Source organism: Hirsutella rhossiliensis (genome assembly GCF_020360975.1).
Source record: "Hirsutella rhossiliensis strain HR02 chromosome Unknown scaffold00006, whole genome shotgun sequence".
Lineage (NCBI taxonomy): Eukaryota > Fungi > Ascomycota > Sordariomycetes > Hypocreales > Ophiocordycipitaceae > Hirsutella > Hirsutella rhossiliensis.
In genome coordinates, this window is record NW_025408672.1 from 3,032,907 (window position 1) to 3,154,456 (window position 121,550).

Sequence of the window (121,550 nt, forward strand, 5' to 3'; positions counted from 1 at the left end):
ACGACTTAACGAAGAAGGAAAAAGAGTTTACATGGGACGACAAAGCCAACGAAGCTTTCGAATGCATCAAAACGACGATTACGCAAGAACCGGTCTTAACCACCTTCGATCCAGAACGACAAATCGAACTCGAAACCGATGCATCAGACTTTGCTCTAGGAGCACAAATCGGACAGAAGGACGATGAAGGAAGACTACGACCAATTGCATTCTACTCGAAAAAGCTACATGGCGCAGAACTCAATTACCCCATCTACGACAAAGAATTCCTCGCAATCATTCAAGCTTTTAAGGAATTTCGACACTACCTTCTCGGAAGCAAACACAAAATCAAGGTCTACACAGATCACAAAACATCTCACATTTCGCGACGACGCAACAATTGAACGGACGACAGATCCGATGGGCCGAATGTCTATCAGAATTCGACTACGAAATAATCCACAGAAAGGAACAGAAAACGGTCGAGCTGATGCCCTCAGCCGACGATCCGACTACGACACAGGAGCACCTATTGTGAAAGGACAACTCCTTGAGCTCAACAATGAAGGGAATATGCAACAACGACAGCTTAACGCAATCTTCAAGGTCAATCCAGACGAAGGCCTTACGAAGAAGATCCAACAAGCCTACGATAAGGTTGATTGGGAACCACTTCCAGTTGTTTGGGAAGATGGCCTGGCAAAGCATCAAGGAAAGATCTTTGTACCAGAAGAACTTCAGGACGAAGTTATACGCGAAATTCACGAACACCCGACACACGGACACCAAGGAATCCGGAGGACGATGGAAAGAATTCGACGAATCTACGACTTTCCACGGATGAAGAAACGAATCAGCGAAACTATCAGAAAATGCGAACTTTGCGCACGAAGCAAAGCTGAACGACACAAGCCATACGGAGAATTGCAACCGTTACCAGTACCAAAGAAACCATGGGACTCGATAGCTTTCGACCATATCACAAAGCTACCACCGTCAAAAGAACCCATGACCAACGTCAAGTACGACAGCATATTCGTCATTACCGACAGATTGACGAAGTACGGATACTTCTTACCGTACAAAGAAGCAAGCAACGCAGAAGAGCTAGCATATGTGTTCCTACGAACTATTGTCAGCAATCACGGACTACCGAACGAGATTGTCTCTGACAGAGGAAGCACATTTGTGGCCAAGTTTTGGCAAGCTCTCATGGCACAATTAGGAACGAAACATAAGCTCAGCACAGCTTATCACCCACAAACAGATGGACAAACAGAACGACTCAACCAAACGCTTGAACAATATTTACGATGCTACATCAGCTACGAACAAAACGATTGGGTTAAATGGCTACCGACGGCACAACTAGCTTACAACAGCTCAGTCACAGAGACAACCAAGCTCTCACCAGCATACGCCAATTACGGATACAACCCAGAAGCATTCAAGGTCACTCGACAAGGACCACAAGCGGAACGAGCGATACTGCAAGCAGATCAGCTACGAAAATTGCATAAAGAAATGCAACAAGAACTTCAATTCGTCAGAGAACGAATGTCCACTCACTACAATCGGAAAAGATTGCAGGGACCAATCTTTCAAGAGGAGACATGGTCTACCTCGTACGACGAAACATCAAAACAAAACGACCAAGCAACAAATTGGATTTCAAGAAACTTGGACCGTTCAAAGTCAAGAAAACCATTTCAAAAGTCAACTACGAACTTTCGCTACCAACAACAATGCGGATATACCTAATATTTTATATCTTATTATTAGAACTAGCACTACGAAACGCTAAACCACAGGAAAAAATCGAAGTCGACGACGATCAAGAATACGAAGCAGAACAAATACTGGACACAAGAAAACAAGGTCAGCAACAGGAATACCTTGTAAAATGGAAAGGATACGGACCTGAGGAAAACACATGGGAACCCACCAAGCACCTGACCCATTGTGGTTCGCTTCTCCGACAATTCAATCAACAAAGATCAACCTCCTGACGAAATGGGATTTTCCGGCGCCGACGAATCCCGAGCAACCCAAATTGGGCTAAGACAGAAGGAGACAACGACACCTGGGAGTACAAGGAATCCCAATCCTCGACGAAGTCCGAGGGTAACCGATCGTCGTGAGGAAGGCGGCCGCGCCTCCTCCACTCGTTGCCGCTCCTTCTCCGCCTCTTCTTTCTCGACACGTTCCAGCTCCTCAACGTTATCGATCCCACGGGAGACCGCCCGCATCATCTTTTCAAACCATAATTTCTTTTGTTTTCGAAGGCGCAGAACCTTTTCCTCGGCCTCCTCAAGCTCGCGTTCGAGCTTGATGTGTTGATTGCAATATTTCGAAGCTGTGCCGGCGATACCCTTGGACGTCGCAGCGGGAAGGTGAAGGCGCACGCATTCGACACAGCGATCAGAATCCGAAGACGACACCTGGCATTCCCGGAGTCCGCGACGCTCGCAAGCCGAGCAAGAAGGCATCGTAAGAATGTCGGGATTCGAAAGGATCGTGGAAAGCAGGACACCACAACGGATGGACGACGAGGCCTTGGCCTTTTCTTGGAAACACGGTCAGACGGCATGACGGACCATGATGAAGGAAGAAGAAAGGAACGGCACACACTCACGCAGGAAATGACCAGGATATGCGACACGGCGGCTAAAGCAGGTCTTGAGGGCAAGACCAAGGGAGGGGGAGACCTGATGTTACGACCCGACCAACGGATGTTACGACCCGACCAACGGATGGCCATGACACGGGGGGAGCCAATAGAGGCGCGGACCCCCGCGCCTTTAAAGTCGGCGCGGACGTCCGCGCCTGTTATGTAAGCCTGGCAGGCCATTTGGGCCGCCGCCAACTGCGCTCGCAGTCGGCCTCACCTGAAATGTACGGATAGGAGCAAAATGTGGGGCTTCTGGGTGTTGCAGTCGAAAGTGGAGGATCTGTAAATAGCTGAGTGTCGCGGCCCTCTAGGGTTGGTCCCTCCGGGCGGAATAAATTGCATTGCAGTCGGCCTCACCGATACAGCATGCTTGCTGCATACATATAGCTTCAATTAATTGCAAAGGAGGATATCCCTTAGGGTTCGAACCCATAGCCTTCCCTATTTGGTAGATTGACGTGACGCAAAGGGCGCCGCTGTTGCGTGGCAAGGGAGGGTGCGCGGGAAGTTCACCGCCTTAAAATTGGCCAGCTACAGTGCTACACGCCGGTGCATGTCGGTGATCTCACGATCTGCCTCACATTTTCGCATCGCCGGCATCATCACCACTTATATATGTGAATAAAATGCCTGCTGTTCCTCTGAGTCTCTCTCGCAGTCAGCCCATATACCTGCAGTACCTCTTTCTCGTGAGAAAGGCTGCACCTGAATTTCCTCGGCCACCCGGGCATCTAATCGCTCTTCTTCTGCCTTATCCCAATCAAGGTATGCCATCATCTCTACCTTGGTCCATTGCCTCGAGCCGCAGCTCCTTGACATTTGCTTCCAGTCGAGGCACCAGTCATATTCAGTCTTGCTGTAGCGCAATGGCAAGCCCATTGCCTTTCGGTATGCCTGGTTGGTCTTGAGACTGCCGCGAGGCTGTGCTCTATACCAAGAGTCTCTTTCCTGACATACCTCTGATAGATGGCTCGTGGGTCATCATATAATAGATTCTCTGTAGTCTCTGTAGTCTCTGCAATTGCTGTAGAGACTGTAGAGACCGTAGTGACTGCAACTGTCATTTTCTCCATGACTGCTGCAGTCTGCGCAGTCTCTGGAACTGCTACCGTCTGTACAGTCTGTGCAGTCTGTGCAGTCCCTGCAATTGCTGCAGTCTCTGCAGTCTGTGCCGCCCGTGCCTCTGCCCGCTGCAGTATGTCGCTATAGCGTAAAGGACAATTGCGAGATGTCATGATGTGCCCTTGCTGGTGGCATTTGCTGCATGTAGGCGGCGCCTTTGGCCGTAGATCTGACTCTATGGCTTCAAATGCACTTGGCTCGCGCTGTGTGGATGACTGTGATATCCTTGATGCGGCGACAAGTTGGTCTAGTCGCCGACGAGGCTCTATGAGGACCTGACCAATCTCTTTGTTATCCCGTCGAAGGCGCCAATGTGTATGAAAATGTTGTAGCCGGAGGGGCAGATCTTCCACTATGAGAGACTGTAATGCGTGCGCACAAGGAGACCGCGAGACTTGGTGAAGCTGCCTGTGCAAGATGGGGTGTTTTTCTCGTTGAGGCGCTTGTGTTGCTTTGCAACCTGTCGCAAGGCTTCGTGTGATACCCAGCCACGTACCGTGCTATATACGGTTCCAGAGAGCTCAATTGGCATCCGTATATGCTGCCTGGCTTGGTTGGCTTGTAGCTCGGCCAGTTGGTTGAGGAGAGCTTGCTTGATTGCCCTCGTTGCCTCGAAGAGGTCTAATGTTGACTTCTTAAGGTGACTCTTCAATAATGCGTGGATGCCTTCCACCCGGGAAGTAGCCACATTGCCGAAGTGAGCATATTGATCGACCCAGGCCTTGACGAGCTTTTCCTTATACGGGTCCAACCAGGTTTCCCGTATGTAGCTAACCTCCTTGACGTATCGTGGCACAAAGCGCTTCTCGAGCTCTTCAACTTGTTGATCAAATGTCTCCTCATCTTTCGAGCCCACGATTGAGTGCCAATACCCAAAGAACTCAGCCCACCTCTCATCACTATTAGAGTCCTCATCGTCACGGTCGAAAGCTGGTTTGCAATAGCTAAGCACCGCCTTATTCGCATGCCAGATGCAAAGCAGAGACTTGGACGCAGGAAAGCACCGGGAAATTGCGTTTATGCAGGCGAGGCAGCGATCTGTCAGGATAACCGATGGCTGGCGAATGTCATATAACTCGTATATCGATTGGAGTTGGTCCAGTGCCCAGATATAGTCATTTTCGTCTTCACCACTGAGGAAGGCAAAGGCAATACAGAATGACCGCTGACAGGCATCAACGCCGATCATATCGAGCAGTGGCATCTTATATTTGTTCGTCTTGTATGTGCAGTCTAGCAGTAGTAATTCTGGGTATGCGTTGAGGTATCCTAGAGACGCTGGGTGTGCGAATAAGACTGCTGTGACTCGGCCATCATGATCAAGCTGTATGCGGCTCTGGAACCCCTCGTTGTCAAGCTCATTGGCAAGGGCATGCATTGTGCTCTGGCCAGCAAGGAGCTCTCGTCTGCGCTGTGCGATACAGTTATATATGTCTTGCTGTGTCGCTCCTTGGGCAGTCTGAGAGCTCTGGCGCATATATGTCCGGATATCCTTTGGTGCTATGCCAGCGCTTGAGAGGTTCCCAATAGCTGACTGGTCAGTTGAGGAGAGGGCACGATGAGCTGGATGTGCTGTAATATGCAGACTGGGCTCATGGTTGTGGACCGACTTCTCCTCGCCTGGGCGATGCCTGACATACCAGTACGACTTATCAAGGCTCTCTTTCGCATTGATGGAAAACTGGCATCCAGTGATACGGGAGCTTGTAGACCGTTGCCGATCAGCTGGCTTCTGGTCCTTGCTTGTATGAGCCCCAAGTCTACCTCCACGATCGCAGGCAAATATGACTGTGCGTCTTCCGGACCGCGGGTCTCTCGTGGACTTGCCTGTGGTGAAGGCATAGCCTCTTGGAGCCGCCCACGCATTAATTGAGGCAAGAAGAGACTCTCGCGAGTCGAACTGGCCCTCAGGAGGAAGGCAATCGTCAGGAATTCAGTAAGCCCCATATTGGAATTATCTTGAAGAGCTAGCTGTAGTGCACGACAGTGAGCAGCTCTTTATACACAAAGGAAAGGAAACTCCTGCTTTGTGGACGTGGTGCAGAACCCTTGTAACCGAGGCCGCCTGCGAGGTTTAATGCAGCCTGCGTTTGAGCTTTGGCCTCAATGGGGTCCAAGCACCACGCATGCAGGCGCTCGACCTTAATATGCGGATTATAGCATCGCTTCCGCGGACAACTACTCTGAGCGCAGATGGTATGCTATATGAGGCTGGCTCTCTGTGCGACAGTTTGCCACATGCAATAGAAAAGGAGAGTACAGGTCAGGGGGCGGCCCGACTATCTTCCGCCTGGGCTTACATAACAGGCGCGGACGTCCGCGCCGACTTTAAAGCGCGGGGTCCGCGCCTCTTAACTCCCTGACACGGGCCAGGGATGACTAACCGCTGAAGGATCACGTGACCATGCGAAAGGTGATCGGTGGATCGCCTTACGATCAAGCGAGCGGTGCTCGACGGATCGTTCATCGATCAAGGTGATCACCTCTGTGATCACCTCCAGCACCTCGCGATCAGAGACGGGCAGTTGGGTATATATAGCTGCCCCATTTCACTCCTTTAGACTAGATAGCTCTTTAGCTTTCAACACAATCATTACGATCCCTATCACGATCTCATCTCTGATTCCGATCACTTGATTACCTGGTTACAGTCTACGGTCTACGACCTCCGACTCATCACCAACGTGACATACTTATCATTGCTCAGACCACGCCCTGTTGTATCTGCCAACATAAACCCCTCGACAGGTTTATCCCTTGGGAATATCACCGGTCGTCACAAAAAAGCCCCTAAAGGCTTTTCTAAAAATTCAAAAAATTAAAAGAAAGGAATACCTTCTAAGAGGCCTAGAAAACCTTCTATAGAAGGAAATCCTATCGAATTAGACTCTTACGTCGATAAGAAGACGAAAAAACCCTCTTCTATATATATCGGAAGCAGAAAAATAGAAATCGATAATTAAACGGACGAAGAACCGGAGATCGATTTTTCTATTCCTCCTCCTACCCCGGAGGCTATAAAAGCTCGAAGAAGAAGCAGAGGTATATATCTCTTCGAATATCCTTAAAAAGCCGTATTTAATAATAGCAAATAGGACCTTTAAATTCCTCTCGAATTAAAGACCTTATATATAAGGTAAAGAGAAGAAATCCTTATAAAACCTTAGAGAATAGAAATTTCTATAATTTTATATACGATACCGGTGCTACTAGCATATAGTATCGGAAAAGAAATTCCTTATTAATTTTCGAACTATCTCTACTAAGGTTAATTAGGAAAGGCATCCTATATAATTGTTAAAGGCTGCGGAGATCTTCTTTTAGATTTCGAAAAATAAAAGGCTATTTATCTTAAGAAACTGCCTTTTTATACGAATTAGGGTAAACATTATAAGCCAATCGTATTTTAAAAATACTTATGCCTTTATTAATAGCAAGGAAATTTTCCTACTAGATAACTAGGCTAATATTATATCTAAAGGAAAACAGCAAGATAACCTATCTATCTTTTAGAAATTCTTTTCTTAAAGAAGAAGACATTCTATATAATATTAATAATATAAGGAATAATATAAAGGACCTTAACTTTTATTTATAGCATTTAAGGCTAGGACATATAAGTCTTAAAGCCTTACTAGAAACCTTTAAAAGATATAATAAAGAAATAACTATCCCTAAGAAGGATATTATAAAAATTAAAGAATGCAAGGCTTATATTAAAGCAAAGGCAACTAATAAGAGGAATAAATCCCTATCTAATAAGGTATATAATTACCTTAATAGAGTTGCTATTAATATTTAGGGACCTATAAAGACCCCTACTTATAATAAATACACCTCCTTTATATCCTTTTTAGATATAGGGACAAGATATTTAGAAATATCTTTAATAAAATCTAAGGCAGAAGCCCTAGATAAATTCTTAGAATATAAAGCCTTGGTTAAAAATAACCGGGATAATATTACTATAAAGGAAGTCTTTTCGGATAACGTAAAAGAATTCCTATATAAAATAAAACCCTATTACTTAAGAAAGGAATAAAATATTATACTAGCCCTCCTAGGACTCCAATTAAACGGAGCAATAGAGAGGATTAATAGGACTATTTTAAATAAAGTCCGAGCTATTTTATTTACGGCAAAACTGCCTAAATATCTATAGGAGAAGCTGTTCTAACAGCAGCCTATTTATATAATAGGACCCCTTACGAATAGGCTTCTAAACTCCTATAGAGAGAAGGAAAATAAATCTCTAGCCTTAGAAGACTTAGAAAATTAAGACCTTCGAAGTACTATTTATTATAAAAATAAAGACCCCTTAGATAAGCTAGAGATAAGAGCTTATAAGGGTATTATTATAGGCTATACCGAAAATGCTTATAAAATATATAACTTTTCGAAAAGAAAGGTAATAATTTCTAGAGATATTATTATCCTAGAAAATAAATTTATAGAAAATTAAAAGGAAGAAGACCTTAAGGACTTGACTTTAATACCTTACCTTCTATAAATAAGGTCCCGGATAATTATTTATAAAGGGAACCTATATATAAAGAAGGCAATAACTCTTCTTTAAAAGAAGAGGAAAATAACCTCCTATAGAAGGAAGATAACCTCCATGAGAAGGAAGATAACCCTTTTATAAAAGGAAATAATCCTCTTTTAGAAAAGGGATTAAATAAGGATCTAAAAATCCGTATTAATATACCTAAGAAGCTAAACGGATTTTATAAAGACTATATCGCATACCCCGAAATAAATACTATATTAAATAGTAAAAGTAAAGAGATTATTCTATCTTTACTAGAAAATAAGGATCCTATAGAGCCTAAAACATTTAAATAGGCTATAAATAGCTTAGAAGCTATAGAATAGAAAAGAGCTATATTTCTAGAAATAGAAGAGCTCTTAAACCAAAATACCTAGGAATTAAAGCCTCTTCCTAGCGATAAGGAGGCCCTAGGCGGCCGTTAGGTCTATAAAATAAAGCGGGATAATAATAATAATATTATTAAATATAAAGCCCGCTATATAGTATAAGGATTTAATTAGGTCTATAGCCTAGATTATTTAGAAACCTTTTCTACGATAGTAAGACCCGAATCTATTAGAATGCTACTTATAATAGCTATTTCTAATAATTATACTCTACTATAATACGATATAAAAATGCCTTTATATATGCCGAAATAGATACGGATATTTATATAAAAATCCCTATAAACTGAAGAGCTAATACTTAAAGACTAGTTTAATAAAAACTAGTATAAGTATAATATTAGCTATTTATAGTTTCTAGAGCTATATAAAAAGTCTGCTTAAAAAAGTAGCAGATTATATAAAGGTTCAGCCTCTAGGCGAACTAAAAGACTTCTTAGGAATATATATAATTATAAACTAGAGTAGAAAGGAGATATTTATATCCTAGGAAAAATATACTCGTAATAAAATATAAGAATATAATAAAGAAGACTTAGGGACTTCTACGCTTACTATAGTAGAGTAAAGCTTAAAAGGCTACTATAACGCCTTCAAAAAGAAATCCTTATTTACTAAAGGAAATAGGGGCTCTATTATATCTAGCTATAATAAGCAGGCTAGACATTTTATATGCTGTTATTTCCTACGCTAGATTTGCTTCTAAACTAGATAATACGTATTTTAAAGCGTTAAATACTATCTAGAAATATTTAAATAAATATCCTAACCTAGGGATAATTTATTATTATAATATCCCTTATACTTATAATTTTATAAAAGGTTATTCCGACGCTAGCTAGGCGTCTGACCTTATAGATAGAAAATCCGTTTCCGGATACTATTTCTATATTTATAAAAATATTATAAGTTAGGCCTGCTAGAAGTAAAAATCTATAGCCCTATTAACCTACGAAGCTGAATTTATTGCTCTTAGGGAGGCTAATAAAGAAGCTTTATATCTAAATCGGCTATTTTATACGATAAATAATAGCTTGTCTATTAAGATTCCTAATACTATACCTCCTATTTTAACGGATAATACTGCTGCTATTAAATTAGTAGAAAATCCGGAATTTTATAAAAGACAAAGTATATAGACATTGCCTACTTCTACCTAAGAAAATATTAGGAAAAGAAGATTCGGATTTTCTATATTAAATCCGAAGATAATATTACCGATATATTTACTAAGGAACTAAGAAGAAAAATTCTTTAAGTTCTAAGAGCTTCTTTCCTTAGGGAATTAAAAGAGCCTTAAAAAGAAAAGCTTATATCCCTTAATAGAGGTTTTTAGCTGTCTTTTACTTTCTTAGCTTTTCCTCTATATATAACTAATAGGTTTTCCTTTAAAAGGTTTCCTATTAATAAAAACAACTTATAAAAATAAGGGTTTTCCTTATTAAAAGGTTTCTATAATAATAACTCTATAAGGCTTTTTCTTATAAAGGTTTCAAAGAGAGAAATAATTATAACTATAACTAGGATTTTTCCTACTAAGGTTTTTCCTAGAAAGGGTTTTAAAATTTTCCCTTATATTCCTATTATATACCTTATTCTTAATAAGGATAATTCTACTATAAAAGAAATAACTAGTAAAGAGCACTATTTACCTAGTACTCTTTAAGGGAGGCTATAAGAATATACCCTTATATTCCTATTTTACTATTATAAAGAAATAATAGGCATAGGGAGGCTTTATAAAATAAGCTAGTAAAAAGAGGCTCTATAATACGGTCTAAGGGAATAACCCTTAAAAGATAAAGACCTCTACTAGATAACTATACCTTCCTCTAAGAAAAGCGGGTTAGGATAAGCCTATCCTTATAAACAAAAATATATATAAAATGCATAAGTTAATTACGAGTAGAACGGATACCCTATTGCCTATTTTAGCCTAGCGGTTTCGAAGATATCCGCGATACGAGAATAGGTAGGGCATAGAACATTCTAGTTAAATCCACTACTTATACTAGAACCTATAGTCTTACGTCAACTATCACGCTATAATTAGACCACCTACTAAGTTAGGAAGATATACTATAGATAGAGCTTTTTAAGCACTATAGAATATGCTAGAAAGCTGACTAATTGGTCTACTAGTGGGCGAGCAATGGTCTATAAAAGACGAAGGATTTCCCTAGGAGTAGTAGATAGAATAAGTAAGTTCGTAAGTATCTTTTGCAACGCTATTCTTTTAATATATTATTTAGCCCCTTATATGCTCGTTATAAATTCCGGACGAAATCCTACCCTATACTCCTTCGACCGATCTTTCCGCTTACGTTATCGATTACCCGATTCTGCGCTTATTACTTATACCTTCTTATAGGTACCTTTAAAATACTAAGACGATTATAGGAAGTCTATTACTTTATTATTAGCCTAGTAAAGCGCGGCAGAGCTAATAACCCGAGTGCTTTTTAATAAAATTAGCCGCTCCATCGACCGTTAGAATTCGCAGCTTACAACGGCATAGCTATATATATAATAACTTAAGCACTAAGTATATCGTCTACGGCCTTAGAAGTAGAAAAAGATACTATAAGACCCTAATAGCCGCTTCGTACGTATTAAATAAGTCCTTAAGACGAGAAAACGGCTCGAACGTATCCTTAAGCCGTCTACTATTACAATAGCTAATTAGAACGCAGATTTTAAAGCTCTATATAGTAGCTGGCAGCTTGAATAGCTAGAAAACACTAAATTGATCTATCGCGATGTTAAAATGCGGCTTCAATTGCCGTTGGAAGGTGCCCTCTTTGCTGTGGGAAGGGTGCTGGAAGGGGGGTGTGCTGTAAGCTAGGTGGCTGACGTTAGTAATCGCGTGCACATACGGATACATGGCAGTTCTATGATCCTCCAGCAGCCCAGTATCCTGTATGCACGTCGTACGTGTATAAACCCCGCAGGGTCGACTAGCCTGCGTCTGTCGCCGTTCTCGGTCAAAGACTCAGAGATCATGTGGCTGCGCAATCAGTGTAAACCTTGACATCCTCCGGTATGCGTCTATCCTACCTTGTATGCAGGTATCTTCTCCACCGGGAGGAACAAGTTAAGTTACATACGGATACTGCTGTTATAGGTATTCGGCAGGCGTGGAGAGAGGAAATGGCGAGATATGGCAAGACATGTTGCCGCGCTCCGGCGAGGCAAATTTCCGTCGCCCCCTTGCCAAGGCTCGATGCCGTAGCGCGGACACAGTGCAGACGAGGGGATGGGCATGGGGAAAGGTGGCTGGGTCTCGAGGTGAGGCCTTTTCTCTCTCGCCGCGGTGGGCATCTCGGCCTCAAGTCTTTGTGATGAAGAAGGCCACCACGAGCTTAACAGCACCGGTGGGTCACTCGACAAGGCTATGCAGCTCGTACCATAATTAATGACCGGTTGTCCTTTCAGCTTGGCGAGCCCGTGGCTAGGGGGCGCGCCCTGCCTGATTGGCATGACTTGCAGGCGGCTAGCGGGCTGATCCGGTGGATCGTCGGGAAGCCGAAGCGTCAGGCCGGGCGGGAGCCGCGACGATATTTGGCTACAAGTAGGAATACATAATACACATGGCCGATGGACCTGTCTGTGGCCGGGACAACAAAAAGGTCAATTCACGCACAGCCAGCCAGTCAAGCCATGTCTCGGTGGCTGTGGCGACGACGTACCACAAAGTATTTAGGTACCTACCAAAAGTTACTTGCATGCACCAAGTAAGGCATCCAAACGAGCTCGAACTATTGAGGCTCACCCAAAAGTGTCGTACAACCAACCATCCGCGCCTGGGTTTGAGACACAGCATTCTCCTGTTCGACGCTGCCCTTTGCAGAGACACCATCCCGGCAATATCCCCGGCTGCTCCAGCAACTGCGGCGTCGGGGCACAAGGCTCCGAACTGGCCCGACCCGACGACGATGCTCCCTCTCGGGGCAATTGGGCTGCTGCAGCATGAGCCCTGCCATGTGCCTGCGGCCGTAGCCTGGAGGAGGTACCGAATCACGGGGCACAGTATCCGAACTCGTGCTTTTCCGAAGACTGTTGGTTGGTCCGGAGCCGGCAATTGGCTGTCTATTTCAGTCCCGGGCCGGCGGCGGCAACGTGCCTGCTGCAGCTCCAGCCCGAGCTGAACAATTAGCAACCCCCGGAGTAGCTACGGCCCAACAGCAAAGAGCCGACGCTTCGAAACGCCTGATGAATACTGGGTGCTGCGGACTCGGCGCAGTAACTTCGACCTCGCCGGCCAGTCGCTTGTTTCGAGGTCGCAGATGCAACGTTGGGGGTTGAACTGTCGATTTCCGAGGTGCGGACGTACATACAGTGTCACAATACAGTGCGGAAGAGTAAGAATGCACATGGCCAATCCGAGTGTGGGGATCGCGCCCCCCCAGCGCCTCCCCCTCTGTTGTTAAATTCGACAAGCGCAACTCGTTATGTTTTTGCCGGGACATCTGTGGCTTTGACGATTGCGGGATGAACCTGGAACGAGAGCGTAGAAATCACCAGCTTGTCTTGCCAGCCCCCCCCAGCGAGCACCCTCCTGCGTGGCCCCTCGACATTGTGCTGAAACATGGACCCCCCCATTCCGCTCCTTACGGCTGCGCCGTCGCCCCTGCTTGTCGTTCGACTGGTAGATTCTCGAGATGAGACTCGAGTTAGCCTGATCGGCCAACACGTTTCTCGCTAAACTCGGAGTAGGCAGCTGCTGTGCAGTCCGGCATCGTCTCTTCCAGGAACACGCACTCATCCTCACCAATCTCATCAATACTCTGTACCTCTTGTACAGTACCAGTTTGGTCTGGTGAGGAGGGGCCTTGCTCCGAGCCCTGTCCCAAAAAATTGTCGGACAGCTACTGGGCACTTCAGATCCTAAACGCTCCCCTGTCGGCCATTGTCTGTTTAGCGGGCCGGAAAGGCGCCATCAATGACAGAGGACGGGCGAGCCATGGCACCATTTTGCAGCCATGAGCATCCGAGCTTGGTTCCACCTTGTCTGCATGCCGGGCACGAACGGGCAAGCTGCATCCCGTCTGCAGATGGGCCTTGATGTATTCGTACAGGATGTACTGTACCTGCAATGGGCCTGCCCACGCCCCCTCCAGGGCTCAGGACCTGGACGGCGGGCAGGGCGCCGGGTACCGCCCTGTACCTCTGCAGCTGCAGCAGGGTTTTTGAGTTGGAGAGCGTCAGGCACCGGAGCGCAATTCAAGCGGCGTTTCAGGGACCGGGTCATCCCATCATTCATGGCCGGCCTTCCCGCGAGCCGCCCCTCCCCTGTTCTCTCGGGGCAAAAGGGCTGCCGTCTACAAATCCTCGTGTGTTTGAGGAGCCGGCATAGACTTGGAACGAATGTGACGACTGCGGCCTTGAGGTACCTTTACCGTCACGTCAATTGGCCTCGGGGCTGTACCTACCTATTCTACCTATTGTAGGCGTGTACCTTAGGTACCTAGATACCTCACCTACTTTGGTAAGGTATGTACTGTACATGCATGTACCGCTGCGGCACCCAACGACAAGCGCAGCATTTTGCCTCATGTGCCGTTGGCCGTCCTGCTGCCTCGTGGGCGGCCATGTACCGCCAAGTACCCGAAAATGGAGTAAGCAGAAGCGTCCCGTCGGCTGCAGCCACCCCCCTCCCCACATGGTCGCCTTGCGGATGCGTCTCTCGTTATTATTCTGGCAGGCAGGCCAGGGAGGGTGGGCGCCCGAGGAACTCGCGTGTTTTGCCCTCTCTACGCACATAACCCCATGCAGCTTCGCCTACCGACCGACGCCCTAGGGCTCTCTCTCTCTCTCTCTCTCTCTGCACGCTCGAGAGCGGCTCTGAGCAATCTCCACCACGGACAAAAGAGATGGATGATTCACATGTGCTCGGTGTAAGTCGCCACAAGTGCGTGTACAGTACACACAGTCCAACTGGCAACGAGACATCAGAAGCTCGTACGGACGGATACATGTGCCCAATCGGGCCCTAGGCGGATGGCAACTCTGGCGGAGGTGGGCTGTTGCTGGCGGTGATGTCAGCGCGAGGCTTGTGAGACTCTTGGGGATAGTCAGCCGCCTTGTCTTGTGCCACATTCTCGGCCTACGACGCGGCCCCGCCGGACTCTGACCCCGAACCGTGTAGATCCCAGATGCCCAGGGCGACTATTGCCAAACCATCTTGGCTCATCATGCCAATTGTTCCATGCCAGTCCGCAACAGCACTGGACATACCTGAACATACCTGGACATACAGTAGACGACACTCGCCATCATGGACAAAGTTGGCAAATGACACCAGAAAACGTGGAGCGCAAGGCGAGGAGCCGGGGTGGAGGGGGGAGGGCCTGGAAGCCAGCTCGGCCTTTCTCGACGCTGTGCACGCACACATGCAGGCCAAGCTGCGGAGCCAGCGACTTCTCTGCAGTCATCCGCCCCAGCCTTCGGCGTGGCTGATTAGAGAGGATACGGACAAGAAGAAGAAGAAGAAGAAGAAGAAGAAGAATCATTCGCACTAGTTAGCCGGCATCCAGAGAAAGAAAGCAGACAAGAGAAACGAACCGGCCGTCCATGTTACTGGGCCATGGAACTCTGTGATCCAAGGGGTGAGACTTTGGGGCCGAGACGACCAGGCACTCTTCCGCCTCCAACTGCGGGAAACCTTGATTTGCCGTGTGCGAAGAAGCGAGCGGCGCTTGCTGACCTGTGCACTAGTGTCATCCTCGTGGCACAGGCACAGGCACAGGCACAGGCATCGTCTCCTTTGCTGTCGGCGTCACGAGGGCAGAGGGAATGGATGCGAACACACACGCGCGGTGGCGTAGTCATGGACGGGGGATCAAAGGGGGGAAGAGGCGAGGCCCATGTGTGGCTGGACGAAGAGGGACATGTAGAAGTCATCTCGAGAAATACACACACACACACACACACACACACACACACACACACACACACACACACCGGCACTGTCAGATCCGGCTCGTGAGCTGGGGGCCGAAAGCTAGACGACCGGTAAAGGGAGGGAGGGGGTTCCCCCACTTCTCTCCCCCCCACCCAAGACAGTATGAATGGGTGGAAAATGATGATCAGATTGAACCGGAAATAATGAATCCATCACAAACCATGCCCTCTGGACGTCCTGGGACAGGCGACGGCCATACTCTCGCTCACTGCCCGCCGTCGTGCGGCAGACTGGCAATTGCAAAAGGAAAACCAAAAATCAAAAACACCTAGGGCTGAGACGATCCGCGACGGGTGCCCATCTTGTTTCTGCAGCAAAGCAAATCGATAACATTTTTGGGCGAGATCTGGGCGAGAGGCCGAGGCAAGGAACGCTCCCTCTTTGCCTCGCCTATCCAGATCCGCCGGCCGGCCCCCCCCATCCGCCCCATGCCAAGGGAAAATTGCCTGTGTCGATAAGAGATGCCCCGGAGCGACCTATCAAGCGCCTCTTGGCCGCTGTCTTGCGACGCTGCGCTGCATGCATGTACACGCGCTGCACGCACGCTCAGTATGGACGTCGCAGGTACCTTGGCCTGTTCGTATTGCGAGGTTGGGCGTTGCTGGTAGTGGAAAAGGAGGACGCCGGTGAGCGCCTCGCCCGCCAAAAATGCTCCGTCGTTCCAGTGACTTGGTCGGGATGCATCACTGGTCCATTTCAGAATCGCCCGCCTCGCTGGATGTGAGTGCGTTGTGCCTCGTACTACCAGCAAGGTGGTGGTACTGGCCCGCCATGATAAGGCCCTGGCAGGTCATGGCGTGCAAAGCGCCACAGAAGGCCCCCCCCCGCCTGGTCAAAGGTGACGAGAGTACTGGTGCCTCTTCTCACGTCTTCGAGTTGCCAGCCCATCACCAAACCTCGCCGCTTGGTCTACTGTGGTAGTGCCAAGTGGTAATGCAAGGACGTGATGCCAAGCACTAACCCCAAGGTGCCCAAAAGGCCTTTTTAGAGCCCAGCCGCCAACGCACTCGGGCGCTGCCCTTGTATCCATCGGTGAGTACTTGCACAACTTCGCCTTGGATCCCTGCGCTGTTCCGCCACGCCGCGATGGACGTATGCAATTGCCCACATCAGACACCAGTCCGCATTGCTGGCTACGTACTTCTAGATGATGCGCAGAATACCGGTCAGGTTCGTCAGGCGAGTTCTGCGGCTGTTCTGGCTGGTCCTTGCACAAAGGGTGGTTGTGACTTGAGCCGGCCGGCCACCTCTGCCGACTGACTGTACGGGGTATGTACCTCGCCCAGCGGTACTTGGTCTACTGGCGTCCGGGGTGTCGCGTAGCCCCATGTACCCAAGGTGGCGTGCAAGTCAGGCCGCTCCGAGGAGCCGTCGCCGCATCTTTTCGCGCCCATGTCGCCGCCATTGGCATATCTCCTCACTGTGCCCTTGGTCTCGGGTCGCCAACGAGTATATCAAGCACGCACTTCGGTCGACTGACATCCAGAGCCTGAACAAGGCCGGGTACCGGGTTCTGGGCCGCAGGATAAAAGGTGGTGGGGGTACATACTTAAGGTACCTCTAGTACTACGAGTAGTACCTACTAGTACTACCACTTACCTAAAGTACTACCCCGCCACACCCCCCCCTGGCCAAGACGCCGCCTGTGGGTGGGCTCGGGCTGCTAGCACCGTCATCGGGAAGACGCTTCACCCCCACTGCACTCTCAGGGCTCCAGCGCCTTGGGACTAGCCCCAGGTACCTCGAGGTTTCATGGCCGCCGCCGCCGAGGTACTGTACTGCACTGTACCTCCCAGCCGGGGCGGTTTCCATGGCTGCCAGGCGGCCCACGCCCTCTCAACTGACCAAAGTCTCCAGTGGCTGTCCACCCGCCCCTACCCCAGTAAGCTTCCGCCCATCCATCCCTCTCTTCCTCTTGCTTCCTCGTGACGGGGGAGCGACATCTCTCTCTTCTCCTCCTCCTCCCACCACGCTCGTCCCGAGAGCCCATTCACCGGCTTCTTTCCTTGGCTGCCGACCTTTTTTTTTGGTTATTGTCCCGGGCCCCATTCACCCGCTGCTGCTCCTATTGTGTGCTTCACATCCATTGCTCTCCCTATGGGGGGACGCCGGCAGCCCATTGTCTTTTGTTCTCTGCCGGCCGGCTGCAGCCATTCGCCCACGACCCGACCTTAGATAAAAGCATTCGACAATGTGACGACCTCTCACTCGACAACCTTTTCTTTCAGAAGTCCAACACCCAACGCACTTCCTTCCCAATCTCGCCCTCGAACGCTCCCGATTTCCCTACCCACCGCCACGGCGATCGGCATCATCCACTTTCGCCCTTGGAACCACCCCGATCTGGCCCGGTTCGCGTTGACACGCGCATACGGCCATCATGAACTCCCTCAAGGTTCCGGAGAGTGGCCTGCTGCTCGATGGGCCCTCTGAAGGGGACTCTTCCTCGCCTCCCCAGGCCTTTGTCCTCTCTCTCAGCGACGCCGTCGTTCAGAACCTCGTCCAGAGTGCTCGCAATGGCGAGGATCTGCACCTCGCCTTGGGGAATATTCCGGTATGCTGACTCCTTGGAAAGCCACTCCTGCCCTGTCTCGGTCAAGGGCGCGTGTGTCTGCTGCTGGATGAGGCGTTGCCGAGCCGCGGCGTTGTGCCTTGTTTTCGTTTAGATGCAGTGGACATGCTGACAGCCAGGTTCACTTAGACGCTGCATTTTGGCTCCCAGTCACATGCAATCACCCCGCCCGACGATGACGTTCCGTACGACTTATACCTCACGAAACCATTCGAGTCGACGCGCAAGGCAGAGAGGCTGCCCCACACGGGCTCACTGTTCAAGAAGCCCAAGCAACCCGCCTCGGACCAGAAGAAGACCTCGGCTAAGGCTGTAAAGGACGCGGACCAAAAAACAAACGGTGCCCCTACCAACGGCAAGAGCTCAACACCCTCCGCCTTGGAGTCCGACATCGAGGCTCTCCAGAACGGACTGGCGGCCCATGATGCGGCACGAGAGAGGTATGGCCCGAGTCGAGGTCAGACTCCTGGGCGTCGATATGCTAATCATTTCTAAAAGAGCTCGCATGGTCGAGAAGCTGCCTGCGTCGAGAAAGGGGGCAGACAAGGCAAAGGGCAAGCTTTGGCCAAATTACAACTCGACGCCCAAGTCAATGCCGACATCGCCCGCCCTCAACAACTCTGCGGCCTCGCCGTCCTCGACCCCTGCCTTGGATGCCTCGCAGCAGGTGATGGAACGAAAGAAGGAGCAAAGAGTTGTGCTCGTCCACGAATTGGCCGTCAAGGACCGGACAACAGACTACTTGCGGGGGAAATGGGCGGCCAGGGAGTCAGAGTTTCGACCAACTCTGGAGAAAATGGCCGAGTTCAGCCCGGACTCGAACAAGTGGGCGATGAAGAAGCCTTGTTGGAAGGAGCTGGACGTGTGGAGATACGACTACGGCACCCAGGAAGATCGGCTGACAGCCATCGACAACGCCGTTCGACAGTACGACAAGCAAAGGCTGTCATCATCCGAAGTGGAGTGGCAAAGGCTACTGCCAAAGGAGGAGCGAGGCAAGGGCAAGTGCTTGAGTCGTCTGCAGGCCAACCTTGCCAAGGGTCCTGCGCAGCAGCCGGCACCGAAAATCAAGGTACAGCGGGCGGATGATAGCTCCGGATCCAAGGACGACGGGGACAGCCTGGACACTGACAAGCCCAAGGCCAACGGGGAAATCATGTCGAGATCGAACTCGAACCCTCTGCCCGCCAAGTCGAACAAGATCACGGCGCAGTCGGCTCAGGCCAAGCGCCTTCTTGGGAACTCCAAGGCCAAGGCGGCAGCGCAGAAGCCATCACCGACCAAGGCCAAGCCTGTGGCCAAGGGAAGCAGCGGGCGCGTCCTGTCGGCGGCCATAATCGAGAATTCGGACTCGTCGGGCGACGAGGCCCCTGCGCAGAAAGCCAAGCCGGCTTCGTCCAAGCCCAAGGACACGGTCATTGTCAAGACGAAACCTCTGCATCGTGCACCGCCTGTCAAGCAGCGGCAGCCGCCGCCGCCGCCGCCGCCGTCGCGGCCCCCCGTGAAGCGAAGTCGCGACGACGACGATTCGAGCTCCAGCTCTGGCACCCCACTGTCGAAGCGGATCAAGCCAAAGCCGCAGCCGCTGCCTGCGCGAAGCACAAAGCAGCGACCGCCCAACGCGGGCCCGGCGTCCCGCAGCGCCGGCGCGCCTTCGTCGTTGAAGAGCAAGAAGACTTCACCGACCAAGTCTTCGCCGTTGGCGTCGTCGCCACCAACCAACGCATCGGACCTGGACGAAGAGACGCCGCCGGCGCCATCCAAGAAACGCAAGGCCGAGAACGATAGCAAGCCAGGGCCGACGAAGCGACGGGTGGTTGAAAGCGTGCCGACGGACGTGCTGAGCAAGGCGCACAAGTTCAAGGCGTATTACCAAAAGTACGAGGCACTTCACTACGAGATCTCGGCGCTCGACGACCCGCCGCACGAGAAGCTGGCGGACCTATTGGACATGAGAGGCCGGCTGCAGATGATGAAGAAGGAAATTTACAAGCAGTACTCGCCCGACAGAGAGTAACGAGGATCGGGCTGGGGGCATGGACATTGGACGAACTTTGAATGCCCGGCAAGCAAGGGAGCGCTGATTTTGAAACCATTTGGCAAGAGGCCATGAAAGGCGTACAGGATAGTTTTCACCCAGACATTTGTCGGGTGCATTTGCATCAGGAATCATGGAAGGCCAGGGGACTTGCATGCATGCAGCAAGGGAGGATGAGGCGCTGGGCTGGCCAAGTGAGAGATTTTAACTCGACTTTGATACCACGAACTTGAGAAAGGCCAGAGAGGCAAATACAACGAAAGTTACAAATGGACGAAGCAGACTCTGGCGTGATGTGCCTTGAGCTCGGGACTTAAGCGACGGGCATGGGTAGAGCGCGGTGCTCGGTGGGAGTTGTCTATTAATAACTGCGAGGCGGCCAATGGCATTTGACAGGGCGGCAGCGGTAAAAGTTCCCGGCCAAGTACGGATGTACCGCGAGGTACCTTTTGTTTCCAGCAGCATGGGATGGACGGCGGAGCTCGGGGTCATGATGATGGACGGCTGCTGCAAGGAGCAGATGGTTGGAAAGACGTGTACCAATGTGTACTGTACAAAAGTATATGATGAGCAGCCGAAAACGTGGAAGAGGATGAAGGAGGCATGGATAGCTGACGGGGGGTTGCGGCTGGCACGATGGTAACGTATGACGCACATGCATCTTGTACGAATCCTTTGGGAGAAGGTACCTACGGATACTTGCCCAGGTAGCCAACCTGAGGTACCTTAAAAAGGTAAGTACTTTACTTAGGTAGGTACCTAGGCTATTTGAGCTGCCCAGCACCCGGCGCAATGTGCCGGACCGTTAACGTTGGTTAGTTGTACAGAACATGCATGCTTGTACCCGATAGGCCGGCCGGAGAGCTGGCATACAGGCAGGCAGGCAGGCAGGCACAGGCAGGCAGTGTGTAGTTGGGGAGGCATCAAGTGCAGCTCGTTTGCGGTTCTTCGTCCTCTCGGCTTGCGAAAGCATGCATGACGCGGCGCACACAATGGCTAATATTCAAGGGACAAGGACATGACGGGCATCAATGCCGAGGCATTTGATATCAAACAAGTGAAATGAATAAACACGGTACTTGGATGGGAGGGAGATGACATGCGGAGCCGACCAGCAGGGCCGGAAATCCAGTTCGGTCCACCGACATGGAGAAGCGAGGGATGCCCCTCTCTATGCTCGACGGGTGGTCCATGCAAAGGGCTACCTATTTGTTTTGTTATCGTCCATCCGCTTGACTGGGCTCCTCGGCTTACAGCGCTGGAGGGCGCGCTCGGCCCGGCCCCAGCTGAGGAGTGGAGCGGAGTGAACTCTGCAGGGCTCCGTTTTTTACGGCCCTCTCCTTGTCGTCCGTCCCGTCGCCGCTCCAGGAAAATTTCCCCTTGGCGTGTTCGCGATGTGAGGGAGAAACAGCACGGGAGTTTCGAAAAGGGAACGGAAAAAGAAAGAAAGAAAGGGAAAGCACAACGACAGCGAGACTCTTGTAAACTAGGCCAAGGCCACAGATGAGTCGTCTTCTTCAATTAAGGGACTTGCTCCCTCTCTTCCAGCAATCAAGCGCGACAGCCCGTCTTTCCTCTCCACATCGCCTCCTTTTCACCGGCCTCTCAACTCCACACGCCCAGCGCCTGTCCAGCTGAGCGAGGCAACCCCACCTCCTGCCTTTCGCTTGAATTCGGGAAAGACGGGAAGAGAAAAGAGCACAGTAAAGGGGGCAGGCAAACATGACGTCGCCCCTGGACTGGCCGCAAATGTGGCAGAAGCCGAGCTGTGCGATTTTGCTCGCCACCCTCGACGCCCTGGAGCTGAGCCCGCCCACCTGGAACCGCGAGGGCGGGCGGCCGTCGACGGGCCACGAGTCGCTGGCCAGCCAGCGCAAGGGCGAGACGACGCGGTACCTGTCGAGCATCATCAAGAGCCCGCTGGCGTGGATCGACGACGACGACCGCGAGCGCGTGTGGGAGCTGGCCAGCCGGCGCATGGCGGAGCGGTGCGGGCGGACCGCCATGGGCGAGCTGGTCCGGCACTGGCCCTTTGTCGGCGGCGGCGGCGGCGGCGAGTCCTTTGCGCTGACGGTCCGCGAGCCGGCGCTGACGGGCGACTCGCTCGGGCTCAAGACGTGGGCGTCATCGTACGTCCTGGCCCGCCACCTGCCGCGCCTGGCCGCTTCCACCACACCGTCGTCGTCGTCGTCGCTCTTCAAGCTCTTCGACGAGACCCTCGGCCAGCCGCGGCCGTCGGTGCTCGAGCTCGGCTCCGGCACGGGCTTGCTGGGCCTGGCCGCGGCGGCGCTCTGGAGGGTGCCCGTGGCGCTGAGCGATCTGCCGGGTATTGTGCCCAACCTCAAGCACAACGCCGATGCCAACGCCGCCCTCGTGGCTGCGCGCGGCGGGTCGCTGACAGTTGGGGCTTTGACCTGGGGAGGAGGGGAGGAAGAGGACACTGACCAGGGTCTTTTCGGTGTGCCCTTTCAGTTCAAGGTAAATGCAATCTCTGTTTCGCTTTCTTTTTCGAAATGGGAAAACGGCTCCCCTTTCGTCAATGAGAGACTTGATCCATAATATCATCCTCCCGAACCACGTACATATAACGTGGCAAGCATCATCCCCCGTGAAAGGGGGCCATTCCAGCTCACACTGACACGCGCCACCTTAGATCATCCTCGCCGCCGACCCGCTCTACGACGACAACCACCCTGGGCTGCTGGCATCGGCCATTGGCCAGCACCTCGCGCTGGGACCTGACGCGCGAGCCGTCGTCATGGTGCCGCGGCGCGACGCGACGACACGGCGGCTGCTCGAGGCCTTTAAGCAGGCCATGCTGGATCTCGAGGCGCCGCTCTTCTGCGACCAAGAGGACGAGCTGGCCGGGCAGGACGACTGGGTGGACGACGATGAGGCGGGGGTGGTGCAGTGCTGGCTGGGCGTGTTTTCGAGGGGGGGGACGCCGGCGAGTTTCTGCTGCTGACGACTGTGCGTGCGTCAAGACCCGTCTGCTTGCTGCCAGGGGCGGTGCGTTTTGTCACGGACGGGGGAGCACGGGAGTACAGGCGGTTGGTTTCCCATCAGGGGTACCGCCAGACATGGGACATGGGATAGACACGGGCTTGGACTTGGACCTAGACTTGGACCTAGACTTGGACCTAGACTTAGACTTGGAACTGGGCGTGGAGAGGGGAAAATACAGATGGAGCCAAGGCCAGAGAGGGACCGTTGCCGAACAAGCCAGTGCCCACGATCCTCCTTGTCTCACGCCAAAAGCGCGGCTCTGGCAGACGGGCGGGACCTGCGTGATCAGCCGTCGCCGAGGTGGTGCCATCGCGTAAGTATGTATGAAAGATGATGTGTGAATCGGCGCAAAGGAGCGAGAGGGGGAGAAGGCACGTGGGCGTCGCACAAGCAGTGCGGGGTCGCTGTCAAGGGGCATAGAGACGGACGGAGCGCGTGGAGGAGACGTGGCCGTCAACCAACATGGCAGATTCACAACAGAGTTGCCGTGATGGAGGCGGCGGGAGAAGCCGAGGCTGGAGGCGAAGACGGAGAGGAAAACGACGAGTGCGGTAGGACGCTTCCTTCTCCCCCTCGCAGCGCGGGCAAACAACACACGTGCACCGGCTGACGGAGAGCAGGAAAGACGGGACGAGAAACGAGGGCCATCTTATTCTTGTTGGGCCTCAACCATGGCCTCTTCGTCGTCGGCCGCCCGGCGTGACGTGGACGCCTGGAACACGTCGGTTTTTGCTCACGTGGCGCCTTTCTCCTGCCGGGGGCGCTGCATCGCCATGCGCGAGGCTCGTCAGAGACCAAGGGGCAGCGTTCCGTCCCGTCTGTTTGCCTGCCTGGCTGCGAGTCTCGGCACGCGAGTGAGCGAGAGACGGGGGCTGGCTGCTCTCATCGTCGGAGGGGAAGCTGCGCTGCACACACGATGCTGGGGCTTTTGGGCCTCCAGAGATGGAGAGATGGAGAGAGCGAGAGAGCGGAAGACAACGAGGTTGCAGGTTGCAGCAGTTCGGCTTGCAAGGCCAATGGCCTCGATAAGGCCCCGGGATCCCTTATCTAACTAACTATTCATCCTATGCAGCTGCGCGCTCCCAACTACTACAGCAGCGTCAATAGGTGGAGGGGGGAGACGGAGGGGTGACCGCTGCTGTTCCCTCACCGCGGCGACCATGCTTTCTTTCATGCTCTGCTTCTACGCCCTTTCCCACCGCCTATGCGGGTTTCCCTCTCGCTCTCCCGACGTCTCGCTTGCCCCGGTTCTCGCAACATATTCGGGGCACGCGCAAATCCTCACCAACAATCGCCTCGCCTCGCCGCTCCCGTCATCCCATCACGACACCCTTCAACCCTCGGCGCCGCCCCCCACGGCGAGGCCACGAGACGTCGATCAGTGGCCTCATTCGAAACGGCTTGTGCTCCCATCCCCCCTTCCCTGGCGCGTCTGTGCTTCCTTTGGAGGGGGGGAATCATCGCCGCGCGGGCATCCTGTGATTGACGGACGGACGACAGCCGCACGCTTCTATTCTTCCTACTTATTTGCTGCGCTTCTCCCTCTTCTGCCCGCTCTCCTCTCCTCTTCTTTTCGGGCCACACGGGAAAACACGTGCTGCACTCTCTCCGTCTATTGTTCTGCTCTTGAATCTGTTTTGAAAACCGCCAATAACCCAGCTCTGGCACCACCTGTTCCCTCTCCGTGCCCAGCTCTACCCTCCTCTTCCGGGCAACACTCAGTCATCATCGTCTACCTCTCTGTGCTTGACGCACTTGTTGGTGCACTGAATGCCCTCGGATCACACACTACACCCCTCTCGATAGTCAATAGGCGCCCAGGACCGGCTCCTCGCCAGAGCCGAGCCAAACATCCGAGGCCAGGCAACAACCGGCCTGTCTAGTCTCTGCGAAGCCTCTCTCTGCTCTACCGTGAGCCCAGCATGGTCGGCTCAGCAATCTACACCGACCTGGAGATTCTCTGGATCCTCGACCAGGTCCTTGCTAAAGCCAAACCTGCCGACATCCAGTCCGGCTTCCTCAACCGCTTCGGCAGAGAAATCGGCCCCAGCCAGATTCGCTATGTCAAGAACAAATATGGAAAAGATCCTCGTTTCAAGTAAGTTTTCCTTTCCACGTCTCCCAATAGCCATGATACTAATGGAGACAACCGTTTAGTAGCCCCCTGATTAACAGAAGGACGGCGACGGCTTCTTCTCCTTGTTTGGCGACGGAATCCAGAGCCGGGGCGGCTCGCCTGTCCTACCAGCAAGCGCCTTCTCGGACTCAAGGACTCGCCCATCCTCTTCCGGGACCGTTCCCCAACTTGGCACCGCCCCAAACCCAGGGAGGGCTCTTCCTGCCTCACGCGGGCGTCAGACGGCCACGAGAGGAAGACGACGATCAGCCCGGAGGCAGGCCTCAGGAAGCTGAACGAGCCCCCAAGCGCAGACGGGAGCTTCCGCCGCCGCCGAGACTGATTCTTCCCGCCGCCCAACCGCCGCAAGAGGAAGAAGAGTACGACGAGGAGGAAGAAGAAGAGGAAGAAGAAGAAGAAGAGGAGGAGGACCAAGAGGAGTCCCATGGCATTAGCCAAGATCCTGCCCCGGCCGCGCAAAAACAGTGTGTTGCTCCCGCGGAGCGAGAGACGCCGGCGCAAGACGACTACTAACCTTGGACCCTCCGCAGTCCGTCCCGGCGTGCGAGACGGGCTCACCGCGTAGCCAACGCCGCGCCTTCTCCTTTCTATGTTGCCACCGCTGCTGCTGCTGCTGCTGCCGCTGCCGCAGTCCCCCCGCCTCGGCCCGTCAGCTGGGCGCGCCTGAGCAGCCTCTCTCGCGGCAACTCGACGCCTCAGTACTGGGTCTCGCGAGCCCAGAGAGCCGCGTCTGGCAATAATGTGCCGCCGAGTGCCTTCGAGGACCAGGCCAGTACGCCTTCCTCTCGAGGTCAACCAGGGGCAACGCATTTTGAAGCCTCAAGGAATAGGCATGATGCAACCCCCAGCCACGGCCGCGCCCGCGTTGCTGGCGAAACAACCAAGCCCGCAACTGAAGGATGCCACGGTCCCGATCCCGATACCTCTCCAACATCCGCTCGTGACGGTAGCGAGATGGCCGGTGACGAGCACGCCGCTGCCGACAAGCCTCCAATCGTTGACTTGACGGGTGAGGACGTCGACTCCGCGCCTCAATACATGCCATTTCTCTACCAGGGCGGCCATACCGTCCCGGCCGCGGCGAATCTGAGCAACCTAGGCTATGAATATCAGCAGCTGGGGAACACAAGCAGCAACGCCGGATACACCACACACAGCACGCTGTACTCCCACCACGGAACGCTCCCTGCCAACACGGCAAATGTGAACAACCTCTACGACTTCGCAAATGTGCAGCCAGCCCGCCGCGTGCCGAACCAGAATCTCCAGGCCAGCAGCCTCGGCGAGGGCGCGGCCGCCTTCGGTGACGCAGCTTTTGTCGGCAACTCGGGGCCACACTTCCGCAGCGGCGTAAACACCGGCGCGAGAGGTTACGGCTACGTTAATGCCGGTGCAAACACCCAACACCTCCAGAGCTCGACCAGTTTCAGAGATGAGCCGGCGTCGCCGGGGCTCGGGGGCAGTCAAGTCGTGACTAACATGCCCAACTTGAATCGGCCCCCTGGCCCCAGCTTCGCGGGGGAATACTATAGCCAGGCCGTCCCCCAACAAGAGGACCGTGAGCCCGGAGCGAGCCGCCGTCAGGGCCATAGGGCTGGCCTGAGTCGGAGGAGTAGAGCGATGCCTCCGCCTCCGGTGCCGCAGCGCGTTGGGCGGTCCTCGCCGCAAGTAGCGGCCCCGAGCAGTGTCGGCTCGCAAGCTCGGCCCAACGAATTGTTGCCCGAGATCTTGTCCCGGGAGTGGCTCCAGCAGCGGTACTCGGAAGAGGAGAGTGGGAGGATACTCGACCAGTTCCACAATGACCCTGATTACGAGCCGTTCCCGTTCGACGATCTGCTGCCGACGCCGCGCGTACATCTCCCACAGCCGCTCTCCGAGAGGCAGAGCAGCCAGGGTGCTGCGTCCGTGCAGCAGCGGCAAGAGGCAGCCCCGCCGCGCCCTGTCGTCAGTACTGCTCCGACACCGGTGAGCGATGGCCCGGCGTGGGATCTCAGTGACGGGCAGCCGCCGAGCTCGGTGGAAGACGACAGCCCCATGGCGCAAGCCCTCGGGTTCGGCCGGGGTACTATTGCCCCCAACGACTCGCTCTTGCAGCCCCCAAAGCAGGGCGGGCTTCAGTTGGAGCAAATACTCCAGGAAGCCGAGGGCGGAGGGGCCAGGCTCGCCCAAGACGCGTTCTACAATGCCAACGTGCCCCAGGCCAACGCGCCATTTCAACGAGGCGCGCATGTGAAGGATGAAATGCCCGATCCCTTCCTCATCTCCTCGCCCATGGCCAGCGGCTACCCCTCCCTCCGGGCCGAGGGAGATAACGGCACCGCGCCCAAGGAGCCCTCGGTTGCCCTCCCCTTCGACGACCCTCTCTTCTTCGACCCCGAGGATTTATATGGGGTCGAGGACCCCTTCGAAGCCTTTGCATCGCCACCGCATCCCGAGGCGAGCGGCGAGCAGTCTCCCAAGGACCCCTCGCCCGCCCAGCAGCCCGCGACGAAGCCCGACGACCCGGCGGCGGGCTAGACGAGCTCGCCAGCTTTCAGTCGGGACTCTGTATCTTTTTTTTTTTGACGTGGTTCTTTTTGTATTGCGAAAGGCGAAAGGCGAAGGATATACCCGGTCCGTCCTCCCGTGGGCCCGCCCCGACTTGCGGCCCTCGAACCAGGACGGAAACACGTTTTGATTCTTGCGCTCCCTGTTCCCATTTGCATTGGGAACTGCCCCTATCAAAACCTCAATGACAGCAAAGTGTATGAAAACCAGCAAGTACACACCCCCAAAAAAAGGCCCAGAGTAAGAACACAGATGGAGGAGAGGGACAGCAACGCAGACCCGGGAGAAAGAGGGAAACGCGCCGGGACAGCCCTCATCGATGACGAGACCAGCCTACACACAGACGGGCAGACGAGCAGACGACTTCTTCCCCTGGGCTCGAATGCTGGCCGAACAACTCCCTCTGGCGGATTGGATTGTAAAACACACACACGCTGTTGCCGGGCGATTGCTGTGGAGTGGAGCCATCATCTCATCAGTCTGTCACGACGATGATCATGTAGAGTACACTTGCTCAGCGTACTGGGCGCAAGAGAGACAGGTCTGGTTGATTAAAAGAAAGTGATTATCTCGGCCGGGTGCTCGATGCGACATGTCCGTCTTTCGTACGTACCCCCTGACGCGCGACCTGTGCGGGAAATAAAAAGGGTATCAAGCGCATGGCGGAACGAGTAGAGAGCCTACGCCTAATCAAACCCCTTTCTTCCCTTGTCATATTGCCTTTACGCTTCCTCCTGTAACATTGAACCATCACGCCGACGACCACGAGTCCAAAATCTGGCCATGCAGCAATTTCCCAGTGCCTCGGAGGAGGAGAACCGGGGGTGAAGCTGATGGCAAGCGTGAAGCATGCATATCCCTTCCCTAGACCGCAATCATGACGTTTCTCCGTGCTTCGGCCTCTTCAACGGGAAACTGAAAGACAAATTTGAACAGCTCACGAAGGTACCCGAATCGGGGCGAGCTGCTGCTCAACGCCTGCACGCTCTTGGCCATCTCGTGGGCCGAGACTCGCTTGCCACGGACAGGAAGGGCTTGGGTGCGCGGGAGGAAGGCGTCGACCAAAATCGATTTTTTGTACTGCTGCAGCAGAGTGGCATGGCTCTGTAGGGAGCCGAAAGATCCCGGGGGCAGCCCTTGTACAAAGGCTTGAAAAACGACGGCGCCTGTGTTTGGGTCCACGATGGCGCTGCGATCAAAGCCCAGGTTCATTGCGGCTCGAACAAGGAGCATCTTGGATCGAGAAACGTTGGCATCCTCGTTGGCGGCTGTCGTCGTGGCCGTGCTCGAGGTGCGATTGCTGCTGCGCGAGTAGCTCGACATGTTGGATGCATTGCTCGACCACCGCCCCCCGCGGCTACCATCACTCGTGGTCCCGAGGACCATGATGTTGGGCAACTGCGGTGAGCGGCTCTCGGGCGAGACGGGGGTGTCCTCAAACTCTGTTATCGGCGTCTCGGGTACAGGCGGGGGCTTCCGCGGACGCTCGTCCAGGTGACCGCTCTTTATGCTCTCCCGTTTCGAATACAAGGATGATCGGCTGGACTGCCGACTCTCGCGGCCGGTCTGGTCAGGTGGATGCTGGGGAAAAAAGCTCGTCTGACTAGGCCGAGGCGTGTCCCGGTCGGGGCGAATCTGCGTCCATCCATCTCTGAAAATGTCGCACAGATCCCAACAGGCTTGCACGGCAGACCCAAGCAGCTCCTCGTCAGGCGGCTTACCGTCCCGCCGATTCTGGCGCAGGCTAAAGAGCATCTCAGCAAGGCCCCAGCATGCCCTCAGGAGCTGGTCCGTTTCCTCGGCGAGCTCGCTGCGTTGCTTCATCAGGCGATGGCACAAGGTAATGTAAAAATCCAGAGTCCTTTCTCTGAAAGGCTCGGGCAGGCCTCGGCTATCCTGTGCACTATAGAGACTAGTTGATAGAATTTCAGCCTTCAGTGGAACTTTCATTAAACAACTGGGAGGAAGACCAACTGATTGTTGAGCTCGAAGCTGACCCGTAGCACCGAGTCTGCAGCCCCGTCCCTTCTCTGCCGTACATCAAACAAAGCTTGGCAGAAATCGCGGCAGAGGTCGAGATTCGTCCGCACGTTCAGAGACCCTGTGTCATCGTCCTGATGCTCGTAAAGCCGTTGGCAAAGCTTCCAGCAGGTTTTCCATGCTTTCTCATGGGCATCCGGGGTTCCTGAGTTGCTGAAGATTCGGGCTCGGTGGATGGAGCTTAGGTTGGCCAAAGTGTTACAGAGCGTCCAACATTCCTGCAGCGCAGTGCGCAGCCCGGTCATCTCGTCGTTCTCAGTTCTCCCAGGAGGCACCTCGGAGTACTCGTCGTCGTCGTCGTCTCCTTCAGCCTCCGTCTGCTCATCGATTTCTAGTCGCCCACAATATCAGTAGCAGCTCCCAAAGGTTTAATGTGGATACATACTCTCGAGGCTGCTGGTGCTACTCGACCGCAGTCGATTGCTATCATTGAGCATATCTTGCAAGTCCTGGGCCCGGGGAGTGGCACTGTCGATACTGTATCGCACAGGCTTGACGTCTGTTGAGATGGGTGGCCGTGACGGCACAGCAGATGACTGCTTCGAGCGTTTAGAGTCTGTTCACCTTGGCCTCGGCACAGGCTTGCGGCCAGCTCACCTTCTGTAGGGTTTCCACCGACGCGACCGAGCTGCGTTCGTCGGGGTCTGGGGATGAAATGTCGCTCAACTGTTTGGACTCGGCGGCAGGCTTAGTAGAAGACTACGGCTAAATCAGTGCTCTGTTCCAAGCTGGAAGCAGTCGAGTGGGTGATGCCTACCCAGCTCGCAAAGCTTTCAGGAGCATGAATGACCGACACAGCTTCGTCGCTACTTGGTTGCCGTATGGAGTCGGGCAGGTTAGTCGCAAGCATGAGAAGCTGTGCAACCATCAGTACAAGGAGATGTGCTCTCGTATGGCTGGCTCAACTTACTTCGGAACCACGCGAAGCACTCCCATCCATCATGTGTGCTCGATGGACCTCCTCTGAGGCATCGTCCTCGATCTCAGTGGTCTCGGTCCCGTTGGAGGTGACCGGGGATGGTCCTACAATGTCGCTGGGACTCAAGAGGTTCATCGAGTTGGACGATACCCGGTTGGCCGAATGTGGCCTCAGAGAAGCCGAATCCATGGCGTAGGGTGGAGACGAACTTTTCAATTGCCGAGCGTGAGCGAACGAGGTCTTTTCGTGTCATTTCCTTGCCGGAAGGGATGCAACCTACACAGGTCGTAGAGGGGACCGAAGCCCTTCGGCATCTGCAGAGGACGACATTTCTCCCGGCCCAAGTGATGGAAAATGCAAATGTCCAGTCGACGATCGCAGAGGAGCCTCGAGAGCCATGTCGGGGTTGGGGGAAGATCCAATCTCTGCCGACAGTCAAGTTGTCGTCAGTGTCCACACCCGACCCCGTTGAGCAAGACCGAGTCGAAAAGAGGGCTATTTTTGACCCGTTCAGCACGCGCCCAAATTTCCAAGCCGCGGCAAGCTGAAACGAGGCAAGCTGCGAGACTGGGGCAGACGGGGCTATCGCTAAGCTTATGAGCTGCAGCAGGCCTACAGAGAGCCCCCGGAGGCACTCGTGGTAGCGCCGCGATGAGAGCAGCGTCGTGAGATAGCAACGAGCAAGATGACCTGCCGGAGCTTGAGACTGAGGACGAAAGCCGGAAGGTGGAGGGGCCTGTCGCGGCTTGTATGTCTGCCTGTCGACGACCGAAGTCAGACTGCCAAAAACAGGCGACCATTAAGAGTGAGCCAGCCTAGAGCGGTTCCCCAGTCGGACGAGGTGCCAAGCGCAGAGGCGGGGCCCAGTGGGGATGCGGCCTGTAGTGATGAGACTTGATGTGGCCAGGCGGGAGCAGCGCGCGTAAGTGCGTCTGATCAGGCCTCTGACGAGGGACCCTGCGGCGGGCCGGCGTGTGGCTCCCGCAGAAGAGCAGGCCTGCCTTAGACGGTTGCTGGCCGACTCAAAGACCAGGCTGAGCATCCAGACGCAAGACGGCAAAGCAGGCAGTGAGGCTGGCTTTCAGCGGGGCGTTTCCTTGCCGACACCTACATGCAGTATCAGAGGCAAGCCCGCGTAAGCAGAGGGGCGTGGATGGTGGAGACGGGGTGCAGATGATTAGTGAAGGGAGCCAACATCCAAACGTGTGCAACGAGGAGCGGTGCCTATCCTTGTGCGCCGCGCGACGGATCGTTGGATGCATTGCTCTTTAGTAGCTGCCGGGCCATGGGCTGAGCCAGCTACCCACCTAGGTAGTGAGGATAGCTGACGCCGCCGGCAAAGTCATGGAGCACCTGGCCATTGAGCATGAGCCTCTTGTCAGGTTGGGTCCCAGCAGGCTGTGTCAGCCGCCGGGTCACAACTTGCAAGCTAAGGGGAGCTTGTACGACTTTTTTGTCAAGTCCCTGTCGCTTCTCCCCAGTGCGGCGCACCTCGAAAAGGATCAGAGCTCCCGGCCAGTCAGAGACTAGCTCGGTCGTCTTGGTGGAGGATGGGGACGGGCTCCCAGGCGGCCAACGCGTGGGGCTGCATGGCAGAGAGACAGGCCTCGGCGCTTAAGTCGAGGTGAAAGTGGATTGGCGGGCATGCAGGACTCGCTTCCGCTGAGGGTGAGGTTGGGAAGCGAGCCGGGGTGGCGGGCGTCTAGAGAAACAAAGATGGAGGTCTGACGGCCGGAACCCACCCACCCAGTACAAGCTCAACAAGGCGGCGAATGGTCTGTCGAGGGCTGCCGCGGCTGCCATCTCGAGTCCGAGGCCGGGGTCGGGAGTCAGAGAGCACGGCAGACTGCAGTCTTGTCGACGGAGGAAGAGCCCAATTGTGTGGGGATTTGTGCAGCCAACATGCCTGCCCGTCTTCTCAGTGGCTGCGCTCCGTCCCGGCGATCTGGTCCCGGCCTGGTTCGACTCCACCCAGCTCCGGCCGCGGTGTGGGCCAAGCCGTGTCAACTGCCAAGGTTGGTCGCCGTCCAAGGTGCTGCGCTGCGCTCGCGAAGCGGGAGGGCCAAGAAGGGCGCGGGCGATGAAGTCTTGAGGGCGGTGGTCCAAAGACTCTGCGTTTCGGCTTCCTTCCAAGGTACGAAGTACAAGGTGCACCCCCACCTGACAGGAATGTGAGAGAGCAAGAGCTCCCGACCCCAGCATGGCAAGCACAATGCCATTTGGGTTACCAGTTTGTGTCAAGTATCAAGTACCTAGGTACCTACTTAAGTACCTACCTAGGTATGTAAGCCTCAGCGACCATGCCATTTTTCACTGAAGCCATCAGCATGCCTTGCCGAGGCGTTCTCCGGCTCTCTCGCCCCGAGGACAAAGTATCTACAGGCTGTATGTAGATGCTCCCCAAGGGCCACTTGACGGGAACAGGCAGCCTCCAAGTAATGGCGCGGGAGCTGCATGCCAGCTCCATGGAACCTATTTGGTAATGGAAAGCTGCTGCACATTTCCCGTTGGACCTTAGGGCTGTAAGGTATGGCCACGCTGGTGCAGGTCCGGCCCCATTGCACGCACGAAAGGCTTCCTTTTCTTCCGACCCGGCTTTCTGGACAGGACCAACATGCCGGTTCAGTGCCTACGGCTGCCGCGCATATGCGCATAATACGGATGACGAGTCAAGCCCGCCGTCGGGCTTTTTGGAATCCCCAATCTGTGGGTCCCTGTCAACTGCGGCGGTCAGCGTAGGTTTGGTTAGGTGCCTACAGGAGGTCAAACAGTCGCTTGCGCATGTTGGCGGTGAACCGGACATGTGTTGGTGGCTGATAGGATGCTCGAGGCCATACAAATGTCCTGCAAAGCGTCGTGTGCAACATGCTTTAGCTTCTTCCGCACTCTTGAGGCTCCGCGTGGAGCCCTCTTCAGCACCATATCCTGCCTCAGTCCGGTTAATGACTCACAAACAGCCCGACGACGTCCAACAGACCCGTATGAGCGGCAGCCTTGGCGCACATCGGCCGGACGAGTGCCCATCATGCTCGACCGGGGCTCTCTGCACAACACGATCACGGGGAGAGAACATTCTTGACCTTGAGATGTTCATCTTTTGAGATACACCAACCGCACTTTGTCAATCCATTTTGCCCGTGTTCGGAAGTCTCTTAATGATATGCCATCCCCTGCGCCGTTCCAGAACCGCAGAAAGCACCAAACGCCGAGAAATGCAGTGATCCATTGACGCTACCACGAGAGCCCTAGGCAAGCTCGTTGAGCCGTTGCTTCTTTTCGTTCCGGCCGTCTGGAGTGTACCTGCGGCCATGTCAGTCGCCTTGCCCGTGCAAAAGCCTCGTCGCGGGTCTCCAGAGCGGTCATCGTACTTGAGCAGTTTCTCAATCAAGTCCACGTGTGTCATGATCATGCGGCGGCAGCAGTATCGCTTCAGGCCGAGCTCGTCCATGGCATCTCTATCATTCAAGTCAATCCCTGCATCGTAGCCGGTCGTTCATCGTGTCGTCTTACCCGTCCGTCTTCCGAGGGTCGGCAATGAGCTGGAGGTAGCGCTCCCACAGATCCCCCGTGACCTGGCCTTGTTAGCAAAGATGCTCTCCAGAATGCATATCCTAGAGCGTACCTTTCCGCAGGAGAAGCAGCGAATAGGGATAATCATTTTCTTCGGCGAGTTCAGCGACGTTTGCAAGGCTGCGACAAAAAAATCTTGGATTTGCGCCTGGAAGGCGACTTTCTTGGGCGGCGGCGCTAGCACGGACCGCAAAACAGGTAAATCGCCGAAGTTTCCCCGCCCGCCTGTCCGCTTTATCTTATCGCATTGAAAAAAGTTGAACGCGGGACCGAAATTTTAGACCTGCTAGAGCGACGAATCGGTGACGATCGTGAATTCCGCGTGCGACTTGAAGAGAAAGGCCCCAAATCCTCTCTCTCTCCAAAGGGGATCGCTGCAAGATGGCCGGCCACAAAAGCCCCAGGGCCAGGGACGACAAAGCCAAAAAAAGAAAGAGAGAAGCCAACGACGGCGAGACAAAATCTAAGCGACACCGGCAGCAGCGTCAGCACGCCAATGACACCGGCCACGAGCGACGCTCTGTACAAGCTTTGGAGCCCAGCAGGCTTTTGCAAGCTGATTCTATCCAAGATATCGTTGCCCAGGACTCGACTCGTTGGTCCGATGACGGCGAGGCGGGCTGGAGAATCTCCAAGCCCATGGGGGGACGAATGCTTGATATCGATCCCCTTCTGACGGTAGACGAACAGTGAGCAGGTCCGCTCCGAAGCCGTCAGTTCGTATATCTGACGTTGAGTAGGTACCTTGTCTTGACGTACAACACATCGATTCAAGTTTACAACGCCGTCGACTCGCTACTGATCAGGCGAATACCGATATGCACTCTCGACGCCTCTGCGCCGCAGGGTTCGACTCCGTTAGCCATCGTTGCTGTGCGGCTGTCAAAGCAAAGCCCTGATTTCGTCTGGGTCGCTTGTTCTGATGGCCAAGTTTACAATGTCAACTGGACAATCGGGTCGCAGGTGTCGCCATGTTTCCGGACGGTCTCTGGCACTGCCAAAGCCATGACGATTGTGCCGGCTACCGGTCAAGATGAGCAACGAGACATTATTCTCCTTGCTGAATCAGACCGACAGCATCGAATGGAAGTCGTCGCGTACCAGGGAAAAGTCGGATCAACGTTCAAATCCAAGAAGATCCTTGTACTCAAAAAACCTGGCGACGGCCTTCAGTTGCTTGAAGCCAGCGAAGACGGTCAAGTCCTGGTTGGTGCATTTCACGATCGCCTGTTTCTAGGAGCCATGTCTCAACCGGAAGTAAACGAACTGGACCAGCTCCGGTATGAAATCTTCTCCTTTGACACCCCCGATCTCATCACAACGCTCGACTTGAGGCGGTATACGAGACCAGTCATACATCGAGGAAGCGACAGAAAGCGCGAAGACGCGTCGGGCATGGTGGTTGACATACTCGCCGGTGGAGCACGCGGAGGCATTTATGTGTATCGCGATGCTCTTTCGCGCGTTCAAGCCGTCGGCAAGCCGCAGTACGTCAAGGACGGCATCCAAGTCCACAAGTTTCACTGGCATCACAAAGCTGTCCACTCCGTCAAGTGGTCCCGCGACGGTATGCAACCTGTCTGTTTGCCCGTTGCGCACAGCTGCTGACTTGTAGCAGGCAACTACTTCATCTCGGGAGGATCCGAAAATGTTCTCGTCATTTGGCAAGTCGACACGTCGAAACAGGTCTTTCTGCCACATCTGTCTGGAAGCGTGGAGAACATCGTAGTGTCTGCATCTGGGTCCTCCTACGTTCTTCATCTTGATGACAATTCCGCCATGATCATCTCCACGGCAGAGCTGAAGCCGACAGCCTTTGTCTCCGGCATTCAGTCAGCAACCGTTGATGCTGCGACACCAAAGGACATGCTTGTCAAGCGCCTTTGGAGTGTTGCTGAGCACGTCCGACGACCTATTCCAGCGGCTATCAGATCGTCGGACTCATCAAAACTCCACGTCTGCGTGGGCAATGGCCGCCAGGCCACCATGTCTGGGGACTTTTCTGCTCCTCTGTTGCAGACCTTTGATCTGGAGTCCTTTACGAGCGTTTCCAGGCAAGCCCTGGCGCGGACACACCCGACAGACGTCAACTTGAACAACAAAGGTCACGCCATTGACGAGCCGCTCATCAGCCACATTGCCTTCTCCAACGATGGTCTATGGTTGGCAAGCGTGGACGAGTGGAAACCTTCAGCGAGGGATGTGGAGCTCGTCAGTAGTGATCTACAGGAGCAGTTTATCCGTGAGAGGCATGAGATATACTTGAAGTTCTGGCAAGTTGGGAATGGCGACGGGTCCATGGCGCTTGTGTCGAGGATTGATATCCCTCATTCTACGAACCATCCTGAAGTTGTTCTTGACCTTGCGTCTGACCCCACGGCGACCTGCTTTGCCTCCATCGGTGGCGATGGCATTGTCCGCTTATGGCGCCCAAAGACTCGACAGCAAAACGGAGTTGCCGTTAAGAGCGAGTCGGGCCAAGACGCGGTTCATTGGAGTTGTTCGCAGTTGATTGCGGTGGGAGAGCACTCAAGCCAGGAGCCCGCGACAGAAGTGTCGAATACTGCCGCCACCCCCAAGGCCCAAGGAAGTCTCGCCTTCTCGGAAGACGGTTCAACGCTGTTTGCTGCTTTTGGGGTTGCGGATGCCGGAGTCGTCTATGTGATCGACACTGCATCTAGTCAGGTTGTCAAGATACTCGACGGACTGTGGGAAGGCCAGCTGCACGCTGTTCGCGCTCTCTCGTCATTCGTCATCGTGCTTTCTGACGAGCTACGGGTGTACGACGTGGTCAGCGATGAGCTTCGTTATGGTATAGTGGTGCCCAAGATTCCCGGGGTTCACGAGCTTCTGCAGCTAGCCGTCGACCGTCAATCTGGCCGCTTCGCCGTTGCGCTGCCCATCGGTGACTTTTCCAGCGTGGGCGTTTTCGACCCGGAGGATTCGGAACCGCTGTTGGTCCGCAGCATCCCACACAGGATTGTTACCCTGGTCTCAGCACCCTCAACAAGCGGCTTCATTGTTCTCGACGACACAGCTCAAACCTGGGTCATTGCAGAGGGATCGGATCCTGCAGCCCTTGCGACAATGCAGCCACTTCAGGACCTGCGACTGGACGACACGGGGGCAGCCATCAAGGGAGAGAGCAAGGAAATCATTCTCGCCATGGACGACGCAGAGATGGCAAGCGACGATGAAATGGGAGACGACCAGGCGGAAAGAGACGAGGACGTTGACATGGACGAGGACCCTTCTCATGCGGTTGTCGTTCGCCAACAGCATTTGGCAGCCATTTTCGACGCGGCGCCTGCTTTTGCCGCGCCCTCGGTTGAGGCCATGTTCTATAAAGTGGCGGATCTACTTGCAGCAAAACCACTGCCGGCCTTGTCGGCTTGATATTCTATGCCAAAGTATTGGTCCGTTCAAGGCGTTCCAGGGACTGAAAGGTGGGGGACATTTCTGAGGATATACTTCAGGGGTTTGGAAGGGCGGCAACTGAACATACATCTTCTCCGTCGAGGCTCCCAGCCGCCAAATCGTCTGTAGCCAAAGCCGGCACCGGCGATGGTGGGGGAGGGGAGGATGGTGTTATGCCAACCAAACGGAGGGGTTGCGTGCTATGGCGCCATCATCGGCATCGAGCGGAGCTCCACCCCCAGATGGCGTGGATAGCTGGATACCTTTAGATACACCGAATCGACAGTCAAGACCATCAAAATTTACCAAGGATTTGCTCTCTGTCCGACTGACGCAGCGTCATGCCGTTTACCTCGATTCCAGTCTTGGACCTGGGGCTGGCTCGGGACCCAGCAACCAAGCCCGAGTTCCTCAGACAGCTCCGCCATGCTCTCATGGAGGTCGGATTTCTGTATCTCAAGAACGTAGGCATACCGGCGGATCTGATTCAAGACGTTGTTGAGAAAGGCAAGGCCTTCTTTGACATGCCAGTGGAAGAAAAGTAGGCTCTCGTCATCACGCCGACTCCCGCACGCCGAGCAAGGCTTGGATCCTCACGCGATACATAGGTTGAAGATTGAAATGAAGAATGCGCCCTCGTTCCTGGGCTACTCGAGGCTGTCGACCGAAATCACGGCCGGCCAGGTGGACCACCGGGAGCAGATGGACCTGTGCACCGAACACCCGCTTCCCGAACCCGGATCGCCGCTGTACCGCAACCTGCTCGCGCCGAATCAGTGGCCCTCGGAGGCGAGCGCACCGGGCTTCCGCCGGACCTACACCGACTACATGCGGCGCATGGGCGACATGTCCATCTACTTCACGTCGCTCATCGCCGAGGCCATCCAGCTGCCGCGCGACGCGTTCGACAGGTACTTTGACGAGGACCAGCACCACAAGCTCAAGATTGTCAAGTACCCGGACATGGAGGAGCTCGGCCACGGCAGCGGCGGCGGCCAGGGCGTCGGTCCGCACAAGGACAGCATGCTGACGAGCTACCTCCTGCAGGCCACGCCGCACCGCGGACTGCAAGTGCAAAACGTCGCGGGCGAGTGGATCGACTGCCTGCCGCTGGACGGGACGCTCGTCGTGGCCATCGGGCAGGGCATGGAGGCGCTGACGCAGGGCGTGTGCGTGTCGACGACGCACCGCGTGCTGAGCCCGCGGGCCGGCGAGGGCGCACGCTTCTCTATCCCCTTTTTCCAGGGCGTCAAGCTCGACGCCGACTTTGACAACCTCGAGACGGTGGGGGTTGGCGCCGTGCCGGACGAGGTCAGGGCGCAGAGGAGGACGGTGGTGGAGCGCGGCGGCGGCGCCAGGGTCGACGATGTCGAGTTCACGTTTAGGAAAGGCGCCGTGGCCAGGACGCTTGGGGAGGCGACGCTGCGGAACAGGGTCAAGAGCCATCCCGACGTGGGAGAGAGGTGGTACCCAGAGATCCTGAGGGCAGTTCGCGAGGAGCAGGCAAAGGCTCGGTCTGAGAAGACGTATGAGTCGGCCCCGTCAAGCACAGGGAGGCCGCAGCCGGCGGTGCAAGCGTAGTGAACTTGGTGTCTGAGGGGTGGAAGCGCAGAGCCCATCGGGGCGGGGAGGGTCGTGCATCATATATCGTGTACGCATTCACCACCGCATGCCGTTTCGATGGCCTACATCCAGCTACATACTCCCCATGGCGTGCGCTGGCCGCGTAATCCGCCCTAGTGTGACTCCTCGCTTGTTAAACGACCTGTTCCTTTCCTTTTCGCCTCTTCCCGTCAATGTTCCCCATAGCAGGCAAACCGTCGAGACTCCAGATGTAAGCGCAACTTCACTGGCCGGAGCCAGGGAAGCAGTCGGCAAGGCCCTTGCTGTGCTTGTTTGAAGCATGCTCCAACAATCTGGCAACGGGGCGAGGACATGTTAGAAGCGTACAGGACAGATGGACAAGTTGGAGGGTCACGCACGCGGGAGCCTTGGTGGTCTGAAGGAAAGTAGCCTTGCAGATCTGGCACTGAATGTTCATGGCTTTCTGGTTCTGTTGCATGATCCCGAGGTTAGGGCAAGAAGTGGGAAAAGCCGACCTGGATAAAGGGGACGCACAACTTTGAGCTGCGACTTGGCCGTCGTTTGCTCCTTTTGGTTGCGCTCGCGCTTCTGCTGCGCCCTGTTTCCCTGTTGATGATGAACATGATGCGCGTCAGCAAGGGCCAGCCCAAGGGAGAGAGGAGAGGGCGGGGAGTATGCTCCCATCAGCCACGATGGCAAAGTTTTCTTACGTTGCCCATTTTGTATAGTCAAGAGAGTGAGGACGAGCGGAGAAGGGGTTTTTAATAGATCTTTCGATAAGGTGTCTGCCGGTCGATCGGTCTCAAGAGGCGGCTGAGGGAGGCACTTTCGTTCTTCTTGGTGCTGCAGGCCTCGGTGGCCCCGTCTCGGTCGGAGCGGAAAATGCAGAGCAGGTCGTCGTCGAAGCGGGTTGACGCGAATATCTGAGTGACTTTTTCGCTCTCTTTGGTTTCGGTCGGGAGCAGAGTAAAAAGTAGGCTAGTTGCGTTGCGATGGAATAGAGATCGGTGTTGAGAGTGGGAGGGAGATGTTTGAATGTGAGAAACACTGGAAGAACTTCGTTCCGGCCTCCGGGTGGGTGGAAGAGTCCGGACCTTGCTCCGGCGCGGGACTTTCTTAGTGGGGACTGTTCGCAGCGACAACGCTGTCTCACCTCCCTCGGTCTCTTTTTCTGGCTTTCTTTTTCCGTTCTTCCTCTCTCCATACTTGCCAGGCGCCCGCAGAACCCATACACCGCCTGGACAGATAGGCGGACGATCCCATTTCGCGGCTTGCTACTGTGTACGCCGAAGACCATCAACACGTTGCTTGCGTGATCGCCGATATCTGAGCCCAGTCGATGGCAGGCGGTGGTGCAACGTGCGGCTTCACAGCTGCCGTCACCACGTGGCTCATCGGCCGGCATGGGGGCTCAAGGTCAGCAACAGTTTGGGGAACAAAAAGAGACGGACCGTCGAGGAAAAGCTTGGGACCCTCGGTTGCATTGTGGCCCGCCAAACTCATGGCATGCCAAGCCGGAAACGTAGCTGATTGTGGCAGAAGTTCGCGGCCCTGCCCATCTCTCCGTGGAAGTGCCATGCCAATCGTTATTCCGCAGCAAGTGCTGCTTTGCGACTCTCGCGCCACGACGAGGGGTGGTGTTGAGGAGCATTACGACTCCGTCGCACCATGACTCAACCACGGGACCTCTTATCACGGGCAAGCGCCTTGCAGAAGTGTCCCGAGAGCTTCATGTCATCCATTCCTGCGGTAAATTGGGTTGTGGTGATTTGGCCACTAGCCGTGTCCATTCTGCCGAAGAAGCCGAACAGGAGGATCCGGCGAGAACCGACTGCTGTTTAATGACGCGCGATGGCCGTAGCATCGCAGCCTCAAGGCCATGCATAACTCGCCGCAACCCATGTGCAAGACTTCAGCAACAGCCGACTCAAAGGAGACGGCGCGCAACGCGAAGCTGCAACGCAACAGTGGACTAGCATGGATTTGGCCACGCCGGCCCCTTTGAAGGGAGCCGTTGAGGTACAAGGGTAGCGGGCAGATCGGTTCTGGCATGCATTTCCTTGCAGCCCAACCTGGGAAACAAAACATGACGCCCAGGCACGCGGGCCGAGTGTCTTGGCGGCGCGCCTTTGATGCTATAAGATTGGCAGCCGCCTTTTTCACCTTTCGTTCGCGTTCCTATTGCTGCCTGCTCTGGAGCTTCGTCTTGCGGGAGGCATCGACATTACTCTCGCCCAGCATGCTCAGGCTCGCAACCGCAGCTGCTCTCGTGCTGGGCGTAGCTTGGGCTACTCCAACTCCTGGCAGCCATGTGGCTGACGAGGACAGCTTCTTGAAGCGAACCACTGGTTTCTGGTATCCCAACATGGACCACACCGGACAGCATCGTGGCTTCGCCCCGGACCTAGACGGCGACCACGCTTACCAAGTCTTCAAGTCTGTGAATCCCGGCGACGGCAATGCCATCCAAAGGGCCATCAATGACGACAACGGCGGCAAGCGTCACGGCAAGTGGTTTGCGTCTCAACCCAGAGTATGTCGGACAATGCGCCTCGAACGGTGGTTGCGAATGTTGAGGCTCTAACGTGTCCCGCGCAGGTTGTCTACATTCCTTCCGGCACGTACGAGATTGGAAAGACCATTCACATGAATACCGACACCGTACTGTTGGGCGACCCGACCGATGTAAGCGGTGGGCTCTGCTCTTCGACCTCTCGTGATGGCTAACTGATGGTTTCTTCTTCAGCCGCCCATCTTGAAGGCGGCTGCTGGCTTTTCTGGCAACCAAACTCTTCTCTCTGGTGAGGCGCGCTCTTGCAGCATTTCAGATAGTAGCGCCTCCTGACTAGTTGGAAAGGACAGGATCCCACTACGGGTGAAAAAGGTGAGCTCTCTTTTGCCGTCGGCCTCAAGAATCTGGTCTTCGACACCACCAACATCCCCGGAGGTGAGCTCATCCTATCCTTTGCACTCGAACCCACAATCCCTCGACAAGCACTGAAATTGGCAAACAGACTTGGCGTTCACGGCGCTTTATTGGGGCGTCGCCCAAGCTGCCCAACTTCAGAACATAAGAATCACCATGGCACCCTCGCGAGACGGCAAGGGCCACAGCGGTATCCGTCTCGGGCGCGGCTCCACCCTGGGCCTCTCCGACGTGCGTGTCGAGCGTGGACAGAACGGCGTCTGGCATGATAGTCACCAGCAAGCCGCCTACAAGAACATCCAATTCTACCAGAACAAGGTCGGCATGCTCATCAGCGGCGGCAGCACCATCACCATCATGGGATCCATCTTTGATTCGTGCGAGACGGGCGTCCGCAACACGGGCGGCTCCCCCTGGATTGCTCTGATTGACTCCAAATCGGTCAGCTCGGGTGTCTCTTTCGTCACGACAGGCCGTCCGTCCTTTCTCATTGAAAACTTGGACAAGGACAGCGACTCGGACATTGCACGAGTTTCCGGAGAGACCGTTCTTGGGCCCAAGAGGCACGTCGATACGTTTACCTATGCAAACACAGTGGGCCGCAACCCCGTCTATGGGTCGACGACTTCAGTCAACAAGCGCCCGGCTGCCCTGGCGCCCGGTGGAAAATACCCCGTCATCCCGGCTCCCAACTATGCCGACAAGACAGCCGCCGACTTTATCAACGTCAAGGACCCGTCCCAGAATGGCGGGCATTCGGTTCTCGGCGACAACAGCAGGGACGAGTCCGAAGCGCTCAACCGGGTGTTGCAGCACGCTGCCCAGCACCAAAAGATTGCCTACTTCCCCTTTGGCAAGTACCGCGTCGACTCGACCCTCTTCATCCCGCCGGGCTCGCGCATCGTCGGCGAGGCCTGGGCTACCATTTCGGGCAGCGGCAGCTTCTTCAAGGACGAGAGCCACCCCAAGCCCGTCGTGTCGGTGGGCCGAGAGGGCGATGTCGGCGTCGCCCAAATCCAGGACATGCGATTTACCGTGTCCGATGTGCTCCCGGGCGCCATCGTCGTTCAGTTCAACATGGCCGGCAAGGCCCCCGGCGACGTGGCTTTGTGGAACTCGCTCGTGACTGTAGGGGGCACGCGTGGGGCTTCCGGTCTCACCAGCGCCTGTCGCGACGCCGGCAACGCGTGTAAGGGCGCCTTTATCGGCATGCACCTGGCCAAGTCATCGTCGGCCTATGTCGAGAACGTGTGGAACTGGGTGGCGGATCATATTGGCGAGGATTTCGACGGCGGGTCCAGCATCGCCGGCAAGGGAGGGGCTCTTGTCGAGTCGACCAAGGCCACCTGGCTGCATGCGCTCGGCAGCGAGCACTGGTGGCTGTATCAGCTCAATCTGCACCGGGCTGACAACGTTATGGTGTCGCTGCTCCAGGCCGAGACCAACTACGAGCAGGGCGACAACGCGCGACATGTCGTCCCGGCTCCGTGGAAGGCTGACGCCAAAGGCTGGGGCGACCCGGACTTTTCCTGGTGTGCAGGCGGCGACAAACGTTGCCGCATGGGCTACTCGAACCTGATAGACGGCGGCTCCAATATCTACACGTACGGATCAGCGGCATGGGCCTTTTTCAGCGGGCCCGGGTTCCAGGGATGCGACCAGTTCCGGTGCCAAGGCAAGTCCAACACGGCGTCGTGAGGGAAAATGTTGGGCTGACGATGGGGAACCTACAGGGACCATGCACTGGATCAGCCAGACGCCGCGGAACCTGCAGGCCTTTGGGATGTGCTCCAAGGACGCCGAGGCGGTCCTTCGACTAGCCAATGGTACGAGGATCATGGCACAGGACGGCTTCGGGGGCTCGTGGCCCGGCGGCGGCGGCGTCGTGGGCCGGTACACGCCGTAACGGATGTGGCTCTGTTGACGATTTCATGGATACATATACATTTGTGGATTGTCGGCTGGGGGATTCCGTGTGCACGATGCTATGATGTAACGGAAGGAAATGCATGGACAGGACACGTAAATGAAGTCGACCTTGAACCGAGGTTGACGGGAGCAGCGGCAAGGCGTCGATAGGAGCCAGCCGCGGACGGGCTGTTCAGGCCTTGGCCTTTGTCCTGGCCTTTGCCTCGAGCCTCTTCTTGTGCTCGCGCCTACAGCGCTGGCACGTTCTGACAGCCTTGAGCTCGACGTGCTGCACGCCGTAGTCGCATTGGCCAAAGTGGGAGCGGTAGCGGGCGACGGGGCACCACTTGGGGACGACGGTCTGCTGGTGGGCGACCTGGCGGCCGCAAACGTCGCAGACGGTAAGGCTGTGGAACTCTTCACACATGGCCCTGCTGGTGGGTGTGTTTTGCAGGCGTGTATGAAGGTGTGTATTGGCTTGTCGCGTGTCGGAGGAGAGTGTATGGGTGTGTGAGTGAGTGAGTGAGTGAGCGGGATGAAGGGTACGGAATAAGAATAGTAACAAGGAGGGCGAGAGTGATGTGAGAGGCGGAGACGAGGTCGTCTTTATATATACACGACGAGAACAAGACGAGAACAGAGCCCGCTTCCGCAGCGCCAGAGCGACTCGTCGTGGATGCCGCCGGCCTCGCCGTGCGTGCGTACGCTGTGCGTGCATCAGATACACGCCACTCCCTCTTTCACAAACAAACACGGGCGGCGTATTCACACGCCACAGCAAGAGACGTGCAACGGGGGGACATGCCTCGGAGGAGCAGGGCGGGCGTGGCACGACGCCCGGAACCATTGGGCCATGGAGAGCCAGCTGGCCTGATGCTGCTGGGCCGTTGAGCGCAGGGGAGGTGAGGCTGACGCCGGGGAGCAGCCGAGGCAAACCTCGTCGCCGCCTTGCGCTGTCCCGGTCGGGCGAAGACGCGACGACGTCATTGCCCCGAACCCGCACCCGAGATATCCTCTCCAGTGTTTTCCTGCCCTGCTCGCTGGCCTTGCCCATATGCGCCGCGAGGGCTGGCGCATGCCGTGGCACCCTCAGACACCACCCTTGCATCGCCGTCGTCTGCCTCAGGTCGAGGCGGTCAGTTCATCGGCAGATCAAGCCACTGCCAAGGCCCAGAATAACGAAGTCTGTCTGATCTTTGTGGGATTTATCTCTCTTGCTCTTGTGGCGGCGGAGAGGTGCGTGATTATGATGCGTCGTGCTGAGCACTCGTCGTCGCGACTCACGGCTCCGGGCTACAGCCAGGCCTGTATTCACAGTTGCTCTCTTCCTTCTACAGCCTTTTCCTCTCCCCTTGTATCACTCACTCTCCCTCTGCAGCCAACCTTTTTCACCTCAACAATACACGGCACCGTCCAGACATGAAACGCTCTCGATGCGTCAGCACGGCTCCCTACACAACCGCCGTCCTCCCCAAAAGCACATCCCCGGCCGCGTCTAGTGGTCCGTCGGGGGGGGGGCGCTCATTGGTCCTTGCGGGCCTCGCCATTCTTCTGCGTCGCGGCGTACTTGTCGCTCAGCTCGTCGTACGCCTTGTGAAGCTGCTCGCTCTGCTTCTTGAGAGTCTGCAGGTCCTGCTCCTTCTTCTCCAGCTGCTTCTTGAGGCTGGCCAGTTCGCCCGGCTTGCCAGCCACGGCAAGCTTCTCGCTCTCCTTGGTGTCCTTCTTGGTGCCCTCGTACGATCGGACGCGGTCCTCGAGGCGCATCACTTCGAGGATCATGACGTAGGTGCGGTTCAAGATGAGCGACAGGAAGAGGGTGAAGCCGCAGAGGTACATGTTGCGCTGGGAGTAGAACTTGCGAGCCTGGACCTCGAGGCGCTCATGGCCCATGACGGTGGCACTGCAAAGGGCGCGGTCAGCACAGGGACGGGGGTGGAGGTCGGGATGGCCACGCACGATCCCTTAGATGTTTGCTCCGTGGCGGCCAAGAGCTCGAGCTGGACGCGGTACACGCGGTTGACGCTGTCGATGAAGAGGATGAGGATGAAGACAAACGTGATTTTCATCCAGTACTGAATCTTGGCGACAATGGGGTTCTCAGAGACGAAGCTATGTATGCGTGAGCAGGGCATGCGGGCTCGGCTGGGCCGGAAGGGCACACGCACGTAAAGATCTTCCTCTTGACGGTGAAGGGCAGAGGCACGAGGAGAAGCATAAACAGGCCCATCTCGAAGACGAGGAGGAGGAAAACCTGGCGCCTCGTCAGCAATGCACGTCGCCGTCCAGCGCATTGGACGGGAGAAACCCACGAGGCTGTAGTAGAGCGTCATGCTGGCGGCGTGGCGACGAGCCGGCGTCTGGTACTGGGCGATTGCAGTGAGGTGATTGTAAGCTCGGGATTCTGGTCGCAACGTCAAGTTTGGGCGATCTAGGGACTGAGGAAATGCGCTGAGGTGGGAAAGGAGGCTTCGTGACCGCCTTGGCAGAGACGGATGGTGGAGAGGGAGGAAGGGTGTTTGGAGGGGAAGAAAGAGGTGGCCTTACGATGACCAAAGGTAACTCAGCTGGTACTGCCCGCGCGTCCTTTGTACCCCCTTAACGCTACCACGGCCTACTGCTGAGGCCAAGGTAGGGTCAACGATACTCCGCTTTCGACATGTACATACTCGGCCGGTACTTGAGGTATCTGCCTGGAGCCCTGCCAGCGACGTTTTCCAGCGCGTGGTAGCCTTCGAGACCGCATCATGGCGACGTCATCGTTTGTGGCTGGAAGTTCTGGAACCAGCGACCTCGCAGACCCACACGAGCTTCCGTTCTCCACTCATCTTACTGTACAGTGTAACGTACAGTACGTAGGGATTGATTATGCTGATTGCTGGAGCTCCTGTCATCTCGGACAAAGCCACGTCTCGGTTGCGACTGGAGCCAGACTATCCACAGGCCGACTTTCTCCTCTCCGAGTCCTCTCCGTCGTCCCGCCTCCACCTACACCATGTAACTTATACAGCACAGTACACCCATCCTTCCCCTGCTCGGCTTGTCACTGCTCCCCATGCGCAAATAATCCTCCTCCCTCAGTTCCAAATCTCATCCTCTCTAAACTTCGCTGGCGGCCGTCGGTTCCTCACCGCCCGGTCGTTCCTCTTCCGCACCACCACGTCTTGGTCCTCGTCCTCGTCCATGTCCTCGGGATCCCCCGCGTCCTCGCCCATAGGCTCAAGCACCGACACCTCATGGAGCCCTCTCGTAGTGCCTTCGTCACTGTCTTCAATCTCGACGACCTCGGCCTTGAACCCTGGTGCCGGCTCTGGTGGCGCCGCGATTGGTGCTGGAGGCGGCTCCTCGGCCGTCTCTTCTTCCTCTTTGATTTTGGGCGCCGGCACGGGCTTGGGGGCTGGTCGGGGATGCTTTCTAGGCCGCCCGCTTCCTGGTCGCGCGCCGCCTCGTTTGCCTTTTTTCTTGGGGAGTTCGGCACGTTTGGGCTCCGCCGCGAATGGCTGCGAACTAGAAACGGCTCGCGTTCTCTTGCGCAGGCGCGATATCGAGTCGGGGCTCTGATCCTCCAACCCGACCACTGCGCCCGCCGCCTTGGGCGTCTCCGCTGCAACGGGCGGGTGATACTCTGCTTCTCCAGGGTCGTCTTGGGAGCGTCTCTTTCGCTTGCGAGATTTGGCCGGCTCGTTCGGTGGCTCGACAATCTGCAAGTCGTCATCCGTGCCAATATCCCTCTTGGCTTTCGGTCTTCCGGGGCCTCGTTTTTGCTCAGACTTGGGCGCCTTCCTCGCCACTTGGTCCCCGACTTCGGCTCGTCGCGGACGTCCCCCTTTCGCCTTGGCGGGCTGTTCGCCCGCTTTGTGGTCGAGCAGCTTCTTGGTCAAGTTGGGAAAGTTCTCGCCGTAGTTAAAGAAGAGCTCCTCCCCAGCCTGGATATCTCGCATGGCAGTAAACTTGATTCGATACTCGCCATTTACGTAAAGGATTCGCGGCGTGATGTTGCACCCGCGCTTGTCATTCTCCGAGGCGTGGTTGATGTAGCGGCTGAGGTTGCCATAGATTGCAGCGTCGACCCATATACCCTCATTCTCGAGCAGTGTGAAGACGTAAGATATGTTGGAGTGCTCATCAAAAACGTCGCCGCGTCGCGCCTCTCTGCGCACGCCCTCGTCATGGGTAATCAGCTCCCCAACATACTCCACAATGAAGTCGTCTTGGTCAATGTCTTCGGCCGTGAAGAGCCCGTATCCCACGCCCTCCAGCTGGCTTTGTCCCAGGATGAGAGACTTGCCAACGCCGCGCTGCAAGTCACAATTCTGACAGCCCGTGGTGTGCAGTCGGTCGTCATCCGCGTTAAGGGGATCCGCGCGTTCCAAGGCTCCACACGTTCCGCACAGCTGCGGATCACATTCGCGATTCAGCTGCACGCAAATGCATGGCTTGTCTTTTTGCTTTTGATGACACGTTTTGCCCTGCGAATGGCACGCGCAACCCGTGAATTTGTAAGCGCAGCTTTCGACCGAGCAGCCGCAAAACTTGTCGCACAGCAGACCCGCGTCGACGCACGAGCAGACCCGCGGGACACATCGCCCTTCATGAGAGCAAGGCTCCAGTGTCTCCCGTCGCTGGTGTTCGTGGCTTACCGTGTGGTCCTGCCAGTCTCCCAAGAGGATTTTCCTCCGGCGGTCATACCATGATAGGTTTTTGACTCGGTTCGGCTCCACAATTGGAGGCTGTGGTAGGGAGACACCGAGGGACTGAAACTTTTCGTACGCCTGGCTGCATGTCCGGTCCAAGAAGTTGGCCGCCAGGCATATCGCATCTCCCTTGTACGCGCTGTGCGTAGCTGTCGTGAAGATGGATCGCAGAACAATCTCCTCGTCTTCAGACCAGGGGGGCTGTGGCTCTGGACCAAAGGGCCCGGCGCCACGGCGGTAGCACTGCCGCAGGCAAGGGGGCGAGGATGGCGCGTTGCCGTCGCCTGCACCGACACGGCGCCGCTTCAAGGCATCTGAGAGGTGTGAGCATGAAGAAATGGAAAAGGTTCGTTTCAGGTTCTTGTTGTCATATTCGCCGTGGTCGCAGGAATGGCTGAAGCAGATGAGACATCCCAGGATGCAGTACGTGGCCAGATTGAACTCGGCCAGCTCGTCCTCGTCATCGTTCTGAGCGCCCGCGCCATCCTTTGCCGTGGGCTTGGAGTCCATGATGCTGTCCACCGACTCGTCGAGTAGCAAAACCTTGCGAAGGTCAATCTGCTTCTCGGGTGGCTGGCTATCTTTGAAGACGAGCTGAAAAGCATCGGTAAACATCTGAGCAGCTGCACTGGCTCCCGAGGCAGCGCTGTCCATCTCACGATGCGACCTGAGAATGTCCGTCTTCTGCTGCGGCGTGATGGCATCGTCTGGCTCACGGCTTGCCATGTAGCTAATCAAGGCCGACTTATTGCACCCTGGTATGACGAGATTGTCGAGCCACGTCTCGAGGTAGAGCGAGATGGTGGCGGCGCGCTCCAGTTGAAACGTCATGGCCTGCTTTTCTTCACGATTCATGGGCTTAAATCCAGACTTGAGATCAATGTCCTCCAGCTCCTTAAGCCAGAGATTGTACTTAGTCTCCTCTGAACTCTCCAGGTCTCGCAAATGGGGCACAAAGGTTAGCATAGTGTTTGGGGTCAGAACGTTCTTCTTGATGCCGACGTGATGAAAACGATAACGAGGAACCCGATCCTTGTTGGTCTTTATGCACACGACATTGTGATGCTCCTCCTTATGGTCCCTCTTGGCCTTGAGGTGTTGCTTTGCCAGGCGTGAGCGGTCAGTTTCTTTCAAGAGCGATGGGGAGAATAGACATACTTTTGATTTGATTCTCATCGTGGTTCCCTTCTTCTCGGGCACGGGGGCCACTTTGACAGCGGCGAAGAGATCGGGGCCATGGTGGACTCGGCGCTCAGTTGCCGTGGTGGACTCGATGATGTAGGCCGTCAGCTGGGAATGGCCATCCTTGACATCCTGGCGAAAATGGTTCAGCTGCTCGGCAATCTCGGGGATGGTCCACTCGACGTTGGAGTCTGTCTGCGCCGTTGGCGTGCCGCAGTCGACGGCCTGGGGGGCCCAAAAGTCGGGGAGTGAGAGAGGCGGCGGCGGCGGCGGCGTGCCTGGACACAAGGCGGGCGACTGGCCCTTGTCGCTGAGACTGTCGAGCATGACAGCGGCGGCTGGCGAGGCTCTGCTGGGCAAGAGGGCTGCAGGCTCGCTCCGGCCTGGGATGGCCCCTGACGATCTCCTGAGCGGCGGAGGACTGATGGGCCCCCTGACGCTAGAGGCGACGGAAGGCGCTTTCCTACTGCCACAGGCCTTGAGACGCGAGGCCAGGCTGTCGGATTCGTCTCCGCAGCGCTCGGTCTCGGGGCCATCGACATCGAGACTGAGGCTGGAGCGGCGAGTCGTGCTAGCCGCCATGGCGGCGAAACGAGGGGATTACTAAGACGAGGGCTGGCAGGCGCGCGCGCTCCGGTGTGTGTCTCCCGCACGGCCGCTCGGCCTCCCCAGAGGCAAGGGGCACAAGCACACTTGGGGTAAATGGATGTTTAAGGGGTTCAACGAAGGTGCCTCGGTCGAGAGCAGGCAAGTAATGGAGATGGGATGTCGGGGCGACAGGGGGCGTTGATTCTTGCTCGAGCTTTCCCTCGGCGGCCGGAGCGCAAGAGGTTCCGTCAACCACGCACGCAGCAGATAAACGCGCGAGGGCGCGCAACTGCTGGACCTTGGACGAGAGCACACGGCGTCGTTGGATGACAGGCGCGAGGCCGTCGCCGATGCGCGCTGACGAGACGAGGTCGCTTGGACAATGTGCAGAAGCCTCGAACCAATCGCACGCGTCAGACTCGACTATTTTGTGCCAGCCAGTAAAATGTCACGGACCACGGGGTAGGCGTATCTTACGCCACAGGGGTGTGCCTATCTATAGGTGGGACGGATTGGTACGACAACGGAAGCGGGGATAATACTCTGTATTGATGGCCTGGATGCGAAAGCAGGCATCTGTTCAATGTTGATGATGATGGTCTCACAAGGACCTTTGAAAATCCATTGTATCTACCTGTACCTACCTAGGTAGATGCTGTACCTTCCTAGCTAGGTAGGTAGGTAGTGTATAGAAATATATACCACAATACCAACCGGTCATCTCTAACGGAGGTGCCTCCAATTTTGTTAGAGGATAATATGACTGGTTTAACAGGTAGGTCCCTAGGTAGGTTAAGGTAGGTAGACATTGTACATGCAGTCGGTACGATGTTAATCCGTAACAGCTTCTTTGCAAAGCAAGAAAGAACATGCTGAAAAATGCCCTGTGCCTAACTATAATTACGTCGCATTTCCTATCAGCATACGAATACGTTGCCATTCGACGGCTTTCACCCATGTCCGGACAGCTCACGAGAAACCAAGGTGCGCCCAAGAGCGGTGGTTCTCTTCTACGCCTGTCAAGCTGGTAAAATACCGCTACACCATGCAAAATGAGGGCACCCCCTATTATTATTAGAGAGGTGTTACTAACGCGTATTATAGGCCCTTGTCCTAACAACGCCCCTATCCCTGAGCCGCAACGGCGCAATCTGGCCGCCAATCGCCACACTCCAACCAAACATTTCCTCCACACTGATGCTTCAAAGTCCAAATCTAAATACTGAAAAGATACCCATCAAGTTTAGAGTGCGAAACCGGCAGATCGCCTCAAGCTTCAAGGGTCCCAATTAGGGGGGTTTATAGGTATGTGCACCTAGGGGACCTGTGGGCCAGAAACCTCGTTGGAGCCTAAAGACTCTCAAAGGGAGAGGTGGAATCTAACTAAGCTTGCTAGGCTGGTTAGGTTCTCTCCTGCCACTAAACACAATAATTCTCTTCGTAAATTCCATCTTATATGTTAAAGAATTCTCGTGTCTTGCTATAGAACCGTCGTATCGCCACGGCTTTATTAAGTATAAATGTCGCCGAGACCTCCTTCTAATTCTGCTAAGCAGTCTCCTCTCAGCAAGGAACTCTTCAATTGATTTCAGACTGACTCTCATTCTTACTTGTTCCAATGAAGACCGCGACTTTAGCATTAGGCGCCGCTGCCAAGACCGCCGAGGTCGCTAACGACTTCGTCCCACAGATTGGCGACTAGAAGTTCAAGGCCTGCTTTACCGACAGTTCAACGCGGACCTTCGCCTTCATGTACAGCGGATTTCAGCCCAAGGAAATAATCCCGCAGAAATACATCGATGTGTGCCATGACCGTGCCTACACCGCTGCCGGCTTAGAAAATGGCAGCGAGTGTTGGTGCGGCCACCCGGAGGATATCATCACCGTCGGGGCGAAGATTGTCCCCCTTTTTCAGTGCAATATGGGCTGTGACGGTGATGGATCGGATAACCGCGGCGGCCCCTGGCGCCTTGCGGTATACTTCTTAAAGCGTAACAAAAAGCCCCAAGAATGCCCGCCTCCCCCGCCCTGCAAGTGCAAGAAACCCAAGCACTGCGGCAAGAAGGATCATACCAAGCACCACCACCACGGCGACGATGACGACCACCACCACCACGGCCACGGCGGCCACGGCGGCGACCATAACTCCAACCCCCCGCCTTCGGGACCGCCAGCCAGTGGGGGCTATTAACGTGACGTCTTCCGTTACAGAAAGCATTAAATTCTAATGCGGGGATGTTAGAGACAGGGGGGAGGATCAGTTGGGAATCTAGGGCTTAACAGGGTTAAATTGGAAAATTACTACTCTATTATTTCCTAGCATCGTGGGAACAAACGGTAGACTCCGTGGATGGTTCCCTTAAACGCCGTGACCACTATTAAAGACGAGGGGTGGATTCAACGGAGAGTTAGAGTCGCGGCGGAATGTACCCGGATGCCGGGCTCAGGGCCGAAAATGCACGAGGATGGCGCGCCTGTCCGGACGGTTGAAATAGTACATAAGCGGTTCAACGAGCAACCTTGGAACCTCCGACCCCGTGTATACAGCTTTGTCTCATCTCCCATAGCTCGTTTCTTCCCTCCTTCGCGCAATAGCTTCTTTTCTCCTAGGCCCCCTACGTTGGCTTCGTGATACTATATATCGAACATGCTCTTTCCTTGTAGCTTTCAGGAAGCTGTCGTTTGGTTAAGGTGGCGTAATAGATATAGTACATCAATTAGCTATGAAACCTTACAGCGTTATTAACTGGAGAGGGGCGTCGTTATCCCTGCCTCATAGTTCGCCGAACATACGGCGTATAGGAAACATAGGCGCATAACCCTTCCGTGGGCATGTGTTATAGAGGCTCTAGCCTTTAACGATTGAAAGGTGCCCCAAGGAATAAGTCCACAGCTAGGTAAACCGCGAGACAATAAAATAGCTAATATCGGCCTGGAGTTGTGTTACACAAGTGACACATACAGAATGGATGACTGATAACGATCGGGAAGGAGATCTCTGGTGAATCAGGCAGTCAGCGCCCCTTATTTTCTATCTAAAGAAACGGAGTCGAGCTGAATTTAATACATAATGGAAACACTGTATAATGACTGGCGAGGCTGCTAATCTTCTGTATAGGTGAGCAGCTTGAGCTTGACATACCGCCCTAGGTTGAAACTATTTAAACTCTGAGCCCAAGAGAAGACACGGAGCGAGAGAGTATATCTGCGATTATAGTCTCAGTTCAAACTATATCTCAAGGACACTTCTGGACTCAATATGTGCAAGCTGTTCAACGAATCGTTTGACCTTTTGATCTGGCAGGATCTTATAGGACCGTCTGCAGTCATATCAGCCATCGGCGTATAGGGGACCTGAAATTCGTCTTCCTGATATGCCTGTCTTGCCTAGCAGTTATGGGCGTCGACATGCTTGCGTTATATTCTTAGTCGTGGATGATCAGCTGTTACGAACCCGATCGCCTGCTGGCTATCATACTCGATTTGAAGTGGGCGACCTAGTCATAGCCGATCGGTTGAAGTAGACGCTATATGCAATGGGTTCCTTGGCTGTGCTTATGAAGGCCAGGAACTCTGCCTCTGTGGACGAGGGCTGTGATAGTATTTTGCTTGCCTGCTTTCTAAAGGGCCCGCCGAATAGGACGATGATATATCCCTGTGATGACTTTCGAGTCTTAGAATCATCTGCGAAGGCAGCGTCTGACGCGATGCGAAATTCCCGTGGAATGCTGCTGTGGTTGATCTTAACTACTTAGATTGGTGGAGCCTTTGCCGTTGAAGTGGATAGCGAGATGTCGGGTTGGCTCAAGGTATTTCCATCAATCTTTCTACTAGATAGTCACGCCTGTTAGATGGATTAGTAGAGCTCGGCTTGGGAAAATCGGGCCGCGTGATGCCCGCGACGTAATTAGCGGAGCCGACCTTCTGCTAACGGTGGTGGACCTGATTTGACGTTGCCTGGTCCTCCCCAACTTGGAGGTGATTATAGAGAATGTATTTCCTTTACATGATCAACCTTGGCAATGTGGGGCTGGCTAAAGATCTTGTCGATGTAAGAGTTCTGCATAGTCGTAGCCTGTGTGCCATTCGATCTCGGAGGATTGGAATGCCCAGGAACCACTTGAGTTCTCCTAGATCCTTCATCTTGTATTGCGCCTTGGCTTGGCGATGAGTTCGTCAGCGGCTTGTGAAAATGAAAAGCTACTCTTGGCTCTGTCTGCGACCAAGTTTCTCGACGGCGGCGGCGAGGTCTTTCTACCATAGCCATTAAGCTGTCAAGGCAAAGGACTTGACGGCTGAATACCCAGCCCGGAGGGTACATACCATATAAGGAGTTCCCCTAGGAAAGTTTAATAATAGATAACTGTCAGAGCAGAGAAAAGACTTATCATACGCGTTAATAGCACCTCCACAAAGGGTGCCCCTATTTTTAGATGGGCATACTCACTTGGAGTCGATTTTGGCGCCTGTGTGGACAGGCTCTTCACTGCAGTGAGGTTATTCGAACTGGTTCAATTGGTTATATCTTGTGTAACTAGGGAAACGTGTCCCATACAAACTGTGTGCAAAGACCTTCCTCCCTGTGTCTCACCTCTTACTCGCACGTGACTAGCGCGGTCGATTAGTTATACGTGCGCGATCGGTGCCTAGTGCACAGGTGGATCCAACACTGGAACCTCTTTCTAAATCGATGATCGCGCACTAATCAATCCACCAAAAACACACCAAACACAGCGAATTAAGATGAGATAGGAAAACACGAACAAGAACACCAACAAACTCCTACCACGATGCATCACTATGTTGGATAGTGTGCTCTGACTGTAGCTCTCCTCCCCACACTGGGTGTGTTCTGCCACACGCCATCATGGGCCGCATTTCGAGCGCCGGATGCGCTAGCTGATTCCATCGGTCCCACGTTGGAATATGGACACGAGGATCTCCTCGTTAATGTGAATGGAATAAAAGAACGACGGTAAAGCAGAAGAAGGGAACGAAAAACCGATTAAATCTCGTCGAGAATTGTTGTGTTATTGCGATGAACGAATCCTTCCACCTCACGTTTAGCTGATTGTCGCTAATAAACTGCGTGAGGGCGCTGTTTGTGATGCCTTCGTCATAGCATCGGCAGGGTTATCTGCGCCGTTGACCCAACGGATTTCCGCAATATCCCTTGATTCATATGCCTGCCTCAGCGCCATGATATCTATCATGAGTCGCTTCTCTGTTGTGGTGCCAAGTTTGACGAGGCACTCATAGAGGCTATATGAATCTGTGCAAATGACGAGCGGGATTTGCTTCAGATCAAGGCGTTGTGCGATCGTATTGACCGTTTGCTTGATCACAAATGCGAGATCGAAGCCCGATGTCAATCCATAGATCTCTGATGCAAGAACGCTTCGAGTAACGCGCTTGCATTTAGTTGAGCTCCAATGAAGAATGTTTCCGCGGATGGAAAATGAATCGGTTGATTGCGCGGTCTCATTGGCGATGATAATCACAAAGCCGATTTGAGAGCTTAAATCCTTATTGTTGGCGAATGATCCATCGGTGAACACAAAGATCTTCGCGCTCTCGAGATCGATGGGTATGTAACATAGGCCACGGTCGGGATTGTTGATCTGCCATTCAATCCGCTTGTTCAAAGCCTTGAAGTCGGTATTAACGGGCTCTTGGGCTTGTGCCGCAACGGAACAATCGTATGTTGCTTCGGGTTGGCAAATCGAAGCGATATATGCCCCCCGGGCGCGTTGAGCAGCATAATCCTGATGCCTACTTGATGCCTGAAGATTGATCTCCTCGAGGTTTTGGCTTGGCCCTTCTGCCTGACGATGACACAGCCATTTTGTATGGTCAGGCGGCTGCCGTTAAAGTCGCAGATGGAACCTTCTTGGAGAATCTCTTTGGCTTGGCCTTAAAGCAGAGTTCTTTCTCCTCGATCTTGAGAAATGCATCTGTGCCAACAATGAATGTGTCATCCGTTTGCAAGGCCGCGATGCCAAACAGGTCCTTGTCGGCGATGTTGTTTGCCGTGATCAGAAGGCACGGGTCAAACGAAGAGGTTTCCATATTAAGCTTGCGGCAGTGATGGTCGTGATATGTGTTGAACCAGTGGGCTCCTGCCTCTGCGATGCCATATAGCGGCTTCACGATTCGCAGGATTGTTCCCTCTGGATATCTTCTTTTGAGTTCTTGAGGAAGGGCTGCAAGGATGACACGGGCCAGCTTGGTCTGGGATTGTGTGTATGCCATCGTGATGTCTCTGATCATGATGAACATATCCCGTGTGCAGAGAAACGGTGCTAAGGCCAAGGCCACGCGTTGTGCGGGCCGGCTGATGGTAGGGGCTTGTGTGAGGATCCCACGTTTCCCATCATCATTGTATCCTTGCACAACGAGGCGTGATTTCTCGTATGGCGTTGCAGTATTTCTTCCTTAACCTCTCTGACCATTCGTGATTTGAAGACACGATATCCACCATGTTTATTCGCATCGAATTCTTCGGGTACAATGACCCCAGCGGCGAGGAGGTTCGTGAGCTCGAGTGTGTCGGAAGCTTCAAATGGGAAACCGGTGCTTGTGATCTTTCCTTCAGCTCGTAGCCGCTTGGCTAGGCCGAGATGTTCCATTTCTTTTCGAACAAGAAACGCATTAGCTTCATGATGAACGATAAATTGAACGGGTGAGCAAACAATAGTGGATTCTGATGTGCCATTTTGTGCAGCATCCTTCCTAGGTCGGCCACGCCTGCGCGGCCTCTTTGGCTCAGGGTATTCGAAAGGTTTGGGTTGGTCTTCTGTGGTAGGAAGAGGAAGAGGTTGTTGAGTTGTGGGTGGAAGGGGAAGAGGGTTTTGAAGAGGATGTTGTTGATCGGATTGTGTTGAGGGAAGGAGTGATTGTTGTGTTGATGGGTCTGTGCGGCTAGGGCTAGGGTCGGGTTGCAACTGAGGAAGGAGCGATTCCGGGTGACGATAGTACGGTTGGACGCATGTACTGCGAAATTTCGCTGGTCCGTTGTCCAGGTCAACTGCGATTTCCGTATCCGTCACCTCGAGCACTTTATATGGGCCTTGCCATCCGTGCTTCTCGCGAAATACGCGAACTTCGCTTCCTAGCGCCAGGGATAGGGCAGGCGCAACGCTGTATCAGGCCCATTACGCGTATTTAACGCGGTCTGAACCTTCCTCTGGGCGTTGATCTTCCTCAGCTCTGACATCGTTCGCCACACCGCCTTAGCTCTTGCCATTGCGGAAGGTGTAGGCGGCGAATCCATCGTCATTCGAGGCAGAGCACCGAAGACGAGGAGGGTTGGAACGAGGCCATCCGGACCGGCTGTGTCGTTGACAGCCTTGAAAGCCATTTGAAGGACTTGATCAGGGCTCACGGTATCCTTCAGCTCTGCCTTTAATATATCATATGCTCTTCGGACGGGCACATGATACTTCTCAACCTTCCCAACAGCCCAATGTGCTTCCACAGGCACCTGATGACACGTTATTCCCATCAATTTCGCTTCTGCTTGGAACTCGGCAGCAGCGAAATTCGTGCCTGCGTCATGAGTGATCACATCGGGTGGTCCAAGGTATGTATCCATCCAACATTGTTTCAACGCGAGCCACGTTTCCTTGGCCGTCATGTTGGATAGGAATCTCCTGCCTGATAGGCAGTGGCTTGATCAACAACATGGAGGACTGGTCTGCCACCCAATGTCATGACATCAACGATGACTTCGTAATTGAAGTCACAATCATCCTTCAAGCTGAACTTGAACCTTCGTGGCGGGTCGGATTTCATCTGACAGTAGTGGCAGAACTTCTTGATCATTTCCAGAGCTTCGATTTCCACATCATGGCCAGCCGAATTCAGCAGCTTGTGCAGCCGATACACGGATGGATGACCAAAACGCGTGTGGAGGCGCCGCAATTCAGCCTCCGTGAGATATGCCACTGATGCCTCTTGTTTCCGCAAGAAGAACCACGCGTGACCCCATCTTCGAATCACTGGAACGCTCACACCATTGCCAACGAGCTCGTTCGTGACGTTATTTAAATATACGCCGAGCCGATCCATATCAGCTAGGCATAGGAGGAATGGCGTTGGCACGTTGACTATATGAAAATCAACCTCTCCCACTGGTGTGTTCAAGGTGATCACGCCAAGTGGTGTTTCCAATCTTCCTGCACCAAATCTAACTGGTTCGGGCTTGCGATCATCACGGAATTGGACTGGGGGCATCTCTCGTTGGAGAGCACGCAGTTGTTCGATTCCTCCCGTCGATATGCATGCCGCACCTGTGTCCGGCATGATTCCTTGGAACGAGTCTTGAGAGTAACGATCTAGTATGAATTGTGTGGGTTCGTCACTGTTGAATAACTTGATGCCTACTGAGAGATCCGATGATGGAAAGCTTCGTTGGACAGAAAGGTCGCAGCAGCGTAGAACGATTCATAAGGGTCAGAGGAGTCAGAATCATCGGATTCCTCGGTGCTCGAGTCATCCTGATCCTGTGATTCCCTTCATAGTCAGCCAAGAACATAGCATACGAACGAGATTGACCGTGGAAGCCTCTCTCGTAGATACTTCTCTTTGGCTGCTTTTCTCGTTTTCAGGATGTCTCGTTGAGAAACAACCTTCCTTGCCGCAAACGTAGCATTTCTTCTTCCAATTTGGCTGACGCCTTTGTGATTGACCTCTTGTTCCGCCGGAATTTCGCTGAAATTTGCGATCCACGAAGTGCTGATCATGTCCTCTATCCAGGTCTTGGGGATATTGGCCACTGGGTTGTTCAGATCGTTCATCTTGCATGGCAGATAGCGATGATCGAAGCTGTGATGCCAATCCCTCAAATGTAGGTGCGGGAGAGTATATCGCGAGTCGGAATTCAGGCACACCACGGCACGCCCTGAGCGTTGCATCGATCAGGCCACCTTCGCCGCCAGACTTATCCCCGAGTGCTCTCCTACAGAGCCGCAATTTCGTAAGAAGGGCCTGGAGGACCTCGTCAGATGACTTACCGGGCATCTCAGCCCGAAGTCGGCTGAAGGTGAGGGTGCTCCAGTGGGTATGATACATCTTCTGGTTGATTTCGGTGTCAAAGTGCTCTTTCATCTTCTGATACATCTCAGCGAAGGTTAAATCAGTGCTGATTTCGTGTAGAAAGAAGGACTGAGCTTCCTTGGCCAGAATCGAAGGGAAAACACCATGGAATTTAGACGGAGGAATGTTTGCTTGACGGCACACGCTCATGAATTTCCGGATCTTGTCATCGAAGATATCGTATGGTTCGCCGGTATAGGCTAGTTTCTTGTCCCATATCTTAATGAATCTAATCGTGAGATCGGCCTCAACTTCCTCGTTCTCGAATCGAACAGGTGGAATGCTCGTGTATGCATCTCGGAAGTTGGTAGTCCGTACGGGGAGCGTCTGCTGATACCGAGGGGATTCGCGCCATTGATGCTGAGGCTCTTGCTGAGCGGGTTGATGGGTCTCAATGATCTGAGGGGATTCCGGTTCCGCCGGTCGGGTAATAGTTGGCTGCTGGATTACTACCGGTGCCGGTGACGATATAGCCGCTTTAACAGTTCCTTGGAGCAGCTTCTGTTTCACCTTATATGCCACGGTGTTTTCAGCAACCTCTTGACCAAGCAACTCGTTCTCATCCCATTCAGGAAGTTCGTTACTTGTTAGAAGGCCACATAAAGCTCGAGAGATGCTAGAGTTGGCCTTGCCCATATAGATCCCCCTAATTCTGAGAAGCGTCCGGAGTCTTGATCTAAGGCGTGGGTTGATTAGTTCGAAGTCATCATAGCTCCATCCCGTGAAGTCGTTATACAGATCCCCAAGCAGGGCAATTCCGTGGTTACGTTTATCCACCGTGTATGTTGCCACACAGCCTAAGAAGAAGCTGTTGCGGTGGACAAGGAGGAGCTCTGGGTGATAGGTTCGTTGAGGAAATCCGCGTCGAAATGCCTGATCGGGAGTGAAGGGAGCTCCACGATCGTCAGGTTCCGTTCAACGAGTTGCCTGTCTTCGAGAGACACGTTGGCCGGGGTATCCTGGGCTGTTGCCGGGGCTAGTGCGGCAGATGAATTGTCAGACATATTGACAGGCTGTGTGCTGAGAAACAGGGCACAGGGTGTCAATGAGGTTATCAATGTGCGATAGGGCACGCCTAAGGGTCGCTGATGACAGCAAAGCTTAGGCACGGTTGGATAACTAGAGTGGGCTCTGATGCAGAGTCTTCGTAGCAATCCGCGCGTTGTAGCAACTATCCTACCGTCAGGGAGCTCGCTTTGCAGAGCGTGACGATAGGTTAGCTCTCTTCCGTCTTGCTGTTCTGTGTCACCTTTGCCGGGCGACACTGATCAGTGTGGACAGGCTCTTCACTGCAGTGAGGTTATTCGAACTGGTTCAATTGGTTATATCTTGTGTAACTAGGGAAACGTGTCCCATACAAACTGTGTGCAAAGACCTTCCTCCCTGTGTCTCACCTCTTACTCGCACGTGACTAGCGCGGTCGATTAGTTATACGTGCGCGATCGGTGCCTAGTGCACAGGTGGATCCAACAGCCTGGGGTATTACAAGTACAAGTCCGCAAAATGCCTAGCAAACATGGAATGTGCGTGTAGTCTGGGGTATCATTACGGATGCAGAGGACCGGTAATTTAGTCACACTCTGCTCATGAGAGCTGCGCGTGTTCCCTCAGGAATATTAGTTAGTCTCTCGTATTAGTCAGGGGCCAGTGGCTTATCATGTTCCTCAGCCCTTGATCGTGACTGCATTCTACACAAACTCATAACAGTCTACGGTCTATAGAGAGAGCTCTAGATGTGTGGTTCTTGGAGATGTTCGGTGGCGAGTGGCTGGTGAGGCACTCGAAACCGCAAAGGCGCAGCGGCCGATGATTGCGAATTTGCGATAGCCTCTTTCCGAAACGTCCGAGTCCATTTGACGTCAGCTGGCGTTGGGGGTTAGCCGGCCGGAGTCGACATCAGCCATCAATCAGGTCGACGCTTCTCCTTTCGAGGGCGAACAAGCAGAGAGGTGACAAGGTGACAAGGTGACAAGGTGACAAGGTGACAAGGTGACAAGGCAGCAAGCACTGCCATCGAGCTACGGCCGTAACTTGGGGTCCTCGTGCAGGCGGGATCGAAGACAATCGGCGTCGTCTGTCGTCTCCACAGCAACGTCCGGCCGGAGCCAACAGCAGCTGCTCCGTCGTCCAGACTCCAGAGAGGGAGGAGTGAGGAGTGAGGAGCTATTAGCTCGGCGCTAGGAGCCTTGGCCTGGGCCGCCTCCGGATCGGGCCAGCCGCTCCACCTCTGCCAGTGCAGTGTTAATTGCAGTATTAATTGCAGTATTAATCATGGATGAATACTCGAACCCATGGCAAAGAGGCTCGCTCTGGTACTGCATCTTGGGCCGCGTCTAATTAATTACTCCACGTACGTACCAGCGAGCCCGGCCACCCAAGCAAAGGGCCCGAGACATGCCGGCAGAGGTGCACAAATCCCGGAACCCTTGCCGTGGTTGGCGCAAACCCTGCTGGTGCCGCCGAGACGAATCCACATCCACCGATGACGTCGTCGCAGCCTGCCGCCCCTGTCCTCCCCCCCCGCCTCTACTGTAGCCTCTCCGCGAAACCACCAGCGCTGGTGTGTCACATAAAAACCATCCCAGTCTTTCCATCTCTCCCCTCGTCGACCCTCTCTGAGAAAAAGTCCCTTGCCCGCTTTCTCTCTCATTGATAGATACATAATCTCCTCTACACCGCTGATCCCCCGCCCCTACTTCTGCTACTTGCTTGCTTCTCTTCTCCTCGCAAGTCGCCCGCCTGCCCGTCCACTACCTCCATAGCTCCATCGCGCCGCTCGCCGCCATCATGCATCGCACCTACTCCATGCGCGCCTCCCGGGCGCCTACCGCCTCCCAGATACAGGTAAGGGCAACGGCTCCGCGGGATGTCATGAGACGAAATGCTGACATGGGAACTTCGACCAGAGCCCGCCTCCCCCCCCCTCCTCCACCAAGTCTGGCCGCCTCTTCGGAAAGGGGAGCTTTGGTGAGTGCATGCAATGAGGAGGCATAAGGAAGCGAAGCTCATACGATACCTAGGCCACGCTCTGCGCCGTAATGCCGGAGGTGCCTTCGGGCCTGACCTGGCCAAGAAGCTGTCCCAGCTCGTCAAGATGGAGAAGAACGTGATGCGAAGCCTGGAGCAGGTCGCAAAGGAGCGCATGGAAGTTGCCGTACGTCCTTGACTTCCACGCCCCTCAATCACGTCGCACGCTGACCCACCAACACAGCAACAACTCTCCCTCTGGGGTGAGGGCGGCGACGAAGATGTTTCCGACGTCACCGACAAGATTGGCGTCCTTCTCTACGAAATCGGCGAGCTCGAAGACCAGTATGTCGATCGGTACGATCAGTACCGTGTCACCATGAAGAGCATCCGCAACATCGAAGCCTCGGTACAACCCAGCCGCGACCGTAAGAACAACCTTGATCCGGGTCAATGCGCGCGACGTGCTAACCCCAGGCTTCAATAGGCAAGCAGAAGATCACCGACCAGATCGCCCAGCTCAAATACAAGGAGCCCAACTCGCCCAAGATTGTCGTGCTGGAACAGGAACTCGTTCGTGCCGAAGCCGAGTCGCTCGTTGCCGAGGCTCAGCTCTCCAACATCACCCGCGAAAAGGTCAAGGCTGCCTACTCGTACCAATTCGATGCCCTCCGGGAGCACTGCGAAAAGGTGGCCATCATCGCCGGCTACGGCAAGCACCTCCTCGACCTGATCGACGATACCCCGGTCACGCCCGGCGAGACCCGCCAGGCATACGACGGCTACGAAGCCAGCAAAGCCATCATCCAAGACTGCGAGGATGCCCTTACCAATTGGGTCACCTCCAACGCCGCCGTCTCCTCCAAGCTGTCGACCCGCTCGCGCGGTCTCTCCCAGCGACGCCGAAACAACATTCGCGCCAGAAACGAGGGCCATGACCTGTCCACCCAAGATACTCCTCTAAACGACAGCAGCTCTTGGGTCGGCCGTGGCGCCGATGTTGAGAGCGACGAGGAGGACGACGAGGAGGACGACGACAACCGCCACTCGGTCCTCGACAGCGACGGCGGCCTGAATGGCGAGAGCCGTGGACGAACGCAGGAGGTTATCGCCGCATAGAATTGGATTCCTGCTGTTTGAGAAAAAGACGGCGGCAAGAGTAGGAGTCGAGGTGATTATTGGGCATGTCGGTTTATCAGGTTGGCGGCAGCTGTCGCTGGGTGCACATGGAAGCTTCAATGGGCTGGGGAAATCGGTCTGCCGTCTCTTTTCGCGACCTCTCCTTATTAGTAGGGTAGTCTTTTCTTTATGTACACTTATTTGCTAATACCATGTACTGCACGTGCGACATCAGGTCTCGCGCTCTTGATGTCGGTGAATGGTGAGAACCGGCAGCAATGAAGCACGAGTTGCGAGTCGAGTTCAGCACAAACACTTGGCTTGCTCTTCCTAGAAATATGGGCCAAAAATCCTCGACGGATGCGACTTCATTTCTTGATCTGGCTCACAAATTGCTCCAGTTCCATCTTGACAATGTGATGTCCCGGCACCACGACCAGGCCGAGATAGCGCGATGTCATGTCGACCGTGACGGTTCCCTCGGCCGTCTCCTCTAGATGGCGGTGCATGGCATCGGCCGACGGCTGTCGGTACTCGTATGTATGGGATAAGACGACATTTTTGTTCTGCGCCGGTCAGCCAGAAGCGGCATAGAAGTTGAGCATTGGGACGAACCGCGTCGGTGCACTTGAATGATCCCCAGAAGAGGCGCCCATCCGTGGTGGACACGCGCAGGTTCTTGTTCAGAAGGGACTTTAGGTAGCCCTGCGCCTCATCTTTGTCCATCGCGAGGCCGACGCTGGAGGGAGGAAGCCCTGCAGACGTCGATAGGGGAGCGATGCGATGGTGGAGGAAGAGGCTGCACTTTCATCTCTCCCTGCAGAGCCGCCGCAGTGGGCCAGCGGCCGATAGCGGCACGAGGCTCCACACCGCTGCTGAAGTGCACTGTATTGCGTCACGTTACAGTGGGGCAGGGCACCCCCAAGAGTCCATTACCGACAATGCTTAGTTGCTTACAGGCTTGAACTCGCCATTATTCAACCTCAGTCCCGCAACCGCTCGACTTGTCCCTCTCTCCCTTCTTCCGCAGCTCCAGCGCCATGCGATACGGACATGGGTAGTGCTCGCGCAATGCGACTTCGAGTCCGAACTTGGAGAGCGACTGCCCTTACGCCCAAAGACTCGCGCCACCCGTCGACATGGGTGTCAACGGCCTCTGGACCGTGATCCAGCCGTGCGCGCGGCCCACGAACCTCGCCACCCTCAACCGCAAGCGCCTTGCGGTCGATGCTTCCATCTGGATATACCAATTCCTCAAGGCCGTCCGCGACAAAGAGGGCAATGCGCTGCGCAACTCGCACGTTGTCGGCTTCTTCCGCCGCATCTGCAAGCTCCTCTGGTTCGGCATCCTGCCCGTCTTTGTCTTCGACGGCGGCGCCCCGGCCCTGAAGCGCGCCACCTTGCAGAAACGACAGCGCCGTCGAGAGGGCCGGCGCGAAGATGCCGTTAGGACCGCGGGGAAGCTGTTGGCCGTGCAGATGCAGCGCTTCGCCGTCGAGGAGGAAGACAGGAGGAAGAGGGAGCAAAACGGCGACATCGCCGCGCGGGAGGCCCGGCTGCAGGAGGAGGATGCTCTCAATACCAACGACGTCGTTTACCTAGACGAAATTGGCATGTCGCAAAAGGAAAAGGCGCAGTCGAGGAGATTCCACAAGCAAGATGCATATCACCTACCGGAACTCGACGGCGGCATTGCGTCCATGGGCAGGCCCGACGATCCGCGAATCATGAGTGTTGATGAGCTGGAGGAGTATGCGCGACAGTTCAACAACGGGGAAGACGTCAATCTTTACGACTTTAGCAAGATTGACTTTGACGGCGAATTCTTCAAGAGTCTCCCGCCCCCAGACAGATACAATATCCTCAATGCCGCCAGGTTGAGGAGTCGCCTGCGAATGGGTCTAAGCAAGGACCAGCTGGACGACATGTTCCCGGACCGCATGGCCTTTTCGAGGTTCCAGATCGAGAGGGTCAAAGAACGAAACCACCTCACCCAACGGCTCATGTTCGAGGTGGGCATGCAGGGCACGGATCTGACACTGGGCGTCAACGCGCGCGTCGCGGGGGAAAAGGACCGCGAGTATATTCTCGTCAAAAATGAGGGCGCCGAGGGAGGTTGGGCCCTGGGGGTGGTGAGCAAAGAAAAGGACATCGGGGAGGCGCACAAGCCCATCGACGTAGACGCCATCGAAATCCAGTATCAGACCAAGGATGACGAAGATGATGAGGAAGACAACGACTTTGAGGACGTGCCAATCGAGGGCCTCAACCGCCTCCCGAAGCCAAAACCCACGGCGTCAGGCAGCGCGAGCTTCCAGGACGCACGCGACATCTGTGAGGGGAAGCAGCAGTTCTACGATGGTCAACAAAACGTGCTCGCCAACGATGAGGGCGACGGCGAAGAATCTCTCTTTGTAGGTGGCAACACGGGTGAAGCGAATGCCCTGCTTCGGAGCAGGCCGGAAGACCAAATGCATCCCGAGGAAGAGGATGATATCAGCCGGGCAATCGCCCTCTCGTTAAAGAACCAGCACGATCTTGACCAAGAACCTGCCGAGGAGGAGCTTGATGGGGAATCCGCCGAGGAGCCGGAGTGGACGCAAAAGGCCGTGGAAGCCTCGAGACCGATCAAGGGTAATGGCGGTTCCATGATTGCTCACGTTGTAAACAACCGAGCCAACGCCGCGGTGCCAAAGCGCAAAGAGGAGCTTGCCGACAGTGACAGAGATGACGATTTGCAGGCCATCTTGGCGAGATCCAGGAAGGGAAAGGTCGCCCAGCCAAGGCCGGTTTTTGAAAACAAGAAGAATCCTTTCGATGGACCGCTTCCATTTCCCAAGCTCGACTGGAAGTCGTCTGTCTTTGTGAAGAAGGCGGCTCAGAAAGAAGACGGGGCCGCCAAGCAGGACAGTGGTGCTCAAGAGGACACTGGGCCAGAAGAAGACATGGGCGGCGGATTTGAAGTTGAGTCCCGGGGTCAAGATGGCCCCAAGCCTCTCCCTCCTTGGCTGGCGGACGACACGGATATCCGGGAGTCTCTGAAAAAGCAACACGATGTGGAGAGGGAGATTAATGCCGAAGACCGGCAGGAGGCCGAAGAAGAGCAACGACTCAGACGTCGAAACATGGAGAGCCGGCTGATTGAAATTGACTCGTCATCTGATGGCGGCAGCGATATTGAAATCGTTGAGGAGCCCCCTTCTCCCAGGCGACCGGGAGGTGCCGAATCCGCAAGCCTCGGCACCGCCCCCGACGAGAAGCAATCATCGGAAGTTGCGGGCGTGGAGAGTTTAGTTCCGGAAGCAATTGCAGGTGTCAAAACCCCTCGCGGTGTCGATGTGCAGGAGATGCCTCTGGCAGAATCCAAAGAGCCTTCGCCATCTCCCGAGCCGGAATTCGAGGACGTGCTCGCAGCGGTACCACCGTCAGCTACGCAAGCTACTCGACGGAGCGAGTCGCCCCTATTTGGGGATGTTGCGGCTGCCGAAACCCAGGCGTCTCTAGATGCTCTAAATCAGGCAAACTATGACGATGCATTCGCCGAAGCGGATGATGACGAGTACAGCGACCCTGAAGACGAGGAGCTATTGAGGCAAATGGCCGAGGAGGCCGAAGAGCACGCCCGCTTCGCCAGTGAGTTGAACCAAAAGCCTGCGGCACAGAACAGGGAAGACTACGAAAAGGAGTTGAGGGCATTGCGAAGTCAGCAGAAGAAGGACCGCCGTGACGCAGATGAGGTCACGCAGGTGATGGTGACTGAATGCCAGTCACTGCTCCGCCTATTTGGCATTCCCTACATCACGGCGCCGATGGAGGCAGAGGCGCAGTGCGCGGAGCTGGTCAATCTCGGCATCGTCGACGGCATCGTGACCGATGACTCGGATACGTTTCTGTTCGGCGGGACGCGTGTCTACAAGAACATGTTCAACAGCAACAAGTTTGTCGAGTGCTACCTCGGTGCTGATCTTGAGAAGGAGCTGTCGCTGTCGAGGGAGCAACTGATCTCTCTCGCCCAGCTGCTCGGATCTGACTACACAGAGGGCTTGTCCGGGGTTGGACCGGTCACGGCCGTCGAGATTCTGTCCGAATTCCCCGGCAAAACGGGGCTCGAGGAGTTTCGGGACTGGTGGACGGCCGTCCAAAGCCAGGCCGGCCCCAAAGAGGCCGACGCCTCGTCACAGTTCCGCAGGAAGTTTCGCAAGTCACAAGCCACGAAGCTATTTCTGCCCGTCGGGTTTCCCAACCCAGCCGTATTCGACGCGTACCTCCACCCGGAAGTGGACGACAGCGCCGAGGTGTTCCAGTGGGGCGTGCCAGACGTGGAGGGCCTGCGGCGATTCCTCATGTCGACGATTGGGTGGAGCAAGGAGCGGACTGATGAGGTACTGGTGCCGGTGATTCGCGACATGAACAAGCGGGACGTCGAGGGCACGCAGAGCAACATTACTCGATACTTTGGCGGCAGCGTCGGGGTCGGTGCCAAGGAGGCGTTTGCGCCAAGGCAAAAGGCCCAGGGAAGCAAACGGATGGCGGCGGCAGTGGACAGGCTCAGGTCCAACGTGACGGGGGACGACGCAAGGGACAGTGAGGGAGGGCCGAGTAAGAGGAGGAGAGGGGCGAGGAGAGAGGCGGCGGAGGATTTGGAGGGTGACGAATAAAGGCAATGATTCTCTGTCAGTGGCTTAGATGGGGGTCACACACGCCGCTTGCCGGTTGGCAGGTGTTCGCGAGTATATCAGAGCCGGAACTGGAAGCGCGAGCTCGACCAATGTCCTGTTGGAACGGTTGTTTGATTCACGGATCTGTGCAGAAGATATGGTAACCAGAAAGGGGGACCTTGACCACCGTCACTATTTTTCAAGAAGACTTGATATAGCGACTTTAAATCCTTGAATAGCCCACAGTTAAAATTATCTACATTGTCTCGAGTCCACGTACGTACGCTATTGGTATGGCAAAGTGAATAATCTGAAGCTCGCGAGAGTCCGGTCCGGGCGATTTCGCAGTACAGGGTAGGCAGATTGCAGACGACGGAGCATTCGCTACATGAGCCATTAAAGCAACGCCGGGGTGAACCGGGTAAAGCGCGGCTATCGTCTCCACCATCAACAGCTTTCCCCCTCAGTCTGCGCAAGCAAACCCAACCAACGTTTTTGCCGCCAACCGACGACTCGGCTTGCCTAGCCCATTGCGACCATCGGCGCGCGCGCTCTCTACCACGCACACGAGGACAAAGGACATCGGCATCGCGTCTGGGGCATCGTCGTCGTCATGGACCAACGCGAGCTCGAGTCGCGCGTCAAGGCGCTGACCAAGTCGGTCGCTGCCAACGAGCCGCCGGAGAACGCCATCAAGCTGCTGGACATGCTCAAGAAGGATGCCGCCCCGACCGAGGAGATGCTGCGGGTCAGTGCCGATGCGCCTCATCTTCTTACCCCCTCACTTCCTTGTGTTTTCCTTGACAAAGACTGCGTCGAGGGCTCAGCTGCTCTGTCGCAAACGCTTGACGGGCGGCAGAGAGAGAGGGACTTGCGCCCCAGCTGGCTGGCTCTTCCAGTCTCGCCTTCTCCACGCCCCCTATCTCATTATCTATAGCTTGCCACCCGCCCCACCTAGTGACCTTGTGCTCACCATCATCTCTCGCAGGCCACCCGCGCCGGCGTCTTTGTCGGAAAACTACGCTCGAACCCCAACAAGGAAATCGCCAGAGCCGCGGCGGAGCTCGTCATCAAGTGGAAGAAGCTCGTGGAGCAAGAGAAGAACTCGAAGCTCCACAAGGCCAAGATCGGCTCCCCAGCTGCCGTCCCCGTCTCGCTGCCCTCGGGCCCCGCCCCCGGTTCCAAAAAGGCCTTTATCGGCGACCCTGAGAAGCGGAAGTTTGACACTGATGGAGTAGATATAAAGCGCACCGACTCCAACGTCCGCAACCAGTGCATCGGCCTCGTCTACAACGGCCTTGCCTTCCGCTCCACCGATCCCCCGTCGGATGTTATGGCCAAGGCGGTGGCGGTGGAGCAGGCTGTCATGGACGCCTTCAAGGGCGAAAATGCCGAGTACAAGAAGAAGATTCGATCGCTCTTCTCCAACCTCAAGACCAAGACCAACAAGGAGCTTGGACGACGGGTCCTGACGGGCGACATCTCACCCGAGCGGTTCGCCACCATGACCGACGACGACCTCAAGAGCGATGACCAGCGCAGAAAGGACAAGGAGCTCGAAAAGGAAAACATGAAGAAGGCGCAGGTTCCCATGGCCGAAAAGAGCATCAGCGAAAGTCTCGAGTGCGGCCGTTGCAAGAAGAAGAAAGTCAGTTACACGCAGGCACAAACCAGGGCTGCTGATGAACCGATGACGACCTTTTGCGAATGCATGAACTGTGGCAACCGCTGGAAGGTATGTTTTCGCGCGCGCCCCCCGCCGCCCATTGGAACCGACGACGCTAAATTTGCATAGTTCTCCTGAGGCTCGAGCGCCGAGCAACGCGAAGAAGGGCATTTCATTTTACTGCAGATCACAAAGAGGCGCCGTCGCATTGGCGTGCTGCGTTCACGGTTTCAGGGGACGGATTCGGTCGGGAGTTTGGGAAGGGATCTCTATTTGGCAATGTGTACCACGACGAAGGCCTATGGCACGGTTTTCCTTATACCTTTTTGTGCTGACTCCGTTGGAGGGAGCTCCGAAGGCGTCGGCTGTTCCCCGGCTCTTGGCGCAACATATGTGTTCTTTGCTAATTGCTTTCAGACGAAATCTGAGTTCGAGCTTTGGCGCTCAATAAAGCAAGAGTAATTCTATGCGCGCACTTGACCGCGGCGGAGAGGCCGTCTATTTACGTGATTCATCTCCCGCCTTGGGTATCCCTAGCTCTAGAAAGAGGTCCGTGGTCTCGTCGTCTTCCAGCCCCAGCTCCTTGATGCGCTTCCAGAACTTGCTGAGGTGGCGCGTGCCCGAGTCGCACAGGACGGTGACGACACGGCTCCCTGCGGGCAGAGACATGGCGGTGACGACGGCGGCGACGCAGTTGACGGAGCTGCTGCTGCCCACAAAAATGCCGTCCCTCTCGACGAGCCAGCGGGCCATGCGGCAGGCTTGGTCGTCGGAGACCTTGACGGCGTCGTCGATGAGATCACGACCGGCCTCGAAGTTGTTGGTGACGCGGTTGATGCCGACGCCCTCCACGATGGAGTCGACCTGCTGGCGGCGGCGGGTACCTTCGCGCTCCGTCGACGAGTACATGACGCCGTGCTTGACCTTGTTATAGAGGCCGCTGCCTTGTGGGTCGGCGAGGACGACGCGGATGCGGGCTAGCTTTGCCTCGAGCTTGAGGTAGCGGGCGAGGCCCGAGATGGTGCCGCCGGTGCCGGCGCCGGCGACAAAGGCGTCGAGGGCGCCGTCTGTCTGGGACAGGATCTCGGGCCCCGTGGTGTGCAGGTGGGCGCGCCAGTTGGCGGGCGACTCGAACTGGTTGGCGAAGAAGCCCCTGCTGCCGTCGGCGGCCGACTGGGCGTGCTGGGCTGCGCGGCGGCGAGCGAGGTTGACGAAGTGGTCGGGGCTAGTGATGGGGGCGACAGGGACGCGCTCGACGGCGGCGCCGAGGTGCAGCAGCAGGTCCGACTTTTCGAGGCTCTGGTCGTCGGGCATGCAGATGTGGGCGCGGTAGCCGCGGGCGCGGGCGAGGGTGGCGAGGGAGATGCCGGTGCTGCCGACGGTGCCCTCATAGATGGTGTCGCCGCGGTGGGGGGTCAGCAGGCCGTCCGCTTCGGCCTGGCGGATGATGCCGAGGGCGACGCGGTCCTTGGGGCTGTTGCCGGCGCCGTTGAGGAACTCGGCCTTGGCAAGGATGGTGCGGCCCGTGACCTCGGACAGGGAGCGGATCTCGACGAGGGGCGTGTTGCCGATGCAGGCCTCGATGCCGTCGGCGACTGGCGGTGCTGCGGCGGCGACTGTCAACGGCTCGCCGTCGTCGGATTCATGGTCTTCGAGCGTGAGGGGCGAGCCCCAGAAGAAGCTGCTCTGGCGGCGGACGGACCGCCCGCCGGCGCTGGTCTTGCGCTGGTAGCGGCGCTCGAGGTCCGGATAGAGGTCTTTGAAGCCGAGGGTGGCGAGGACACCGGCGGCAAAGGCGGCGGCGACGAGGGCGGCCGAGGCGTAGGCCTTGGGGTGCTGGGTCAGGGACATTGCTGCTGCGGAGGCGGAGTCGGCGGTGGCGCAAGGCTCATGGTCCCTTTGTTCATGTCGTGGGCTCTGGAGCGAGCTTTAGGAAACGGCGGGAGGGGAGCAGCAGGCGCAGCAGGCGAAGAGGCTTGGATTGCTGTTGTCTGCGTGCATTGACTTGCGCGCCGGCGACAATCTCTGGTGAAGTCATGGCTCATGCTCTCTCCGAGGATTAGCCATGCCGAAGCAGGGGTCCACACGTCGTCGGCGGATTAATCCCCACTCCGACCACTGGCCCGATATGGAAAGCTCGACATGATAATTACAGCTTTTGCTATCGAGAAGCTGCCTCTTGTCTACGCATACGCGAGAAGCTGCCTTTGAAAGACTTCTGCCAACACCCCCTCCCCCCAATGGACTCGCCCGTTGTGGCCCAGCTGTTCCGCCAGCTGTTCCGCCACCGGCCGCGCGGATGCCAGGGCCATCGAGTGCTGCGCAACGGGCTCGGCGTCCACCATCATGACCAGCAGCAGCAGCAGCAGCAGCACGGCCTCGTCCACCGCGCGCCGCGACACCACCGGCCCTACGCGACCCGAGCCTCGCGAGACCGCGGCATGCAGACAAACGAGAGCCGCTGGCAGCAGCGCACGCACATCCTGCCCGAGGACCGGCGCGACGAGTTTGCGCAGTACCCCTACGTGTCGGCGCAGGACCTCAAGAAGCGCACGGAGCGGCCGCGCAGGGTCAAGATGCTGCTGCGGGACTTTATCGACGGTCGGTCTCCTTTGCAGAAGCCATCGTGGGGGGAAAGGACCAAGTGGGCGTTGGGATTGACTGACGGCAAGAATTCCAGACAGCCTCTACAACCCGGCGTACGGCTACTTCTCCAGGCAGGCCGTCATCTTCAGCCCCGGCGAGCCGTTTGCCTTCCACGCGCTGCGCGACGAGCTCGAGTTCCAGGCGGAGCTGGGCCGGCGCTACACCGAGTTCGAGGACGCGCTCGACGACGCAGAGGGCGACAACCCGACGCGGCAGCTTTGGCACACGCCCACGGAGCTCTTCCGCCCCTTTTACGGCGAGGCCGTGGCGCGCTACCTCGTGGCCAACTACCGCCTCACCACGTACCCCTACGACGACCTGCTCATCTTTGAAATGGGCGCCGGCCGCGGCACCCTCATGCTCAACGTCCTCGACTACATCCGCCACGTCGACCCGCAGGTGTACGCGCGCACGCGCTACAACGTCATCGAGATCTCGCCCTCGCTCGCCGACATGCAGGCCCGCCACCTGCGCGCCTCGGCCGAGGCGCGCGGCCACGCCGCCCGCGTCGACATTGTCAACCGCTCCATCTTCGACTGGGACCGCCGCGTGCCCTCGCCCTGCTTCTTCCTCGCCATGGAGGTCTTTGACAACTTTGCCCACGACGGCATCCGCTACGACGTCGCCTCGGGCGAGCCCCTGCAGGGCCACGTCCTCGTCGACGGCGACGGCGACTTTTACGAGTTTTACGCCCACGACCTCGACCCCGTCGCCGCCCGCTTCTTCCGCGTCCGCCACGCCGCCACCGCCGGCGACTACCCCACGCCCTACCCGGACAACCCCGTCCTGCGCTACCTCTCCGCCCGCCTGCCCTTTGCCGCCAACCTGTCGGCCCCTGAGTTCATCCCCACCCGCCTCATGCAGTTCTTCGACGTCCTCGAGCGCTACTTTCCCGCCCACCGCCTCCTGACCTCCGACTTTCACGCCCTGCCCCAGGCCGTCAAGGGCCTCAACGCCCCCGTCGTCCAGACCCGCTACCAGCGCACCACGGTGCCCGTCACGACTCCATTGGTGCGTAACCACCCCCTTTTCTTTGTTCTCATCCCCCCCTCCCCCCCGCTTTCCTCTGCATGGAAACTCAGCGCCCGGCTAACCCGCCCGCCCGCTCCTGCGCTGCGCCTCGCAACACTCCAGGTCCACCAGGGCTACTTCGACATCCTCTTCCCCACCGATTTCCGCATCACCGAGGCCATCTACCGCGCCGTCACGGGAAAGCTCACGCGCGTCATGTCCCACGGCGACTTTATGCGCCGCTGGGCCTACGTCGAGGACACGGAGACGCGCAGCGGCGAGAACCCCCTGCTCACCCACTACAAGAACGCCAGCGTCATGGTCACCGTCTAGGGCGCGTGTCTGTCTGCGTGGATGGCGGCGGCGACGACGGCGGGCGCGGATGAGACTCGGAAGAGCAGCCCCTTCCTTGTAAACTAAGGAGAGCCATGGGCAAGGGAGGACGAAAAGAAGAAGAGATAAAGAGAAGGACGGCAGTAACTATGCACAGAAACATCAGGCGGAGCTGTACCACACGGTCCATGAACCCCTCGTGTCCTCTCGGCGACGCCATCACAAGAACCATCGCTGCGGTGACGCCCAGCATTAGAAAACAGAGCACGTCTCAGCTGTTGCCCCTCTATCGTCTCTGTAGTGTTCCACGCCATGGAAACTATCATGTGAAAACGCTCTTGTTCCAAAGCCCACAGCCCCTAATTCCCATGCCCAGGCCCTTTAGCTCCCGCCCACATGTTTGTTTAGTCCCCAATAAACTGGCCTCGACATGTAGCAAATCCAGTCCCAGCAGCCTCCTTCTCCTTTCACCACACCCTCTCCGGGGCACGATATCTACGTGACAAACAGAGACAAAAGACACAAAATCAACGCGTCTCACAGCTTCAGCTTCTCCTGGAGCCACTTGGTCGCCGTCTCGACGCCCTCGTCAATCTTCTCGGGCTGGGTCCCCTGGCCCTGCCGCGAGGGCTCCTTGCCGCCCGAGCGACCGCCGACCACCTCCGACACCGACGCCGCCCATTGCTCGGCGGTGACGCCCTTGGAGGAGAGGTGCTTTACAGCAACGCTCGTTAGTTTCTCGAGATAATCACCACGGTCCGAAGAGCATCACTTGCGCCCTGAGCAGGGACAAAAGGGGGCGGGGCAGCTTACCGTTCCGACATAGACGCCGTGCACGAGCGCGCCCTCGTCTTTGCTTCCGCCAAACATGTACAGCGTCTTCTCCTTGTCCTTGCTTTGGAAGTGCTTAATCACCTCGGTGAGGGCCTTGGCGTTGCCGCCAATGGGGAGCCGGCCCACGAACCACTTGGAGTCCTTGTTCTGCTCAAAGTGCTTGAGCACGGTGTCGAGCGCGGCCTTGGCCTCGGCCTTTTGGCGCTTCTTCTGCTCGGCCACGACTCCCGTCGCAATCCTCTGGAACCGCTGGTTGAACTCGTCCTTGGTGAGCGTCGAGATGACCAGCTGGCTGATTTCCTGCGACAGCGCCTTGACCTGCGCCTCCTTTTCGGCGCCAAAGGGCAGCGCGTCGAGCGCGTCGAGCTTCTTAAAGAACTCAACCGCCTCGCGCTGGACCTGGTGCGCCGCGGCGCCTGTATACGCGATGATGCGGCGGATACCTTTGGCGATGCCGCTCTCCTCGACAATGATGAGATCCTTGATCAGGCACGTGTTGTCGACGTGCGTGCCACCGCAAAACTCGACACTGTACTGGCGCCACTCCTGCTTCTTGGGGTCCTTGAGCATGGTATCAATGTCCATGCCGACAGACACGACTCGCACGGGGTTGGGATACGTCTCTCCAAAAACGGCGCGCACGCCCTCAATCTCGCGCGCGAGATCCAGATCGACGTCCTTGGAGTAGATCTTGGCTTCCCGGCGGATGTAGGCATTGGACATGTCCTCGATCTTGCGAAGCTCGTCAATCTTGACCTGCGACTTGTGTGAAAAGTCAAAGCGCAGCTTCTCGTTGTCCACCAGAGAGCCCTTTTGGTTGACGTCGTCTCCCAGCACTTCCCTCAGGGCGTGGTTCAGGACGTGGGTGCCACTGTGGTTGTTGCGGATAGGCGACCGTCGGAGCTCGTCATACTCGCAGATGACCTCGTCGCCGGACGACAGGGCACCGTACTCGATGTAGCCGCTGTGCAGAATGTAGCCGCCGTAGTTCTGGACGTCCATGACCTTGAACTCGGCCACGTCGTCGATGACTATGCGGCCCGTGTCGGCAACCTGACCACCAGACTCTGCGTAAAAGTTTGTCCTGTCCACCAAGATGCCGATGGCAGTGTTGGGCGGGAGGTCCTTTGTCGAGCTGTGAAACGTCTTGCCATCGAAAACAAGCTGCACCTTGCCCTTGCTGTCTCCCTTGACAAACTTGTCGTCGTCTTGGGTCCGGGGGATGCTTCGTTTCTGTTCCAGCTCGGAAATCTGATGCACGTCGAGCTTGGCAAACGTGTCGACCGAGTCCTTGACCGCCTTGCTCGCCTCTCGCGCCTTCTCCTTGGCGGCGTTGACCTCGTCCTCGTCGATGTCGAGAGCGCGCTCTTCCGCCATTAGCCTGGTCAGATCGACGGGAAATCCAAAGGTGTCGTAGAGCCGCCACACAATGTCCCCGTCCAGTTTCTTGGCGTTGTCTTTGACCGCCTTGGCCGCGTACCGCTCAAACTGCGCCTCGCCGCGGTCCAGGGTTCGCGCAAACGCCTCCTCTTCCTCATCCAGGATTTCCTTGATGTCTTGCTGCTTCTTGGCCAGTTCGGGGAACTGCTCGCCCATGTGCTCGACCAACGCCGGCAGGATCTTGGAGAAGAAGGACCCGATTTCGGCGCCGAGGTACTTGCGGGCGTAGCGGACTCCTCGTCGCAGGATTCGTCGGATGACGTAGCCGCGGCCGTCGTTGTTGGGCACCGCACCGTCCGAGATGGCAAAGGAAAGGGTGCGGATGTGGTCGGCGATGACGCGGTAGGCCGTGTCGATGCCGTCGGCGTCATCCTTGCCGTACTTGTCGGTATAGGGCCTGACGCCGGTGACGTCCTGGATCTTCTGGAACAGGGGCGTGAAGCAGTCGGTGGCGTAATTGGAGTCTGTATTTTGCAGCGCAGAGACCAGCCGCTCGTAGCCCATGCCCGTGTCGATGTGCTTTGCGGGAAGGGACTTGAGGCTCTTGTCCTTTTGGCGGTCGTACTGGATGAAGACGATGTTCCAGATCTCGACCACCATGGGGTCGTCCTCGTTGACAATGTGCGCAGCGTTGCGGCCGCCGATCTTGTCGTAATGCACCTCGCTGCAGGGGCCGCAGGGGCCTTGGTCGCCCATTTCCCAGAAGTTGTCCTTCATGTTTCCCGGGATGATCTGCTCCTCCGGAACGCCGATAGCCTTCCACAGCTCCTTGGCCTCGAGATCAGGGTCCAGGCCCAGGGCCGGGTTGCCCTCAAAGTATGTGACGTAGAGGCGGGCCGGGTCGAGGCCGTAGACTTTTGTGAGGAGCTCCCAGGCCATGGCGATGGCCTCCTTTTTGAAGTAGTCGCCAAAGGACCAGTTGCCCAACATCTCGAAAAAGGTGTGGTGGTAGCTGTCCTTGCCGACGTCGTCGAGGTCGTTGTGCTTGCCGCCGGCGCGGATGACCTTTTGGGAGTCGGCGGCACGCTTCAGGCCGGCCATGGGGTCCGTCTTGCCAATGGTTCCGAGGAAGATGGGCTTGAACTGGTTCATGCCGGCATTGGTGAAGAGCAGGGAGGGGTCATTGTGAGGGACGACGGAGCCCGAGGGGACTGGATGATTGTCAACATCTTGTCGAACCGCATCCGAAAGACGAAGCAGCATAGTTGATGCGCTGAATAGCCGGGAGCGAGGGTTGGATACCTATCGTGTGACCCCGCTGCTCAAAGAAGTCGAAAAAGGTCTTGCGCACGAGGGCGGCGGGCCACTGGGGGTCGGCCATGGTCGCAATTGAGAAGAGCCGGCGCTGAACTCGAGGCTCGACCGAAAGAAGGCCGGGTCTTGTCGTCGGCGGCAGGAAATTGGCTGCGTGGACGCAACGGCGAGGTTCGAGCGGGTTCTTGACGAGGAGGAGGGGGAGGGGGAGGGGGATGGGGTGGAAACTTCTACAAGCCTGAGTCACAGATACAAGAGGGCGACGAGCTTGCGCCGCGGCCCGCATCTGACCGTCCTCTCTTTCTCTCTCCAATCCACGCCCGCCTGTTCGCTGCACGTGCCGACAAGCCTCGTCCCCCTTTGTTTCGCTTTCTCTCTCAATTTGCCCTCTTCTTAATCATCGTCGTCGTTGTTCGGGGCCGAGGTGAATGACCAGGAGGAGGTGGACGCTGCAACGGACTCGCCGGGGCTGTCAAGGGAAAGAAGAAAAAGATGATGGTTCATCAGGGAGCTGCAGCGGGCCAGTCCCCCACTACAACCGGCGCCTGGTCCCCTGCAACCTGGTCGCCACTACAGGCTGCGACGCCGCCGCGCAAGAGAAAGGCAGAGACGCAGGACAACGAGCGGCTGTCGAAGCGGCTCAGCCTGCTCAATCTTGGTACAATCATGCTCCCTTTCTTCCTCCGCCACGGCTCTCTTCTGCTTCTGATACTAACCCCCGCGCAGAGCAGAATGGCTCCAAGCTCTACGTCCCCGTCGAGTCGCCGACCCTCGCCCTCGGCGACTCCAGCACAGCGACCCGACAGCAGCCGCCGCCGCCGCCGCCGCCGCCCTACTGCAGCGACGACCTCGACGACACGATGCAGCTCGACGACTCCAAGCACAAGGTCTACATCTACAACATTGACGACGAGCTCGCTTCCTCATCCTCTTCCGACGGCGATGCCGACGATGGCAGGCTCGTCTTCCTCCCCGACATCGAGCAGCATCTCCGGGAGAACCGCATCCCCCCACATGTGCTCGCCAACTCCGACGGCGAGTTGGCCGGCATGCAGATGGTCCTGTATAGCGACCCGCGCTCGCTGACGGTGCCCGAGGAGCGCGACGGTGTACACAGGGCCATTCTCGATGCCCGTCGCCGCGTCAGGGAGAAGCAGAGGCAGGAGCGCGAAGGCATCGCGTTTCCGGAGACGCGCCTGGTGAATCAAACCCCGGCGACGCAGGCCGTGGACGCGCACGGCGCTGCGCTCGACGACGACGGTGATGCCATGGACGTGGACTAACAATGCGCGCGCCATGTGACTTATACCCCGACATGCCTGGCGTTGTGGATGGTGATGATAGCGTTTCGTAATAAATGCTTGCTTCATATTTAATATCTGGGTTTGTTCATGTCGCCCGACTTCGCGAGCCATCTCTTCCGCAAAATATGGACCAAATCACAATCCATCCTTGCTCGTTGAAAGAAGACACGCTCTCCACTCTCCACCCTCGGCATCCTAGACCCCCTGTCGACAGTATTATGGCACCACCTGCGATGCGCAGAGCCCAGTTATCACCCCATTTGCTTTGCACAGAAAAGTGACCATAGTAGTCCCCTCCCCTGCCTAGTCCCTCACTCTTGAATCATGCATCTCGAAGCGCTTTACCTATGGTAGTCGGGAGCCGGGTTGGCCTCGGGGGCGCGCGCCGTCGGCTCGTTCCTCCACTGTGAAGGGTCGACCTTTGAACCCCCGTCGGGCGGCGGGGCCATGTAGACGGGAGGACGGTTGGGGTCGTAGACGGGAGGCGCGTTCATGTCGTTCATTGGGTAGGCGTTTGGCTGGTAGTAGCCGTAGTTGGCCTGAGGCCATCCGTTTTGATACTGGGCCGGTTGTCTTGCTCGTCGACCGACCAAGCACTGTGCAGGGGAGCAAACCGATGGTCAGCAGAAGCGCTTCTCTTGCCGTCCTCGCGGATTGAGCGAAGACGGGCGAGGAGTTGGCATGCTTACCCTGTGGTACGCCAACGGAGGCAGTCCCTTTCTGAGTCTGGCCCTGGCGTGCAGGTATCCTCCGACGATGTATCCCATGATGAGGGCAAAGAGGACGAGGAAGATGACCCATTTAACAATGATGCCCGTCTACGGCAAAGTCAGCATCGGCCGTGGACGTGCCTAAACAGGCATCGACAGATGACGCACCCTGCTATGCCACCAGGGAACAATGAAGTTGCCTTCCCTCACCCAGCCAAAGGGCACGTCATCGTCGGCTCTCGCAGCGAGCCCCATTTCGACAAGGCCGTCGTCGTCCGTCTATAGCGCAAAGAGCTCGACTCGTCGGGGCAAGGTCGGATGCGACGCGCAGTATGCGAGGAGGAGAACGACGTAAGGCGAGAGGAGGAGGAAGAGCAAAAATTCCCGCGCTTTCGACACCAGGTCGGATAAATGGCCAAGACTCGAGTGAGCGGGGTCGAGGGTAATCGTTCAGGCCTGATGGATATCTCTTTTGACTGCTCCGGGAAGAGAAGAGGAGGCGGGAGAAGGAAGACAAAGGAAGAGTGGCAAGATGCGCAGCCAGGGAGGCTGAGTTGGCGGGGCAGCCCCCCCTTGGGGCAGCACCCCCCTCCCCCCTGCTGCGCGGCAGCCTGCGTCGCAGAGAACCGCTGCCCGTGTTTCGGCGTCACTGTCAGCCGAGAAGCCGGCACTGTACAGCACCTCCTAATATACGCGTCAGATGCCGACCAACGACGGTCCATTCAAAGGGCCAAAACTGCACCTGCAAAGCCCCTGCAGCGTCCAGGCCTGCCAGGGAATGCGGTTTGGGGTTTGATGGCTCGGCGCGCTTTGCCAGGCCGCTCACCCACTTATACCGTGCATTGAATCCCGCGGATACGCAAACCGGGCGCATCAATGAACTGGGCGGGCCATTTCTGATCCCCCACCGGTGTATGTGGTTGACGATCTGTTTCGAGTTCTCGGGCACGGATGCCATCTTGTTCGAGGATCGTATTCGTCAACCTCGTTGCTCAGAGAAGCGACAAAGGTCGACGGGCGCAAGACACGCACGCAGAGGGCCATGCACGGTCCCTCGCAACTTATGTGCGGCACGAGTGTCTAAGGTCGACGACCAGACGTCCATGCGTACGGAGGTCCAACATCAGCCGGCGTCACTGACAGTACATGACGTGGCGGAAGGCATCCAAAGATGTTTCACTCCAACGCACTTCACAGCAGAGAGGCATTGCAAGTAGACGGCAAAAAGTCGCTTTCCTGCCAAGCATGTAGGTAGCCGCTCAACGCCTGCCCATGTTTACCAATACTCCAGCTTACCCTTTTCTCTACCCTCTCCCATCACAGCCCTATGCCGCCGGCTGCCCACTCCCGGAAGACGCCGTTGCCCTCTCCATGGTCGCCCTGCGCCTGGTGCGCCGGCTGCCCCCGGTTCCGTCTCCTCTCTTCGTCCGCCTGCGCGTTGGCCTGCTGCACCCTCTGTCGCCACCAAAGGAGGAGCACGAGCCCCGAGGTGACGCCAATAATCACCACACTCTCCAGCAGTCCGCCGTCCTCGAGGCCTTCCTCCCCGGCGCCAATCGTCCCATCCAGCCCCTCGTCCCCGTACAGCTCGTCGTCGTAGAGCTTGTCGTCCTGCAAGAAGTTGGCAATCCACTCGGAAAGAGACCAATCCTTGCCCTTTTCTGTTTACAACACAGTGGTCAGCACAGTCGCCGACTCCGGGGCACATCAAAACTTACTGGGCTCGTCCTGGATCGAGTGGATGGGGCCATGCGTGAGCGTATTCCACGCGCTACGGATGCGCAGCTTCAGCAGCCCCAACGTCACGGGGAGATATGCCTCCTCGTTCACCTCGAGCGCGTGGTCGTAGTATCGTTTGGCGAGATGGAAGTCCTGCGTCAGCCCGACTCCGTTCTCGTGCATCCATCCCAGGTTGAAGAGGGCCTGCGCGCTCTGCGAGTAGTCCGATGCTCCCGTGTAGCAGAGCACAGCCTTGCCCACGTCCTGCTCGGTCCCGATGCCGTAAAAGTAATAGTCTCCCATCTTCACCAGGGAGTCAATGTTGGCTTGTCTCGAGGACCGGGTCCAGTAGATGAGCGCCAGACCCGGGTTGTCCAGCAGGCCGCCCTCCTCCTTGGGCTTGCGGAGCCACTCCGAAATGGGCAGCCGGGACCGGAACTTGTCGACCATGTACGCCATGTTGGTCTGCGCCTTTTCGTATCCCTGCTCGGCAGCCATGAGGTATTGGAGCAGAGCGAGCTCGTAGTCTCCGGTCTCGTATGCGTCGTTGGCGTCGGCCCATGAAGACACCAGCGGTTCTGCCTTCTCGGCCACGTTTTTGTAGTAGTTAAGGGCCATCCCACAGAGTTTTTCCCTACCAACTCCGTGGTAGACCATCTCGGCCAGGTAGTAGTGCGCCTCGATGTTCCCATGCCTGGCCGCGAGCTCAAAGTGGTTGTTGGCGATTCTCAGGTCGTCGGGCTCGCCTTGGTCGAGGTAGAGCCGGCCCATCTGGACCTGTGCCGGAGCATAGTCTTGGTTCGCCGATGCCGCAAACAGCTCCATGGCCAGCTTGACATTTTCCTTGCCGCCATGTCCGTTCAACAGCATCAGGCCTTTGCCGTATTGCGACTGCGCGTCGCCGAGCGAGACGCCGCGGTCGAACCAGACCTTGGCTCGTTCAAAGTTCTGGACCACGCCGTCGCCCCGGAGATACATCCGCCCGATGAAACCGGCGGCCTTACCAGCCATCTTCTCAATCTCCTTGGTGTAGCCCTCGACCACGCGGTTGTCCCTTTTCCAGTACCTCGACGCGACGAGAAAAAAGTACTTGCGGGCCAGATCGAAGTCTTTGTCGAGGCCGCGCTGTCCTTCGTAGTATATTCTTCCGAGGTTGTACGAAGCCTTGGAGTCGCCTTTCTGCGACACGAGATCCAGGTATTCGATGACGTCGCCGATGGCGGCATGCGCATCCGAATGCGGGCTCGACTTTCGAGAGTTGATGCCAGAGCTGGACACACTGGCGCCTTCTCCATAGACGCCGCCCTCGTCGTCGGCGATGCGCCACGCTTGGTACACCCACGACATTCCACCTGGGGGTCCAGAGCGATGCCAGTTGATGGCCTTGTCGGCGACTCGCTTGTAGTATTTGACGGCCGTCTCGCAGTCTTTACTGGCGCCGATGCCCCCGTGGTGTCGAAACGCTGTCGCCATCTCGGCTCGGGTATCGCCCCTGATGGCCGCAAACGAGTAATAAAGTAGGGCCCTTGCCTGGTCCCGGGCGACGACACCGCCTACCCCGGTCGAGTAGTAGAGACCCAGCATATACTGCGCCGTGGTGTTTCCGTGCCTCGACGCAAGTTGGCGGTAGTGGTCAAAAGCCACGTGGAGGTTTCGAGGGTGGCTGTAGTTGCCGAAGAAGTTGAGCTCGGCGAGGATGTAGTGGGCGTCCGAGTTGTTTTGATGGGCGGCTTGCCGGAGTAGCTCAACGGCGCTCGAGACGGGCCCGCCGGTAGCCGTTGGCGGCTTTTCCTGGGATGGCGCAGTGGCGGGACCGGTTGGGATCGTCTTGAGGACATATCGGAAAGCAGAGACGACGATGCTGGAAGTTTGTCGCCGTCGGCCGTGTGATGATCGCGGAACCTTTTGGAGCTCGGCGAGAGCGGCGTCTACAAGATGGGCTCCTGAACCCGTCAGTTTCGAGGTGTCGATGCGCTTCATGGGGCTGAAGAGGCAAACCTGGTTGCCGGACCGCGGGCTGGCTCTGGTCCTCGACCAGGTCCGGTTTCGGGCCAAGGCCATGGTTCTTGGGCGGACGCCGTGCAGCCTTTTCTCTCTGAGTGTCGTGATAGTACTGCGCGTTCGTACACAATACGGCAGCGGCCTGCCAGAGCACTGTTCAGGGAACGGGTCAGCTGGCTTTGGGTCATGGCGAGGTGGTACGGGGCCACGTACAGAGCAGGCAGACGGTCGCGCTCTTCATTTTGGGCAACAATGGATGTGCCTGTATGTTGTGAAGCGGTGCTAGAGCATGGCTGGGCCCTCGGCCGGCGCGTGCAGCGAGGGTTGGACAGCGCGGAGAGAATCTGAAGCTGTCGAGAGCGGCCGGGCTTGGTAGATAAAGTTACAACTTGTCCACTTTGTTTCCAGTTACGTAGCGTCAGAGCCGACGTGGGGCAGATGATTCGCCCCGAGGGACGATGGGGCGATGACTAATCACGGGTCGAGCTTGCCAGGTGGACAGGCTGGTTCTGGGCAACTTGGAGCATTCTTCACCCGTTCTCGTAGTCACTTCGGTGAAGACTCATTCATGCTGCTCCCAAGGCATGCAAACACCTTGCTGCAGACACGTCGATACTTTGGCTGGACATTAGATGGAGTCGGTCACCCGAGCGCTGGCATAAACGTTGGCTGGACGGAGGGTTGACGAGACCTGTGAAGCCGTACTGCCAAGGGAGTGACTGAATAGTTATCTGGACGCTGAACCGGCTCGGCCCCACCAACAAAGTCCAGTCCGGCGTGGGTACGCGGAATCTTGGCCGATGGTCGGGAGAGGGTACCGACTATCCAAAAGGGACCCTTGGAGGGTATCGTTGCTCGTCCCGATGACGCTCCAGCAACAAAGCCCAGCTATCCGAGGAGGTCAAATGGCCATGGGCAAGGCAAGGAGCTTAACAGGGCATCGTCGTCCTCTCGGCTTCTGCCGGAGCTGAGACATACTTCCGGTTATATGCCTCGCAAATTTCCTCTGCATAGTCAGGAACATTCCTCTTGTTCGTCCGGAAAGAGTATCGTTGTTGATGCCTAGCAAATCTTATCGCTTTGGGTGCGGTAAGGGAGCTCAGCGGTCGCGGACAGGGATGTAAACCAGTAAAAGCGCCTCGCGGTTGCAGGTACTTGTATCTGCTACGACAGCTCACTACAATATAAGTCCCGTCAGCTTGCTAGTGTACATGAGGCCTAGCGGTGCATTGCGTATATCTCTGCCCCATTACCAACTTTGATCCGCTCAGCGATGCGTACCTAGATACTGCAGAACTGTGCCCTCTTAAGCTCCCTTACCGCAGCCAAAGGGACCGGGTGATGCTTTCGCGTCCCATCGTCAACCGGAAAGACCGCCCGTTGGAAGCTGGCCGTGAATTTCGGAGTTGGTACTCCGTATTAGCGCCCGACCCCTGGGCGCAAGCGGGCGGTTGACAAAGCTGCGGCCCACTGTGGCTGAAGAGGTCCAGATCCCGTCCCTGGGAACTGACAGGGACACGCGACGAATCGAACGGCCGGCAATTAATATTAGCGCGTTAAATTACCGGGGGCTTGCACCGCGTCTCTTCAGCGCGTTTTGTCACGTCGTCATCCGGTGTCTTCTACTAGCTGACTTTTCCCACTGTTTCCGAGTCATCAAAAAGATTTGGCCGTCGATTCGCTTGGTCACCACTCACGGTCTGTCCTTGTTGGCAGAGTCATAATCGCTCCCACGCCCTTCAGGATTCCGTCCCGCCTTCGTCCCAGAGCTGCGCTCGTTGGCCGAGAGCTCCGTCTCCTTCACCCGAGCTGTCGACGTCCTCGCATCATGGCGACACTCAAGCGCAAGAGCGGCTCCCTGGCCAATGAGGGGGAGTCCAAGAAGCCCAAGGCAAATGGCAACATTGCCGCCTTCTTCAGTACGCCGAAGCCAAAGACGGCCCTGCAGTCCCCCACGCCAGCCGTCAAGTTCGACAAGCAGGCGTGGATGGCTGGCCTGACGCCGGAGCAAAAGGAGCTCCTCCAGCTCGAGATTGAGACGCTTGATGAAAGCTGGCTGGCGCACCTCAAGGATGAAGTCACTTCGAGAGAGTTTCTAGAGCTCAAGAGGTTCCTCGACAAGGAGACGGCGGCGGGCAAGAAGTGGTTCCCTCCAAAGGGGGATGTGTACTCGTGGTGCGTCGTGTCTGATCTTGAGCCCTCTAGCCTCGATAGAAAGGGTCTTCCTAACATGCCTCAGGTCTCGCCACACTCCATTCCAGAACGTCAAGGTTGTCATCGTCGGCCAGGACCCCTACCACAACGTCAACCAGGCCCACGGCATGGCCTTTTCCGTCCGGCCGCCCACTCCCGCACCGCCTTCTCTCAAAAACATGTACATTGCGCTGAAGAAAGACTACCCGAGCTTTACGTCCCCGCCCAAGAACGGCGGTCTCCTGATACCCTGGGCCGACCGCGGCGTCCTCATGCTGAACACGTGCCTCACAGTCCGGGCTCACGAGGCCAACTCGCACGCCAGCCGGGGCTGGGAGCGCTTCACGCAAAAGGTCATTGACCTCGTCGCTCAGAAGCGCACGCGCGGCGTCGTCTTCATGGCATGGGGGACGCCGGCCGGGAAGCGAGTGCAAAAAGTGGACAGGCAGCGGCACCTCGTCTTGCAGAGCGTGCATCCCAGTCCCCTCAGCGCGTCGAGGGGTTTTTATGACTGCGGGCATTTCAAAAAGGCCAACGAGTGGCTGGTTACGAGGTACGGCGATGAAGGCGAGATCGACTGGGCTCTGACACCGGGCACGTCGACCAAGAAGCCGGTCGTGCCGGCAGCAGTTGTCACGGGAGTCAAGGTAGAGAAGAAGACGGTGGACATGTCCAGTTCGCCGGCGGGTAAAGCGGGCAAGACAGAAGACGATATTGACTCGGGTGATGAGGAGGCTCTTGAAGAGGCCCTCAAGCTAGCAGAGGAGGAGGAGGCAAAGAAGTAAAGGCGGCCTCGTTCCCTTGAACCGAGCAAAGGGATGAAGTAGAGGCAGAAGAAGAGACGAAAAGGACAGACGATCAAATTCAACAGGCCGAGAGCCGGTTTCACATTGCGCGAATGATCCTGGTGGGACAGCAAGCACTTTGGCATGACGCTGCCCAGGGATGGACGGACGCCCGGGCCCACAAAGCCGACGTGAAGAGAGTCGGGCATCTACAAGGAAGAATGGCAATGGGGCCCTTCGGGAAGCTAGGTGCCGTAGTTTCGGAAGAGTCGAGTGGGTGGTGGAAGGGTAGGCAGAGGGTAAAGCTCGGCGGTCGTGGGCATGATGTGCAGGAGGAAATGCTCTCTCGTGTGCTCAATGCATGACGGAAGACAGGGCCAATGATGGATGATGGCCGCCTTATTTTTCAATATTTAAGGCACTTGCCCTTTTTTTCGCTCCTCCTTTTTGTTTGGCGGCCATGGATGCATTGAGCCCCCCCTCTTCCCGGGGCGCGCATGATGCAACGATTCATGCTCGCTCGCTGCAGACTTGTTTCGTGTTGCCAGCGCATACATGCCTTGTGGCAATGCGTCGTCAGCCAATGGATCTGTAGACTCCGACCAAAAACGAGCCTGTCGATTTGGCGGGCCGGCCTGGCGATCGACGCCCGCTCACCGGCAGGCCAAATCGTGAGCTGTCTACCGCTGACCTGTCCCTTGCCCCGTTCTTTCCCGTGTTCTCTCTATCTCTCTCTCTCGCGCGGAGGGACGAGGGCTCTCGGATAGCTCATCGATTTGACGACGGGTTTCCCACCGACTCTCGAGGGCGAACCTTGGTTGGCCAACTCACACGGCACGGCCGTCAGCCCAGCGAGGACGTGGAGCGTGGAGCGTGGCTTCTGTGCAGCCAACGAGGTCGCGACACTGTGTTTTGACCGTCAGAGCTGGGGGCTGAGCTGCACGATACAGAGGGTAAGGGTGGGAACGCGACAGGCGCCCAATTGAGTCATACATAATTACATGTTTGCCCTCTCGTGTCGTTGCCAGTCGGCGGCATCTGCACTGCACTCACTGCACGACACGGAATGCCGACGTCTGCCAAGGGGGAACCCCGCGATGGAGCCTTTGGACGGGGCATCAAGGGCCATCCATGTCGCCCATGTCTACTACGGGCTTTATTTCATCATGTACTGTATAAAAAGGTCGCTGTCATGTCGGACCCGTTATTAGTGCGAGCGCTTCTCGGGGCAAGACGCCAATCAGTCCACTGTCCGACGCGCCAGCAGAAGCAAAGGTTGGCAGCGGCAGCTGCAGCAGCTGCGCCAAAAAAAAAAAAAAAACCTCCCCAATAAAAAGAAAAGGGGTGTTGAGGAGGCGGCGTCCAAGAGAGAGGGCTGAAAGTCCGGGTGATGGGGACAAACGGCTGCATTTCTCGTCTTGACCAATGCTGCCACAGTAAAGGGGAGGGCGGCTCGCCACAAAGTACTGTCTGTGCTGCTGTCGGTACCTACAGTACCTACCTACCTACCTATTGGATTGACTGCCAATACGGGGAGCAGCAGACGCGAGAGAATGCAAGCTCGGAGGTGCCGCGTGCGATGGATGCGAGAATTGCCATCGACTTGGCATATGTATGCATGCAAGCAAGCACTTGCAGCCTGCCGAACCGCACTTCTTTTTCGACGTTTATTTTCTGTGAGCCGTGCGTGGGTGCACAGCAGCCAAGTCAAGCATGGTGGCAGCGAGCGCACGGGTGAGACAGCCCGTGTTGATCCGAGTTATCGTTACAGAGTACTACTCGTGGAGAAATCCTCTCTCCGAATGGGACGGCAGGGCCGCAGACGGGAAAACCTTGCTCATCACGGTGTGGCACAAGAGAGCTGCTGCCTGCGCCTTTGCTGCCGTCGTCGTCGGGTGCTGTACGGAGTATGTACGGAGTACGGTGTACGGATAGCAGGCAGGCTTGGCCTTGACATGGGTGACATGGATGACATGGCTCATTGGTGGCCCGCCGCGGCAAAAGGGCCAATTTCATCGCCGTCTGTGCCTGGCAATTTGACAGAGGCACGGCAGTCAGCAGCAGCTATCTCCTCCCCTGGCCAGTCTGGCCCTCTCACCGGGCGCATGCAGGTACAGTGTACATGCACCGTGCCTCGCCGTGCCTCGCCGTGCCTCGCCGTGCCTCTAAAAAACTCGCGGTACGAGAGTTGACAAGCAACTCTGTCTGGCTGCAGAGACATGCTTCTGGCTCGAGAGGAAAAGTAACCTTCTCGCGTTGCTGACCTTGTGCTTTTCGAGTTTGCACCTACATCGTTAGCCGCTGGCCAAGCTCTGCGTTCTCTCTTCTCCTCTGCACGTACAGTATGTACAGAGTACTAGGTACCGAGTACAGTGCACTCGCCCGAAGTACAGTACCCCAAGCGAAGCGCTAGATACTTTATTAGTAGATACCTAGGTACTGTACCTCGAGGACCCGCAGCCCGCCCAGAATGGACCCTCCCAAATTAGGTGCCCGTCATCCCAAGCGGGACCTGAGGCCCAATCTTATTAGTGCGCGCCGTGGAGGGGAGAGACGCCCCTTGTCGCGCATCACGTCCGCCCCTGAAAGAAGAATCTCTCTCTCTCTCCCGCAAGCTCTCTCTTTCGCATCATCACCATCATCGTCGCCCCTTCTTCCCCTTTTCACCCTTTTTTTTTCTTCCTCCTCCTCCTCCGCCGCCGCCGCCGCCTCCTCTTCTCCCCGTGGGCTGGTTCGTCTTTCCCGCACCCGTTCGCTTCGCGTTCGTCCGTGCCTGCCTGATCCTTGTTCCGCTTCTGCTTCCCTCTTCATCCTTCTCCTCTTCTAGTCTTCATCTTGATTCGATCCCCGCTCGGCATCTCTTGGCCGCTGTCTCCCGTCCCTTGCCCTGCTGCAAGCCATCAGACTTGCCTCGATGTAGGATCAACTCTGATCCCGCCGGGCCCCTCCACCGCTGACTTACACGGCAGTCAGAATCACCAGCTGCAGCTCTCTTGCCGTGTTCGCCTACTCATTTCTCTGGCCTTTTTTTTCACACCACCAATAGCTGCCGCTTTTTCTCTTGTCACTTCTCCTTCCCTTCCCTTTCCTTCTTATTCACCACTCTTCCACCCTTCTTTCCCCACCACTCTCTGCGCCGTTCGAGCGATAACAGGCTGTCCAACGGCCAGCCCCTTGTGTCGACTCGACGGCTTCGGGCTGCCTCGCCTGTCCTCTGGATGAATTGCAGCCTCGCCACTTGACCGATAACTCGCCTTCTCTGCCCGCCGCAGCTGCAAGACCTCGCCGCCATGCCCGGCTTCTTCTCCCGGCTCAAGGGCCGAGATGGCGCCAAGTCAAAAAAGAGAAATGCGCTCGACGCCCCCGGCGGCTTGCAGCTCCAGAAGCCTAAGTGGGAAGATGCCTACATGCGCAAGACAGTCGAGCCCGAGGAGATTCACGAGCTGCTGCACTACTGCACCGCAGAGCTCAAAGCGAGAGGTATGAATCTGCGATACATGTGCTGTCTCTGCCTGCCTCAACTGACTTGTGTCTCGTACCTCAGGCCTCGATATTCCCTTCCTTCTCCTGCCCTTTCGACCGACCTCGAATCCCAGTGCCGTCCGCACTTTCATTCGCCATTTTTTCGACCAGTCCTTTCCTCTCAAGGGAGAAATGCTGCTTCAAGAGCTGCGCATGACCGAACCCATGGTAAGAGGCTTTCCAGCCTCGGACTCATCCCGAGCTGACATGCTACGATTTAGGTCATATCCGGCGTCGCAAAATGGTGCTGGAGCCGTCTCCAGGGGGGTGTCGTTGGATGGGACGCTTACGAGCTGTTCAAAGTTGGCGAATATGGTATGAAGTGCGCTTTTCCCTCGCCGTGCGTCGCACTGACTCTTGGCCCAGACTCGAACAAGGCTCGCGACTCTTTCAAGACCTTTATCCCAATAAGCGTCGAAAACGGCGCCAAGCAGCGCATCATCTTCGACTTCTTCGACCTCATCGCCGCAATCGCAGCCCACGGCAAGTCAAACGGCTTTGGGGGCCGAAAGCTCTCCCGCATGGCTGCCTGGTGGGCGTTTGAGCAAAGGGAAACGGGCAGCGGCTTCGACGGCGGTTACAAGGCTTGGCTAAGGTCAGGCTCGGCCTCTAGAACCTGCCGCGCAGTGAGCCGAATGCTGACTTAGGTTGCAGTGCTGCCGATGCCACGAGCCACCTGTTTTTCGCCTATCTGAGGTCCCTCTCTCCTGAGCAGAACCTCACGGGAATCTCCATGCTCCCCAGGTCGCTCGAGAAACTGCTCAAGGAGACCGATTATCCCCCGCCGACGTCCAAGCAGATGATGTGTAGCACCAACAAACTTGCCATGGTGGTTGATGCCGTGTCGCCCACGCCATTTGCCCTCCTGCGTCGCGCGGGCCATTTCCAGTATCGCGACTCGGACGTCGGCCTCCAGGAATTCGCCAGCTACGATGACCCGGTGAAGGCCCTGACGGAGGAGTGTCTTCGGGTGCTCAAGGCCATATCGGCAGCGAACCAGTCGCAAGTCTCGAGTGTCAAGCACTCGACGAGTCTGCGTGATGCATCTTGGTCGCGCTTCGAGGACATCGGCTTCGCCAGTCCCCTGGAGGAAGATGATACCGAGGAAGACGGCACGGCGTCGCCCAGGCCCCTCCAAGGTCTTAGGAGCATCCCTGTATCTGGCAACGACATGGGTCGCCCCACAACCCCGTCCTGGGCCGACTTCCTGTCTTCCGGCTTCCACGACGACAACCCGCATCGACCCAACATGCTCTTGCCCCCTGACAAGGCAATCCCACCCCTCGAAAGCCAGTTCAGGCAACACCAGAGCTCCCAGTCTCATCGCCCACGACTAGAACACGAGAACGATCTCGAGCCGGGCGAACTTGCGAGCATCACTATCTTTGAGTTGGACGACGCGTTTTGGTGGGTGTGGATGATCAGTCTTGCCCCGGAGGAGACTGCGGACAGGAAATCGGCCTTTGGTAGGTGTGCCGTCATCGAGACGAAGATTGGCAGCGCCCGATGGATTGTGGTAGAGGAAATGATTGTCGGCGCCGCGCCGGAGCCCGAACAAGGCGCCTACATTGCGGAAAAGAAGCGCTTCTTTAGCTGGACGAAACGGGGCAAAACCCTGGGGCGATCAAAGTCAATGGCCCGCAAAGGCCAAGACCGAGGCGACGCCAACGCGGCCGCCAAAGGAGGATCCGCCAACGTGATTCCCGGAGCCGAGACTCACGCCAGGATCCAGGCCAAGGCTGCGCAACTGCGTGCCATGAAGGATCACGAACAACAGGCGGCGTCTGCAGCGAACTCGCAGCGTCGCGGCCGCACAGATGCGGAGCTGCTGGCGGAGAAGACTAACAGCATCTTCACCCTGCAGCCAAACATTGCCGGCGAAGCCTCGTCTGCCATGAAATGGGTCAAGAAATACGACAAGGGCACCATTAAGGATGCGTACTTGGCCAACAACAATGCTGGTCGCGGTCTCGCCGTGTCTCCGGTACCATCTGACGGCGGCCCTGTTGCCGGGACGGATGACCGGGAGGCCGGTCCCCGGGTGCCTGCTAAGGATCTGTCGCCAGCCCCGAGCGCACCACCAGGCTCACCGCTCCGTTCTCCGCTGTCTCCAGCGCCGGAGCCGGAGAATGAAGAGCGGCGAATGTCTTCGTGGGAGATCGTCGTTGACGCGGGCGTCGGTTCGTCGGAGCAGTGCCCCAGCCCCATCCCCCTACCGAAGGACTCGGATTATGAGCCGTCCGAGCCGAAGACCTCAACAACCTCCGAGAGGGCGAAGCTGCACAAAAACAAGGGAAAGTCTGGCGGCTTCCGCAAGTTATTTGGCCGAAAGAATCGTTCACACAAACTTCCGGAAAGTTCTTCCGCTCCCCTGAATGGCGTGCTGGGACAAGGGCAGCCTGCCGCGGCGCCTGTCGTGCAGCAGACTCTGACCCCGGCGGCCACTCCCCCCCCTGCTGAGGAGGGCGTGGCTCCCGCACCACCTAACGAAGACGAGCTCCCAATCGAAGCTCCGTTTCCAACCAATCCGGAACCGGACACCCCCAGGTCCATGGAGCCTCCAGAGCAAGATCAGGAGCCTGTGGATGAGCCCGCGGAGGATCGCAAACATGAGGCCCTTGCCGGAGATGACATCTCCCAGATCGACGCCCAAGACGCCGCCGAGGCTGACCAGGCATTCTCGCGCTTCGACCAAGGGCCGTTGACGGATCAGCCTGCGTTTGTTCCCGATGACGAGGAAGACGCGGTTCCGCCGCCCATTGCCCGCCACCCCCCTACCCAGGATGGCTCAAAGGCAGTGCCAAAGAAGGCCCTGGAAGAGCTAAGCCATAGTGCTAGCCCTGGAGTGCAGGATCGTTGGGCCCAGATCCGCAAGAATGCCGCCCAGAGGGCAGCCACACGTCCTAAGGAAGACAATCCCCCAGTCGCTTCCGGCAAGGCAGCCGAGGGCGAGGAAGACGTCAGCGGAGAAGAGAGTATGTGATGACCTGAAGAGAGGGCCCCTAATATGCGCAACCACTAACCACCTGCCTAGCAATCGAGTCCCGCGTCGCCCGCATCAAGGCCCGCGTGGCTGAGCTCACTGGCGGCGCCGGGGACAGCAATGGAGCCCAAGCAGTCTCAAAAGCGCGCTAGGACCGAATGACTTTCAGGAGACCCTTTGAGGACTCTGCGGCTCATTGCGGGGCGGGAAGGACGACTGACTATTTAACCCTGGTTTCCTACCAACAACCACGGCACCTCGCATTGACCTAGATAAGGCTGTTTCGGTTCTGCTCGTGCGGCAACATTTCCTACTTGAGCCCATCTACTCATAATGCGAGCCTTCGCCTTTTCATCTGTTTGGGCTATTTCTTTTCTTTCTTCCCCCTTTCTTCTTGATTTCGATTATTTGACCCCCACATGATACCACGGGACGACGGATATGGTCATGGGAGCAAGAGGCGGAAAGCAATGCCTGCCTCGGCTACACCAAATCAGTAATTTGTCTTTGCGCCCCTTCTTTGATTCTATTTGGACAGAGCTTGAGCGAGCGAGTTCAAGACTGAAGAGTTGATACCATCGATTCGCGAGCCTTTTGTGTTGTTTCTTATTCTCATCCGGGCCATTGTCCTTGGGATTTCTAGCCGTTGCGCGTCTCTTTTGTCGTTGATATTCACTCGAGCAACTTGAAGCTGGTCAGCGCACGGCGGCCAAATCCAGATGCAATTACAAGTTGATATGGAGCGGGCAAAAAAAATCAGACGACTCATGTAGGCTCGTGCTGGTGATGTCTGGCGTGTGCCTCGTAGAATTCTATCTAGCAAGCTCAGGTATGCCTGCGACGAGAAGTGCTGGACGGCATGGCCATCCACTACTGCCTGCCGTGCGCAGTTGCCTCCCTCCCAAAGAGCATACAGATACATGGCCACGGCCGGTGTCTAGGATACGCCAGGCCCGCCATCTCCCAAGCATGTGACTGGGGTGAGTGAATACCTAAGCATGGCCAACGCTGTCTGCCAGGGCACCGGCCGTCATCCGAGTCGTCGGGTTCGGGCGTCATCTGTCGGGTGACGGCTTGGATTCATTGCCGGCCTACGATTTCTGTCGGAACGGTTCTTCAGCGGCGGCGCCAGGTGCCGGTGGATGCCCCGGCGGCAGAGCAGGAGGTTGCGGCTCGGTAGTGCCCTCGGGCTGTGTGTGTTCCGGGGGGGATATTATGGTCAGGCCGCGGAGCTCCTTGGCCGCCTCGCTGTCGCCCATGTCCCTTTCTTGTCCGGACGCAGAAGGGGCGTGCGGCCTATCGAGGTCGACGGGCTTGCCGTCGGCGTGGTCCTCCTTCATGCGGATGACGTCGTCCTTTTCAATGTCGGCGGCGGCCCTGACGCCGACGAAGCCGCAGCGCTGGAGGATCTCGCCAATGAGCTCCGGGTAGCGCAGGTGGCCGCTGACGCGATCGCTCAAGTCGACGTTTTCGACGCCGTCGACGCCGAGGATGGGCTGCAAGCCGGCGACGCCGAGCTTGAGGCTGTGCATGCGGTAGACGAAGCCGAGAACCATGTCGTTTTCCGAGTAGACGTTGAAGACCTTTCCCGAGACGATGGCGCGCAGGGTGCGCCAGTGGGCCGGGTCCGAAGGAGCGGGGGCACCGATGACGACGGCGGCGGCGACGAGGCCAAAGGCGCGGCGCTCGGCGAGTGACTCTAGGCAGGCGTGGACGGCGGCGGCGCCGAGCGAGTAGCCGACGAGGACGACAGGGCGCTCGCCCTGGACGCGGTTGATGAGGGCGTCGGCGAGCAGGCGGCCGGCCTTGCGGGAGCGGTTGCTGGCGCGGCTAAAGGGGTTGTCGATGTTGGAGGCGGCGGCGAGGAGCTGGATGGGCCACAGGGCGGCGAAGAGGGTGGCGAGGACGGTGCGCTTGATGACTTGCACCTTGAGCGTCTTCCACGCAAACGAGTGCACCAGGTCGCGCAGCGCCGTGCCGAGGGCGAGCAGCGTCTTCATCTCGTAGCGCAGCGCAAAGACCTCGGTATCCGGGCTGAGGACCCGCCAGGGGGCTGTCACGTCGTCCTCGGCGTTGAGCCAGCCGTTGATGCCAATGGTGACACGCAAGCGCCGCTGGTCTTTTTCCTGGTCCTTTTTGCGATGCTTTCCGGCCTCCTCGGTGTCCCCCTCTTGGTCCTGGAGCGGGATGAAGCGGAAGTCTTCCACCTCGCGGGCGTAGCTGTCCATCATCTCACCCTGGACGCCCCTCTCGTCAGCCGCGCCGCAACGACAAGCTCCAGAGACCGACTCACCGTCATCTTGGCGCCGTACGCACCAAAGAGCGCGCCGACCAGGGCGCCGTTCATCCAGAAGATGCCGAGGAAGCTGGCCACGCCGCCGAGGCCGACGCCGCCCAGGATGCCGCCGAGAGCCCCCGCGACCAGCGGCGCAGCAAGGCCGCCCGTGACGCCGATGATGGTGGCGCCCGCGACCGAGGCCAGCCCGACCTTCCAGAGGCGGCTAATCTTATTCTGCTGCCGCCGCTTGGCGGCCTCGGCCTCGGCCGACATGGTCTCCTTCTGGCCCTGGTCGGCGGTGGAGGACTCCATGAGCGACCGGGCGATCTCCATCTCCTCCCTGTTGACAAAGACTTGCGGCAGCTCCAGGGCCGAAGCCAGGTAGAGGATCAGAGCGCGGGAGTGCGCCGAGTACTTGCCCGTGGCGAGGAGGAGCAAGAGGATGCAGCTGAGGGACTCCCTCCTGTCTTCGGCGGGGATGGAAGCCAGCTCGGTGGGGATGGGGTGATACAGAGCCCGGAGCGAGGCCACGTCCTCGGACTCGTCCGGCTGAACATGCCCAAAGCTCGTGGTGTACTCGCCCTCCTCGGGGATGTCGAATTGCTGCTGGTCATACTTGGCGCGCCTGGCCTTGCGCTCAGCCTGAATCTTGGCACTGTCCTGCACATCGACAACCTCCTGCAGCCTCGGCAGAAACTCGTCTCTCCACTCCTGCACGTGCTGGACAGCCGCCCTCTGGATGCTCTGGGCCTCCCGGGCAGCCTTGCCGGCGGGCTCCTTATCGTCGGCGGCATGTTGCCTCTGGTCCTGCGTCTCTTGACGGGGAGGCAAGGACGGGGCTTGTGCGCCGGCATTGTCTCCCTCATCGGCGTCAGCTTCTGGGGAGACGGAACCAAGCTCATCGGCGGATGTCTCAAGTTGGGAGATCATGTGCGAGGTGATGTCCCGGACGAGCTGGAGGAGGGCCTGGCGCTGGGGAGGTTCCAGGGCGATGACGACTTGGCGGGGGTCGGCGCAGAGGGGCGCCATGATGACGGGGCCGCAACAGATGGACGCGGAGGAGGGTATGAATGCGGTGGCAGGAGGTGAAGAGAAGAAGAACGGACGAAGTGCTATTGAAACTTTGAAGGATCTCCCGGGACGAGACGGAGCTATCGATGCTGCATGGCGATGGTTCTTGATCAGGCACAGGTGCGGGTACTGGGGTACATCAGCATACCCTCAAGCCCGGCCTTGGATGTGTTCAGGATTCAGCGGGCACGAGGTTGCATTTTGTACTCGTCGAGACTCGGTTCGAGTGACGTCGATGGAGGCGGATGCTGACGAGTGGCGGGAGACGGTTGGCGGAGAGGCGGGAGGACCCTTGGCCTCGAAACTCTTTGTTTAGCGCGGCCCGTCGGCATGCAATTTCATCATCGTGTTGCTTGATGCCTCGACTGTTACAAAAAGAGACGCTCCAAGGCCCTGCCATGCAGGTATAGGGTAGCTTGCTCGCTCTGCAGTGGGTGGGTTGGTGATAAGGGAAACTGCAACCACATGAAAGCATCTTGAATCATCATCAATAATCCGCTCAATGAATGTCCGTCCAACTTGAAAGACGGCCGGCCATTGGCCAACGGACAGGCCAAGCCCAGCGGGAGCCTAAAATGAAGCCCGAGGACGAAACGCCTGCCCTGAACCCACCAACTAATAAGTTAATATACACTACCCAAAATAGGTAGACGCAGGACTCTGATTCCCATCTCGCAAAGTACGTACTTTGCAGCATGTGCCCCACCAAAAAATTCCATCCTCGACAGCCTCGATCGACCACCGGCCCGCGTCCTCCAGTCTCGGCAAGCCAAACACCATGCCCTCGCCATCCTGACCCAACCTGAACGGCGTCGGATAAAGGAGGCGAAGCCGGCAAACGCGCCCCATGAACGCCCACGCCCTCCTCACCTCGCAGGGATGGCGAGGAAAAGGCCACTCCCTGCACAAGACAAACGACGCCATCGGCCTGTCGAAGCCCCTGCTGCTGTCGCGGAAAGACGACACAAAGGGCCTCGGCACCAAGCAGCACTTCACCAGCGACCAGTGGTGGATGAACGCCTTTGACGAACAGCTCAAGGGCCTCGACACGTCGCACGACGGCAAGGTCTTGCAGACGGTCGTCACCGGCAAGCTCAACTCCATCGAGAAGGGGTCTCTTGGGAAATACTACCTGTACACATCCTTCGTCCGCGGGGGCTTCCTGCAAGGAACAATCGCCGAGCAACAAGCTGATACATCATCGTCTACCGGTCCCGACGAAGAGCTGACAGCCGACACGGAACAGGCCCCACCGTCAAAGGAAACCAAGGACGAGAGGAGGGCGAGAAGAGCAGACAAGAAAAGGCGCAAGGAGGAGCGCGCCAAGCGCAAAGTTTTGCGACGCGAGCACAGATCCAAAGCCACAAAGTCAGACTCGAGCAACGAGGAGGCCGACGAGGAGAAGCGCCACCGACGCGCCAAAAAGGAAGAAAAGCGGCGCAAGAGGCAAGACAAGGAGGCTAAAAGGTCCAAGAAGCGGGACAAGGAGCAACGATGAAGCAGCGCATCCACCAGCACGGAGTTTGGATTCATTAGGCGGCGTTCGATACCCCAATCAGTGGCATGGTTTCACGTTTCCTTGGGCACCTTGCCCGGCTTATTTGACAGTATCCATGGCCGTCTGTTCCAAAAGTCGTCCTTGATTATGTCCAGGTGCTCCACCACCACTCTGGCCTTTGACCGCCGCTTCCTGTCCTTGTCCGACTGGCTTTTCGACGGTCGCGCCGGCTCTGCGATGTCATCCATCTCGTCCGCCACTCGATGGCTCTCCGGGTCGACAAGCTCATACTGTCCCTGTCAGAGTAAGCCATTCCATGGTCACAGTCTGGATGAAACCCACATCTCGAAAGACAACGCTGCCCTTTTTGAACATCTCTGGCTCGTTGTTGTAGTTGATGTGAAAGCGCGAGAACAAAATCTCGTTCTTGTCCGAGGCGAGCGTGCCCTGCATAGTTCCTTCAGCTCAGAGCGGCTCGTCTGCGGGGGCAGGTTTTATACGGCAAGTGTCTTTTCAGCATCCTTGTTGCCGAGATCACCGAGCTGTATCAGCGCCCAAAAGGTCGTGTTGTAGAGGTTATTGATGTGGCCTTGGCCTTGTGTTAGCCGTGAAAGTGAAAGGACTGGTGGCCAGAGTCGGCTCACAGTCCACCTGCCGCCAGCTCAAGTAGTCTCGGAGGTTTTGAATGCCGGGATAGCACACCGCGCGGCCGTCAAAGGTAGGCAACGGAAAGGAGAGGGGGGTATCGGGAAAGAAGGTCGACCAAGAGAAGACGTAGTTGGCCGTGAAAGTAGAGACGACGGTGCTGACGAGCTTGCTGAGGGAGCGGTGAGCAAGTCGGAACGGGAGAGCATGCCGGGCAACTCTAACCTTGCTCTCCGCTCAAAGAGGCTACAGGACTTGTGGAAGACGAAACTAAGTCTGCTTAGTCTCACGCGCTGCGAGTCGTCAAAGGCCAAGCCGTTACCTGTACTCGTCGCTGACGCCGTACGCGATGGTAACCTCGGGCAGGTCAGAGACAACGGCCTTGGCGGCGGCGTTCATGAGGTCTAGGGCTCTCCGGTCGTTGGGCTTCTCGAACTCGTACTTGGCACACATCCTAGCACGGCTCAAGTCAGACGGGAGCGTGGCGAGGGCGAAAGACGAGTGCGCCAGTACTTTGTGAATGCCCTGCCATCGACACGGACGACGATCCATGTGTTTGGCAGCAGAGAGTCTGCCTGCTCAAAGTTGCGGACATATTCGAACCTGGCAAGGCGTAAGACTTGGGAATGGAATCGAGCCGAGCTGGGGCGGATTACTTTGAGTTTGCCATTTTGTTGCGCACCTGGTTGAAGACTCATGAGGACATCCAGAACTCGGCCAAGGACGGTGTTTGCTCCCGGTACAAACGTGGGGCGATACTTGGAGACTTGGTACCTGCCAATTGCCAAGAGCCGGCCGGGCTCCCTGCCTCGTTAGGCTCACCCCGGGGCCTGTCTGTGCCCCATCCAAAGCTGCTTCCAAGTTCTCAGCCTTGCGAACCAACACGGCTCATTGCGCATGACAGTCTTTCAGCCTCTTCCTCACGGGCTTTGATGCCGCCGTTCGTCTTGGACGAGCGCGCCAGATAGCCAGCCAATCATGAACCTCCTGCTCTCAGACGACTATCTGCTTCAGGATTACCCGGAAAGCATCACAAATACGATCCGATCCGGCCATGCGACCATGCTGCGCTTCAACCGCAAGGGCGACTATCTGGCCTCGGGCCGCGTCGACGGCACCGTCGTCGTCTGGGACCTCGAGACAATGGGCGTCGCCATGAAGCTGAGAGGCCACAACAAGAGCGTGACGTTTCTCAGCTGGTCCAGGTGCGGCCGGTACCTGCTGTCGACATGCCAGGGGTGGAAGGCCATTCTCTGGGACCTCCAGGACGGGAAGCGCTTGCGCGAGGTGCGCTTCCGTGCGCCCGCGTACATGGCGGAGCTTCATCCCTGGAATCAGTAGGGAACCGCGGCCTGCAGATGGACTCGAGTCACCGGCTAACCCTCGCAGCTTCCAGTTCGTCGCCTCTCTCTTCGAAGAGCAGCCCGTCCTGGTGGACATGACCGAACCCGTCGACGTAAAGCACGTCTTGCCCTCGGCGCCGAAGCGAGAGAATACCGAAGCCGATGCGGCCTTGAAGGAGAAACAGGCAAAGGAGGACGCCAAGCAAATGACGACTTCGGCAATCTGGACGGCAGCCGGCGATCATGTCATCGCGGGCACGAGCAAAGGCAGGCTCAACATCATCGACGCCAGGACGCTCCAAGTCGTTTACTCGGGAAAGATTTGCGGAGGAGTCATCACTACAATGCGCATAACAAGCTCAGGCAGGGAGCTGCTGGTCAATTCGCAAGACCGCATTATCCGCACCTTTAGAATACCCAACCTGTCAGTAGACGACCTGGACCCCGATACGCTGCAGGTGCCCCTGGAGCACAAGTTCCAGGACGTCGTCAATAAGCTGTCATGGAACCATGTCACCTTCAGCGCCACCGGCGAATACGTGGCTGCCTCGACGTATAACAATCATGAGCTCTACGTATGGGAACGGAACCACGGCAGCTTGGTGTGCATGCTCAAAGACCCCAAGGAGGAGCAGGGAGTCATAGAATGGCACCCGACCCGCGCGCTTCTGGCAGCATGCGGCCTGGAAACGGGGCGAATATACATATGGTCAGTCGTCAGCCCTCAGAAGTGGTCAGCGCTGGCGCCCGACTTTGCAGAGGTCGAAGAGAATGTCGAGTATATGGAGCGGGAGGACGAGTTCGACATATACGCGCAAGAGGAGATTCAACGGCGGCGGCTCGACGCGGAAGACGAGGACGTCGACGTCCTGACGCTGGATCCGTCCAAGTTTGACGACGACGTTGACGAGTTTTGCATGCCGATTCTGTTCAATCTGGGCGAGAGCGATAGCGAGGATGAGTTTGTCGCCGTGTCCACGGGAACCATGCGGCGCAGGAGTCCCGGCGAGGGCCAGAGCGACGTCGACGGAGGCGCCGACGCGGTGCCCGCTAATAAAAAGGGCGGCGGCGGCTCAGGCAAGGGAGGGAGGAGTAGGAAAAAATGACACGTTGGCGACAAGAGAGCCTTTGTTCTGGCGCGACAAAAAGAAAGCACAAAGCGGCGGCCACGCCGTGGACGTGGACAAGACGCATTGCATCACCCTTTGGCCGCCAAGACATGGACTCGCATCGCCGCGAAGCCCATCTGTATGAATACCCAAGGTAGATCGAGCTGCTGTGCATGGCGTAGAAGAAATTGACTCATCGCCGGCCATGGTCTGAGGTTGCTCTGCGGCTGAGCGGCGATGGATGATGAGCCATGTACATGCTACTTGGAAGCGAGCCTCGGACTGAAGGCTGACAAAGCCATAAGTCAAGGCTGCACCAGATTTACAGTGAAAAGTGCCGTCTCAGTACTTACGTCACCCAGCTGCTCGGCCCTCGCCGAGGTTTCCAGTACCTGCGCCACTGGAGGGAGGCCTGAGGCATTCACTGCTCGCCGCAGGGGGCGTCGCCACGTCCCAAGGAGGCTTAGTGCGGTTTGGAACACGCCCTGCCGCCTCAACTCCAGATTCTTCCAGGCTGCCCTCCCAAGGCCTCGCCTCAACCACGACAAAACTCTGCCTCACGGCCCAGATCATCACCACGCGCGTCGGGAATCGTGCGCAGCGTTTCAAAGCCCATCCGAAGGGGCTCCGACAATCGAACCTGCGCTCTCCGACGACCTCGACGACTTCGGAGACGGCTGCGACGGGGGAGAACAGCCTTGAGGTCTCCTGGGCCGTTGGCCAGGAAGGGCGCTTCCCTTTGAGCGCCATCCGCCATCCGCATTCGACGGCCATACCATCGATCAAGCAGTCTCCCGAGACTCTCAGTCTCCGACACTCTCTCCCTTTGGCCTTTGCGACTGCTGTCGCATCGCGGCCACCGCGCATCGCGTTTCTGATTCTCGGCTTCGCCGCCCGTTGACGCCGCAGCCATTTCGGAGATTGACAACACAGGCAAGATGACGAACCTTTACTTCACCCATTCGAGCGCGCCGCTCAAGACGGTCGAGGAGATCCAGTTCGGCCTCATGTCTCCTGAGGAGATCAAGAACATGAGTGTCGCCCACATCCTCTATCCCGAGACGATGGAGGAGAACGGGACAAAGCCGCGCGACGGAGGCCTCAACGACCCGCTCCTCGGCTCGATCGATAGGCAGTTCAAGTGCAAGACGTGCACGCAGGCCATGGGCGAATGCCCCGGCCACTTCGGTCACATAGAGTTGGCCAAGCCAGTGTACCATCCAGGTTTCATCAAGAAGGTCAAAAAGATCTTGGAGATTGTCTGCCATAACTGCAGCAAGGTGTTGGCCGATACTGTTCGTCTATGCTACACTCTTCAAGGTTCTTTTGTGGCTTGCTGGATACTGACTTGCATTGCTTTTCTAGAGCGACCCCGAGTTCGTCTCTGCCATCAATACCAGAGACCCCAAGGTTCGCTTCCAACGCGTCTGGACAGTGTGCAAGAAGAAGAGGAGATGTGAAAACGAGGATCGCCAGAACAAGGACAAGGATGAAGAGTTTGCACCCGGATTGAAGGCCGCCCAGGGGGTCGACAACCACGGCGGGTGTGGCAATGTCCAACCCGCCGTGCGTCACGCTGCGTTGCAGCTCAAGGCTGTCTACGAGGTTGTCCAGGAAGATGGCCCCAAGCGGAAGGAGAGCAATCCCGTCACGCCCGAGACGGCGTACAACATCCTGCGGCGCATCTCCGAGGAAGACCTGCGCAACATGGGGCTCAACTCGGACTATGCTCGCCCCGAGTGGATGATCCTCACCGTCCTGCCGGTGCCTCCCCCGCCGGTTCGCCCCAGCATTTCCATGGACGGCACTGGAACCGGCATGCGAAACGAGGACGACTTGACGTACAAGCTCGGGGACATCATCCGCGCCAACGGCAACGTGAAGCAGGCCATCCGCGAGGGCTCCCCCCAACACATTGCGAGGGACTTTGAGGAGCTGCTGCAGTACCACGTCGCCACGTTCATGGACAACGACATTGCCGGCCAGCCTCGGGCCCTCCAAAAGAGCGGCCGTCCCGTCAAGGCCATCCGGGCTCGCTTAAAAGGCAAGGAGGGTCGCCTGCGAGGCAACTTGATGGGCAAGCGTGTCGACTTTTCGGCCCGAACCGTCATCACGGGCGACGCCAATCTTTCGCTACACGAAGTCGGCGTTCCACGCAGCATCGCCAGGACCCTGACCTATCCCGAGACTGTCACGCCCTACAACATCGGCAAGCTGCACCAGTTGGTCGAGAACGGGCCGAACGAGCATCCGGGTGCCAAGTATGTTATCAGATCTGACGGCACGCGCATTGATCTTCGTCACCACCGACGCGCAGCTCAAATCTCGCTCGAGTATGGGTGGAAGGTCGAACGTCACCTGATGGATGGAGACTACATCATCTTCAACCGTCAACCGTCGCTGCACAAGGAGTCGATGATGGGCCATCGCGTCCGCGTCATGCCCTACTCGACGTTCCGTCTCAACCTGTCCGTCACCTCGCCGTACAACGCCGATTTCGATGGTGACGAAATGAACCTGCACGTCCCTCAGAGCGAGGAGACACGTGCTGAGATCAAGGAGCTGTGCCTCGTTCCGAACAATATTGTCTCTCCGCAGAAGAATGGACCCTTGATGGGCATTGTGCAGGATTCCCTGGCTGGAGCCTACAAGCTCTGCCGGCGAGACACCTTTATCGACAAGGAGATGGTCCAGAACCTGATGCTCTGGGTCCCCAACTGGGATGGCGTGATCCCCCCGCCGGCCATCTTGAAGCCTCGGCCGCGGTGGACTGGCAAGCAAATCATCAGCATGGTCATTCCTCAAGAAATCAGTCTGCACACCCCCGAGGACGATTCTGAGATTCCACTCAAGGACACCGGCCTCCTCATCCAGAGTGGCGAGCTCATGTACGGTCTCCTGAAGAAGAAGAGCATCGGCTCGGCCGCCGGTGGTATCGTGCACCTCTGTTACAATGAGCTTGGCCCCAGTGGAGCCATGGCCTTTCTCAACGGTGTGCAGCAAGTCGTCACGTATTGGCTCCTCCACAATGGTCACAGCATCGGTATCGGTGATACTGTCCCCGACAAGCAGACCATCGAAAAGGTTCAGGTCCACATCGACACGCAAAAGGCCGAGGTCGCCAGGTTGACGGCCCAGGCCACCGCCAACGAGCTGGAAGCACTTCCTGGCATGAACGTCCGAGCCACGTTCGAGAACAAGGTCTCGATGGCTCTCAACCAGGCCCGCGACCAGGCCGGTACCACGACCCAGAAGAGCTTGAAGGACTCGAACAATGCAGTCACAATGGCCGAGTCCGGCTCCAAGGGTTCCTCCATCAACATTTCCCAGATGACGGCACTTGTCGGGCAACAAATCGTCGAGGGGAAGCGCATTCCGTTTGGCTTCAAGTACAGGACGCTTCCGCATTTCACAAAGGACGATTACTCCCCCGAGGCTCGTGGATTTGTTGAAAACTCGTATCTCCGCGGTCTCACGCCCTCCGAGTTTTTCTTCCACGCCATGGCTGGTAGAGAGGGTCTCATCGACACTGCTGTGAAGACGGCTGAAACGGGATACATCCAACGACGACTCGTCAAGGCTCTCGAGGACCTCAGCGCACGGTATGATGGAACTGTGCGAAACTCACTTGGCGACATCATCCAGTTCCTCTACGGTGAGGATGGTCTCGACGCCATGTGCATTGAAAAGCAGAAGCTCGGAATCCTTAAAATGTCCGATCCTGCTTTTGAGAAGAAGTACCGACTGGATCTGGCCAATCCGCCTGAGTGGTTCAAGACGGACTACGAATACGGCAACGAGCTGACTGGAGACAAAGCTTCCATGGCGCTCCTTGACGAGGAGTGGGATGCTCTGTTGTCCGATCGTCGCGAGGTGCGCTCCATCAACTACACGAAGATGGGAGAAGAAATGATGCAGCTCCCGCTCAACATTGGCCGCATGATCGAGACGGCGAAGCGAGTCTTTAACGTCAAAGCCACCGATCGCAGCAATCTTCGCCCGTCAGACGTTATTCTAGGTGTGCAGAACGTCCTCAACAAGATGAAGATTGTCCGCGGCTCGGATGGCATTTCCCAGGAGGCGGACGCGAACGCGACTATCTTGATAAAGGCCCTGATGCGGTCTCGACTGGCATTCAAGGAAATTGTCAAGGAGCATCGTCTCAACAAGCTCGCGTTTGATCACGTCCTCGGAGAGCTGCAGAATCGCTGGGACCGCGCCTTTGTCAGCCCAGGCGAGATGGTTGGCGTTCTCGCGGCCCAGTCCATTGGCGAGCCAGCGACTCAGATGACTCTCAACACGTTCCACTTTGCTGGTGTTTCGTCCAAGAACGTTACCCTCGGCGTGCCCCGACTCAAGGAAATTCTCAACTTGGCGAAGGATATCAAGACGCCTAGCATGGCTGTCTATTTGAACACGCGGCTGGGCAAGCAGGAGGAGGCCAAGAAGCTGCGAAGCTTGGTCGAGTACACCAATCTGCGGTCTATCACGTCTGTGACGGAGATTTACTACGATCCAGATATCCAAGGCACGAGCATCGCCGAGGATGTGGACATGGTCGAGTCCTACTTTTTGATCCCCGATGACACCCAAGACACCCTCGATCAACAGTCGAGGTGGCTGCTGCGCATCACGCTGGATCGACAGAAACTGCTGGACAAGGAAATCAAGATTGACGATGTCGCCCAGCGCATCAAGGAGGAGTATCCTACCGACCTGGGCATCATCTTCAGCGACAACAATGCCGACGAGCAGGTGATTCGTATTCGAACCATCAGGCAGAACGATGAAAAGGATGAGAACGGAGAGAAGCGCATCGAGGACGACGTCATGCTCAAGCGCCTCGAGTCTCATCTCCTCGACACGCTGACTCTCCGCGGTGTTCCTGGCATTGAACGGGCTTTCCTGACCAAGGGCACTCGCCTCGTCGAAGGCGCAGACGGAGCGGAGATCGCCATCAAGAATGACACACGATGCACCCAGTGGTACTTGGATACCAGTGGTTCTGCTCTTCGTGAAGTGCTCGCGGTCGACGGTGTTGATGCGTCGCGAACGTACACCAACGATCTGTGGCAAATTGTCGAGGTCTTTGGCATTGAGGCGGCGCGGTCGGCGTTGGTCAAGGAGTTGACGAACGTGCTGGCGTTTGACGGCTCGTACGTCAACCATCGTCACATTGCCCTGCTTGTCGACATCATGACGTACCGCGGAACCATCTCGGCCGTCACTCGACACGGCATCAACAGAGCGGATACGGGCGCGCTGATGCGCTGCTCCTTTGAGGAGACGGTCGAGATTCTGCTCGAGGCCGCAGCCACGGGCGAGCTCGACGACTGCCGCGGCATTTCTGAAAACGTCATGCTCGGGCAGATGGCACCCATGGGCACAGGCAACTTTGACGTCCTGCTCGACCCCAAGATGCTGGAGACGGTCATCTCGGACAACTCGCGCATGGGTCTGATGCCGGGCATGCCGACCAAGGATGGCGAAGCCGAGGGCGCTGCGACGCCGTACGACACGGGCTCTCCCATGGCAGACTCGGGCTACATGAGCCTCAGCTCTCCCGCGGCTGGAAACTTCTCGCCCATCCAGGGCGCAGGCTCGGAGACGCCGACAGGATTCGGCACCGAGTATGGCCCCGGTGGCTTTGGCGGCATGGGATCGATGAGCCCCTACGCGATGCGCGGAGCGACCAGCCCGTTCAGCACGTCGCCGACATCGCCGTTCAGTGCAGGCATGGGCGGGTACTCGCCCTCGTCGCCCAACGCAGGGTACTCGCCGACTTCGCCTCTCATCGATGGCGGCGCCGGACGTTATGCCACATCGCCGTCGTTTAGCCCTTCGTCACCGTCGTTTTCGCCAACGTCGCCCATGCTGCGACCGACGAGCCCGGCCAGCCCCAACTACAGTCCGACGTCGCCCAGCTACTCGCCAGCGTCGCCGTCATCGCCCCGGCACTACTCGCCGACATCGCCGGCGCAGTTCAACTCTCCCACCTCGCCAAGCTACTCGCCGGCCAGTCCCAACTACAGCCCTGCCTCGCCCAATCTGCACGGGGCAGGGGCCACGTCCCCGTCCTACTCTCCGGCGTCTCCCTCGTGGTCCCCGACGTCTCCGGAAGCCTACTCGCCGACGAGCCCAGGCTTCTCAAGGAGCCCGGGCAATCAGCAGTCGCCGACCAGTCCAAGCTACTCGCCGACGTCTCCATCCTTTTCTCCCCGGACCCCTGGCCCGGGCGCTTCGGGGAACCAATAGTGAGTGCGGTCTCGTCGGCCACGAAGAAAGCAATCACTAACAGGCGGCAAAGCTCTCCTAATTCGCCGGCTAACGATTGATTTCTCCTTGTCGAACTGAGCAACGCATACGAGACACAGGCTGTCGTCAGATTCTCACTCTGTGTTTTTGCTCTTCATTTTTTGCCTTCCCTCGATGACGGGAAGGGTGAAGAGGGACCGTTGAGCCGCATGATAGAGGCCAAAATCCGGTGTCAGGTAAAGGGCGGCATTTGAGCATTATGATGATTAATCTAGGAGAAGAAGAAAAGCCCATTCTAAAAAAAAGAGCGGGGAGGGAGATGCACTGGAGTGGCGGAGGGGGCGAGAAGCGAACGAGGCAAAACCGGGGGGGGGGAGCAGAGCAGGTTGCCGTGTACAGTAGAGAGGGGCCTGCAGGAGAAGAAAAGAAGAAAGGCCGGGAGGTGTCGGAGAATGACGAAGCAGATTGGAACTAGCAGATGGATTTGGGCAGAGTAGCCTGCAATCGGATTGAGCCTGTTGCACGAAGCGGCGATGGTGATGAGTGAAACCAGAGCCTCGGAGACGCTGGTGGCTGACTGTTGGTGGCGGACGCGGAGTCGCCGACGGGCAAGGAGGCGCTGGAGCGTGCGCAAGGCTGGAGGGATGGCAGCGGTGCTTTTTCGTGTGGACAGGGCAGATTCTTTGTTGTCGCGACACGTAGGTAGGTCTTTACAGCCGGCTCTGCGGAATGACATGCCTATCTAGGGGATATAAGTGCGTGTGTATGTGTATGTGCGTGTCTTTGATTTGATATCCGGCTGGTGAATAGAGACGGCAAGGGGGGTTGTTGGCGATGGTGGCGGTGAGGGGCTGTTTGCCCGGCTGGGATGAGCAAGCAGGGACTTGTGAAGGAGAGAGACGGCGAAGGGTTGCCTGGCAGCCTGCCATGGACGGAGGAGGACTTGTGTGCACAGACGGCTTGATGGGAGCACGGCACCCATGCACGTACGTACGTGCCTGATTTTACAGAGGAGATTGTGAATTTGTCTCTTCATTTACCAGTAGGTAAGTTAGATGTTTGTGTGTTTGTGTCGAAATGAGACTTCAGGCCCCATGCCTGGAGTATCACGTGATGAGATTGAGATGCGGGAGGGGCATGCATCGCGCTTAAACGAGGCTTTTCTCCGCGCAGGGAGGCGCGAGAAGTACCTTGTACCCTGAGCTTCCATCCGTCTTCCCATTTGTCTCACGACGTCTGCGTGGCATCTGGCTTCTTGCGCTTCATGACAGACCTGAGATGGACAAAAAGCTCGAGAATAGAGAGCCAGAAAAAAAAGGAAAGCCCACTCTCGCACATGTTATAGGAATAGCCCAATGCGGGGGTCGAACCCGCAACCTTGAGATTTCGACACTGCGCCTGCCGTAAGAGTCTCACGCTCTATCCAATTGAGCTAACCGGGCCTGCCTGATCGGGGCGATCAGATGCAGGGAAGCTAGCCGTTCTCGGCTGATTGATGTCGACGGGTGGCGCTAATTCGGACTATGAGGGAGTGTGCATTTGAGCCTGGGATTACGGTGCGCTTTGGTGGAGGAGGCACCGTAGTTGTTACTTCGTCCATGCAACGATGGAAAACGCCCGGAGGACTGCGCGAGTGTCATCGGGCAGGCATCTTTTCTGTGCGTGCTTGTTTGTTTCTTGTAGGCTTCCCCTCCCGGACACGCCTTTTGCTTTCCCTGGCCACTCTCTGTCCTTCTTTCCGCAGCCTCCTTCCTGGCTCGTCTCGACACTCGCAGACCTCCTTCCCAAAGAATACGCAGGTGCATTCCTTCCGCCCACCTAAACCTACCTACCTAGGTATCTACCTACCTACCTAGGTGCCTACCTTACCTAGGTAGGTACCTTGGGATGCGCATAAGCAGTTGATTGCCGCGTCTCTCCCCAGCCCGCCGTCACGGGCCGCTGCCGGCGCTGTGCAACCCACCCGAACCCGTCGGCCCCACTGCCCAGCCCGGCGTGCCCGGCGGCGTCCCTCTGCGAGCCGCTGCGGCCACTCCGCGCATCCTGTCCCCTGCCTCGCTTGTCCTCGGCCCCCACTGCAGTTACCGTGGGTGTGCACACCGCTTCCGCCCTCTTGGTCCCTGGGTCCGTCCTTTCCCAGTGGCGTCGTCGTCGTCGTCGCTCTTGTGCGACTCGGCATTCCCCCCCTCCCCCAACCCCCACGTCTTCTCTCAGCCTGTCTTCTAGAACCCTGGTAACGTGCAAAGGAAGGGCTTCCATTCTGCTTCGGCAAATGGCGCCAACGCTCCACAACCTACCCGCACGGAGCCGCGCAGCAGCCTAGCCAGCGAGACTGGCCCTCCCTTGGGCCGCGACGGCGGCAAAGGCCCTGGTCAGTGCATGCGCGATGCTGCATGTATGTGCTCGGTTTGTGATTGGGAGTGTGCACCCCGCGCCTGTGACGCTTCGCCGCCATCATGGGATAAGCGCGGGCCTGCATACAGCTTGTCCTCGGCCTTGTCCGCAGTCTCGACAAACTGCCATTTCCCTTTGTCGCAATTCTTTTGAAACTCTCAGAAGCCTTGTACGTCTTCATCTTCTTCCTCTTCTCCCCAAGGCAGACCGGTTTATCAGGCCCGGTCTGCCTTGGGCTATGGCGGCGGCCGCTTCGTGGGGCCCGGAGGAGGCGGCCGCAGAAACGGCCGCCGTCGTGACCACATGTTATAACGTGTAGGCAGGCGTCTCCACAACTACAACAACTTCATCCTGCTCACGGCCCCATCGAGCCATCAATATGGAGACGAGACTCGAGGCTCTGCGCTGGATACAGAGGGGCACAGCCCCTGATTTCCGTGCTTGGAGCTAACTAACTACCTACACTAATATGTGCCCCAACCACGCCATCGTCCCACCCGCCATGGCAATTTCGCGCCCGTCCTTTTCCGCCTCTGCCAAGCATGCTCCAGGCAACCGGCCAACACGCTGCTACCTTCCAGCCGTCTTTCCGGTCCTCAGCCTGTAGCGAGGCGAGGGAACGGGATGGTAGGAAGGCGTGCGCCGGCAGTGCCAAGAAGAGGTGAAAGGGGGCAATGAGAGGGGGGAGGATGAGTTGAAGGGGGGTTTTCGAGCGATCAAACAGAAGCAACGAAAAAAAAACATGAAAAGAGGGGAGAAGAGAAGCGAAAACGTCATGAACAAAGGAGAAACAGACCCGGGATTCCTTCAAGCGGCCGCGCAACAGGGAGACGGTCCGGACGCAGGAGCCTACCCTGTAGGGAAAAGGGGGGCTCCCCACGCTGGAAATCTGCCCTGCCGACAGCCATTTGCCGTGTGGCCTCCTCTTTTAAACATGCTCCCGTTGGAGCTTCCTTCCTTGCCCATTGGCGGACCCGAGCCCGCCCAGGCATCCATGTGTCAGAGAGAAGAAGGCCTCGCCCCGTTTACTTCTTAGGGTTGGGGCACTGGGCGCGCTTGCAGGGACCGTCCCACGTCTGGACGCCCTGCTCGATGACCACGCTGCATTTGCATGTCGGCTTGGTGCTGGTGTGTTCAACGGTGCAGCCGCACGCGGTGAAGGTCTCCTTGGTCAGCCAGACGCACATGTTGCCGGTGGTGGTTTGACGTTGACGAAGAAGCTGGGTATGCAGGTCAGGGTGCGGCGGGTGCGGCGGCGGCGAGAAGCAAGACTCGTGCGGTGTTGCCGAGGTGAAAGTCTCTTGTCAAGAGGAAGACGGGCTTGGGAGGGGGGGCTAAGGAGAAAGCACGCGGTCCGGTGCAAAAAGCTACAGCTGTGTGTGGTCAGCCGGATGCTCGACTTGTCCCGTCACTGTTGTTGTAGAAAGCACTCACCACTTGATGTCTGTCGGAACAGGATCCAAGCGTTGGTGTTGATGGCAAGAGTATGTTTTGGGTGCTCGAGTGGTGATGCGCAAGTCTCAGGATTTGAAGATTTGAACAGAGGAGAACTGGAGAAGCGACGAGTTTTCTCTCAGGGTTGCTTGGCGAGTCTTGTCGTTGTTGCTGCTGGAGCCGTTGCTGTGGATGTCTGGAGAATGAAGAAAAGAGTCGACGAGGAAGAGAGATATATATACATGCGAGCGTCGAGAAAGCGCACGTATGTGAGTTTGAAGGCTCCCGGGCTTGAGGCCGGCAAGCTAGGCTGAGCTACGGTATGCTGGCAGTCAGCGCGTGTTGGCTGCCGTTTGCTTGCCTCACTGTCGCTGCCCCCTTCAACGAGCGACCAACTGAGCTGCCTTGAGAGGCCTCTGAGAAAGGAAAAAAATTTGAAGAGAAGCAAAAATAGAGCAAAATTCCCATGTCTCTCTCACTGGTCTACATGACGAGTCTGTTAGACGGTTTGTGCGTCTGTCGTTGCCTGTTTGTTCCCGGCCTCGGCGGATCCGACGAGATGGGAGGGCCGGAGTGTAAGTGGAAAGGCAGGCTGTCAGAGTGTCATTGGCTCCCCCGAGCGGCATAGCCCTATCTCCCCGTCCCGGTTCCTATTCTTGGGAGAGGGACGCAGGGGCGTCTAGATGAGGCTCATGTGGGAAAGGCTCCCTCCCTTTGGGAGACGGGCTGGCAGGCTTCGGCGAACGGAGGCAGCAGTGAAACGAGGACGACAAGGACACACAAGGCTGGTGAGAGGTTCATGTCAGAGGACAGGCAGGCAGGGAAGACGCAGCGGAGGCGGCCCAAAAAGCAGCCCTAAGGGGGACGGAAGACACGAGACCAACAGACGATGCAGAGGTTGGCCTGCGAGTCTAAGCCATGGACCATGCTTGCACACATAGGGCAACGAGCCGCAGAGCCGCAGGGGGGACCACTCTGCAGACATGGGGGCTTGTGCAAGCAGCGGAGATCAGGCACGGGATTGGTAAAGGGCAGGGATTGCCCGGCCCAGCCGTGGCCTCTTCTGTTACCGACGGGGAGGAAGAGGCGCCGGCTGAAAGGGCATGGACCGGCCAAGGATAGCAGCCGGGTCCAGGGGTCGCAGATGCCGGACAAGGCTATGGAAGCAAACATGCCATAGCAAGGGGCGAAGAAGAGCAAAAAGAAGACAGTGAAGGTGGTTGAACACGGGGAGAACGAGGCTCGAGTGGGCGAGGGAGGCAGACCGGGGTTAGGAGGTGTGGATGTGACGTAGATGTGCGGCAAGGCGTAGGCTTAACGGCACGAAGAGCCAACTGTTTGGCGAATAGTGCATGGTAAAAGCAGGCCGAGCTCGGACTGAAGCCAGCAGGCGGATGGTATGAGAGAGGGAGAGTTTGTGTGTGTGTATGCAAGATGCAAGTCTGTATGTAAGTGTGGTGTGTTGTTTGCCAGGGTCAGGGGACCCCAATGTGGAAATGTACCAGTTGGAGACGGATTGACCAGTCACGGAGCTGAAGCCGAGAGAAAGAAGAAGAAGATGATGGTGCATCCAGGCAGGCAGCAGAGGTGAGTCAAGCGACGATGCTGCAGTGTGTATTCCATAAGGATGAAGCAGAAGATGAGGTGGATAAAAAAGGAGGAATAATCGAATAAAGTGGGCGAGAAGCTAGGGTACCTACGGTAAATGTACAGTGCGCGCGCACACATGGTACGAGTACAGGCATCGTCAGAGGTCGCCATGTGCTGCCTGCCGGCGGCCCTTTGCCCTTGTCTCATTACCTCATTCCTGCAGGTACCGGGCTGCGGTGTGTCCTTGTTCGTTACGCACTGTACATACTCACTGTACGGAATCCAGGCAATACAGCAGGTACATACCTTGGTGGGTACAGTACCAGGGGTACATCCAGTCGCTCACTTCCCAAAGGAGAAACAAACGGCCCACCTCCGAGGCCATCCATCCATCACCTCCATCGCGAGACGAGACGTTTCTTGAAAATCTTCCACGCCAAACTTGAACCAACCCACGTCGACATGGACCGACAAACATGCTCCCTCCACCCCCCCCTGCCCTACCTGGCTGCCGCATCGACCTCTCTGTCGGGAACACAGATTCTCACCGACGGCCACGGCGACCACACACACACACCGCCTGTCTCGCCTCGACAGGAAATGGGCCCGAGCATCGTGCTCAACCCTGTCCGTCGTCGCTTGCTTGTGCCACCCGGACGAGTCCACCACCCCTGGCCAAGGAGCCCCCACTCTGACAAGCGCGTGCCGCGTGCCCTACAGCCTCGTGCCGACGAGCGGGACCACGGGACGACGACGACGAGAATCAGCGGAGCACGACTCATCCGGTCTGACTCTGGCTGCTTCGAGCCTTGCTCTCGGCCAACCCCATCGCAACAACTTGACAAACTCGCGTCATGCCGGCTTGCCCGATCATCTTGCCTGCCCTGTCTCCCTCCCCCTCGTCAGGCCTTCTCCAGCCTCCCCCTGCCTGCTTCGTCTCAAGGCACCGATGCAATCGCAAGGCTCACTTGCGGCTCTGCATGATGCCTCTGTCTACCCACGAGGCCCTGCGTACGCTCTTGACTCTACCGCGACCCGCACTTGACGATATGTGCTGCCGGTGCCTGGGCGTCTCGGCCGCTGCCGCGGCGACCATCCATCCCTCTGCCATGGTCTGGGCTTGGGCACACATGCGCATCAGGCACGCATCCGTTGACTTGTCGTGCACATATACACATGTACGGACCCGAGTCCTATTTGGGCAGCCGACTGTTGGCGGCAGTGCCGCGCACAAACTAGCCAATGGGTCGCCATAGACGCCGGCTGGCTGTGCCGCGTACAACCATACATCCGTTCCAGAGCAGAGACACGGTGCGGCGGCTCTTGCAAATGACCGCCCGTTGGTCGCCGCCCAGCAGCAAGCCGAGTTCGTCTCCCCAGCGGGACTGCAGTTCGAAAACGCCTGCCACCCGGAGCGAATGGACTCTCGACTACCTGTCGACGCTGCTAGCTGTTCCTGAGCCAGGTAGTTGGCAGAAGAAAGCTATCTAGCCCTGTGACAGACCTCTTGCCTCCAAGCCTCCCTGATGCCGGCAACCTCGGAATGTCGTCACCGCCAATCGTGCAAACCTCCCGGCTCAACCTCCCGCTCTAACTCCGAGTTTTCAGGCCATTCACACTGGGAAGACCTATCCGGAGGTCAGCGCGCTGGTCTGGCCAGGCCCAAACTCCGTCAGCGTCCCTCGGATGTACCCTGGCAGTGCGGAGGCTGCTGTCAGGGAGCCCCAGCTGGCGTGTTCCGTCATGTTTTCCGAAGCTTCCTCCATTGATTTATAATGTTCTCATCGTATCGCTCGTCTCTCCTTCACCGACTCGACGCAAGCCAATATTGATTGGACCGTCGCACGCTTAGACGACGCTTGCCCGCTCTTCCGCCTCCCCGTTCCAGATCTCCCACTCAGTCTTCACTCCCCGCGCTCCGCGTGGATGGGGTATCAGCATCGCATCTGACTCCCAGGACCTCATGTTGTCGTCGTTCTTCTGGTTTCTGTTTTCCCCGTCGTGTTGGTGCCGGCGCCATGTCAGTCACCCTGCCGGGAGCTGCACTTTCTTTTCGTCTCCCGGACGGTTGGAGGTCGGATTACTGCTGACCTTTGCACCCAAGAGCAGACAGCCACAGTATTGTGCTTGGTGTCGTCATCTCAGGCTCGTGCTGGAAAATCGCGAGCTACTGCTAGGCGGTCGTACAGCGACCCAGCAACACGAGGCGAACCTTGCTCAAGCTGCCGGCTTTGGGAGCTTTGGTGTGCGTGACAATCCCATCATTCCATGCATGAGTGGCCTTAGGGTCTTCATAGCAGTGCTCTAGTCTTGGCGCTCCCGCCATGGTTGACAAAGAGTCCAGCACCGCGGCATCCGTTGCAGCAGGCTGGCTGGCAGCCTCCTGCTCGCCCCCAAAGCCAATGACCAAGAGGCCTGGATTCTCTCAAGGCATGGCGGCTGCCAAGGATATGCTTTCCATTCTGCCAGACCGCAGTGGCCAGGAGCTATGCCCCCGTCTGGTCAGCGACTGCGGCTGTACCTGGCGAGAGCCTTGGACCCTACCCGCACGCCAGTCGTCTCGTGTCTGTCCCGAGACTTGTACGTATGTTGCCACGGGCCAAGGCCGTAAATGCCCCGGTGGCGGAACGGGCACGTCGTCAGCAGCTAATGCTGTGGATCGGTCGACCTCGCTAGTGCGAGACTTTGCCGGCCATCCAACGGTCAGGCATCCGGCAGTGGAGTGGGGTTTCCGGCCCGTGTGGGGGCGTTGAATGACGGATCTGACGCTCCCCTACTCCGTACTTGGCGAGACTGCCTGCCCTTTGCTCGACGCCATCTGGCCTACACAAAGGAGAAGGATTCTCGAATATGGCTGCTTTGTTTCTCAAGGTTTCATCAGTGAGATGCCAGATCTACGCCGATGAAAGTCTCCATTTCCAAGACTGATGCCACGCCAAGTGGCAAAGGCTTGATGCTGGGAGAGGGCCAATCAAGGTTGTTGGCTACTACCGCACCACGACCGGACCAGCCCGCCGGCCTTGTAGGGCTTAGGCTGATATGGAGTGCCGATGGCGTATGTCGCCAGAGTGTTGGATTCTGCAAGAAAACAGCGTGGAAGGCCCGGAATCTGCATTCCAACCGCGTCACTCAGTCATTAGCAATGCCTAGTGTCGAGCTATCAAGGGTCCATGGCACTGATGTCAAGTCCAGCTCGGTGATTACTCACATGCCCCGACCTTGCTTCCATCAAGCCTTTGCTTTGCCCGCGTTCCATCTTGAGCCATTGCCGGGAGAGGTGAACGTGGCTCTGTATACGGACGGCCCCTACTGGATGCAGCCATCAAGACCGACGTTGCCGCGGAAGGATTCATGAGCAGCCAATTGGCGACTTGTATCTCAGCTCCGGATGCGAGCATGGGAAGTTACGCCTTCAGATAAGCAGCATGATTCTGGGCCAAGGCCGGTTGGCGGCACTCGCCATGGTTTCTTTCGAGTTGCTCTTGCAGCCAAAGCATGCGTTCAAGGGAACTCGCGCCTCTGCAGTTTTGCTGCGAGATGGCCCTTGCGACGCGACTTTGTTGCAACGAGCGCCTGACGACCTTATCTGGACCTACGCCTGGACCGCCAGCTCCGAATCGTTCATGTGACATCTGTCAGGCCCTGGAATGGACAAACTGCGGGCACCAATCACGGCTTGGGTGATTACGGTGACGGTTCGATGTGTTCTGTAGCAGTCGACGGCTCTCTCTGAAGGTCATGTTGCAGCGGCGCAATCTGATTACGTCCGTTGAGTTGCAAGGCCAGAGTTGGAGATGATGTCATCGCTGGTAACTTTTGAGGACAACCCACCCCTGTTCCTGGGCGAAGAAGACTTGGTCAATGTTTAGGGCCAAGTGGAACAGACACATGCTTTGTTTGCGATCGACGTGCAAAACCAGCTCAAGACGACGTTGGACGGAGGGATCGACAATCGCCGGCGTTGTGCTTGGCCCCGGGCGACGGCATTGACTCGTGATTACTGTTTGGTGTATCTCGATATGCAGGCAGGGACTGGTCGGCCCCGGGGGACACAGTGGCGAGTGCCAGAGGCGGGAGAGCAGAGGCGTAGCCAACATTGATATGGCCGGCTACCCTCGGGGCTCCACGTGAATGGCATCCAGAGCGAGCGAGAGGTGATGTTGATGATATTGATGGAGGCTGGAAGAAGCGACCTTCCCCGCACTCGGCTCCGGCATGCCGTGCCATGCATGCAATGCAAAGCCGCTCCCAACGAGGATGGGCCACTGGACAGCGGCACGGTGCTGGCTCGGCTCCGGGAACTCCCTCTGCTCGGTCACCGAGACGCCAATGGGCTTGGGCAGGACACAGTCGGACGGCGGGTTATTTTCTCCCACGGCAAGCTGGTCAGGTGCGCATGCCAATCCATCCAAGTTGGCCATGCACGCGCCATGCATGCGAGATGTGGCTCGTGCCGGGTCGCAGACGGACGCACGCACGCTTATTGTCGTTACGCGTCCCCCTCACAGACGGCAAGTCGCGGCCGCAAGTGCTTATCGCTTGGGTCTCGCCCGGGGATGCTCGGACGTGGGCGCTAGGCTGATAGGCATCTTGCACATGTCGCCATCCGCGATGCCTACTGGGCACGCCGGCGATTCAATCATGAAGCGCGGATTGCGACGGAATACTGTGCGTGGTAACACGAGGCCGCAGTTGTGTGGGTTCTGGAATGGTACAGTCGAGACATGTCTTCTATCCAGGGGCCATGACATGGGGATGAAACTCTAGGGGCCGGCCCAGGGTCGCGGCGGCCCGCTCCAAAGAGCTGGCCGGAGCTTGGCGGGTTCGAGGCCTGGGCCAACAGAATGGACAGGCACGCATAAAAGGAGCACGTTTCCTCTCCTTCTTGGCGGTCAAAAGACTCCTTTATACCATTCTCACTACGCTTCTTTCTCTCTACAGCCAACTATTGCCTCTGCCAGTTTGTCCATCTGCAACAACATCCAGCATCCTCCTCCACACAAAACTCAACAATCATCATGTCTTCCTCCGTGGGCGAGAGCAGTCTCCGTGCCAAGGCCTTTGCCCGCCGCCCTTCTGGCTTCCTCTGCCTGGCCCCGGCCACTTCCTCCTCGTACCCGCAGATGCCGGCCAGCCGTCCTGCCCCGGCCAACGGAGCAGAGCCGTCGTCCAGACGATCGTCGAGCGCCAGCAGCACCGGCCCGCGAGTGCTCAAGCTGGGGCCCGTCCACTGGGGCGAGCACCTCGACGACCACAAGGAGGACTTTTACTCCGAGAAGTCCTAGGCCAGCAGCTCTCGTTCTCGGCCATTTCCTACCACAATACATACACACTTCTCATGGCACACACTGCCACACTACAGGGCCGCCGCGAAACGTCAGTACAGGGTACTTGACGCACGGAAACCGCGATATAGACGGGGTCAAGGGTGAAGGGATAGGCACTGGGCATTTTCATTTGGTGCTTGGCTTTGCTGCTGGACGGCGAAACCGGGCGAGGCATTTCTTGCGTCACATTCATTGGGAGGCGATTTCAGCGTGGCGGAAAACAAGAGCGCATCATGCGAAGGCGACGAGCATATGGGCTTTCGGAGAGGCATAGCGTGTGATACAGAAAAGCATGTTTCGGCCAAGGGAGCCGGGGAGGTTCGCCGGACGGTCCGTGTACTAGCTTGCGAGATTGAATACAAGGCTGTACGCACATCAGATTGGCCGGGGGCTACGGAGTATAGATGCAAGGTGATGTGCGGGAGGCGGAGGCGATCTGCCGCCAAGTCAAACGGGCCCACCTCCCGGAGTGTGGAGGTGTGTGTGGTGACTATTTTCGGACGTGACATGTAGTGATACACATTCGTCCTCTCCCTCTCTCTACCGACTCGGTCCCGACTCGGTAGTGGCCGGCGAGGCGTACCAGAGACGAGATGAAGTGTGACGCGAATGCCGGGCCCCCCTTTGTTGTGCTCGGTATCCATTGTACTTGGAGACGCGTCTTTGAAGAAGCACGAAGGAGACATGGTCTTCTGTGGTTGTCGCCACGCCGTGCAACGAGGGTTGAAACGAGACGCCGAGGGGAGGGTTTATGCCTCGTCGCACAAGCACGCTGCGTGGCTTGGCCACTCACTTTGCGGGCTGGTATTCTGCAACGGGGGGGCTGTGAAGATGCTTATTCGGCTTAAGCTTGTCTTGTCTTGTCTTGCTTGTGTCTCTGTCTGTCGTTGTCCCTTCCCCTCCGCCCCTGAGCCAGTTTCGAGGCGTGGGATGGTTGAGGGGAGGGGAGGAGGGCTCGATGCTTCGACTCAGCGTGGTTTAGGAACCGTCTCCGTGGGTCCTTGATATAGAGAGGTGGTGTATCGTCGAGGGGTAGGTAGTTGAGGACCGCGGCGTCTGGCCCGGAGGGGAGCTGGCACCGTAGATCAGGCCAAGCCCACGACGGCCTGCTCCCCCCCCCCCCAAGACGGACAGCAACCCACCTCGCCCTCCATCCAGAAACACACCGGAGAGGCAGCCAGGAGAGACCCAGTCTTCGCCGCCAAGAGGCTGCTCGTCCGACACACCCACAAGCCCGCAAACCCCAAACAAACCTCCGACGCGACGCGCAGCCAGCCCGTTCCGTCTCAACCTTGCGGCGCACCTCCTCGCGAGTAAAACAGCGGGAGGAAGAGGACGGGACAGAAATAGAAAATAGAAATGGAAATGGAAGGAGAAAAAAAAAGGGGGGATTTCCGAACTGACTCGGGGCAAGTCGCTTAGCCCCCGCCCCGGGCCGCGCGCACGTCCCGCCCGAACCCACGACGAGATGCCGTCCGTCGGGATCGGCCTCGCGGAGCATCTCCCGCCAGTCCACCTCGGCCGCCGCCTCAGCCTCTTTATCTACCAAAGACTGTGCGAAATGAACATGTGCATCGGATGCCATGGGAAATCCCACCAGGGCATGCGGCCGGTCCGCCACATGAAATATATCATCGTCATCCGTGAGCTCGGAGGGTTTCGGCTGCGTCGTTGCTGGTGCAGAAGCTCCGGCGGCGCTACGCCGTAGCGCAGGGTCTACATACCAGAAGCCCGAGAACTCTTCTGGAGAAGGGTAATACTCGGCGCTTGTATTGATCGCGCCAGAAGGGGCGCAGACCCATTCGCTGGGAGAGGCTCTTGTTCCGTTTGACAGGGAGAAAGGCTGAAGCGCACAACGGCGGACATTCACTAGGGTGATCATTGCTGGAGCGAACGCAGTACAGGAGGGAGGGCTAGAGACGGAATCAAGAATTAGGAGGCAGGGGGATTCGTTTACTTGAATCTACAGAGGTCAGTCGCGAGAACTCTTGTATGAAAGTGTCCAGAAGCGGTAGACCGTGTGCTGTACGTTCGAATCCCGGATACGACGCCTCGAGCTCCTGTCGGAGCAGCTCAATGTATTCAGTGTGAAGACACATGTCTTGAATCACGTAAACAATGGTCTGATGCGGGCTTGTGTCAGCTACTAAATTACAACATCGCAGTATCGGTGGAGGATGTAATGGGCTTGCCATCGAGAGATTATAACTGGAAAGGGGATATTGTCAAGCTGGTAAAATGCCGCTACATCAGGTAAAATAGGGGCACTCCATTTGGAGGTGTTATTAACGCGTATTATAAGTCTTTTCTCTGCTCTTGACAGATATAAATAGGGGGCCTAGAAGAGGGATTGCAAGAGGGACGAGGGACAGACAATAACAGCAAAACAACAACCACAACAACCACAACAAGACAACACATTACACCCATCTTGACACAAGGAACATCGATCATTGCATTCCTGTAACATATTCCTGGAATCTGGCCCAGGTGCGCGGCTGGAAAGTCCCAGTAAGCCAATAGTTCCCCGCATGGTCCTTGCCGAGAACGCGGAGATGACTACTGAAATCCACGTACGAGTTAAGAACCAGGGGGTGGTAATACACTATAGTTCCAAGAGGGTTTCTCCTCGACCGACCATTGTCGCCCTGGCCCAACACAGCAGCGGAGAAGTCAATAGCGTGGAAAAGGTCAACCTTTGTCAAATTATTGACAGTTAATATGGTAGCGTTTCCCTGACCGATAATGAGGCGTAAATTCTTATGGGCCTTGACGTGTTCGCGCTGCATCCGGGAATAGCTAAGAATTTGCTGCTCCGTAGACTGCTCGGTAACTTGCCGTCGATGCGCAAGAGCAATCAGTCCCAAGGGACCGGTGGAACTTCGGGGTGATAAAGAGACATATACGAACTGTAATAAGTTCTGGATATATTCTCCTCTCGATTCTTCTTTCAAAACTGGAAGACAGAAACGGAGGTTGGAATAGCTTATACCATGCCCCACCCCCCTTTCGGTAACACCCACCTTTCGGTAGCGCAATTGAAAAATTCTCCACCAAAAGTCTACCATTTGAACTACATGAAATATGATCAGAACTTAACATTATAAACACAAAAATTATATCATTCCGTAGAGAAATGGACGCTCTTATATGTACCGGCGCTTTTTTACCATTCGCCCGGATCTGGTGGTGACTGGAAGGGCTTCGGGTGCCACCTTGACTTCGATCACTGAAGCTGTCTCCACCTCTGAGACCGCCTCCTCCTCTGTGTCAGAATTCAGCACAACGGCTATCTCTTGGCTTTTAATTTGGGAATGGCTTCCTCAGCCACCAAAGCTTCACTGAGAGTCATGAACCGTCTGTTCGGGTTCGAATTGCTCTCCTCTTCTTGCCTCTCTGCAGCCGGGCCACTTCTTCCTCTAGCTTCGCGATTCTGTTGCTGTGCTCGGCAAGCGTCTGTTCTTGGGCTTCAAAGCCTCTAGCTATCACGGCGTATCGTCTCCGGGTGCCAGGAGTCTTGTTCTTTCCGAAATCGCGAATCTGGCGGCTGTTTCTTGGCGTAT

The 121,550-nt window shown here is 56.7% G+C and overlaps 32 protein-coding genes and 1 non-coding gene across 33 annotated transcripts; 17 read left to right on the forward strand and 16 right to left on the reverse strand.

The window, feature by feature from the left end:
• Window positions 1–18,057: 18,057 nt before the first annotated feature.
• On the forward strand, window positions 18,058–20,266 carry HRG_06577 (COM1 regulatory protein; the record flags this gene model as incomplete). The annotated part of the gene is made up of 3 exons (XM_044865048.1): window positions 18,058–18,231; window positions 18,379–18,689; window positions 18,748–20,266. The coding sequence occupies 3 exons, from the start codon at window positions 18,058–18,060 to the stop codon at window positions 20,264–20,266; spliced, it is 2,004 nt and encodes a 667-aa protein (XP_044719988.1).
• Window positions 20,267–22,036: 1,770 nt separating this feature from the next.
• HRG_06578 (lysine methyltransferase domain-containing protein) lies at window positions 22,037–23,252 on the forward strand (the record flags this gene model as incomplete). The annotated part of the gene is made up of 2 exons (XM_044865049.1): window positions 22,037–22,765; window positions 22,941–23,252. 2 exons carry the CDS (start codon window positions 22,037–22,039, stop codon window positions 23,250–23,252), a joined length of 1,041 nt encoding a protein of 346 aa, XP_044719989.1.
• Window positions 23,253–25,215: 1,963 nt separating this feature from the next.
• HRG_06579 (uncharacterized protein) lies at window positions 25,216–27,947 on the forward strand (the record flags this gene model as incomplete). Its single annotated transcript, XM_044865050.1, has 3 exons — window positions 25,216–25,391; window positions 25,451–25,894; window positions 25,961–27,947. 3 exons carry the CDS (start codon window positions 25,216–25,218, stop codon window positions 27,945–27,947), a joined length of 2,607 nt encoding a protein of 868 aa, XP_044719990.1.
• An 894-nt stretch (window positions 27,948–28,841) lies between these two features.
• HRG_06580 (uncharacterized protein) lies at window positions 28,842–31,266 on the reverse strand (the record flags this gene model as incomplete). The annotated part of the gene is made up of 7 exons (XM_044865051.1): window positions 28,842–29,889; window positions 29,952–30,348; window positions 30,403–30,553; window positions 30,615–30,716; window positions 30,775–30,873; window positions 30,928–31,144; window positions 31,217–31,266. The coding sequence occupies 7 exons, from the start codon at window positions 31,264–31,266 to the stop codon at window positions 28,842–28,844; spliced, it is 2,064 nt and encodes a 687-aa protein (XP_044719991.1).
• Window positions 31,267–34,181: 2,915 nt separating this feature from the next.
• HRG_06581 (RNA polymerases N / 8 kDa subunit domain-containing protein) lies at window positions 34,182–34,594 on the reverse strand (the record flags this gene model as incomplete). Its single annotated transcript, XM_044865052.1, has 4 exons — window positions 34,182–34,236; window positions 34,305–34,391; window positions 34,447–34,508; window positions 34,559–34,594. The coding sequence occupies 4 exons, from the start codon at window positions 34,592–34,594 to the stop codon at window positions 34,182–34,184; spliced, it is 240 nt and encodes a 79-aa protein (XP_044719992.1).
• A 293-nt stretch (window positions 34,595–34,887) lies between these two features.
• Window positions 34,888–37,902, forward strand: HRG_06582 (sporulation protein; the record flags this gene model as incomplete). The annotated part of the gene is made up of 4 exons (XM_044865053.1): window positions 34,888–35,195; window positions 35,247–36,073; window positions 36,125–36,462; window positions 36,526–37,902. 4 exons carry the CDS (start codon window positions 34,888–34,890, stop codon window positions 37,900–37,902), a joined length of 2,850 nt encoding a protein of 949 aa, XP_044719993.1.
• Window positions 37,903–38,264: 362 nt separating this feature from the next.
• HRG_06583 (2OG-Fe(II) oxygenase superfamily domain-containing protein) lies at window positions 38,265–39,504 on the forward strand (the record flags this gene model as incomplete). The annotated part of the gene is made up of 3 exons (XM_044865054.1): window positions 38,265–38,464; window positions 38,532–38,925; window positions 38,971–39,504. The coding sequence occupies 3 exons, from the start codon at window positions 38,265–38,267 to the stop codon at window positions 39,502–39,504; spliced, it is 1,128 nt and encodes a 375-aa protein (XP_044719994.1).
• A 265-nt stretch (window positions 39,505–39,769) lies between these two features.
• HRG_06584 (zinc-binding domain-containing protein) lies at window positions 39,770–40,226 on the reverse strand (the record flags this gene model as incomplete). The annotated part of the gene is made up of 4 exons (XM_044865055.1): window positions 39,770–39,839; window positions 39,906–39,976; window positions 40,042–40,113; window positions 40,218–40,226. The coding sequence occupies 4 exons, from the start codon at window positions 40,224–40,226 to the stop codon at window positions 39,770–39,772; spliced, it is 222 nt and encodes a 73-aa protein (XP_044719995.1).
• Window positions 40,227–41,746: 1,520 nt separating this feature from the next.
• On the forward strand, window positions 41,747–44,339 carry HRG_06585 (pectate lyase superfamily protein; the record flags this gene model as incomplete). The annotated part of the gene is made up of 6 exons (XM_044865056.1): window positions 41,747–42,040; window positions 42,106–42,192; window positions 42,254–42,308; window positions 42,365–42,454; window positions 42,522–44,108; window positions 44,167–44,339. The coding sequence occupies 6 exons, from the start codon at window positions 41,747–41,749 to the stop codon at window positions 44,337–44,339; spliced, it is 2,286 nt and encodes a 761-aa protein (XP_044719996.1).
• A 195-nt stretch (window positions 44,340–44,534) lies between these two features.
• HRG_06586 (uncharacterized protein) lies at window positions 44,535–44,768 on the reverse strand (the record flags this gene model as incomplete). The annotated part of the gene is made up of 1 exon (XM_044865057.1): window positions 44,535–44,768. One exon carries the CDS (start codon window positions 44,766–44,768, stop codon window positions 44,535–44,537), a length of 234 nt encoding a protein of 77 aa, XP_044719997.1.
• Window positions 44,769–45,862: 1,094 nt separating this feature from the next.
• Window positions 45,863–46,671, reverse strand: HRG_06587 (b-cell receptor-associated protein 31-like domain-containing protein; the record flags this gene model as incomplete). Its single annotated transcript, XM_044865058.1, has 5 exons — window positions 45,863–46,004; window positions 46,080–46,241; window positions 46,298–46,450; window positions 46,507–46,592; window positions 46,651–46,671. The coding sequence occupies 5 exons, from the start codon at window positions 46,669–46,671 to the stop codon at window positions 45,863–45,865; spliced, it is 564 nt and encodes a 187-aa protein (XP_044719998.1).
• Window positions 46,672–47,415: 744 nt separating this feature from the next.
• HRG_06588 (SET domain-containing protein) lies at window positions 47,416–50,796 on the reverse strand (the record flags this gene model as incomplete). The annotated part of the gene is made up of 4 exons (XM_044865059.1): window positions 47,416–48,732; window positions 48,979–50,133; window positions 50,191–50,566; window positions 50,615–50,796. 4 exons carry the CDS (start codon window positions 50,794–50,796, stop codon window positions 47,416–47,418), a joined length of 3,030 nt encoding a protein of 1,009 aa, XP_044719999.1.
• Window positions 50,797–52,420: 1,624 nt separating this feature from the next.
• HRG_06589 (WSC domain-containing protein) lies at window positions 52,421–52,993 on the forward strand (the record flags this gene model as incomplete). The annotated part of the gene is made up of 2 exons (XM_044865060.1): window positions 52,421–52,468; window positions 52,505–52,993. 2 exons carry the CDS (start codon window positions 52,421–52,423, stop codon window positions 52,991–52,993), a joined length of 537 nt encoding a protein of 178 aa, XP_044720000.1.
• A 3,662-nt stretch (window positions 52,994–56,655) lies between these two features.
• On the reverse strand, window positions 56,656–57,072 carry HRG_06590 (uncharacterized protein; the record flags this gene model as incomplete). The annotated part of the gene is made up of 1 exon (XM_044865061.1): window positions 56,656–57,072. One exon carries the CDS (start codon window positions 57,070–57,072, stop codon window positions 56,656–56,658), a length of 417 nt encoding a protein of 138 aa, XP_044720001.1.
• Window positions 57,073–59,720: 2,648 nt separating this feature from the next.
• HRG_06591 (uncharacterized protein) lies at window positions 59,721–60,534 on the reverse strand (the record flags this gene model as incomplete). Its single annotated transcript, XM_044865062.1, has 3 exons — window positions 59,721–59,761; window positions 59,817–60,297; window positions 60,352–60,534. 3 exons carry the CDS (start codon window positions 60,532–60,534, stop codon window positions 59,721–59,723), a joined length of 705 nt encoding a protein of 234 aa, XP_044720002.1.
• Window positions 60,535–62,685: 2,151 nt separating this feature from the next.
• HRG_06592 (eisosome component PIL1 domain-containing protein) lies at window positions 62,686–63,984 on the forward strand (the record flags this gene model as incomplete). The annotated part of the gene is made up of 5 exons (XM_044865063.1): window positions 62,686–62,742; window positions 62,805–62,865; window positions 62,919–63,052; window positions 63,110–63,293; window positions 63,353–63,984. 5 exons carry the CDS (start codon window positions 62,686–62,688, stop codon window positions 63,982–63,984), a joined length of 1,068 nt encoding a protein of 355 aa, XP_044720003.1.
• A 368-nt stretch (window positions 63,985–64,352) lies between these two features.
• HRG_06593 (LSM domain-containing protein) lies at window positions 64,353–64,710 on the reverse strand (the record flags this gene model as incomplete). Its single annotated transcript, XM_044865064.1, has 2 exons — window positions 64,353–64,550; window positions 64,600–64,710. The coding sequence occupies 2 exons, from the start codon at window positions 64,708–64,710 to the stop codon at window positions 64,353–64,355; spliced, it is 309 nt and encodes a 102-aa protein (XP_044720004.1).
• Window positions 64,711–65,123: 413 nt separating this feature from the next.
• Window positions 65,124–70,446, forward strand: HRG_06594 (transcription factor s-II (TFIIS), central domain-containing protein; the record flags this gene model as incomplete). Its single annotated transcript, XM_044865065.1, has 4 exons — window positions 65,124–68,456; window positions 69,169–69,390; window positions 69,631–70,377; window positions 70,438–70,446. 4 exons carry the CDS (start codon window positions 65,124–65,126, stop codon window positions 70,444–70,446), a joined length of 4,311 nt encoding a protein of 1,436 aa, XP_044720005.1.
• Window positions 70,447–70,806: 360 nt separating this feature from the next.
• On the reverse strand, window positions 70,807–72,159 carry HRG_06595 (pyridoxal-phosphate dependent enzyme domain-containing protein; the record flags this gene model as incomplete). The annotated part of the gene is made up of 1 exon (XM_044865066.1): window positions 70,807–72,159. The coding sequence occupies one exon, from the start codon at window positions 72,157–72,159 to the stop codon at window positions 70,807–70,809; it is 1,353 nt and encodes a 450-aa protein (XP_044720006.1).
• A 389-nt stretch (window positions 72,160–72,548) lies between these two features.
• Window positions 72,549–74,298, forward strand: HRG_06596 (putative s-adenosyl-L-methionine-dependent methyltransferase domain-containing protein; the record flags this gene model as incomplete). The annotated part of the gene is made up of 3 exons (XM_044865067.1): window positions 72,549–72,909; window positions 72,989–73,965; window positions 74,089–74,298. 3 exons carry the CDS (start codon window positions 72,549–72,551, stop codon window positions 74,296–74,298), a joined length of 1,548 nt encoding a protein of 515 aa, XP_044720007.1.
• A 537-nt stretch (window positions 74,299–74,835) lies between these two features.
• Window positions 74,836–77,893, reverse strand: HRG_06597 (tRNA synthetases class II (A) domain-containing protein; the record flags this gene model as incomplete). The annotated part of the gene is made up of 3 exons (XM_044865068.1): window positions 74,836–75,012; window positions 75,112–77,723; window positions 77,815–77,893. 3 exons carry the CDS (start codon window positions 77,891–77,893, stop codon window positions 74,836–74,838), a joined length of 2,868 nt encoding a protein of 955 aa, XP_044720008.1.
• Window positions 77,894–78,321: 428 nt separating this feature from the next.
• HRG_06598 (uncharacterized protein) lies at window positions 78,322–79,109 on the forward strand (the record flags this gene model as incomplete). Its single annotated transcript, XM_044865069.1, has 2 exons — window positions 78,322–78,484; window positions 78,553–79,109. 2 exons carry the CDS (start codon window positions 78,322–78,324, stop codon window positions 79,107–79,109), a joined length of 720 nt encoding a protein of 239 aa, XP_044720009.1.
• A 362-nt stretch (window positions 79,110–79,471) lies between these two features.
• Window positions 79,472–80,095, reverse strand: HRG_06599 (chitin synthesis regulation, resistance to congo red domain-containing protein; the record flags this gene model as incomplete). Its single annotated transcript, XM_044865070.1, has 3 exons — window positions 79,472–79,726; window positions 79,820–79,948; window positions 80,009–80,095. The coding sequence occupies 3 exons, from the start codon at window positions 80,093–80,095 to the stop codon at window positions 79,472–79,474; spliced, it is 471 nt and encodes a 156-aa protein (XP_044720010.1).
• Window positions 80,096–81,157: 1,062 nt separating this feature from the next.
• HRG_06600 (uncharacterized protein) lies at window positions 81,158–83,801 on the reverse strand (the record flags this gene model as incomplete). Its single annotated transcript, XM_044865071.1, has 4 exons — window positions 81,158–81,501; window positions 81,559–83,502; window positions 83,558–83,713; window positions 83,774–83,801. 4 exons carry the CDS (start codon window positions 83,799–83,801, stop codon window positions 81,158–81,160), a joined length of 2,472 nt encoding a protein of 823 aa, XP_044720011.1.
• Window positions 83,802–85,388: 1,587 nt separating this feature from the next.
• On the forward strand, window positions 85,389–86,538 carry HRG_06601 (uracil DNA glycosylase superfamily domain-containing protein; the record flags this gene model as incomplete). The annotated part of the gene is made up of 2 exons (XM_044865072.1): window positions 85,389–85,735; window positions 85,800–86,538. The coding sequence occupies 2 exons, from the start codon at window positions 85,389–85,391 to the stop codon at window positions 86,536–86,538; spliced, it is 1,086 nt and encodes a 361-aa protein (XP_044720012.1).
• Window positions 86,539–89,828: 3,290 nt separating this feature from the next.
• On the forward strand, window positions 89,829–93,195 carry HRG_06602 (morphogenesis protein (Msb1); the record flags this gene model as incomplete). Its single annotated transcript, XM_044865073.1, has 9 exons — window positions 89,829–90,018; window positions 90,083–90,228; window positions 90,282–90,375; window positions 90,427–90,655; window positions 90,715–92,376; window positions 92,608–92,641; window positions 92,702–92,854; window positions 92,912–93,035; window positions 93,095–93,195. 9 exons carry the CDS (start codon window positions 89,829–89,831, stop codon window positions 93,193–93,195), a joined length of 2,733 nt encoding a protein of 910 aa, XP_044720013.1.
• A 939-nt stretch (window positions 93,196–94,134) lies between these two features.
• Window positions 94,135–96,350, reverse strand: HRG_06603 (uncharacterized protein; the record flags this gene model as incomplete). The annotated part of the gene is made up of 2 exons (XM_044865074.1): window positions 94,135–95,280; window positions 95,337–96,350. 2 exons carry the CDS (start codon window positions 96,348–96,350, stop codon window positions 94,135–94,137), a joined length of 2,160 nt encoding a protein of 719 aa, XP_044720014.1.
• Window positions 96,351–97,239: 889 nt separating this feature from the next.
• Window positions 97,240–97,890, forward strand: HRG_06604 (DNA-directed RNA polymerase II subunit RPB1; the record flags this gene model as incomplete). The annotated part of the gene is made up of 1 exon (XM_044865075.1): window positions 97,240–97,890. One exon carries the CDS (start codon window positions 97,240–97,242, stop codon window positions 97,888–97,890), a length of 651 nt encoding a protein of 216 aa, XP_044720015.1.
• A 71-nt stretch (window positions 97,891–97,961) lies between these two features.
• Window positions 97,962–99,205, reverse strand: HRG_06605 (tRNAHis guanylyltransferase domain-containing protein; the record flags this gene model as incomplete). Its single annotated transcript, XM_044865076.1, has 8 exons — window positions 97,962–98,180; window positions 98,233–98,337; window positions 98,391–98,479; window positions 98,535–98,707; window positions 98,761–98,805; window positions 98,858–98,989; window positions 99,049–99,138; window positions 99,192–99,205. 8 exons carry the CDS (start codon window positions 99,203–99,205, stop codon window positions 97,962–97,964), a joined length of 867 nt encoding a protein of 288 aa, XP_044720016.1.
• A 308-nt stretch (window positions 99,206–99,513) lies between these two features.
• HRG_06606 (set1 complex component swd1) lies at window positions 99,514–100,984 on the forward strand (the record flags this gene model as incomplete). The annotated part of the gene is made up of 3 exons (XM_044865077.1): window positions 99,514–99,717; window positions 99,772–99,872; window positions 99,925–100,984. 3 exons carry the CDS (start codon window positions 99,514–99,516, stop codon window positions 100,982–100,984), a joined length of 1,365 nt encoding a protein of 454 aa, XP_044720017.1.
• A 941-nt stretch (window positions 100,985–101,925) lies between these two features.
• On the forward strand, window positions 101,926–107,303 carry HRG_06607 (RNA polymerase rpb1; the record flags this gene model as incomplete). Its single annotated transcript, XM_044865078.1, has 6 exons — window positions 101,926–102,282; window positions 102,353–105,162; window positions 105,217–106,617; window positions 106,677–106,731; window positions 106,825–107,241; window positions 107,295–107,303. 6 exons carry the CDS (start codon window positions 101,926–101,928, stop codon window positions 107,301–107,303), a joined length of 5,049 nt encoding a protein of 1,682 aa, XP_044720018.1.
• Window positions 107,304–108,591: 1,288 nt separating this feature from the next.
• Window positions 108,592–108,684, reverse strand: HRG_12106. The gene has a single exon. It is a non-coding gene; the product is annotated as a tRNA-Lys (tRNA).
• An 8,994-nt stretch (window positions 108,685–117,678) lies between these two features.
• On the forward strand, window positions 117,679–117,945 carry HRG_06608 (uncharacterized protein; the record flags this gene model as incomplete). The annotated part of the gene is made up of 1 exon (XM_044865079.1): window positions 117,679–117,945. One exon carries the CDS (start codon window positions 117,679–117,681, stop codon window positions 117,943–117,945), a length of 267 nt encoding a protein of 88 aa, XP_044720019.1.
• Window positions 117,946–121,550: the final 3,605 nt, after the last annotated feature.